General features: G+C 42.5%; 1 protein-coding gene and 1 long non-coding RNA gene across 11 annotated transcripts; one reads left to right on the forward strand and one right to left on the reverse strand.

Moving 5' to 3' along the window:
- Positions 1-16,882: 16,882 nt before the first annotated feature.
- Positions 16,883-116,341, forward strand: LEF1 (lymphoid enhancer binding factor 1). 10 transcript variants are annotated; one of them, XM_083571579.1, is made up of 13 exons: positions 16,883-17,461; positions 18,254-18,488; positions 21,828-21,891; positions 23,662-23,795; positions 77,849-77,981; positions 84,565-84,655; positions 88,506-88,589; positions 90,821-90,943; positions 92,547-92,709; positions 98,844-98,951; positions 100,876-100,924; positions 101,959-101,999; positions 115,123-116,341. In XM_083571579.1, exons 2-12 carry the CDS (start codon positions 18,273-18,275, stop codon positions 101,991-101,993), a joined length of 1,200 nt encoding a protein of 399 aa, XP_083427705.1. In that variant the 5' UTR covers positions 16,883-17,461; positions 18,254-18,272; the 3' UTR covers positions 101,994-101,999; positions 115,123-116,341. The 10 variants fall into 10 exon arrangements, with proteins under 10 accessions (XP_083427705.1, XP_083427704.1, XP_083427700.1 ...); XM_083571578.1 differs by having other exon boundaries at positions 16,888-17,512; XM_083571574.1 differs by lacking the exon at positions 101,959-101,999 and having other exon boundaries at positions 16,888-17,512.
- Positions 113,667-115,241, reverse strand: LOC310742537. The gene is made up of 2 exons (XR_014538527.1): positions 115,106-115,241; positions 113,667-114,630 (listed from the first exon to the last, which is right to left on the reverse strand). It is a non-coding gene; the product is annotated as an uncharacterized lncRNA (long non-coding RNA).
- Positions 116,342-117,239: the final 898 nt, after the last annotated feature.

The raw sequence follows: 117,239 nt of genomic DNA on the forward strand, positions 1-117,239 counted from the left end.
GGCACTCCAGGGTGCCACGGATCACTGGGTGAAAACCACTGATGTAGGCGAGATGAACAATGGTCTAACTCTGTATAAGGCAGCTTCCTATGTTCCTATGAATTGCTGTATTTGGGGCTTCAGCTCAGGGCAGAGGAAACCAGCAGAATTTAGCAAGTGGTGTCTTTGCGTTAGTGAAGATGCTTTTTGCTCTTGTGGAGAGAGACCCAAGCTATGGTTGGTCAGTTTAAGGACGGTTGTTAAGCAGGGTTGGGGTGGGTCAGGCCCAGCCAGGTCAATCCATTTTGATACTCAAGCGTCTTGAGTCAAGAGTGAAATCTAAATAGCAATCCCAACTGCTCTGAGGGCAGCTTCTGAAAGATTTTATCTGCTGCCAAATCTACCACTTCAGGCAACCAGCTCATCTTGTCTCATAGTAAAACTGCTTCTGAATACAATACTCCTCATTAGCCACATTTCAGTGGACATTCCTCTTGCTCACTCTACAGATATGCCAGAGGGAGTTGGGTTTGATACTGGAACTCACCCTCTGTGCATAACCTGACACTAACACAGCAGATATGACACTGATTATTGCCAGATCTTCAGCTTACACCATGTTTAACATTAAAAAGAAGTCAATGTAACACCCCCCCCCCCAAAATACAAAAGATCTAAAATATACCCCGCATAAATTCTGTCACTCTCCAAAGCATTTGGTTATCCAAGTGCACTGTGTGTCCACCATGTACGTCAGTTTCAATGTGTAACATTTATGAAAAGAAATCCTAGTAGACTTGCAATTTGTGGATTTCTTTTTATACATGTCCATAGAGTATTCCGTATTTATCCTCCCAAGTCACCAAGAGTTACACATCAAAGAGTGTGTTTGCATTTCTATAATAGATAACAGCACTGACTCAGGCTCCAGGGTTTGTACAAACTATAAACTGAATTAACAATCTCACATTTGTATACTATAAAGATTAGGCTAGGAGGGGAGAAGAAAACCTTGCTGCAGGTGAACTAAACCTTCCCAATGCCACATTCTTTACCATTACAATGGAAATCCAAGTGGGCAACATCTTACTTTAGTGTGCAACAATTTTCCAATATCCTTCAAGAGCTAAAGAGTCATCCTAGATCTTAGGATCCCATTATCTGAACTTCAAGTAGCCCATTATTCATTATTTCATTGGCTATCTCTGTTGCCGACTTCACTAAAGCTATGCACAGGAACTTCATTCAACATACTTGCCACAGGGCATATGAAAAAGGGCCTCAGAGGATGATCGCAGGGTCTGGGTAGGTTCATACGCAGAGAGATGGTCCTTGAGGTATTGCAGTCCTAATCTGTTTAAGGCTTTATAGGTCAAAACTAGCACTTTGAATTGGGCCTGGAAACTAATTGGCAGCCAGTGCAGTCTGGCCAGGATCGGTGTAACATGCTCTAACCATCTTTCCCCGCTGAGCAACTTGGTGACAGAATTCTGCAGTAGCTGAAGTTTCCAAACTGTCTTCAGAGGCAGTTAACACTTGAACCCATTAAAGTAATCTAACCTAGAGGTTACCAGAAGTTAGACTGTCCCTACCCAGATAGGGATGTAGCTGGGCCATCAGCCAAAGCTGGTCACCTTGGTGGATGACTTACTCTGGAAACTGGACAGGGGAACTGTGTGCTTGTTGGTTCTGCTAGACCTCTTGGTGGCTTTCAATACCATCGATCATGGTATCCTTCTGGGTCACCTTGTTGGGATGGGACTTAGAGGCACTGTTCCATCCTGGAGGGGCAAACCCAGAAGGTGGTGCAGGAAGACTTGTGTTTGATGTCTTGATCATTGGCCTCAGGTTCTTTTCTAACCCCCATGCTATTTACCATTTACATGAATCTGCTAGGAGACATTGCCTGGAGTTTGGGGGTTTGGTGTCCCCAGCATGCTGATGACACCCATCTCTAGTTTTCTTTTCCACCTAAATCCAAGGAAGCTTTCTTGGTTCTAAACCAGTGTCTGTCATCAGTAATTGTCTGGATAAGGATGAGCAAACTGAAACTTAATCCAGACAAGACAGAGGTGTTTTTGGTCAGTCACAAGGGAGAACAGAGAATAGGGGTTTGGCCTGCGTTGGATGGGGTAACACTTACCCTGAAGACACAGGTTCACAGTTTGGGCATACTCCTGGAGTAATAGATGTCCAGGTCTCTGGAGTGGCCAGGAGTGCATTTGCACAGTTAGAGTTACTGTGCCAGCTTCATGCATTCCTCGAGATGTCTGATTTAGCTACAGTGACACATGCCTTAGTCACATCACTTTTGGATTGTGGTCTCTACATGGAACTGCCTTTGCGAAATGCTCAGAAATGTCAACTTGCTCTAAGAGCCACAGTCAGGTCATTGATTGGGGCTGCCAGAAGAGCTCCACTGGCTACCTGTCTGGTTCTGGGCACAATTCAAAGTGCTGGTTATAACCTGCAATGCCCTACACAACTTAGATCCCAGCTCTCTGAAAGACTCTATACCCTCATACAAACCTGCCTAGGTTTTCAGATCTTCAAGGGAGGACCTTGCTCTCAGTCCCACCCCAACCCCCTCACAGGCACACTTGGTGGGGACACGGGAGAGGACCTTCTTGGTGACTGCTCCCAGATTTTGGGATTCCCTCCCTAGAGAAGCCAGGCAGGCTCCCTCCTTGTTGTTCTTCTGCCATCAGCTGAATACTTTCTTGTTCCAACTGGCCTTTGGGAACTGACTACTTTTAATGAAAGGGCAGGTGCCATGCTGTTCTTTTTGCATGTTTTTTAAGCTCTCTCTCTCTCTCTCTCTCTCTCTCTCTCTCTCTCTCTCTCTCTCTGTGTGTGTGTGTGTGTATCTCAATTTGATTTTATCAATGTTTAATTGTATTTTGATTTTTCTGTTGTTGTTTTTTTTCTGTTTTTAGCTATTATTGTTTCTATCTGTAAATTGTCTTGAGCCCTGTCAGGGGAAAAGGTGGGATATAACCTAAATAAACAACAACAACAGCAACAGCAAAAACAGAAATCATGCTAAAAGTGCCATAGGAATGCCTGGTGAGAAAATACAAATAGAACCATTGTAGGTTTTAGTGAATCTAAACTACATTGCAATGCAACCTGAATTAAAGAATTCACCATTCATAGTTCCCAGTGGAGAGTCTAGCAGTTACTGTGTAGCTTAAATCCCAATACTTGCAACAGTTAAAAGCTGTAGCACTTTAGCCTGCAGTTCCTTTGTTTTATTTGCTCTTCTCTCTAATGATAGAACTCTTCTGATGCAAAGCTACTGTATCTAAAGAAATGTGACATCTCTAGCTGGGTAAAAACAAGGGCTTGCAAGAGGAAACATTTTATTGGGGCCTGATGCTCTGAAGAAGAGCACTGGGCCAAGTGCCTCAACTATATACCTTTCTTCTGTGGTAATGAAGGTTGTGATGGCTGCTTTACTCAGGGCTTCTCTGCTGAACACCACTGCCCACCCCTTCCTGGCCTGCTAAGCTGACAGCAGGGCAGGCAGTGGCACACAGTACAGGTGGCAGCACCCAGCAGAGAAGTGGCAGGTTAAGTAGCTGCAGCCACCGCCATTATCTTCATTTTTGGAATGGCCACCTGGGTGGCAGCTTGCCTAGGGCCCCTTGAACCTGGTGCCAGCCCTGCCCAAATCTGCTACTTGAGGCAGCTACCACATTTCACCTAATATTATGTGCCTAAACCCAAAAGAAGGCTGAATTCAATTTAGATTTCCTTGCTCTTGTTGTTTGCTCTTTACAATCTCTGTTTTAGTCATCATTTAGCTGTCTGCTTCTTGAGTACTGCCAGACTCCACAAAGAAGGCATCATGACACAGAGATAAGGCATCTTCTAAACAATACTACAAACCTCTATTCAAGACAACACATTTCTCCAGTTCTGGTTTCTACCCACATTTGTAAGTTCCTATCATTTACAAACCTTTTGTACCTGTCTTGAGACATTAGTTTCAGTTACTTCCAGTGAGAGGTTGAAAGGATTATTCCTCTCCAAAATAAAACAATATTTTCACCAGTGTTTCATGATGACCAAAAAAAGTTTACTCCATACTCTATACACAATTTTATTATTGCAAACCACTCACAAACTGGCTCTGCCCTTTGCCAATGTGCAGTGGATCAGAAAAAGGGGTCAGAACACCACAAGAGAATGGGCAAAGACCATAAACCTAGAACAAACATGCAGATTCTGTCCTGTTGCATTGCATTAGTGACTTGCTTGATAACTGCAAGTCTTTCACTTTTTCATGCCTATGGAAAGTTATTCATTTGTCTCTTCCTCTTGCTGGGAATTGCCGTGTTACTTATGGTACAAAGCCATTCAGGAGAAGAGAACAGGCAGGCAGTATTTCACAGCTGTCCCACATCTGTGCAACTCAATCAGCCTGCTTCCTTCTCTTAAAAAGATTTACAGCACACACACAAAAGTAATAGAATTAGAGCATAATGTCACTACTCGTTTCTTATGCACACATCAGTACACAAGCACATATATACATTTGCACTGAACTTGACATCTTTACTGTGCTTTCTTCAATGCTTCCCCCAAAGCAGATTTCTATTCTCCATTTTAGGGACTGAGAACTGAGGCTACAATCCTATACACATGGTTAACCTGAGAGTAAATACCATTGAACTTAATGGGACTTATTTCTGAGTTAATTTGCATAAGATTGGACTATAAGAGGCTGGTGGGCTGATTAAAAAAAAATCTTAATCCACTGAACCACACTGATTTCACAATTAGGGCTTTGCTTGATACTTATGCCTGGGGGCAAGGCAGGAAAAAAGAAGGTGACTTGTGCCACCAAGGACAGTGTATGTATTTTTCCCCCGGAACAGTTATTAATGAAACTTCTAAAGACATGCCCTATTGAAATGACTTCCCATCGCTGCATCATGTATTTTCAGATTATCAATCACCCAAATGGGGCAATGCCTTTCTTTGTGCTAAGTGACCCACTGATGAGCCTATGTGTTGAACCATCTTCCTCATTATCTGAGTTCAGACCAGTTTCTGGGAAAATCAAAGAGCTTCATGTTCGTCTGCTTCTTGTTTGAGATACTGCCTGTCACCTCTAGGTCACAGGTTTGAATCTGGCCCATGTCAGTGGTGACAGAAAGCTCTTACCATCTGCTGACAGCTCAGTGCCCTGTGTGAAATGAGCTGGAGGGTTGAGGGTTGTTTCTGTGAAAGAGGTGTTACAATCACACCCAGAAACACCAGCTGGTACTTTTTGATGCTAGGCTCACCTAAAGGGGCCAATTTTAACCTCTGGAGCTGACCTTTGCAAGATAATATTGAAAATTACCTATGAATGCAAGGCATTTGTATTGTCACTGCAAACTCTCTGCCGACATATGTAGTATTTAAATAGGGAGAAACAGCAGAAAAAGAGAGGGGATATTGCTCCTTGCCACTGATACAATCTCATGATGCAGCAGTCCCTAGGTCTTGGCCATTGTGAAACGGGAAGCAATTAACACAAGCATTCGATCAGATTTAAAAACCAAACCCAAACTTATAAAAAGAGATTATTGCAGTGGGCTTATATGATGTTACATAAAGCAATTGTTATACCATGCTTTCCAGTTATCTCATCACTTCCCTTACTGCAGAAAGTTATTTTTTTCTTTTTTTGGAAACAGGTTTGGTGTGCACTGTGCAAGAATGTCAAATCCACTAACTGAGCAACCTGAATTTGCTGGTATGCAGCTGAATCTCACTCACAAAGCACTGATAGCCTGGAAGCAGCTTGCATCGTGGTACTGATTCACATCATACAGTCTTCTACATAAGTGCACTCCTGAAATAATTGGAATGCACCTATGTAGAAAACAATATTGTGTGAAAAGCGTCCACAGTGAGCAAACCCTCAAGGAACTAGCCCCAAGTTTGCAATCCTTGCCTATGTACTGAAGACTAAGCCCTAGAAAACTCAGGGGACACATAGGATTGGTCTGCAAGACATTTTTCAGTACTCCTATGATAAGGCTGAGCAACATATCTGAATATTTTAGCTGTTCCTCTGGCGCAATGCTAGATGACCTACAACCAAATTTGTACAGTGCTTAAGTTGCCCATATTAATTAGGGCCTAGAGAATCCAAGTTCTTGCCACAAGCATTACTGATCTCTAAGCCCTTGCTTCTTGCACAGTACAATCCTATGCATGTTTATGGCAAGCAAACTTTCTCTAGTAAGTACAGGATTTCAGCTTTAATATCTAAAGGCACTGGGTAAAAGGCATGACCTTTTTATGCTTGAAGCTATTTCTCTCTCAATTATATTTTGCTGGAGAATGCTGGTACTGGAGAAACATTCCTGTTCTGGGAAAGTAGTTAAACTTTTAGCCCTTTCCACCCCTTTGGGTGCAATGCACAAACAGCTGCCCTTTGGTGACACTTGCCCCTTTCCAGCAGTACCATTGCAGGCAACCAAGCCCTGACAAGTTCCAGACATATCTGGGTGGGGATATACGATACGACACCACTGTTGCTATTCGTAACTGACCAGAGCAGTCACAACAACATCTTGGTCAAACGTTGCAGGCCCAGTATTCCTGGTTTCTCCTGGACCAGGCATCCTGCACACAAAACATCTGGCTGGAAGCTGTTAAGAGTGCTTTGTCTGGTTGCAGCAGCCTCAACGGAAGGTGAACAGCTGTTTAAACCATGCATTAAGCACTCTTATTGATTTAATCTTGTGATTCCCCCCCCTCCAATAGCTTCACTGGTCCCCATGATATTAAGGTAAGTGTAGTCCCTGTGAGGATTTATATGATGTCCAATCTTGACTTAAACTGAACAGCGTGCAGTCTTCTCACACGTCACGAGACAATTCTTTGTAGCTATGTGCTCTTGGTAGAATGTAGAGAATCTCAGCCAACTTTTTAAGTGAGTTTCTAGCCCTGATGGTTGCAGAAATACCTGTGGAAATGTATACTGCTGCTTTCCAGGTGCTAGAAATTAACAAGGGCTGGATAGTGCTATTCAGCTTTGCTTTAAGTATATCGGTTGGCCGCTTTTGGCAGACAGAATTCTGAAGCAGTGATGAAAGTGGATTTCAGCTGCCATAGCATATACTAGCTCTCTGAGCTCAAACATGGCCTACACAGCATGCTTATTCTTACATGAATACAATGGCTGTAACACCTTTTCTGTGCTTGCAAATCATGTGAATTGGCTTCTTCCTTCACCTACTGAAGACCACCAGATTTGATCCTCTTGTCTCAGATTTTGAGATGACAGCAGAGGACAAAAACATTAACTGTGCTTATACCTTCTTTTAGGCTGCTTGCAGATTGGGGCAGTTATCATCCCAGAGGGGCCAAATGCTACATCATTAAGAATCATGACTCAGCCTTATGCAGAGTAGCTGCCCACCCATGAGGCAAGGTGAGCTAACTGCCTCAGGTGGCAGGATCCACATTGCCTGCTGCAGCAGTGGCAGTGGCAGCGGCCGTGTATTCCTTTGGAGGACAGATCTGCCACTTCCTTAGCAGTCTCTTCCCCATGCCACCTCCACCGTGGCCTCTCGACAAAGAGGAGGCACTGTTTCTCTCCTTCCGCACCCAGAGAGGAAATGGTGAGAGCCCACTGGGGTCTCCTGGACTCTGCACCTGACTAGCCTAATCCAGAATGGGCCCCTTCCCCTTCCCCTTCCCCGCCTTCTTGACGGCCTTTGTTTCCCACTTCAACCATCAGGTAAGGTTGATTTTATTCTGCCTATTGTTCCCAATGCACATTTTCACTCCCTTGTTCCTGATGTAACTCTTCACTCCCCACTTCTTCCCAGGCAGGTATGTGTGCCTGCCATTTTGTGGTTTGCTTCAGGTGCCAAAACATACTGGGCCGGCCCTTGTAGTGGCTTTCTTTTCCTTCTCATCTATCTGACGCTAGTCACTCTTTCAAGCATGAAGCACAACACATCCCAAAAAGCAAGAAAAATATACACTTGACAGGAAAGACATCCAAACAAGAAGTCTATTCGTATCTTATCACTAATCTCCTTTGAGATTTGCTGGGGGGTGGGGCAACTGAGCCACCACATAGCCCAGAATACACACTGCACCTAGTAAATGACTCACGTGAATAGTTTGCCAATAGCACAATGGAAGATTTTGCATACATCTACAAATGTACTGAAATGATGTTTGGGGACTGGAGGGGAAGGAGCTACACACCTCTTTTATACCTCTGATTATTCCTCCAGAACATCTATATTTCTGATTATTCTGATATTTATTGATTTTTTTAAAAAAATAACCCACCATAAATGCTCTTGAAATACACTGCTTTGAATACACTGAACACAGGCCAGTAATTAATCTTCCCCTCTTTTGCTGCACCTGAAATCTCTTATTCCCAAAACCTGTAAAGACCACTCAGATAGTTGCAGGCAGATTTGTGGTTTGTGTTTACAGTGTGCCGTTCAGATTATCAGGCTACTATTACACAATGCAGCCTAGGCTAAAAATAAAGTGAACAATTATGTGAACAGGACTCAAGACAAATTGGGATCCTAAACCCCTATTAATGTTTACTCAGAAGTAAATAATCACCTGTAAAATGGACTTTCCCATTGTACATAGGATTCAAAACAATGGCAAGGGCAATTTAGGTTACAATCCTCTGCATACTCACTTGGGAGTAATTCCCATTGAACCTGGTGACAATTAGTTCCAATGAAACGTGTGCAATATCAGTAGGCTGATGTTCTACTCAACAGGTTCCTTAAGAGACAAGTTTACAGGAGAATCATGTGCTGTGCTTACTCCATTGCAGAGACCTGTGGTCATGTAATGCAATCTTACCCATATTTACTTGGATGTAAGTACCACTGTATTCAATAGGTCTTGGCTATCTAGCTGGTAAGTAGACAAATGAATGCAGCCTATCCATACTTCCCTGGAAGAAAGATTCAGTTCAGCTGGACTCAATGTGTCTCATTTCCAAGAAGACAAGCATAGGTTTGTGCAGATAAGTCGCTGTTCTATTCCATTTGCCTTTCATAATTTTAATTACCCACCTTCATGAATTATTTTAATTATTACAGGGAATTCTACCCTTCAAACAAATTTGCATTGTGGCTTACAAAAAATTACAGCATAGTCTTTATACCCCAATAGTTCTAGTGGTGAGTTATAACAGCTTATAGTAGCTATTAAGCTACTATATTTAGCTGAAAGCCATTTTGAGGATGTTTCGTTTAGTAAAAGGAGCTCCCTCCCTCCTATAACACTTACAAATAATTTGTTATTTGGGCAAAACTCTTAGCACACCTTGCCTGAGTCTGGGAGTATATTGAATTCATTTACAACAATGCAGTGTCTTTGATACAACTAATTTGTGCAGACTGCTTTGGATTACATCCTCACAGGGAATAGGGAAACATCACTCTGCACATAATTAGAGGCACTGACTTCTGAGAAGTTTGATCCTATGCAGATTTATTCCGTAATTAAGTCCCACTGATTGCAAATATGCTTACTCCCAAGTAAGTGTAGGACCGCCACCTCACTATTACTCCAGATGTTCCGCAGCTGACAATGGGTCAAAATCTCTGGTTTACATCAGCCTCTGCAAGGATGTTCAGTTTATCCAATGGAATCACTCAGATCACTGACGGGGGAGGGGGGATATAGTTACAATTTTTGAAAACCATTTTAGTTTACGGTTCAGAAATAGCACCATCTACAAATTCTTGCAATGGCTCTAATACGATGCAGTTGCTATGTTAGCAATACCATAGCTAAGGCTAATTCCATAGGAAACGGCTCCATTTGAAGAGCCTATTATAATCAGCAACATTACACGCATTTGGTTCTAAATATATTTGCCCTGGCAAAATTGCTCTGTTTTTAAAGGGGCTGTCACTCGGTGGTATTCTCTGACTCCCCCACCCCCAATCGCTGCAGATCTGCCAGAGCTTACTGTGTCTGAAAGGAGGCTCCCTAATTAGGGATTAATCTGGGAGGCAGCTCTCTCTCCCTCTCTCTCCTCAGTGTAGCACTGTTATGATTAAGGTTTTTGCAGTGAGTCATAAGGGGGGGAGATAATAATAATAAAACCTTTCATCAGCACCTTTGTTCTGATTGTTTCAGCTGGAGGAGAGACGTGCGAGGCATATATTTGTTGCTGAAATAATATTGACAGTGGAAGACATCGAGCTGCACGGAGTGCAAATTGAGAACAAGCCATTTTTCTTTTCCCAAAATAATTGCCAAATTGCCAAACAGAAATCTGGAAAAGGAGGCGCGGGGAGGGGAATCTAACTAGTTTCCGCTGATTGCTTTTATTTTTACACCATGTGTTCCCTCTAGTCAGTCTGTTGAGGGGGCTGGAATGCGTCCAGGCTTAGCTGATCTTCTTTTCTTTTTTCTCCCTTTCCTTTTTATTATTTTCAATTCACATTTCAGATCCAACTCCCGAAACTCTTTGATCTTTCTTTCTGTCTCCTTACCCGGAAGAGAACCCTCGCCTGCTCAGTTGGGAGCTCTAAGCACACGTGGAAAACCTGGCGCGGCTCCATGTTCTTGCCAAATTTAGTCACACAAAGAGGCCAGAAAGGGGAAGAACAAGAGGATGAAAGAGGCAGCCGGCGGGACATCAAAGGGAGCCGCCGCCCCGCCCCCGCGGGCCCCGCTAACCCCGCCCTTTGCCTATATAAGGGCAGCCTCGCCGAGGTGGTCTTTTCTCACGCAACTACTGCGCTGCGCCTTACGCATTCCCTTGCGATTCCCTGTTTCGCTTTTCCCACTGAATTGCTACACTTTCCTCTTCCCCCGCAACTCAACAAAAAGATTAATTTATAAAAATCCTCGCTTTTTAAGGCAGCCGTCGTAGCTCTCTTGCCAGGAAGCAAATGTCCTTTTCCATCCTACACATACACACACATTATTCCTTCCACTTTTCATCCCGGTTTATTTCTTTTTGTTAAGGCAGTATCCGATCGTGGTTGGTGCAACCTTCTGCACGCTCCTCGCACGAGTAAGCTCCACTGGAAGACGAGAGAGGGAGTGGGAGTATACGTTTGCTTAGTAGAGAGTAAATGGGACTTACTGCCGAGTAGACCAGACGAGGGTATTTAGATAGAAAGAGGTTTCAAAACAACAACAACAGCGCAGTACTTTTCTGTGTGCAATCCACACAACAGCGCTTCAAGCGCGGTCGGCCCCCGAAAACCTGTTTGCAACGATTCCTAGGTTCAGGGATAAGAGAAGGGCCGTTCTTATCTGGATGTGCGCTGAGTGGCTTCGCGCTCGGCGCTCTCCACAGATCTGAAAAGCCGGGGCTCCCAGACAACGTGGAGCCCCTGCATCTCTCAGTTCAGAAACTTCGCTCCTGAGCCTGCGCTCGGTCCTTTCTCGCTTTGCTTCTCCTCTTGTATGGCTGGCAGCCGTGCTGTCTGCATGCAACTTTTCTCTTTGATGATGCGAGTTTGCAGATGATTATTGCTTTACAGCCGCCGTAGTCATATCCTGATCGTCCGTCTGTGACGCTTGGAAATCACATACCTTCCACTCAATGACATTCAACTCCCAAGTTCAATTCATCCCCGTCGATCCATCACGCATCTTCCCATCTATGCAATCCGACGCTGTTTATTCGGCTCGTTTATCGATTAGAGAATCTGCCCCCCACCCACCATTATTGGCCTTGCAGAGTTCCCCCCCCCCCTCCGAAGTTTCACTCTCTGACAAGGGTTTCAAATCGACACCTTTCAACTAGACCTCCCCTGGTTTTGTCCCTTATTTAACCCTCTCGCGCCCACGAGAGTCCTAAACCTATTAAGTGGTTAATAATTACTTAGGCAGACGTGGCCTGAGAGCTTTGGATTCGCGTCATGATGAAGGGTATGTTTAGCGGGAAGCGAAGGGGGTGGAATTAGCAACAATGCCGCGAGTTTCCCTTGTTCCTTCGAGAGAGAGCGAAGCTGCTGAAAAACCCATTGTGTTCCTGCTTTGATGCCCCAAGCATCAGACGTAGCCAACGTTGTGGTGCGCTCCTCCCGACGACTTCCACCTGCCCCAGGCAGTAAGTATGGCCAATGGGGATGGGAGATGGTGTCCAAAAACATCTGCAATGCACAGAGCCGGATTTACGTATAAGCTAAACAAGCTATAACTTAGGGCCCCACTCTCTTGGGGGCCCCAAAAAAATTAAAGGAAAAAAACAGCTGGATGTACATTTCCAAAATATAAGATAAAAAACAAATAAAATAAAACCTACATACAGCAACAGTGTTTTGTGTTGTGTAGGCTCCTATGATGTAAGTAATGGGCCCCGCCTGCTATATAAAGGGCCCCATTACCTCCAGTAGTTTAGGGCCTCATCAAACCTAAATCCGGCCCTAGCAATGCACCACCAATGTTGTCTCTGGTTTGGACAGTGGTAGCTTGCTACCAGAACGTGCTTTCCCCATTCCAGTTAGGTCTCCTAACATGGTTTCTTTTCCCTCACCCAGTTTTTAACATCTCAGACAGACCATAAGTCAAGAACTCTCTACTTCTGTCTCTCTCTTTAATGCGTCCAATCAAGCATCCGGTGCAATCCTATGTGCTCTTACTCGGAGGTGAGGCCCACTGAGTTCATCCTATGCACACCTCAATGCAATTGGACTTGTTTATGAGTTAGGGCGCGGTGTGTAGGATCGCAGTCTCAACCAGGGAGTCATTCCTATTGAACCCAGTACAGTTTACAGCAGAGAACTGCATTGTAAATCTGGCTCAGCCCGACCCTATGCGTTTTTATTTGGATGTTGACTAAATCCCAAATAAGATAGTGTGCTGTATTGGATTATCACCTAAAGTAGCGATCCTAGGGGTGCTGAACCTGGAAGGGGAGAAATCTCAGTGAAACAGGACCCTGTTCCAAGGAAATATGCTTCCTTTGAGCTTTGTCTCTGGAGATGCCCAGGAACGTCGAGCCTCCTGGGCGCTATGCGCAGCCCGATCCTATAGACACTTAATCAGAAGAAAGTCCTACGCAGTTCAGTGATGCCAGACGTGTGGGCATTAGGGTGGCAGTCTTACGGATAGGCCCTATACGGGCTTAATCGGAGGTAGCTCCTGCTTACGCCAGATTAACCGCCTAAGTAAGAGTTACTTACTTCTAAGCAAGCCTGTATGCAGTTCAGCGCAGGGGTGCTTGAACGCCCCCTTTCCCTTTCTCGTAACTCTCCCACTTTCCTAACCTCGCAGTCTTTTCTTTTTTCTTTTCACCTCCACCCACTTCTGTACCACGAGGAATCTCTAGCCCTCCAACCAACCTATGAACTCGAGAAGATTCTCCTTGACAGCCTTGCGTTGTCTCCAGTCAAATCTGGCGTTGGAGTTGAGGTTTTCCTGAGTTTATCCCCTTGTCATAAATCATTAAGTTTCTAGCCCCCGCCATCCCAGCTTCCCCCTCTTCCTCTTTAAAAGGCTCCCTCCGAACAAAAAAACCCCCAAAAACTGGGATTGGGAAAACCTCCAGCCCACATGAAAGGCAAGAGGGGATCCTTTTTTGCTTCAATTAAAACAAAACAAAACAACCGCGCCTTTCCCTTTAATTAAACACACAGTTTATTTTGCAGGAGACCAATTTGGCGCAAGGCAGCGCTGCTGCTGTTCCGATTTTAGCCCCTCTGGCTACGCAGAAGAAGGGCATCGCTGCAACCCGGCGGAACTGCGCACAACATGCCTCTACTCTCCCCCCCCCCCGCTCGAGTAACTCAATTTTATTTTTTATTTTTTAAAAAATTAGCATCAAGAGCATGTCTTTTGCAAAGAGTGTGGCGGTGCTAGGAGGGAAAGCGTGTTTACCAGCCGATGGGGATGCAGGCTGATAGAGAAGGGAGGAGGGGGAATAATAGATTTAGGGCAAATTTCAGAAAGAGGCACAAATCCTTCCCTAATTGTTTTATTAGAGGGATCAGATTAATACTAAACCTCCGTGTGAACAGTACTCCCTGGAGAAAGCTTCTCTCCTCCCCCGCCACCCTCCTCCAGGGTCCAGGAACGGTAAACAGCACCGAAATTGACACAAATCTCGTTGGAAGTGGAAAGGATTTCAGCACCCTTCCTCGATTTTTTTAAAATGGCAATAACAATCGATTAGACACATGCTAATTGGAGACCCAAATGCCTAATCGTTATGACAGCTAATAGAGTTCTTTTCAAAACAATGCCTTTCCGAGGGTATTATATTTGCTGTTAGTTATGAGAAAGGTTTCTCTTCTTTTTTTATTAAAAAATGCTGTTAAAAATATAATTTATTTCAAGGTTCCCTACTAATATATATACGGGTTGGTTTTTTTTTAAAAAAGGCAAACCCTCTCTGCCTTTTTAAAGGGGATCCCACGTAAATGGAGATATAAACAGCAAAACATTAAAATCACACATGCCTGTTAAAGAAAATCCTTAAGCTTATCGAAAGGGGCTTGGTTGGTTTTCCGAAGCAGAAGATCTCTGTGCTAAAATACATCAAATGGATCCTTCCCTTTACGCACTGATCCTCAGCCCTCCTCCTCCCCATCTTCTCTCCCCCTCCCACCCCCAAATCTACTTAAGCAGTCCCCATTAGGTAGTTCAGACTACAATGATCTCGAGGGCAAAGGGAGGGATTCTGCAAATGAGTGTGGCAGTCACAACAATTAACATGAAGGAGGAAATAGGATTCGAATTAGGAGGAACAAGATCAAAACTTCACAAATCGCCCCTTCAACTTCCTCCAGGTCCCAAGCAGCCGCCTCAGCAGAGAGGGGGCGTGTAGTTTTGTAACAAGCACACCTTTACGTAAAGGTAAACCCCACTCATTTCAGTGTAAACTTGCCCTATCCCACTGATCTGAATAGAACCGATTCCAACTATAGTCCTTTAGGAATTTGAGAATAAAGCCCCATTTGAACAGAGTGGGGTTCTCTTCCGCATGCCCATGCAACACTATGCGTCCCATTGTGCCCCAATGGGACTTACTTCTGAGTAAACAGGCGTAGGGTCATGCCTCGGAATCCCTACATGTTTACTCGGGAGCAAGACCCATTGTGTTCAGTGGATAAGAATAGGATTGCAGACATGGGATCTTAGAATCCAAGCAACACCCCATGTTTTTTATGAGAAAGAGGAGCTGCCTCCTTTTTCTATGTAATACACTTGCTTCTAGCTAGCACCGTAGGGTCTCGTTTCTCTCCCTCCTTCCCCTCGTACTTTTCTAGTGGATTTTGTACTTCAGGGGGGTTTTGATTACAGGTTGCAGGAAGGAAGTAGTGTCACGAAAATATGCCACATTTGCTTATTCCACCTCAATTTTTGAAGCAGTCTCGTCACCAGAAGCCGTTTATCCTTGCACGCATACCCCGCTGTCTTAGGAGGAGTTGAAAACGTTCTTGGGGAACGGATGAAGGATAGTACTGCACTCATGGACTATGATATTCCTAATGCACCTTTGTCGCCTGCTTTTGGGGCGACTTAAAAACAACAGTAATTCTCGCACAAGATAGAAAGGATGCGAAGAGCACAGTTATTGGATAGACCTGTCTAACTTAACGGCAGTTGCTTCCGAGTAAAACATGCAAAGCATCACGCTAAGAGTTTGGATTTTCCTTTTGCACATCACTGATTTAAAAACATAATAGCATGCTCTTTATTTCACTTTATCATACTAGTAACTACACATTGTTACTGGTAAGGATGGTTTTAGTTATATGTACTGTACCCATAACGTGTGGTTTTTTTTAATGCAGCCATAACCTACGCTTGTGTACTTGAAAGTAGGTACCATTCAGTTCAATTGAACTTACTTTTCAATAAATTTAATGCACTCAAGACAGCAACCTTAAAATGGTAGGTGATGGGTGGTTGTAAGCGTCCTCCTTTCCATTTTTTCTTCCTAATTCAAGATGCTAGAACTCATTACTATTCCGTCCTGAGAACCGGGAAACTAGGTAGCTTTGTTCATTTTGGATCCCTTTCTCTCTCTCTCTCTTCCCGCATCACCAATTTTAGCGACTGTGTGTGCCTGTGTCTAAAACTGTAAATAAACAAGCAAAAAACACACCCCCACAAACAAGCTCCCCCTTTTCAGCCACAAAACAATTGTGTATGTATAAGCTTCCCCCTCCTCTCCAAAAAGGGGGAAGTCTTAACAAAGCAGCCCTAGAAAAACATCCTTGTTCCAGATTTGTCTGAAGATGTTCAGATAACTATTATTTGCCCTCTCTGGAGAGGCTTCCTTGGGGAGGGGGAGAGTGAATTAGAAACCTCCACCCCTCGGAATAGCAATTCCCTTTCCGCCCTCATCTCTTTTTTCTGTCTTTTTAAACTCAGCCCATCTCAGATAATAATAAATAAGAATAATAAGCGACGCCAGGAGAATTGGGGAAGAGGGCAGTTATCAGAGTTAAAGTGATTAAAGAGCAAACAATTAGGAAAGAGATAAGGGAGCCTTTCTTGGTCGAGGGGAGGGGGAGCCACATGCGCGCATTGCTACCTCTTCCCTTCCTTTTTCAGCTACACCTTGGCTTTATTCTCACGCAGGCACCTTTCCCTTGCGTGGAACTGGATGGCTGAAATTGTTTTAAACTTGGATTGCTGGGATGGCTTCGGGTGCATCTAATAAGGCGAGAGCTCCCATCCCACTCCCGTGCTTTCTAAACTGGGTTTAGGTTGTTTTTCCTCCCCTCCTTCTCTGTATGGATACATTTCCTTTTTCCTCTCCCTCTCTCAAGAGCGTCTATCAATGCGCTGTCAATCAAAGCGGCGGCTTCTCTTTCATCTTCTTTCCTCCCGCCCCCACCCTTTCAACAGGGCGGGCGAGAGGGGGAGAGACAGAGAGAGGAGGTGGAGAAGAAGTGGGTGGAGGGGATGTTAAAGTTACATTACAGAGGGAGCCAGAGAGAGAGAGGGAGAGACACAACTGGCTTCCCACTTCACACGGCCCGGCGTCAGCCAGCTCATCCTAGCTGAGAGGCTCCAGAGCTGGCCGCCGGCGCGTCGCCCCCACGCGCTCGCACGACCGCGGGAACACGTGTCCGAGCCGCGAGAGGAGCCCAGCAAGCACCTCAGGCGAGAGAGAACCCGCTCACCTCTCCCGCGCAGGAGAGGGAGAGAGAGCGCGTTTGCGTGCGCGCACCTGGCTGGATTTCTTTGCCGCGCTAATTGGGCCGCGGCGGGGAAGCTGCGACACCTGGACGGAGAAGTCGACGGAGAGGAATCTCCCTTCTCGCCCTCGGACATCGGCAGCCCGACCCGCCCGATCGGGGGCCCTGGAGGAGCTCTCGGCGTTTCTATCTTCCTGAGGGAGCTGACTTTAAAAGTTTCATTCGAGGAGACACTCCCACCCCTTTCCTGTCACGCAAGAACTTCTTCACTCGAGGGATTTTTCCGGCACCACTTCTTCTTCTTCAAGAGAGAGAGGCGAGGACAGCGAGCAGCAAAAAAGAGAAAGAGGGGCGCGAAGGTGGGGGGGAACCCTCTTCCGTAGCCAAGGGACAAAGGCAGAGTCGTCCTGGTGTGTGTTTGTGTGTGCGCGCGCGCCTTTCCCTCCTTCCACCTCTCCCACCCCAAGCGGAGGTGTCTCTCTGGCGTTTTCTTCCCCATCTCCAAGTTACCCCAGAAAAGGGGGGTGGGGGTGGGGGAGCCTCTTTTAAGCCAGCCAAGCACCCACCCACCTCCCTTTCACAGCTCCCAAACATCCAGATAGTGCTGTTACTTTTTGGAGAAGACAAAACCCGGACAGTTGTGTTTATTTATATCCAAGAACGTGGCGCAGGAATAACCCCGGGGTGAACGAGAAGCCCACAGAGGTCTTCTCTCTTCTTGTTTATCAGAAGAGGGGAGGGGAGGGGGAGGCCAGAGGAGATAAACGCCTCGACGGGAAGGGACGCGGTCTTGCCCAGACTTTCCTGTCCCTCTTCGCTGCAGACACAACAGAAACCGGGAGCGGAGGGGTGACGCCTCTTTTAAAGGCAGCCGGGCCCGGCCGCGCTCGAGCCCTTTCCTCTTCTCCCCTCCCCCAGGTGTTTGGGTCTGGATGGCATGGAGAGGGGCGGGCGAGGAGGAGGAGGAGGAGGGAGCTGGGCTTAGGCGGCGAGGCGCGTGGGCTGCGCGGCTCGAGAGCCGGGGAAAGTGATCGCCGAAGACTTTTAACTTCCCTCGTTCCTTCTCTTCTCCTCCTCCTCCTCCTTTCCCTCTCTCCCTGCCCTCCCTTCTTTCCTTTCCTTCCTCTCCCTTGATTCCCGGGGTGGAGCAGCCTCTCAGGAGCAGCCACTATGCCTCAGCTCTCGGGAGCCGGCGGAGGCGGCGGCGGCGGGGACCCGGAGCTTTGTGCTACCGACGAGATGATCCCGTTCAAAGACGAAGGCGACCCCCAGAAGGAGAAGATCTTCGCCGAGATCAGCCACCCGGAGGAAGAGGGCGACTTGGCCGACATCAAGTCGTCGCTGGTGAACGAGTCGGAGACGATCCCAAACAGCAATGGGCATGAGGTGGGTATGGAGAGAGAGAGGGAGAGATGGGCACAAACGGTTGGGGGTCTGTGCGAAGGGCGAGGGGGACGCGCACAACAGCTGGCGGAATAGAGCAAACTTTCCTGGAAGGGCGACGGTCAAGTAGCAGCAGCAGCATAAAAGTTGTGCACAGGGATCAATCCGGTTTCGCTCTTTGGGTGGGCTTCGGGGTGGGTTGTGGGGGGAGGCTTCGTCTTGATCCTTTTGCCCTCTTATCTCAAGCAGTAAATCAAGCAGTAAATCAGCCTGAGCTTGATAAAGTCGCTGGAATGCGTTTGAGTGGGTGTCTTTGCTATTCTGGGGCTAGAGGAAAGGATGGGGGGGTTGGGTTGGGGGGTGGAAGAGTAGGTTTCTGGCAAACTCAAGACTACCGCTCCTTTTCAGAGATTTTGGGGGCTGTTTTTTTTTTCCAAGTGTAGAAGGGTTTTTCTTTCTTTCAGGCTAGCTAAGGAAAGGGCGTGTGTGCGCGCAGCGTGGAAAACGGGAAACTGTAAGCCGCCAAGTGGGATACTGTTTTGACCACGGCGCTTTGAAAACCGATACTCCACAGTTCCCCATGAATGAGTAGCGCTTGGCGCGGCGGAGGAGGGAGTGGAGTTGAAAGCTCCGCTTGCTGCAGTTCCCCCCGCCTTGGAATTGGGGGTGGGGGCAGGCAGAGCAGTTGAAGAGGAGCTGTTGTATTGTTGTGAAGCTACTCTTTAATTTTCCTGTTACTTTCCCCCTAGTTTAAACCCATTTTTTTTGAGTGGTGGGGAGGCATGTATTGGGGTGCAAGTATGGCTAAACTGGCCTCCTTTGGTTTTGTTCCTTGTGCGTTTGCGGATGGCTATCGTGGCTCAAACGTAAACCTGGTCTGAGATTAAAACTTGAGTCGGTGCCGTATTCCTTACATTACCATGGTTACTCTTGGTGCCCTGCCTTGCTGTGGTGCACTACAGTAGCAAATAAGAGTACATAGAGGCACGTGGGTGGTTAGGTGGCAGCTCCCTAGCTCTGCAGAGATAAATTAATTCGGTATAGGCAGAGCAAGAAAAACACTAGAAAGTTAACTTCCTGTACATCTTTCAGTGAGAGATTTTTGGGAACAGTACGTCACAACAAAGTTCAGACTTTTTTCTAAAGGCAAACCACAGGTTTTAGGGCTGTGCTGCAGAAAACCAGTGAGGAGCCTTAAGTAGACAGACCTATGTATATTTGTTGCCAAAAGAAATATCTGCAGGCTGAACTGACTCATGCCTAGATCAGAAGTTTGCTTGCTGTGAAAATACAGAAGAATCAGAGATTTTGAGCAATTTAAGTAAATGGTTTGGGGGGGCAGGTTACCTAAAAGATTGACTCCACCCTTTCATACCTGCATATACTTTTAAGTTATTCATCAGAGGATGGAGAGGGCCTTTTCTGTGCTGGTACCCTAGCTATGGAATGTCTTCTCAGGCTTTCCTGGTGCCTGCATTAAAGTATTTTCAGCACCAGGCAAATACTATTTTTCCTTCTCCCCAGCAATTTCAAATTATTTCTTACTGGGTCTTCTGTTTAAGAATGATGATAGAATGCTTGTGGAAATTTTTATTGCTCTTAGTATTTTATCTGATGGTTTTTTGTTTGTTTGTTTTTTGGTTATTGTTTTTGTGATCTGCCCAGATGACATGGTTAATGGCTGGTCCATAATTTTTTAAAAGAAACTTTCTTTTTGTAGCATCTGTGGCTTAACTGTGGCTTACAAATTGAAAGAGCTCCTTTCCATCATTACTTTTGGTGTTATTTTGCTATAGTGGTACCTTAGGAACCTAGCCAAGGTGCTGCACTCTACTACTAACAATTGGGGAAATGGTCCCAAGTACACTTAAGTCAACTAAATTTCACTAATGATCAATACCACTTACAGTGAAGGGTTTTGTTTTCTGAATCCTTCAGAGTAAGGTGCACAGAAGTCAACAGAACTTGTTTCCAAGGAACGACTTTCTTCCAGCACACTGAGAAATGACTTGCAAACCTTCAATGTTGGGTTGTGCATTAAAGGTTTACAGTAGTTTGAATTTCAATGTTTCTGGATTGTCTTTTAAATTTGTAGGAGCTGGCATTGTTTCAAATGGAGTTGAGGTCTTTGAAATGTATTTAGTTACTTAATGCGTACTGGTGTGTGTTATTTGCAGTCATTAACTATATATTCCTTATTGGGCAGAGGTGACTTGGCCATGGTATTCCCACATTAACTTTCCACATTGAGCTGTTGCAATGTGCTCTATGTGGGGCTGCTCTGGAAGACTTATCAAAAACTTCCAACTGGTTCAAAATGCTGGGTTGCTGCTAGAACTCCCATAACCTCTGTTCTAAAACAGCTGCATTAGTTTACCCATTTGCTTTCAGGTTCAACTTAAGATGCTCTTGGTTGGTAATATATGGGGGGCTCCTTCTGGTAGTTCTGCTGCCCTATAAAGTTCAGGGACGTGGTGGTCTAAAAGAGGGCATTATCTGTGGCACCCCCTAAGTTCTGGAGTTCGCTCAGCACAGAGGTGTGTCTGGCACCTTCGCTTTCAGTGAATGCACCTCTGCCCTGGCCTCGGCACCTGAGACATGTGTTTTCAGGACCCACTCTGTTCCTATGACTCTAATTTAAACTGCTTTTAATGCTGGATTTGAAATTGTTGTAACCTGCCTTGGAACCTGCTGGTGAAGGGTAGGTGATGAATTTAATGATAATGATTGTGAGTCCATATACCCCCCCAAAAAATGTAATTCATTATTTTCCATGAGTATGGAATGCAGTGTGAGTGCTTTCTTCCCTAAATCAGTTTTCATGGCACAGGAAAAGGCAGGTTTGTATGAATCACAGGATCATATAATAGCATTAGGCCTTAAGAGTAGCCATGAAATTTCTCGGGTTAAAATCAGCAAGGTCAGAGCATTAGTCATAAACTCTTTAAAGGATTTGCATAAACTGTTGGGCAACTTACCAACACTGAAACAAAATAGGGATTTATTCTTTTTTATATATATAAAAAAACCAAGGATAGTTCAGAGACGCCCACAATATATTTTTCACTAAAATGAGGTTTGTGCAAATTAAGGATAGTGGAAGCTATTATTGCATCACTATAAAACTAAATACTAGCAAAGTGGTACAAATTAAACAAAAACATAAAACATTTTGTTTTAAAGCACACTATCCTGTGGATAGAGAGAGGGGGAGACATAGAAATGTTTATGTGGGATTTGGACATTATCATACATTTTTATTAAGAGAAGATATAAGGAACAAAATAAGGTAAAAATGGATGGAAATGTAATAATGGCATGTGATATATGTTTTTTGTCCAGGTGTCCAGGCAAGGCCAGTCTCAGGAGTCTTACCACGAGAAAGGCAGAGAACACCCTGAAGAAGGTAAGACAGATCTTTCTTTACACAAGTTATAGATGTTGCTGCTATTTTGCCCCTATTCATGCTTTGCTTGCATGCAGGGCATTTTTGTATTGTCTGTGGGTTGTACTTTTAGCCCCACCCACAACTTCACGACTCCTTCCTGTAATTGCTGCCATTGCAAAAAGTGCAATCCTTCTCCGCAGTCCTTAAATAAATGCTTTGCACCCTCACATCAAGTAACAGTAGATCTGGATGTTGGTTATTGAGGCCAATCTGCATGCAAGCATTCTGTTTCAAAAATTGCCTGCATGTGTGTGAGTGAGTCTGGTCTGTGAGTCTGGGACATGTGTGTGTGTTTGGGGGTAGTGGGCTTAACTTTTTGCCACCCACTATGAGTTTTGGTTCCTGGTGCCTGCAATTTGCATAGGGGCTGGAAGCACCCTTTGGCTTCAGTAGCAGATTTTTTAGATGCAAGTTGCAATTGCAGGCAGCCTGACCTGGATCATAGTGGGCTGCATGCCCCCAACCCAACTGTGGGGGTCTCAACTGGAAACACCCACATTGGCATTCAAATATAAATTTTAAAAAAACCTACACTCAAAGGCAAGCGACTAAGTAAAGTCACATAAAGCCTGGCCCCAACTAATGTTAATCTTATGGTTTTTCCATGTGAGCCACTTTTTGTGTTGTGCCATTTTCCACAAATCAGTCCTGTGTACAAAACATTTTGATCAGTTCCTATGGTATGAATATTTATTTACTGAAGCACATATGTGCTTCTCTCCCACTGGTAACTATAGGTAATTGTATTTGCTGGCTTCTTTCAGGCTTTTAAAAAAAGTTTAGAAGGAGTTATTCTGGCAAGTACTCACTTGTTCTATAACACGATGTAGGAAGCATAATTCAAGCAGCACAGTGGTTATCTGCTAATTAACCAAATATTTTGGATGCCCCCCAAGCCACTGGGTTAGATGAGGGTTTTGTTTTTTTCCAGTGAAGCTGATTAGATCAGCATGATTCTTACTGCAAATACGTATCAGTTTCAGTTAAATTCTCAATATAGAAATGTGTTTGGTTTTTTGTGTGACCAGGGAATGGTAGTGAAGAGTTGGGGGGAACTTTGTCAGTAAGACTTGTAACATGGAGTCTGTAAAATTCAGCATTTCATTTGATTGCAAAATAGCCATTATTATTTAAATTACATATTAAGCAGATTAGAAATGGAACCCCCTGTGTTGAATAGGCTCACCATTAGCAGCAGGTGTTGTTGTACAGAAGGCCGAACTCTCTCCCTTATTAATTGCTTCTAATTGGCACGGTCAGAGCAAACTTTTTCCTGCTGCTGGTATAGACTACCAGAAGGAAGCCTTAAAAAGAAAAAAGAAAAAAAACCACCAAAAAACTAGTTATAATGTCCTAGTTCTTAACTGGAGAACAGAACATGCAGGACACTTTCCTCTAAAGATTAACCTGTTCTAAGATGTGGTTGTAAATGGACGCATTCAAAATTTTAATATCTGTGATGCTTAGTGGGCTGAGCTTCCTCTTGCCTGGAAATGTCATATCTTCAGATATAACAGAACCCATTAAAATGTGGTGGTCTAAGGTATACTTTAGTGCAGTCCTTTTACTAGGTCTAGGAACTTAAAGATGCAAACCTTGAGCAGAATGCAACCCCGCCCACCTTCCCAAAAAAATGTAGGACTGCTGGAAGAATGAGTGTCATCTTATATAGAGACACATTGGAAAATTAAGTGGCGGGGCTAAATCAATAACTCTTGCTTTTTACAGGGAAACACAATGATGGTGGCTTATATAGTAAAGGACCTTCTTACTCTGGTTATTCTGGGTATATCATGATGCCAAATATGAATAATGATCCATATATGTCTAATGGATCTCTTTCTCCACCAATCCCCAGAACAGTAAGTTTACTTTTTAAAAAAATATATATGTATGCATGCATATGTACACTCACAAATCATTCTGTGGAAGTACAAGCTTTGTTTACTGATTAGCAAGCCTCGGTTTTGGCAGGATTTGAGAGGAATGTTTCTTACTGCTAATTAAGGTGCTGACAGTGCATACCTGATCCTTAGGCTCATTTCTAGCTCTGCATATGCTTTCTAGGAATCTTGAACAGTTTACGGTAGAGCATAAGAGGTGAATCATACAGAATGGCATCGTGGTGTGAACCCATTGGCAAGTGGTGTATGTTTGTGGTACCCATTGTGAACTTGGCTTCCCTAGGAAGTTGCAGGCGGTTGCTAGAAAAGGTGGAGACTCCTCTTAGTGTTTGCCTTGGTTGGGCTGAAGAGGCTGAGTTACAATCTCAAGCCAGCTTATGTTGAACCATGCAATATGGCAGTAGTCCTTTTGTATCAGAATTGGTGATCAATCTAATAAAATATACAGGGTCTTGCAAACTATTTCCTGCTTTAACACCCTTTTTCTGAGATAATGCATTCTCAGTGCCCTTGTAGCCCTCCTAATGCCTCCTTCTAACTTTAATAATAATAATAATAATAATAATGATGATGATGATGATGATGATATCATCTGTATAAGGGATGTTATACCTCCTTGATGGTCTCAGTAACCTATCAATGATAGCTATAGTTATCTAAAGTAAGTTAGGTTTTTCTTCTTCATTGAAAGCTACTTAAAATATGCTAACTTCTCAAAAGTCCTAAATTCTATCTTTTTTCTCTCTTTGTTGGACATTTTCTAGTATACCTGAACATGCTAGTTTGGGTTTACTTAATTATTATTATTTTATTAACAATAATTGTGTAAGAACAAAAAAGCAATCTGATTTTAAGGGCTGTTGCATTAAACTGTATTTCTTATTGTAAGTTGTGAGTGGGTTAAGTGAACCAGCTACCTCTTGAGTCCTTGGTACACTGGAAGAGACCACAATTTGCATTCCTTTTTACCTCTGGTGCTGAAATTCAGTACATTTTTCATATAAACATGAAACTGTTAACTTTGGCATGTGATGAGTGTTTTCAGTGCATGTATTTACACAGACAGAACACTGGGATTGGCTGCATCTCTGTGACAAATATATGTTTGGTAGTGAACATGATTTATCACTTTGTGATTATTGAAGTGACCCTAAAGTTCCAATTCTGTGCTTACTTATTTTAGAGATGGTCCCACTGAAGTAAGTGGAGCTTCAGAGCAAGTGTAATGATTGCACTGTCTGTCTGAGGACTCTTGATGTAAATATCCCTCTCTTGTTAATTGAAAGGATGGTGATGACTATAGGGGTTAGGATCTATAGGGACATATATTCTGTGCCACTAACCTTGAGTGAAATGGACAGATAAAACTGGTTATATATACTGCTTTTGCTTCTTCCTTTTATAAGTATGCATTACTTATGCTTCTGAACATGAAGGAAGTATGTTAATCTTTGCAAGTTCTGGAAACAAGCCAAATAGTTAAAGATTCAGTATGTGAAACAGCTGAGATCCAAAATTTTATTAAAGTTATTTCCTGGTTGAGTGCATCTCATTCATGTTTGTGACTGGCGTACTCTAGAGGTTAATAATTGCTTTGGCTATCTGTATTTGGCACATGCACCTGAGAATACAAATAGTGTACTAGTAAGCTGTCATTGCATTTGTGTTTATTGCCTCGTAAACTTCCAAGATGGTTATGGAAGGAGATAATGTATACAAATAATCTAACACTAGGTGTATATAAATCATCAAACACTGGCAGAATCCTGTTGGAGGAACCAATGCTTCCTGGATGTTCTAAGCACATAGAGCTGTGTTTAATACTAGAAAAGGGAAGAGAGAGTGTGTGTTAATAACATGCAAAATAACAATGTGTTTATAAACACAGAGATAGTTTTAATAGCAAACTCTAGGAGCTTACATAAAGCACTATTGTCAAAATAGAGTTACAATGATGGGAATATATTTTTGGCTTTCTGAAACAAAATCTTGCTACAGAGCAAAACAGTTACCGTACTTGAAACTGCTGTGTATTCTTCTTAATCATTACTGTGTCTTGAATAAAAAGGCAGGTGATTGACAAAATTGTGTGTTTGGACATTAATTTTTTTTTGAAGTGTTTTGTAAGTAAGTAAGAGGAGAACTTATCAGAAGTGAAAACTAAGGACTGTTCTTGCATTTTAGCGCATTTTCTGCCCTGTTGACATCAGGTTGGTTTTGTCTTGCCACATTGTGCTTTAAGTTATATAAAGGTCTGTGCCTTTGTGTGTATGGTTGTAATGGTATTCGGTGATAGAAATCATGACATTTTAAAACAGAATATTCTTGCACAACTTCCAAAACTTGTCTGATCTGATGCAACTAGAGTTCCCTTGAGGAAAATCCCCATCTGATTGGGACTAAGCTTGGCAGAGGAAAAATTGCCTAGAGGGATATTTGGAGGGAAAACTGATGACCATGGGAGGAATTTGACATTCCTCTTCTTACTTGCTATTTTTCCGCTAGAAATCCCCCCTTCACCTTCATGTTGATGAACCTTGTCAAACATGTTTTCCAGGGTAATGCAGTTTTGCCATTAGCTATCCTACATTTTATTATGAATTCACCTTCTGGTTTCCTTGTCTATTATTCAACCAAGTTTTATTTAGGGTGGACCACTAAAATAAATTAACATGACAAAGTAAGGTCCATTAATTTCAATAGGCATACTCTGAATCAAACTTAGTTGAACTCTTTCTCTCCAAGGTGAAGATGGTTCAGATAGATTTAAAAGATAGACTTTTCTTTTTTAAAAAAGTTGTGTTGGACTGACCATTTGTTTGTGGATTTGATTCCTGTGGAATTTTTCATTAGCATAACAAAGCATCTGCCGGCTACATCTGTTGCCCCAGAGGTGTTAGGTAGGATTTGAACCACCTTGGGGGCAGTGAATTTTTTCACACTATTCTGGACAGCCTGATTTTCTTAATGTGCAAGGAAACTGATGAATACCACTGCTTATTTAAATTGAGTGGCTTGGGAATCATGATTAGTCGAACGGCCTACTGCTGATGAATATTCTGCTGCAAAAGTTTTTTGCAGTATGTAAATAAGATTTTTTTTATCAGATGCTACAAATTCATAGTGATTATTTCTCCTTAAGATGATGACCTAATTTTGCACTTCTGACTACTGCTGGTGGTGATGGGGAATTCCACAGACAGAAATATGCATGTAATGTTTCACAGAAATTCTAATATCTTTATATTAAGCTTATATAAGGCTACAATATCGACTTGTATACTATGCAAGTTTTTACCAATTTTTCGTTGAATAACAGTGTTTGCATGGGTTGAATAACAGTATTTGCATGGTTTTCATTGTGTGAAGGAAAGTACACTGCAGAAATAACGAGAGCCAGCCAGTTTGTAAAAACTGTTTCCCCTATGGTTTTATGTAAATGGCTTTTGAGTTGCACATCTATGTATATGATATGTTCAGTTATCTCTCAGGAAGATTCACGGAGGTGGCAGCCTTCTGAACATATGAGCAAATCCGGTTTGGGTATCAGTTTGGACATATTTCTGTGTCTTGGATTTCAGTGAATTTAACTCATAATATTAGGCTTTGAAATGTATCATTTTCTTGTGGCAGTGTGGCTTCCTTGCCATCTCATGTTTGGAACCCTTTTCTTAAGACTATTCATGCAGAAACGAAGAAAAGCTTCACTTAGCAGATAATACTGGGAAAGATGAAACAATAAGGCATTCTAAGACCCAAGGCTTTGGGGATCAACTCATGAGATGCTTGCAAAAAGCACATCCTGAAGCACTGGCCTAAAAAGAAAAGGATTGTAATACAACTTTTTGTGAAAATCTTGCCACCAGACCTGTTGTTCAAAAAGTCACCAGCTCTGTTAAATTTTACCTAGCTTGTTTCTTATTCTGAACATCTCGGCTTTCAAGCTTCCGACTTACTGGGAGAAAAACTGCTATAACCATAGAAGAAAATGGTATGAACAGCTGGAGCAGCAAATGGCAGCAATGTTGTTCTTCATAAAGCAAGTGCTAATGCAGCACATATGCCAAGAGGGAGACTACAATACTTGTGAACATAGCCTTGTGTGCCTTTTGGTGGCTTCCATCCTAGCATAAGTGTGAAGTGTGTGTGAGAGAGAGAGGGGGGGGAGAGAGAGAGAGAATAAAGATTGGTTCCCTCTATATTATGGCACTTCAAGTGAGATTGGTTTTAGGTATCTGTCCTGGAGCGGGATCTATCCCGCATTTCTTGAGACTTCCTCTAATTATCTCACATTATTAGGCTATTTATATGTATCTCTTTCCAAAGCAATTAGATTAAGGCTTGAGTAAGATGTAGGGTGGCAAGTTTAAGTAATTCTATATTATGTGGCCTGTGTTCTTGGCAAGAAAAAGAAGGCTCCCCCTCTCCGCCACCCTTTGCATCTAAGCATCCTGGTTTTCATTCCCAGCTGGAATAATTAGACTGAACAATAGGCCTCTTGGCAGCAATGAAAGAGCCCCCATATGTTCTGGTATAGGCAGTGAACTAAATGCCAATTTTAACTTAAACTCTCACAATGCTATTGTTAGTATTTGAAGCTGGACTTCATCTTGTAGTTTTCACAGACCTCAGTCTTGGTGATATCCAGAGATTGTGGCTTATGGTTTTAGATTGCAGGAATTACATGCCGAGGGTTGTGTACAGTGGGGGTCACTCAACTGATGGTAAGGCTTCCATCAGTGGAACGGGGAAGGAAACAATTTTCAGTGATACCTCCTTATTCCTGCAGCAAGCTCCCATCTCTCTCTCCTCTCCCACCCACCCACCCCTCGAATTTAGTGGGGAGGCGGAATCACTGAAAATTGCTTCCCTCCCTGTTCTGTTGAAAGAAGTCTCACAGTCAGCTGAGACCACGTTTGAAAACCAGGCTGCTACTAAATGCTCGATGATATGGCAAGAGAGACCCAAATTAGCTTCAAATCATAATGCATTTATTTTATTTTGAAGTTCTCACGTGTAGCTCATGAAACACGTGCAGTCAGGGAAGGCAGCAAAACTATAAATGACACGATTCCTCCATTGAAGGTACATACACATTATTACTGTATCCAAGGTATGGATCTAATATAGAAGTCAGAGACTCTTTTTTACACCAGAGTCCTCACTGATTACTACTAAGCTTGAGATAACACAGTCAGCTTGTATGCTTAGAAATATGTGTGTAATTGGAATATCTTCTTCATGTACACAGAACTTGACAAATGAAGTGTAGACATATTCACCCTGCATTTTTATTCTGCTCTTTTGGAGGCAGGAAATGTTTATATTTTTTAGGGGGTGGGGTCTGAAGCACAGAGTGATTACTGGCAAGGGGAGAGATGGTGCTGGAGGAGTGGTAGACAATATCTTGTAAAAGGGCTGATAGCCACTGTAAGCCCTTTTCAGCCACTTCCCAGCTCTCTGAATTCGGGTGATCACATCAGTCCATTCCCTAGTCTGGTTGTGCTGTTGATGAATGCCAGGTTGGCCTGAATAAAACATCTGTGCTCCGTGATTCAATTATGAGATGAAGGCTGACCTGGTATGTGTCATGGAGAAGATCTTGGTGGGCAAGCTTGCCTCCCATGGTACCCAGTACAGCACCAGCACAGATTGGAAGTTAGTTTCATCCATTAGATTTCCACTGTGCTCACCAGGAAGCCAATCCATCCTGTCATTGAATTCAGTGGTCTGTTATTTATGTTGGGCCTGAATAGGCAGAATAGGGATGCTGTTGGTGTACCACTCACCCCAGTGCCCAACAGCCTCCATGGGTGTGCGAGTGGCTTCAGATAACCTCTTCATAGTAGTGGTAGTTGGGACTTCAACATCCATGCTGAAGCCAACTCCACACAGTGGCAGAGGAAGGGGGCGGGGGGGCGGTGGTCCACCCTGGGTGCCATATATGAGGGGGATGACAAAGCAACCCATGGGGGGCTCACCCCGCTGTCCCTGGGCTGCCATTGCACCCTCCACTGCTCTCCGTACGCTGCTTGAGCGGCTCCATTGGCAAACTGCCAGGTGACGCATGTGTGACGGCGCTACATACGGTGCTGCATATGCGCCCTTCGTACGACACGTGCACATGCGTTGTACGTAGAGCACGTGCATGTGCCCTACATAGTGGTGCCACACATGCACCATACATACGGCTCACAGGCATGCGCCACCAAGTGGTTTGCCCCCCGCCCCCGCCCCCGCCCCACACCAGGTGCTGGTTCTCCTTCATTCGCCCCTGACTCCACATTGCCTCCATGATAACTATGGGTCTAATATCCCCTTCCTAGGCAAGGTGCTGAAGAAGGTGGTACCAGAACAACTTCAGGCATGCTTGAATAAAACCAGTTATCAAGACCTATTTCAATCTGGCCTCAGGCCTGGTTTGGGGACTAAAACTGCCTTGCTCACCCTGGTCAATGAACTTTGTCAGGAGAAATATTATTCTAGAACTCTCAAGCTTATTTTATACCATGGTATCCTCCTGGACTGCCTTCAGGATTTAGAAGTTGGGAATAATGTTTTGTGGTGGTTTCATTCCATTCTCTGAGCAGGGTTTAAGAAAGTAGCACTGGGTGACTTCCACTTGGCCCTGTATGCGTGATCCTGTGAGGTTCCTTAAGAATCTGTCTTGTTGCCCATGATCTTTAATATCGATAAGAAACTGCTGGGAGCAGTCATTTGGAGATTTGGAGTAAAGTGCCATCAGTATGCTGATGGTACCCTGCTTGTTTTCTCTGTTGTGTCTGCATTGGGAAAGGTAGTGAAGGTCCTGAATCGGAGCCTGGAGGTTGGAATGGGCTGGACCAATAAATTGAAGAAGAATCTTGGTGAGATGGAGGTTTTGTGGTTGGGTGGTTCCCAAGTCTGGAATTTGGCAGTGGTTCTGGGTGGGATTACTCTCTTGGAAGGTACAGTGGCACCTCGGGTTAAGTACTTAATTCGTTCTGGAGGTCCGTTCTTAACCTGAAACTGTTCTTAACCTGAAGCACCGCTTTAACCAATGGGGCCTCCTGCTGCTGCTGCGCCGCCGGAGCACAATTTCTGTTCTCATCCTGAAGCAAAGTTCTTAACCTGAAGCATTATTTCTGGGTTAGTGGAGTCTGTAACCTGAAGCGTATGTAACCTGAAGCGTATGTAACCTGAGGTACCACTGTACAGGTTTGTAGATTTGATGTTCATAGAAATAGACAGTTGAGGCCCTGGTGATGTCAATGGCTAAGAGTGCATATACCTGGCTTCAGTTGGTGCTTCAATTCTGGCCATTTTGGTCTGGATATGGTTATCCGTTCTCTGGCAATATCTAGAATGGACTATGCATGCACTTTACATAGGACTACCCTTAAGGTTTATACAGAATTTGCAAGTTGTGAATAATGCACATAGCTGTCAACCTTCCCTTTTTTTGCGGGAAATTCCCTTATTCCAGCACCGTTTCCCGCTGCTTCCCACTGCTATCCCGGATTGTTAGATATCCCGTAGACTGTCCCCGGGATAGGTGAGGCTGCTGATCCCTTATTTTCAAATCTGAAAGTTGACAGCTATGATAATGCAGTAGGCAGAGTGTTGATAGCAGCAGCAGGCTAGTTGTATATGACTTGTATTCTCAAACAGCTGAACTGGTTCAAGGTCCAATTCTAGGTGCTTACTGTATTTTTCCATGTATAACATGCCCCCATGTATAAGACGACCCCTATTTTTTGGGACCGCAACAAAAAATTGGGGGGGGGGCAATTGGCCAAAATTGTTGAGTTTTTTGGTGGGGGGAGTTGCCCAGAGTTATTGAGCTTTGTGGGGGGCACCGCCGCTAATCGCTCTACAGGCTGCCCACCACTGCACATCGTCTGCACACTCGCTGCCAAAAGCACACCTGCCCACTTGATGCAACAGCAACAGATTGCACACATGCCTCGCCGCTTCCATAGATCAATGTCCAGTTGCCGCAGCTGCAGCCAATCATCAGCAGGCCTTGCCGCAGCAACCAATCACATGCCCAATCGCCGCTGCCAATCTCCTGCTGGCTACTGCCACCAATCGCCCGTCCCCCCTCTGCCTTCCTAGTGGTCCCTGCGTTAAATGAGGTGTGTGATGGAAAAGATTTTATGGTGGTAGCTCCACATTTGTGAATGACTTCCCCACTGAAGCGTGTCTTGCCTCTACTTTATATTCTTTAGTTTTTAGCCTAAATGCAAAAGTTTGAACACTATGTGGAAGTAATAGGTCCTATGTTTTGTATCTAAATTCCACCCCCCACCCCCCAAAAAAGAAGTTGCAGTAAGGCACATTTCACTGGTATGCTGCCGCTTAGCTGGGCTGAGAAAAGGTAAGTCAGAAGGAAGGTTACTTTTAAAAATGCAACACATCCCCCTCACAAGAAGACAAAAAGGCAAGTGGCAGGAATACATTAAGATAACATTGAACACATCTGTCTAGCTCATGCTTGCATTTCTGCATATAATAGGAAACCTGTGGATGTATCAGGAGAGCTTTTATAAAGTGTGGGGGGGGGGGACCCTGTACAACAGAATCAATATTGAGGCTGGCATTCGTACAAAATTCAATACTTTCCTTGTTGGATGTTATCCCCATATCAATTCTAAGTTGAATTGTGAGTTGCTGAACTCTTTATTCAGCAGACATTTAAAAATTGCCTAGTGTACTGATATTTATCGGTATAATTGTTTCTAAAATAATTATAGTGAAATAGTAATTGTTGATGTGCTGAATAAAAGACGCATCTTCAGCACCATCAAAGTAAAATGCAAAACCTCCTGTAGGTAGAAGAATTTTCAATATTTATTTAGTCATCCTTTGGGGGGGGGGCGTCATTCAAGGATATCCAAATCATGATATTTTTTAAACGTGACGATACAATGCGCAAACTCAGAGAGAGAGAGGGAGGGTGATGTATTATATATCCTATATATTTATTTAAAATTAGCTATGCAGTTGAAATGGTGCAAGAAGCAGAACTTCTCTGATTGCTGTGGTAAAAAAAGAACTCGTTCGTGGGATATTGATTTGTTAAGGAATACATAGCATTTTGGGGGGACGGGACAAAATGAACATACAACACACTGTCTAGTTGTTGATTAATCCACTGCACACAACACCCCTTTTCAGCACTTGCTATTGAGTTGATGAAGAGCTTTTCTTTTCCACACTTGTTGAGTTTCTCACATTTTATTCCGTGTTTGTGTCTGTGTGTACCCTCCACCCCCACAACGGCTAAAGGAAGAATCTTACTGGTACCACAGATGTCCACTCCTCTGTAGTTAAATGCCACAAACGGTGAAAGGTCACGTGGTATTTTAAAATAATTGCACTTTGTTAGCTTTCATAGGCTTAGGATTGGAACCCCATGTCTACCTCCACTGTGTGAAATCAAAGCTCTGGTGTTGCTTTTGCAACCTGGCATGGAAAGCATGATTCCCAGTAGAGAAGCAGTGGATGGGAGGAGGGGGCTGGAAGAGAACCTGCTGTTCTTTTTCAGCGTCTGCCCAGTAGGGCCCCGATTCTGCATTTCCATCACAATCACAGGTCTAGAACATGGGCATGGGGAAAGTAGCTAATAAAAAGGAGAAGTTGGAAGGGTAAGGTGGTGGGACGTTGAAAGGTTAAGCACCCACCAACTCTTCAGTGGAAATCATGACCTTCTCAGCCTCTTCTCACAAAGTACTAGTTGCAGCTGGGCTGTGAATAAACAAGGCAGAGGCTCTCAGTTCTTGCAGTTCTGCCCTCAGAAATATCAATTAGCAAGGAGAGCCACAATGCCCCCGTGTGTATTTTAGTAGCAAAGAGACATTGTGCAACTAGCTGCTTTTGCTGTGTATTGCAGTTTTGGCTTGGCTTGTTGTGCTTGGTTAGTAAAAGCATTGCTTGGATATAAATGTAGCTGATTATCTGGTTGTTAACATACTGGACTTGGCTGAAAATCTAAACATACCCTGAATTTCAAGTCCTGTTGAAATTGGTGATTTGTTTCCAAGTGAGCAGGTTTAAGATTAGGGTGAGTTTATGTAGCCTAACATTTTAGCTCAAAGTATTTTGAACTGCAGTATGTACTTGGTTATTCTATAATGTGAAATAAAAAAGGCTAGCTAACTCTCAGTTTATATAGCACTTGTAACTTATTAAGGTTTAAAATTAACGTTCTACGTTAATGATGATGCTTGATGGCTCTGTTATCCAGAAAGCGAATTCTTACTGTAATCTGTCTATATCTTCCTCCTCCTTGCAGAAGATGAAATAAGCGTTCCAGATTGTCTTCACATCCAATTAAGTGTTAGCCTCCTGAATGGATTGTGTGAATCAGCTCTGACTATCCAAAGAGTTTGTGTATGTTTGAGGTCGTCTGGCTCTTGTTTTTAAACTTTCATGAGAAAGAAACAGTAACAGCAAGGATGATACGGTTGCAGAGCCAGCCACTTGCTAGGGATAAGAAGTACAGTGGTACCTCAGGTTACAGACGCTTCAGGTTACAGACTCTGCAAACCCAGAAATAGTACCTTGAGTTAAGAACCTTGCTTCAGGATGAGAACAGAAATCGTGCGGCGGCAGCACAGTGGCAGCAGGAGGCCCCATTAGCTAAAGTAGTACCTCAGGTTAAGAACAGTTTCAGGTTAAGAACAGACCTCCAGAATGAATTAAGTTCTTAACTCGAGGTACCACTGTATTCAAGTAGCTTGATAGAGAAATATGGATCAAACTGCCCTCCTTATGTAAATATGCTTTGTGAGTTTTGGGTGGCAACCCTCCATCAAAATCATTTATATTCCAGGCTATATTGGAGACAAGTACAGTGGTACCTCAGGTTAAGTACTTAATTTGTTCCAGAGGTCCGTTCTCAACCTGAAACTGTTCTTAACCTGAAGCACCACTTTAGCTAATGGGGCCTCCTGCTGCCGCCGCACCACCAAAGCACGATTTCTGTTCTCATCCTGAAGCAAAGTTCTTAACCTGAAGCACTATTTCTGGGTTAGTGGAGTCTGTAACCTGAAGCATATGTAACCCGAGGTACTACTGTATATGGTATTTATAGCATTTTATCTGTTCAAAAAGTATATAAAATTTAGGATTTCTAAAGGAATGGCTTATTGTTTTTCAAGCTATTCAACAAAAAAGAGGACAGTGCTTGTTGTGCACCTTTAGTAGTTGTGTTGAAGAGAAAATTAAAGGTCCATAAACCCTGTCCTTTTTCACAAAGCCACCATATTGAGTAAATAGAGCAGTAGGTCTCAAAGGATTCAGGGAAAGATAGATTTTAGCAGAATTCTAAGGTCTCACCACATGCAAAGGAGAATTGGGCTTTGTTGCTTGGGAACTGTGGTTAAGTATGCCAAAACTTGTTTAGATGACCCCTCACAGAGCTTTAATTCCCAGCACCATTAACAAACAACACTTCCCAGGATTCCTTGCAGGAAACAGTGACTGTTAAAGTGGTTGGAGAATGCTTTAAATGTATACTGCGGATGTAACCTTTAGGGTGGTAGAAAAGGGAAAATAATAATAGGTGCAGCCTGCTAAGAAAGAACACTCACTGGTTATCCCATTGAGATGGTTGCAGCTCAGTGACCCATGGGAGCCTGCCCATTTAAATTGACCAATTGTGGGTAGGCAGGGCGAGGGGGACAGCTTGGCTGGCAGACCTGGGGTGCTTAGGCTTCACTGAGGTCCATTAGCCACCCATATAACAGGACTGCGGCTGTTCTGAACAGCTCATTCTGAGCTGGATTCCCTACCCTCCTTACCCGAATTTAGTGGCTGATAAGCAGCCAGTCCTTACTAAAGACTTTGCTATGGTACTACTCAGCTGCCATATTTAGGAACAGGGAGGAATTTTCCTGCAGACAAATTGGGCCTGCCTTGAAGTTTTGCTTGCCTCATAGCAATTGTCACAACTTTCAATGTTGACAGATAAGGCATTGGGTTTGTAGTCTGTGGCGGGGGGTGGCACCCTTGATGCCCTTAAAACCATGGTCAACCCAGCTGGAATAATTCAATGAGCAGCCAATGCCTGCTTACATCTGTAATATATAATAGTTGTGGCCTAGTCTATTCAGCCCCAAGGTTGTTGTCCTGTGGCTTCATTTACGGGTTTTGATGAGGGCCTAGATTGCTGTGAGCACACTGCACCTGAGCCCACAAACACAGGAGAAAAGAATTCACTTTTCAGGACTATTAGAAACATAGATGCCTACTTGCAAAGCTAGTAATTGAAAAGACCCATTGTTTGCAAGAACTGCAGCCCTGTCCTCCTTTGCTCCTGGCCGCCGTGTCTCTCAGGAAAACTACTGGAGAAGAATCTGCAACATGGATGCTAAATGCACTGAAATCAGAAGTCAAATAAAAGAGAACCTATAATATTTTAAACACAGCTGGATTATCTGGGGACTCAATTATTTTGTTAGCATTAGGGTTGATGAGGGATAAGTTCACTCATGCCAGAAGACTGAAATGCAGCACAAATACTGACTTAAAAGATTTCCACTCTGTCTGAAACCCAAGAGAGATGTGCCCCAATCTTAGGAACATGCCTGGACTAAATGGACTTAAGCCTAGATCTTCTGGTTTAACAGGTTTAGATGAGAGCACTAGCAAATGTGTCGTTCTACAAGGACAAGTGGAAATTTGAGGCACCAACCTCTTAAAAATCTATTTATTTCAGACCTTCTCCTCTTAAATAATGTATTCCTAGTTAAATACTCTTGCCACATTGGCAGGAATTTTATATTGTTTCTACTTGTTTTAATTGTCCTGTGTTTTTAAATGAGGTTGCTGCTGTTATAGGTTTCTTTGTATGCTGTTTCTTTTTTAATGCTGTGCTACCTGCATTGAGTGGGCTAAAGGTAGACTTGTAAGTAAACAAATCCAGTCTTGGAGAAGGTAGACGCCGAAATGCTTACAGGCTCAGTGGTCTGAGACTTTAACCTGGCTTCCTTAGGGTAGAGACCAGGTAGCAGGTGAGCTGAAACCAAAAGCTAACCAAGACAATTGCTGTTAGTTGTTACAGCACAGGGGTTCTTAAACTAGTGTACAAAATAGTACCAAGGTTTCTGTAGGAGGGTAGAAGCAGCTCCTACCTCCTCCTCCTACTCCACCTCTGTTGAATTTATATGCCGCCCTATACCCAGAGGTCTGAGTGGTTCACAGAATAACCACTGTTCTAATGCAAAGTTAGACATAAGCTTTCTAAGCAGCCTGCAGCATGAAGCTCCAAAATATGTGGTGAACTTATTCTTTCTGACTTGCCACCTGAGGAGGAATTTGTATCTCTTATTGTGGTAATTCCCGCATCTGGGTAGCTTTACTTGTTGTATGTAGTGTACTACTGAAGGCATCACTTCATTATACTGTTTTATATACAAAATTCTCACATGCGAAAATGAGCATCTCTTGTTGTTTGTGACTAGTCATATGCATGATTTTTAGTAAGCTTCCAAGATACTTGCAAAATGTCTCAAGAGACATATCTGACACGTTGCACGTTACAAAGAAGTGAATATCCTGCCATTTTCCATGCACATTTTATGTGATTTATACCTCACATTTCTGCCATAACATTCAAGGTAGCGTACATTGGTTTCCTAGGTGGGCCCTGACTGGACCCACATATACTTGGCTTTGGCAAGAGTCCTGACTGCATGCCTTTAAAACCCGCCCCAACAACCTCAACTTAAAGGTGCGCATAGGGAAAAATCAACATAAATAAAAGTCCCTAAGCTGCTTGGACGCTTGGGAGCAGGATCCCTGTGTAGCACAAATTGAGAACAAATAGATCACTGCATTGCACATATGGAGAACATTATTCTGTTGCTGCACTTGCAGAGGCCATTGGCATTGGAGCTGGTTTAAAGAGTTCTTAAGATGTGTTCTTCCTGCCTAAGCTGGAATACATTTCAAATGCTTTGGGCTCAAACCAAGTTGGCAGGTCCAACTCATACTGTGGAAAGTAGTACGGAAATGTTCAACCAAATAGTGGGTTTCCACATGACTCCGCAGGCTGCTTCTTACAAGACATTTTGTACTTTGTTCAGATACCCAAGTATAAAATGCATGTCTATCATGTCAGTTATAATGAATGGGGCACACATCTGTGTAGATTAACATTTTTATTCTTCAAAATGGCACATAAACCCTTTCCTAGTTGCCTTATGTTGAAGGGGGAAACCGTGATTCAAGCAAAGATTTGCCCTTCATACAGCTTGATTGGTGGGGAATTTATGGTTTTATATTTATTGTACTTTTGTTGTCTCTTTTGTAATAACATGCTCTTCACTGCTTTGGGGGCCTTTTGACCAAAATGAGGTATATAAATGAATTATAACATATAACATAACTGGTGTAATATGTTTGTATTTTGTGCTTGATTAAAGAAGCTGCTATCACTATTGCCTTTTAAACAAAAGTTAAGTTGCTTGCATAAGAACCTACCCAGGAGAAGATGAAATAGCTGTTAGAGATTGGTGCAAGTATGGAGTTTTTGCATGCATCACTGAAATAGGTTTGTCATAGTCCAGTGCTTTCCCCCCCTGGGGGTACGCGGGGGTATGCATACCCCCTAAACATTTTGTGAGTCTAAGTTTGGCCTCATTGAGGGGAAGTATTTCAATATCAGTAGGAAAATGAGAGTACCCCTAAACAATTTTATTTATTTTTTTAGGAAAAAAGCACTGGCTTAGTCTTTCAACCTTTTTTCAAAAAGCAAGATGTTTAGTACAGTGGTACCTCAGGTTACATACGCTTCTTGTTACAGACTCTGTTAACCCAGAAATATTGCTTCAGGTTAAGAACTTTGCTTCGGGATGAGAGCAGAAATTGTGCTCTGGCGGTGCGACAGCAGCAGGAGGCCCCCTTAGCTAAAGTGGTGCTTCAGGTTAAGAACAGTTTCAGGTTAAATGCGGACCTCTGGAACAAATTAAGTACTTAACCCGAGGTACCACTGTGACAGGGTGAGCTCCTGTGGCTCGGTCCCAGCTCCTGCCAACCTAGCAGTTCGAAAGCACGTCAAAGTGCAAGTAGATAAAAAAGTACCGCTCCGGCGGGAAGGTAAACGGCATTTCCGTGTACTGCTCTGGTTCGCCAGAAGCGGCTTAGTCATGCTGGCCACATGATCCGGAAGTTGTATGCCTGCTCCCTCAGCCCATAGAGCGAGATGAGCGCCGCAACCCCAGAGTCGGTCACGACTGGACCTAATGGTCAGGGGTACCTTTACCTTTACCACTGTATTGGCTTTTGCATAGTTCAGAGAGATTTGTGTTAAACAGTAAGAGGGTAGGAAACAAGCAGGTACTGAAATAAGCTAGTGATCACTGCTACCTAGGAAAATGGACTTCCTGCATACTTCCCTCGCAGAGAAGACAAAGGGGTATCTAATTGGAGAGGCCGAATTAGTCCTTCCTTGGGTGGAAGTTTTGTTAAAGGACTGCTTACAGAGCAGTATGTGTAGAAGCTGACCAAGCTTGCCCCTGTTCGAAAGTAGACCAGTGGTCACCATAATTGATTTCTCAGTTACGTTTATTAGGTGTTGAGGGGTTGCATGATGGAATGGAGAAAGACACAGCGACAATCTGACTAGGGATGGCTTCTTTAGCATTCAAATGCTATGCACGTGTTTAGCTGCTCGTTTCTTGTTCTCCACCATAAGAGTCAATAGCTAATTACCGTATTTTTCGCTCTATAACACGCACCAGACCACAACACGCATGTAGTTTTTAGAGGAGGAAAACAAGAAAAAAAATATTCTAAACGAAATAGTGGATATATGATTTTTGTGGTTCATGCTGTGGCCACAGACATGTGATCTGACTGTGAGTTTGGAGTAGCCCAATGCAAAAATCCTGAGGATCCATGTGGATCCATGCTTTGTAACCACGGAGGAGGGAAGGAAGGGGAACCATGGATCCTCTGCTCACGACTGCAGCAGATCCCCCCTGCCACCCGCAGGCATTCGCTCCATAACACGCACAGGCATTTCCCCTTACTTTCTAGGAGGAAAAAAGTGAGTGTTATGGTGCAAAAAATATGGTAACTCTGGTCTTACTGAATTTTGAGAAACTCTAGCTAAATGCATTAGTAATTTAATGTGTTTTCCCAACTGGATTAATCAGCCAGAAATTCTCAGGACAGAACTGAAAGTATGTATATGTAACTTAAATTGTGTGTGTGTGAGAGAGAAGGGGGTGGGGAGCCTAAAAAATCTATATCAAAATGCTGGATCATGGAACAAGAATGCAGTGTTTGTCAAGATGAAAAGATGGCTACGTGTACTTTGGCTGAGATAGTGAGTGGATTGTCATCTTGATCAATCATGGCAAGGTTGCTTAGGAATGGCCGGTCCATGCCTACAGAGTGGGGGTTTTCGTTGCTAAGTTTCAGTGTGCATTCTGATAGCCCGATGGGCATCGCTAACTATTGAAAAGATATTGAAAACATACCATTAAATATAGATAGATGACAGATGATAGATAAGACAGATATAGATAGATAGATACATAGATAGATGATAGATAGATTGCCGAACTGATTTGCTGACGAAGAGTTTATTCAAACTGGTATTTCTGTAAGCCAGAGGTTGCTAATCCAGCCCTTGCAGGTACCATGTTGCCTGTGCTCTAGGCAAGTGCCCTGGACTCTGAACTTTAATTTTGGGGTCCATTAATTTCACTGGGTCTAATCTAGGTAAAACGTAGTTGAATACCATTCCTTTTATTTTAACATACCTCATAAATGTTACTTATTACACTTACCGTATTTTTCTGTGTATAACATGCCCCCGTGTACAAGATGCCCCCTATTTGGGGGGACTCAAAGTTAAGAAAATGGGTGGATATTTTTGGGGGAGGGTTGCCCAGAGTTGTTGAGCTTTCTTGGGGGGGGGAATTGCCGAGAATAACTCCCCTGACGAAACAATCTCCAGCTCCCGGCAGCAACCAATCCCCCGTGCACTACCCGTGTATAAGACTAGCCCAATACTTCAACACTACTTTAACATAAAAAATCCTCATCTTATACATGGAAAAGTATGGTATATTCTACCTTTCTTCCAAATGGGTGCTTACAACTTCTACATAATAGGTGTTCACCAGGCGGGCTTAACTTTGGGTAGACTGTTGCATTAGGAGGTTCACTTAATTCTATTTCTGCTGGCTTTCTGTTACCTGGTTAAAACATTTCTGGCAGGTGTTTGTACTGTCAGGATAATGGAACTGCCCTGAACCAGCTGCCTTCTTGTTAAAAAAGAGTGTTTTTGTCTGCTGTGCCTGTCTCTGATTTGCTTTTCTTAATGATGTTTATCTTGCACCGTTTTAATACAATACTAATAGGAGCTTCCCTAGGAAATTGTTCCATAATGAAAGGGTGGTGTGCAAATAAACCATTTTAATTAATAAACAAATTCATTGGTAACATTTCCCTCTTTCTGCGCTCCCCCAAAGGCTAAGCATCCTATTTCCCATCCCATAGACCACCTGAAAACTATTCACTGAAAGACGAAACTGTGGATTTGGCAATGCCACTATTAGGGAATAAGGACAGCTTTCATTGAACTGAAAGGATAATGGATGCAAGAATAAGTAATTGCCCACTCATTTGAGAGTAAGAAGCATTGGGTTTCAAATTCTAGGTAGGTAAGATATAGGAGTCAAAATAGTAAGGGAAACTTGTAGAAGAACAAAGATGTCTAGGGAGTTGTGCAGCTGCTCTCCTTGGAGGGACATAAAAGAAATGGTTGTGCAGGTAAAGTAATAAATGGGAATACAGTGTTGCAGAAAAAGTAAATTAAATAGGAAAACATTTCTGCTGTTGCTCTGGACTTTAACTTTTCATAATTTTGCCAAGAGTTTCCCTTACCTTATAGAAAATGTTATTTTCCTGGAAGGCAATTTAGTGAATTTTGGTTGAAGCCCAACATAATATAAACAAGAACTTATATATTCTTCAGCACTATAAGCCTACAGTCATAACAGAATTATTAGACCATCCCATTATTGTTTACCCCCTCGCCATCTACTTTCTCCATTGCTTCTCCACAGCTGCCCCATTCCTCTTCCTCCAGAGCAGGAGAAAACAAGCTTGTTCGCTCTTCCATGTGATGGCCCTTGAGATAGATGAAGATGGCTATCACATCTTCTCTCAAGTCTTCTCTTTTCCTGTCTAAACATACCCAGCTGCTTCAACTGTTCCTCATAAGGCACGGTTTCCAGACCCTTGATCATCATTACATATGTGCACATGGTGCAGTGGTCAGAGTATTTAGTTGTAACTTGCTCTCTTTGATACACAGGACGAGGTTTATGCTGCCCAGGCTGTAGACATCAGAGGTGCATGAGAGCTCTCCTAAACCTCAGGAAAAACATTCTGACAGTAAGAGCTGTTCCACAGTGGAACTGTCTCCCTCGGGAGGTTGTGAGCTCTCCTTTCTCAGAGGTTTTTAAGCAAGAGGTTTGATGGCCATCTGTCATGGATGCTTTAGCTAAGATTCTTGCATCGCAGGAGGTTGGACTAGATGACCATTGTGTTCCCTTCCGACTCTACAATTCTCTGACTCCATAATTCTATGAAAGGGTGAAGCCAAAATAAATTGAAGTCAAGCAGGACCGACGAGGATCTGCCAAGCTCTTTTCTGCACTTTTAGGTGGTTGAAGAGGCCATCTGATCACTGGACAACCTCATACTGCTGGTGCTCATACATGATCTCACTGTTGCCTTTTTGTTATTTATCATTTACAAAGACTAGTCCTTGAATGCACCACTATTCCAGTACCATACCCTCATTCTGGTTTATCTCACCCTTCCCAGACCAGATGTTTATTTGTTGTAGTGGAATATTTTTTTGCATAGTGTCTGTCTAGGTGAGTCCTAGTTTGGGTACAGCCCAGGATTAGGTGTGGGCTGTGTAAGCTGCATAGGAGCATTTACTGGCCTCTGTGTTTTAAATGCACTATTAAATTCAGCTGACATCCTTTGGCTTTAATATGTGTAACTGAGCACACACACACTGGAGAAGTATGTTTCATTAAATCAACAGAAGTTGCTTCAAAATGAATTTGTACTTTTCAGATGGCATGTTGCCATCTATCCTGCACCAAAATGATTTTAAACAGGACTTCTTTGTGTAAAGGACTGAAGGCTTTCATGTCTTGGGCAAGGCACTTGCATCTTTCTTTTCTTTTTTAATTATTATTATGAGTGAAGTTTGAAATGGTATGTTTCACAACTTGATAAATCCATATACTGGATTTCTTTTTTCTTTCTTTTTTTAAAGTGGTAATTCACTGAAGCATTCATTACTAATTTAAGGGATTAAAAAGGAATTTGGTTTTGCATTTCTTAATGAAAATTTTGTACTATGAGAATATTAAAAAGTTGATTGATTTCAGGGAATATATTACTACAAGGAAAGGTGTCCATATTGTTCTATCTTAGATAAGATGCTGCTGCTTTAGTGGCTAATTTTAAAGCACTATTTTTTCTAGTCTGCCTTTCTCTGTGAAGTCACTCTTTATTTTACTCTTCAAGCCTCAAAATGTGTGTGAATAATAAGCAGTTCACTTTGTGTGGTCCAAGCTATAAAAATGCCCCTTGTGTTCTTTCCGAATGAAAAACATGGTTTTCATTTTGAGAAATTTTGCATAATTTTTTTTCCCTGTGTGTGCTCACACGCTTTTCTTTATTATTTTGGATTAAAAACAAATGCTTCCCTGCTTTAACTTTGCATGTTCCAATTACAGAGTTGTGAAAATAAGTCATCTTTCAGCTTTTTGTTTCTTTAAAACAGCTATCGGTGATGTCAGAGTCAATACTAAAAGCATTAAGAATGCTGGCAGAATGCAATGCAGCTGCAGTCCAACATGATGCTGGAAATGGGGTTGAGAACATAAAGGCTTTCCATATTCCCAGGGCGCACAACTGCTTGCGGCCTTGGCTTTGATCTCTTCAAAGGCTGCTGCCTCCTCCTAGATGGAGAGACTTGGCTGCCACTCGCTTGCATTGAAAAAAGGCAGAGGTCTCTATTCAGGCAGAAATCAATCACTGTGCAGAAACAATTATGTGTAATTCAACCATCATGAAAACAGGACGAGATTATGGGTTTGTTACCTGAGTGACTGTGTAGAGATGGGGGAACTCTGAACACAGGAGTCCTGCTGACATGCCACATCTTGATGACAATTATAGACATATGAATGATGTAGCAGGCAGGGGAGGCGTGATGACAAATGCCGGGCACACTGTCCAGCAGAGCAGAAAATGAGGTTACAATTGGGAGATAATGTTTGCATATGTAACCATATTTCATCAAGCTGGGCAACTTCAGGGAACAGGCTAGCTGGGCTGTGGCGAGGGGGGGAAAGGGTGTGTGGTGGGGTAGTCGTGGCACTTGATATAAATACGCAGATAAATTATATATTGGAGAATGTTGTCAAATGATTATGTCGACAAGTATCCCAGCAATGTTTGAAGATGTGAAGGTTAGGGGAATGGAGAGAATGGATCATGAAGACTTGGAAGGGACAGGGGAATCTTGGGTAATTCTGAAATAAGCTCTAAGGTTGCTTTCTAGTGCTAGTGGTGGTCTGATGAATTGCTGTTTGTTTGAACTGCAAGAATGAATGCTCCCCACTGCTTTCCCATCCAAGTCGGACGTTCAGGTGGCTTCATAACCATATTTTTGTAGAGCTGCGCCTTGTTTTACGTGCAGAGATCTTAAAGCACCTATCAAAACATTTCAGCTGTAATACTCTATTTAATATGCAAGCAGACTACTTAAAAGGGTTCCCCCCCTCCCCTCTCTCCTTTTTTTAAAGGAACAAGATGCATTTGGAATAGTGGGGTGATGGAACAACATACTAGATATTTTTTAAAAATAGAATTTTATATAGAGAGCATCATTCATAGGTGGGTGCTGTTGTTTCCCCCCAAAAAATGTCACTTCACCTTAAAATACACGCTCGCTTCCCCATCCCCAAGCAAAATAAAATGCAGAGAGATGGCTTATTATAAATGGCATCACTGCTCAGTTTGATACACAGGACTAGGTTTACCTTTTATGCTGCTCAGGCTTTAGACATCAGAGGCGTGAGAGCTGCTTTGAGTTACAGATCTTCAAACAATAAGTCAAAACAAAAAATCAATCCCTCCGGTCCCTGGCTGCAGTTATCTAGAGATAAAAGAGAAAAATAAAGTTATGCTAAAGCAGATAGAGGAAAGGAACAGATATGCCAAGGAAACACAGAGGACAAGTGCAGAGTTGAAGTGGGCCCAGTGTGAGCCAACATCAATGAATTTTTATCTTATCAAAAAGTTTTAGGGTTGCCAATTCTTTTCAGTCTGGACCCAGCCTGCTCCAGGGTAGCCTGAAGCACTGGCTTCAATAAAGTCACTTTCTTCCACTCTTAAATATAGCTACAGAGGAATTATAATACATTTCACTCACAAGTGTAAAACTTTGCCACATGCTTCAATAATAAATTAAAGACTAGAATAATCCTCCCTTTGCTAAATGGAATATAAATTGAGATCTCTTTAAAATGTTGAAAGGCATATACTAACAAGAAAAAGTGACAAATGCATATTGAGTTTCCCGTTTCTCATTTCCCGTTCTCAAAGTCACTGCAAAAGTTTTTTGTCTATTTGAGGCAAAAGTGTAACTTTCTGTAACCAAGGGAAAGAAATGGAAACTACATTGCAGGACTTGGACTTAGATGACCCTTGGGAACCCTTTCAACTCTGCAATTCTATGATTGTGTGTCATTAGGCAGAGCGAGGCAGGTGTCAGATGCCCGGGGTCTGAAACCTTGACCATTCACTTATATTGGAGATCAGAGCAGTATATATATATATATATTACATAGCCTGTAATGCACCCCCTAAACTAACCTTTTGCGCTCAGGGTGTAGTAGAAGCTGACAATCTGTTGCCAGTATTAACTCACCTGCCAGTCCAGCCAGCTTTGGTGCATAGCATGAGGGAACTGTTATCTTTGACTTTCGGCAGCAAAATGGTTGTGGCCAGTGGTTACTTCCTGAGCCTGGAAGCTTGTTGAGTGCACATTCTGAATGGTGTTGCACCTCTCCCAAGGGAGCAGATTAATAGTGTGAGGGTGCTCTGAGAGTTATCCTTATCACTTGAGGGGGTTGCATAGCCTTAGGGGCAAAGAGGCTATTCCTAGCTACAGGTATTACCTCTCTTGGGCCAAGACAGCCTAGCTGCATTGGTAAATGCTGTGGCAATCTCTTGACTAGATGGCTGCAATGCTCACTATGTGTGGCTGCCCTTGGAGTTGATCAAAAAGCGGCAGCTAGTTCAGAATGTGGTTGCCAGGATGCTGAGCAGCACCACAGCATGGGATTAAAAATTTATCAGCTTTTAAGAAACTGCATCTTTGCTACCTGGCTAAATTTAAGGTGCAGAATAATAGGAAGCCTTAAACAGCCTGAGACCCAAATATTTTGAAGGATATCTGCCCTTATTGGCCTCCCCATGTTTAATGATCTGCACAGAGGCCCTGCTTGTGGTTGTGGCTCACTACACAGCAATGCAGAGCAAGAGCCTCTCTGTTACTGCACCTGAGATATGGTACGACACCCCCTCCCCAGAGATGCACTTAGCCCCTGCACTGACGGTGCTTCAGCAACATATTAAGTTTTATCTTTCAGCAGGCTTATGTGGGTGACTCAGTTAAAGAACTGTGCTCCTTGCTACTGACAACTGGGATAGCTCAGTTGGTAGAGCATGAGTCTCTTAATTGCAGGGCTATGGGTTCAAGATGATGGGTTATGGGCAAAGGATTCCTGCATCGTAGGGAGTTGTACTAGATGACCCTCATGGTCCCTTCCAACTCTGATTCTATGAATTGCTGTTTTTGCATTGTGGTTTTTATATTTGGCCATGTTATATTTTGCTTAACTGTTTTTATCATGCACATGTTCCAGTTTCATGAAATGCTGTGTGTTCCCCTGGGAATGTCTAGGTTGAAGGGTGGGCTGCAAGTTGAAAGAATATATAGAGAGAGAAATGACCACCCTAAGTGATACAGAATGGAGAAAGTTCAGAAGAAAAGAGCCACAGATAGCACATCCCCTAGTGCCACTGTTCTGATCATATTTGGATTACATTTTTGCCTGTTACACAAGAAAAACACCACTTGGGGAATCTCAGATTTGGCCCAAATGTTTTGCCGTTTCATAAGAAATCTAGTTTTTGCCTAGCACAAATACAGCTGAAGACTTCAACTGCCCTACCTATTTGCAGAATAATAAATATTGAGCATCTATATCAGGCTCCCTCAAACTCAGCCCTCCAGATGTTTTTGGCCTAAAACTCCCATGATCCCTAGCTAGCAGGACCAGGTAGTCTCAAAACATCTGGAGGGCCGAGTTTGGGGAAGCCTGATCTATATGCTTGTTTTCAGGCAGGGCTGGCCCACTCATTAGGCAAGGTGAGGCTTCCGCCTCAGGTGGTAGGACCACAGGGGCAGCATACCCCAATGTAGATTTTTATTCCCCCATTGTTCCTAATGTAGATATTCACTCGCCGTTTCTTTCCTGGTGGGAGGGAGGCACCATTTTGTGCTTCATCTCAGGGCCAAAAATGTCTTGGGCCAGCCCTGTATACAGTGCTTTAGAACCTGAAGCACTATGGAAAAAACCACAGTATTGTGTGCGTTGAATACTTTTTTGTGTTGTGTGGGCTAATACCTGAACATAGGCAAAAGGCCTCCACCTGTTTAATTGGATACTTTTTCATATACAGTATATGCCTTTTCATGCAAACTATTTCTTTAACTACCATAACGTAACATCACAAATAAGCTACAAATTAAAATTATCTGTTTTGTGTGTTTCATGCCAGAATCTTGGGAATTTATAAGTTTTGTATCCTATTCAAAATTGAATCTTGAATGTCCAGATGAATGTAAGGTAGCCCTCCTAATGTTTACTCAGAGATGGGCATAAAATGGAGATAATAGCCAAGTTTCTGCAACCTGCTATTACCAATAATGTAGTCACCAAACTGTAGTAGCAGCTGTCCTGAAGCTGGTTTTTGCAAGACACCAAATTCATGCAGAATACATTTTGTGGCATGGGACTTCCAATGTATGCGTTTAGCATGCTCCCTTTTAAAATCCTCACATTTTTGAGGCTCTCCTACTTGAGGATAACCATGCATGGCAATTAAAATCAGTGGACACCTTCCCGCTAATGTCAATTAAATCTGGATTAAAACTAGTGCTGTCATTTCGACTTATACAAGTGGATAAACCAAGATTTCTTACAGTTTTAATTGATTAAATCTGCGAAAATTTGTATATGAATAACACATTTTCGAAGGAGAGGAGGGATTAACTTGTTTTAGATAATGCCTGTCACTTTTGCAGCATGCATCTGACGAGAGGCTATACAATGTAATGGCTGTACTTGTATGTCATGTTAAACCAGAAGTTAGCATGGTATGCAAAAGCATGAATTATTGCAGCAAAGCTTTGGGCCATGCACTCCCCTGACATATCTTCCACTGGGGCTGGGAGGAGAGGTTCAGAAGCTTTTGCTTCCACTTTGAATTAACCACCTTTGGGACCCAGAACTGTGGTTATTAGTCTCCTTCTTGTGATTAATTTAACAAGCCAGCTTCCCTAGTTATGGTTTTAAGTATGATAGTTAATGCTAACCACAGTTTGTTGATCCACACAACATGAGAAACCATTGTCAAGCAAAAGCAGAAACTTCTGAACAGCTCCTCCAGGAGGAGAAGCGTGGAAATTTTTCTGAATTTTAATGAGTTCCAAAATTCAGCTTTTTTGGAGCACAAGAGATTCCCTTACTACAGAATTTTATTTGAAGTACAGAGTACAAATTTATTAGAACCTGAGTAGCCGGTATCATGTTTGCATGTGCTGCTAGCCAGTCAGGGGCTATCTCCCTGTGCTTTGTATGAGTGAATTTAAACCAAATATACTTTTTATTTGCCTTGCATTTAAAGTAAATGGTAACTACAGGTTATATTTCTACTACTGGAAACTTACAGGGCTGCTATCTAATTTCAGATTATATGTTGTTATTTGTTGCCTCATTCCATTGCCTTAGAAGGGGGGTGTTCTCTTTCACAATACTTGCATAATTGTTATACTATATTAAGTAAGAATAAAACTTCTTCTTCTTCTTTTTCTTCTTCTTATATTTATACCCCGCCCATCAGGCTGGGTTTCCCCAGCCACTCTGGGCGTCAAACATTAAAAACTTCCCTAAACAGTGCTTAAAAATGCTAGGAGTATTTTCCAGTATATTTCCTTGCCATAATATTGATTACTTAACAAGGCTGTTGTATTCGCTCCACATTCCATATTACTTCAGGGAGGGGAACATAATTATGGGTGTCCTAAGTATGGTGTAGTGCAGGCACCCCCAAACTTGGCCCTCCAGCTGTTTTGGGACTACAACTCCCATCGTCCCTAGCTAATAGGTCAGGGATGATAGGAATTGTAGTCCCAAAGCAGCTGGAGGGCCGAGTTCGGGGGTGCCTGGTTAGAATGTCAGTCTAGGATCTGGGAGATCAGTGTCAAAATATCCACTCAGCCATGTAACTTACTGGGTGTCTCTGGGCCAGTCCCTGCATCTCAGCTTAACCTACCTCACAGGATTGTTGTGAAGATAAAATTGGGTGCCTGGAAGTTCTCAGAGAGGGGCATTTTTAGGTTATCTTTGCTTTTAAATACCATTGACTTCCATGGGATTGTAACGGTGTGCAGTGTTGCAGCTTAAGTTGGATGTAATGAACTACCTCTAAACAAAAACAAAACACCACCCCAAAGATAAATTTGAATCTACCAAGTCTCTCATTAGTCATATAATTCATGTCTTTGAAATGGGTACAAAAGTACAATCTCTTCAAAGGACACCATGGGAGAGTTTATCGACCTGCAAGGATGCATTAATCAAGTGTTTTAGTATATGCACCCTTTAAACCTGAATTGTCCCCTTTAAAGCTTTCTTTCCCTTTCTGATCCCCCCTACAGCTTTCTAAGGTAATTTAATTACAGTCGTCCTTCTGCCAAAGAGCAGATTTAATTTTTCCCTCTGCACAGTATGCAGCAAATCAGAGACAAACAACAGGACTGAGCTGAAATTACACAACTCTTAAGTAGAATTGTTTAGACTAGCTATTTTCCTCCATTTGAAATTAACTCTGAATATGATATGAATATGTTTGGCATAATGTTTAGCTGCTGTTGTTGTCACTCTACCTGGTGTTCCGGAAACAGCAGAGTACTAGGATCATAATTGATATAATGGTGATTCTAGCAAGATTGACTGAGCTTGACCACTAACAAGATCATAGAATTTTAAAGTTGGAAGGGAGCCTGAAGGTCATCTAGTCCAACCCCCCTATAGTGCAGTAATAATATGCAGCTGTCCCATACAGGGATTGAACCTGCAACCTTAGCATGATCAGCATCATACAATCACCAGCTGAGCCATCCAGGCTGACCAAGTAATCTTATTAAAGCATAATGTAGAATGTCGCGTTATGATATCGGGTAACTCAACTGTGTAGATTCTTACTTGGGGGAAAAGAACCATTTCAAACAATTTACTGTACTGATTCTGATACATATACTCAATTGTAAAGTTAACATAGGCTTATGTTGTGTGGTGCATCCTTGTGTCTCCTTAGACACAATAGTTTATAAGAAGTTAAGGTAGTATATAGGTACCATTGTCACTTGCAGAGCATTTAAATTTGTCCTTTTGTTTTATTTTTTCACTCTCTGTGTTGTTACAGAAGTTGTCAGACTAGAGGTTATGACAGGCTGTGCACATCACAGACAAAATGTCTACACCACAAAACTTTCAACACTTTTGAGAAGGGAAAATTATTTGTATCTCCATAAGCATTTTCAAATTTATGGTTTCAATTAAAGCCACAAGAAGGTAAAGCCCACTTAATTATCAAGATGTGCATTAGGTTGGGGTGGTGATGGTGGCAGTAGATGTGGCAAGATCAAGTGGAATAAGTTTCTATATGTCACATACAGCGATTTTAAGGCTTAGGCAGTGAGAGATTTTACTTTCTTGGGCTCCATGATCACTGCAGATGGTGACAGAAGTCACGAAATTAAAAGACGCCTGCTCCTTGGGAGAAAGGCGATGGCAAACCTAGACAGCATCTTAAAAAGCAGAGATATCACCTTACCAACAAAGGTCCGTATAGTTAAAGCCATGGTTTTCCCAGTAGTGATGTATGGAAGTGAGAGCTGGACCATCAAGAAGGCTGATCGCCGAAGAATTGATGCTTTTGAATTATGGTGCTGGAGGAGACTCTTGAGAGTCCCATGGACTGCAAGATCAAACGTATCCATTCTGAAGGAGATCAGCCCTGAGTGCTCACTGGAAGGACAGATCATAAAGCTGAGGCTCCAATACTTTGGCCACCTCATGAGAAGAGAAGACTCCCTGGAAAAGACCCTGATGTTGGGAAAGATGGAGGGCACAAGGAGAAGGGGACGACAGAGGACGAGATGGTTGGACGGTGTTCTCGAAGCTACAAACATGAGTCTGACCAAACTGCGGGAGGCAGTGGAAGACAGGAGGGCCTGGCGTGCTCTGGTCCATGGGGTCATGAAGAGTCGGACACGACTAAACGACTAAACAACAACAAAATCAGTTTATTTTTATTTTTGATTGCAACACCTTCTGAACTTTTGCTATCAAATATTTATGCTACCAGGTTATTTAGCTGGGTGTGTGCATGTTTATGTCTGCTCTTGCTTTTAAGTTCTGTGTAAAAGGACCCGGTAGTCCAGTTTGTTATCCAAAGAGGAAGCATTCTGACAGACAACCGAATCTGCTTTCTCATCTTAAAATAATTAGATTACAGTTAAGAAAGGTCTTAGAAACCTTTTATAATTTATAATAGCAGGTGGAAATGACACTGAATGGGTTCCAGAGTTTTTACTCGATGCAGTGACATGGTGATTGCTTTCATTTACAACTTCTTATGCTTACTATTTTAAAGCCAAAGTAAGCAAAGAACCTTCCCGAGCCCTACAGCTTCCTTTGTGAGAAGGACAGCTACAAGTGTAAAAGCAATTCTGCAGCCCAAGGTATAAAGACCGACTCCAGGTGGGACCACTTGAGATACACTTCTTTTTCTACTTGGAGATGACGCCAGCTGCTCTCTTGTGAATGGCTTTGTACATTGAATGGATGCTATAAGGCAATAATACGCTACAAATGCAATGCCTGTTGTTTTTGGTATGGCTGCTACACTTTCTAGCTTACCCGTCTTACAACAGGGATTGCAGGATTCAGAAATGGTTTCTGGTTACTTTACAAAATTATAATGGGGAACAGCATCTTAAAAGTGCTACAGTCAAAGCCATACACCAGAAAAGCAGCCATGCTCATACGTTATTAATAAACAGCATGTTTGACTTAGCTGATTCCAAAGCTTAGAGGAAAATACAGCTACAGCTAGTTAAGTAGATGTATTCATGAAATTTGAATTCTATTATCCATGGTCTTTCTTTCTTTCTTTCTTTCTTCTCTCTCTCTCTCTCTCTCTCTCTCTCTCTCTCTCTCTCTCTTGCTGTAATCTGGCAAATCAACTATTTTATTTTATTTTATTCTTAATCAACATCTTGATTTCCTCCAGCTGGAATGCTTAACCCAACTTCATCCATTTAAAAGGACAGTGGGCAAAATATAATAACGATCCACAAAGCTTTATATGGTTCCTTTATCTCTAACATGTACTTGGGCTGCAATACTAAATATAGCTACTAGGGAATATTCCCCATTGGACTTACTTCTGAGTAAACATGCTTAACATTGGAGCGCTGCCTGCCCGTGACTCCCAAGCCTACCCCGAGCCGTCAGGGGAAGAGGGGAGCTACGCCACCTTGCCAGCGGCATTCCCTCCTTCCCCCTTCATTTCGACAGCTGGGAGACACTTGGGAGTCATGGGCGGGTGGTGCACTGAATGTCTACCATGAGTGGCTCACTCTGCCCCCAGTTCGGTGCACCCGAGCGGTGATCCCACACCTGGGAGGGCATACCCCACACCCCTCAGGAGCACACTCGCCCTGGGCAGCGCAGGCATATGCTCTGCTGCTGGTACTGGGTTAGTTAAAGTAACATTTAAAGGTAAAGGGACCACTGACCATTAGGTCCAGTCATGGACGACTCTGGGGTTGCGGTGCTCATCTTGCTCTATAGGCTGAGGGAGCCGGCGTTTGTCTGCAGACAGCTTCCGGGTCGTGTGGCCAGCATGACTAAGCTGCTTCTGGAGAACCAGAGCAGTGCACGGAAACGCCGTTTATCTTCCCGCCGGAGTGGTACCTATTTATCTACCTTGACGTGCTTTCGAACTGCTAGGTTGGCAGGAGCTGGGACTGAGCAACGGGAGCTCACCCCATCACGGGGATTCGAACCACCGACGTTCTGATCGGCAAGCCCTAGGCTCTGTGATTTAACCCAAAGCGTCACCCACATCCCGAAGTAACATTTAGAACAGGTTAAAAATGGTATTCCTAGGGTTGCATCCAATGAAGTAGTCCCGTTTGCATGAGGCTTTCTGCCTGTGCCATGGGATTTCCCTTTCCTCCTCTATTTCTGCATGCCTCTGCACCCGCCCCCCACCTGCTCTTATTAGCTTTCTTCAGTGGTCTATGTTGTCAGAAGCGCCACCTTGGGCCAAATATTGGGGGGGGGTGTTTAGCAGCGCATTGCGTTCTTGTGATGTGACACACATGTCATCAGGAGGAGGAGGAGGAGGCAGACTCATTTTCATTTCTGTGGTTTCAGCTGGCTCCAAATAAATATTCAGGCATCACAATTCGGACAGTACATGGAAAATTGCATGGGCACCTGCTGAACTGAACTGCAGTGCAGTGCAGTGTACACATGGACTTTTCCATACTGGCAAAAGTTCATTCCGACTATCCCCCCAAATAATAATAATAATAATAATAATAATAATAATAATAATGATGATGATAATGATGATGATGATGATGATGATGATGTAGTTCTTAAGTTTTGTTCCTCCTGGACACAGTGTGTTGCTCTGTCAATATCTACTTCATGCCATGGTCCTACTAAAGCACAAAATGTGCATGACTTGGCAAGTTTAAGAATTATGAAAGCTACTTTGTCTAGTAGAAGTCCAAAGAGATGCACCTTGTTTGTTACTGTGTTACGCATTTTTGTTTTTATGTTATAACCTGCCCTGTGATCCTTGGATGAAGGGTAGTATAACAATAAAGCCTTTCCAAACCTGAAACAATTGCACAGAATATTTGTGCTATGTGAATCGCGTGGCTGTGCTTCTAAAAATGTCCATAGAATGATGTATCTATATGATTTGACTTTGCACTGTACAGTCTGAGGACAGACAGGACACCGAAGAGCATTTATTTGATATTCAGGCGTGTGCGCACACCCCAGTTAAATATAGGCCTATTCTTCGGGGGGGGGGAGAGCCAATTGTAGAGAAATATGTGAAAAGTGCTTTTCTTCTTCCCAAAAGCTCAGAGAAGAGACAGCAGCTTGCCTGGCTTTACTCAAAAGTCTAATCTGCAAGTTCACCTGGTAACCAGATAAAGCGCTTCCGTTAGGTGCTGGGCTGAAGCTTCTGCTGTGAGAAATGTAGGCTGGAAGAGTGCTTGCAGGCTTCAGTCTCACTCCTAGTGGAATGTCTGACCTTTCCCAGGGCTTTGATCATGCAGGCTCACAGTTTGAGATAATGAGCCCTTTGCAGAATCTGGAAGGGTGTGTGGGGTGGGGGGTTTAGAGGCAGCTTTGATGGGTTTTTTATTTTTTAACCTCTTACCTGTGTTCCTGGTCTCTTGCCCATGTTCGCAGTTGTGTGTGTGTGCGCGCATCCTAAATGTGTGTTCACTGATTTTGGAATATGATTACCTTTACTTTTTTTTTTAAAAAAAGAACTTTTACACAGTAACCAAGAAGTCTTGTGTGCCCAGTGAAAGCTGCCAAATCAGAAAAATCGCAGGATATCATGAAACTGTGGTTTCCATTCAATGTTGTGTTGAGACTGAGGTATCTGGGGCATATCCTACCACAGACTCAAACTGGCTTAGTAGTCATTCACTTCAAGGGGGTGTGGGAAGGGGCCAAAGCAACAACAGCAACAAAATTCTCAGCATGTCAACAAACTTCATATCCAAGTATAGATCGTCTGGATACAACTAAAAATGATCAAAGCAGCTAAAAGTGGTATAAAACCTATATACAGTTGTTATAATGTCTAGCACTCCAGTGTATGTGGTGGTGCTTTGCTTCAGGTTTTGCAAGTAGCTTATGTATATTAGCTTCCATTGTACAACTTCGAGATAGGGTAAAAAAAAAATCCTTCCACTGACTGTATGCATCTGACTGTCTGCATCCTTGTATAAAATACTGCTGCTTCAGCCCATCTGAATTAGTCCCACAGCTGCTTGCCTAAATATAAATAGGATGCTAAGCATTTCACATCTGGAGGTTTGGGCAGGAATGTGCTAATTAGATAAATCTTGATTCATTTTCTTTAAGCTATAACTAAAGCCACATAAGCACCCAGCCTGTTTTTATGTATGCTGAAAATAGGCTTGCTTTAACAATTTTGCTCATAACTGTCTAATTCTTTGGGGAGAACACTGAAAAATGGCTTTGTGTTTGTGTTACAAGTGTTTGATGCACAATCTAGCTCTTGGTACACAGCTCTGCTCTGTAAACAGACAAACATTAAACTAATATATATATCCTTAGTTTTATCCACCTTAAGTTACTGAAGTTTCTCATTATGCATACAGTTGCTGCTATCAGTCTAACATTGCAAATACATATATTAAACTACCTGCTTTCTCTGTTGTGGTGCACAGTGGCGTAGCGTGGGTTGTCAGCACCTGGGGCAAGGCAAGTAATTTGCGCCCCCTAACCCATGGATTTGCGCCCCCTAACCCTAACCCCCAGATGTTGCGCCCGGTGCGGCCTGCCCCCCCTGCACCCCCCATGCTACGCCACTGGTGGTGCATTACATCTCTGTTGGTTAGCATTACATCGAAACTTCAAAAATTAAGGTCCTTGTGAACTAGATTTGAGACACACTCTGAAATTGTTTTGAGTTTGCACATGATGCTAAGCCAACCCATGACTTCACATGAACACACAGGCTTCCTCTGGTCCTGCTGCACTACAGTGAGCGACGTCATGGTTTGGCTTAGCATGTTGTCTGAACTAGGGCTCATGGTTTATCTTGCACCAGAAAAACCATAAGCTGTAAGCTCAAGAACAAGCCTTGGTTTTACAGCTTGTAGCTTCTCTAGAGCAAGACAGACCAGAAGCTTGGGTTCAGATGACATGGTTAGCTAAACCATGACTTAGGTCACAGCAGTGCAGCAGCAGGACGGAAGCTGTCCTATCTGGGAGCCTATGCATTTGCACCAAACCATGGTTGGATTAGACCAATTTATGCAAATCTGTCTGTATGTATGCGTGCATGTGCTCACACCCACCCACATGATATGAATGTAGTATTGAACTAAAGTCTTATTGGTGTCTGCTGGTTATTGCTGCTGGTTGTGTTTCTTACAATACCTTTTAATTGCCTTTTCAATTCATGAAATTTAATTTAATCTGGCAGATATTGGGGTATGTAAATACTTTAAAGGGATGTTAGCTGTAGTCCTACCCCTAGTGTTGACCACAAGGATTTCTGATGGTTTTCACTATATGGCAAGATTGATGGCATAAATTATTTCTCTTATCTCATGGATATTTTATGTATATAAATATTCTTTCTAACGGGGTCAGGAATATTTATATATATATTTAATGAAACAAGAGAATTTCTAGCTTGCCCTTTAAATTCTTTTCTTTTTGTAAACGGCTTTGAGGTGGTTGTTTTTACAATCAAGCAGTATATAAATTTTATGAAATAAAACAAACGACAAGTTACAAGGCAGCAACACTACAATAAAACCAATTCAGCATTGGTTATAACAGCTAATAAAAACACAGCATCCTAAAGCACACAGGGAGCTACAAATAATGAATATCCTTCCGACTGCTTCTTAATGTGAACTCCCTGCATATTGCTTTAACTCCAGTGGGACACCACCACTCTGGGAGAGCCGCTTGGTTTACACTGAGGGCCACGCTAAAATATATAATCAGCTGGAGAACTAGTTGACATAAGCAGCGTATTTGGCATTTTGTTTTCAAGAACTTGCTCATTACTTTGTGTACTGTAATTTTTTCATTATTAATTGTTGGCTTCACATGTGAGAAACAGAGGTAGACATTTGGGAGCAGTGGAATTGGTAGAGGAATAGTTATTAAAAATGTAGGGTAATAGGTAATTAAGGAGAAGAAACAGGGTCCAACAGGACTGGCAATTAGACCTGCTGTATAGTTTCCCTTCTGAGTCATGTATGGTGTACAGACCTTCACTTGCTACCCCACTTGCTCTTCCACATCACTAATCCCACTTCCCCTTAAAGCAGACATAGGCAAACTCAGCCCTCCAGATGTTTTTGGACTACAACTCCCATCATCCCTAACCACTGGCCCTGTTAGCTAGGGATGATGGGAGTTGTAGTCCCAAAATATCTGGAAGGCCAAGTTTGCCTATGCCTGCCTTAAAGCTTGCCATACCCACTCAGCTGTCTCCTTTGCACTTGCCAAACCACTTCTCTCCTCTTGGAGCTGTTCCTCCATGGTCCTCCCTCCCCACATTGCCTTTTCCTTGCCCTCCAATGCTGCTGCAATGGCCCAGCAACTCAGAAGGCTGTTGTCACTTGTCAGCACCTCCTGTTGGCAGCCAAGCAAACCGCTGTGTGATGACAGCTTTACCTTATATACATACATACATACATACATACATACATACAGCATTTTTACTGCCCACAGTCTAGAAGCAGAGTTCCAGTTTAAAACAAAACAAAAAACTGTATGCTGCTAAATTACCCACATCAGGAAGCCACTGATCTCTTACTACTATGGATTTTCTTGGCCCTGAAAACGCTAATGGAAATTGTGGAGTAACCAGCCTCTTAACACCAACATGCTTAAGTCTAGTTAATGCATGAAGGAGTTAAAACCATTGAGTAAGCTGTCCTGGCAGGCTTAGCTCACCTTGGGAGGGACTAGGTAGTCAAGACTTTGTTTCCCTAGTGTACTTGAGAAGCTCAACCACATGGCTCTAAATAATTTAGGAACTTTCAACACTGTAACTAAGCCAGGTTTCACTGCCTGTGCAACTTTTTCTGAATACTGTATGGAAATCACATGAATCTGACCTTTGGAGAGTTTGTAGGGAAACAATTTTTTATTTGTGTGATCTTTTTCTATGTGAGGGGAAGAGGAAAACTTTGGAAGGAACTCACAAGGGCATATTTTAAAGGTCTGAAAACCTATATTTCCACACTTTGCTGCATATTTTGTGATTTTAAATCTCTGCTGGGGTTTCCTCACCCAAGAGTACTTGCCCCAAACTTGGTTTTTTACACCCAGGAATTCTCCTTTTATACCTATTTTTTCCCCACAGAAATTTCACAGCTTTAGTGGCTTTTCTATCCTTTTCCAGTCACCCAGTAATTGTTATTCTGTTTCCTACCTCCTCCACCTTTTCTCTATTAAATCCCACCCTACATGGATATAGAAAACCAAAGAACTAGCCAATACTTAAAAACATCTCATTTGTATTCATCACTGAGGCTTGTGAGAATTTTTTTTTGTTAAGTTTCTTAGCTTGAGCCTTGGTGAAGACTCTTGTGGTTGCTGGTTACCTCCCCCACCCCACCCCCACCATCAGTATATGTAATATACCCAGATTTTTCAGGCCTTGCTTGGGAAGTCCTACTTAGAAGACTCCAGCATTTGCTGAAATAGGCATGCATAATTAAAAAATAAAATAAAACAACCCATTGCCACTAAAATTGCAACTAGTTCTTTGAAATTGCATCAATGAATAGGAACTTCCTGTTGCAATGATTTAAAGCAGGAATGGGGAACATATGGCCCTCCAGATGTTGTCCCTATTTTCCAGTGACAATCCCGATTTTAAAGAAGCTGTCCTGGTTTCTGATTTGATCCTGGAATGTCCTGTTTTTCCTTAGGATTTTCACTGCATAAATGTTGGAGGGTATGGAGCTATCTGCCCCTGAGCCATCTGAAGGCAGCCCTGTATAGGGAAGGTTTTTTAAAAAAAATGTTTAATGTTTTATTATGTTTTTATATATGTTGGAATCCACCCAGAGTGGCTGGGGCAACCCAGTCAGATGGGTAGCATATAAATAGTAAAATTATTATTATTGTGGAATAGGATGTCCCTATTTTCATCAGTATGCTCCTGTCCTGCCCAGCACTATAATACAGTGGTACCTCGGGATACATACGCTTCAGGTTACATATGCTTCAGGTTACAGACTCCGCTAACCCAGAAATGGTGCTTCAAGTTGAGAACTTTGCTTCAGGACAAGAACAGAAATCGTGCTCCGGCTGCACGGCGGCAGCAGGAGGCCCCAGTAGCTAAAGTGGTGCTTCAGGTTAAGAACAGTTACAGGTTAAGAATGGACCTCCGGAACAAATTAAGTACTTAACCTGAGGTACCACTGTATATATGCACTATCAACTGAATATCTGGCATGTGCCCACCCCCCTTAAGAGGAACAGCTGTGACTCCATCCCCCTTCCCTAAAGCTGAGCACTGTAGCTGTTATTTCTACAGTCATATACAGCACTGATTGTAATCTATGGCACAGGACAGTACCTGGAGTAACTTAAAAGCTAACAGTTCCTTTTCTTGGGCAGAAGCCATTGACAAATGGCAAGATGTTTATCAAACAAATGAAAAGGGCCAGGTGGCAATCCTATTCTTCATTTCTCTTTTAATTAACTCATATTAATAGAAGCACACTAATTACATGGAGGCGTCCTCCCTTCACAGGGACTGTAGAAGTGAAGCGAAGGTTGCAGACAGTGATATGGTTTTCTGGCAGGTGAGCATGGTTCTGTAGTCATAGACAACAAACCAGCACGTCCTGTGCTTTCTAAAACCTTTTCTCTTTGCATGCCAGCTGCCTTAATTATTGTGTGACTCTGTCCTAAAATAAACTCTTTAAGTAGTCCTGATTTTCATAGTAGTCCTGCATTAAACTTGTGTTCATCTTTAGCAAGCACTCCTGGGCAAACCTTTTGTGTACCAGTATATCCTAAGAGCAGTGCAGTACTAATTTGGAAAAATTGCCTTCTTTTGTCCTTTCACACGCTGTTTGTGTTAGTAAAGGTAAAGGTAAAGGTAAAGGTAAAGGGACCACTGACCATTAGGTCCAGTCGTGACCGACTCTGGGATTGTGGCGCTCATCTCGCTTTACTGGCCGAGGGAGCCGGCATACACCTTTTGGGTCATGTGACCAGCATGACTAAGCTGCTTCTGACGAACCAGAGCAGTGCACAGAAACGTCATTTACCTTCCCGCCGGAGTGGTACCTATTTATCTACTTGCACTTTGATGTGCTTTTGAACTGCTAGGTTGGCAGGAGCAGGGACTGAGCAACGGGAGCTCACCCCATCACGGGGATTCAAACCGCCAACCTTCTGATTGGCAAGTCCTAGGCTCTGTGGTTTAACCCACAGTGCCACCCACGTCCTGTTTGTGTTAGTAGTTCAGTGTAAAAAAATATGAGATGCCATAGCTGTCAACTTTTCTCTTTTCTTGCGAGGAATCCTATTCGGAATACGGGAATTTCCCTTAAAAAGGGGAAAACGTTGACAGCTATGTGAGATGAGCCTATATCAGGGAAGGTTTCTCACACAGTGGTAGAATGAATGCAGAGTTTAATGTCCCAATAAACTGAAGCTCATTCCTGGCAATATGGGTGAATGGTTCTAACTCGAGGAGGATTACATTCAACCAGTTATGGATGAGGTTGCACATGTCTTGAAAGAGAAGGGGTTGTATCCAATGAAACCAACTCAACCTGCACAATGGTATTTACTCACCATTTCCTCTCCCCATAGGCTCCCTGCCTCCCCACCTCCAGTTTGCTCTGGAGGATTTGGGGGGTGGGGAGGCTGTCCACAGTTAGTTCTCAGGTGATGCATGACTTTTTCCTAATGTCTGATCTGGCATGGGTCTCAAAGATATTCTTTATCTAAAAAAAGAGAGCATAATATATTGAGTGACTGTGTGTGGATCAGATAGTCAGCTGATGCTGTGTAGTTAGATTTTGACAATCTGAATTCCATACTACCGAATTTGGAACACCTGTTCTGTAGCTTTCTTTAAAAGAAAAAAATCCTAATCAAACCTTCTTCTTTTTTAGTAGATAGGCCATTTTTTAGCACAAGGCTATACTATTCATACAGATGTTTTCTAAGATGTGATGCACTAAATCCTAGATAATTAACATACTTGGGTTTGAAGTTCAAATGATATAATATAATATAATCAGTAATATCAGGAAATGAACTCATTGCACTCATTATCTTGTTGCACATTGAGCCTAACTAAACAATCACTCAAGATATGAATTTGTTTTGCTTTAAGAAGAATTAAAACAAATGGGGATAAGTGGGTTTGATGGGTACAAATATATCCCTGCTACATTTGAGTGGTAAATAGCTCTATGTAGTATTCTGTTTGGAGGTATAAAAAAAACCCTGTGTATCACTTTTGGCTTCTACCCTAACCCTCAAAGAAGTCCTCCAGTTAGCACTGCAGTGAGAATCAGTTTGGGGTCAACCACAATTGTCTTCTAAGGCTACCCTGGCACTGATGTGGGATAAGAAAGAGCAGAGCAGCATGACTGACTGATTAGGTCAGCTTTATTCCAATCTGCTATTGTTTTTAAATGATGTGTTCCAAGTGTTGCCAGTTTTCCATACGAATGAAATGCACACAGTCCTGCTTTGCTGGAATATAGATTGGCAGATCATAGTCTTGGAAATGCTTGCCAGCATTCTTAATTGTTCAGGCAACTCACAGTATTTGTTTTATGGCACATACACATTCTATGTGTCTGAATATTTCAAAGAAAGGCCACGTTTCTAGATGGATATAGATATACCGTAAATTTCGCTCCATAACACGCAGATTTTTCCTCCTAGAAAGTAGGGGGAAATGTCTGTGCGTGTTATGGAGCGAATGCCTACAGATGGCGGGGGAATCTGCTGCAGTTGTGAGCAGTCCGTGGCTCGCTTTGAAACAGTAAGCGGCTCCTGTCAGCTAGCGGAGCCGGGGAGGAGGGAGAGAAGCAGAGCGGGGTTGGCTGCTTTAAAACAACCCCATCCTCGTATGTCCCTCTCTCCTCCCCACTGAGCTGCTAAGTAGCAGCAAAGCTTTTCAGCCAGCCTAGCCGGGAGGAGGGAGAGAAGCAGAGCGGGGTTGGCTGCTTTAAAACAACCCCATGCTCTCTGTCCCTGCCTGCAGTTTTTTGCTGTCCGATTTTGGATTAGCCACTGTAGGGGTTGTGTGTGTGTGTGCTTGAGCTATCGTTCTCCTCCTCCTGCTTCCCGTTCACTCTCCCTGCGCCCCTGCGCTCTCCCTCCGACTTTAGGATTGACACTCTGTGTGTCTGTGTGTGTGTGAGAGGGCTCCTTCTCCTTCTCTTGCTTCCGTTCACTCTCCCTGCGCCCCTGCGACTTTAGAATTGACACTCTGTGTGTCTGTGTGTGAGAGAGGGCTCCTTCTCCTTCTCTTGCTTCCCGTTCACTCTCCCTGCGCCCCTGCGACTTTAGAATTGACACTCTGTGTGTCTGTGTGTGTGTGAGGGCTCCTTCTCCTTTTCTTGCTTCCCGTTCACTCCCCCAGCACCCCTGTGACTTTAGGGCCAGTTCTCTCTCTGCGTGTGTGTGTGTTTTGACCTCACTGCGCTTGTTGGGGGAGAGTTTTGGTCGCAATTTTTCTTGATTTGTCTCAGAGTGGTTACTATCATGGTTTCCTTGCCGGGGAGGAGGGAGAGACGCAGAGCCTGCTTGTTCTAAAGGAGCAAAGCCAGAGAGGAGCCTCTCCTGCATTATTAGCAGCATCCTTCTCCACACACCCCACGCGTGCTCCTTGTCCCTTGAGTTCTTTTCCTTCCCTCCCCACTTAAAACGTGGTTACAAAGCACGGATCCACATGGATCCTCAGGATTTTTGCACTAGGTCACCCCAAATTCACCATCAGATCACATAGCATATCCATGGCTACAGCCTGCACCAAAAAACACACGCACCCACTGTTTCATGGGGCCGCAATGGCGCAAAAACGTGGTTACAAAGCATGGATCCACATGGATCCTCAGGATTTTTGCATTGGGCTACCCCAAACTCACCGTCAGATCACATGTCTGTGGCCACAGCATGAACCACAAAAATCATACATCCACTGTTTCGTTTAGAATATTTTTTTCTTGTTTTCCTCCTCTAAAAACTACATGCGTGTTATGGTCAGGTGCGTGTTATAGAGCGAAAAATACGATATTCCCTTTCAGTTTGAAAATTGCCCCAGAGGTCCAATTCTCTCTCACACACACCACTCCCCCAAGACAGCTAAGGCTGTACATAGAAACTCATAAGCAATTGAAGCCACTACACTTTGGAAATGATACTTGATACTTCAGAAATGTGTTCCCCTCCGGAACTGATTATGGGGGTGAGGTGTGGGGCAGGTCAACAAGCTCTGTATGTTTTGTAAAAGTGGTATGCACAGCACCAAGAGGTTAGTGGGTAGTTGTGCACAGCAATGATTGTCTAGATCAGGGCGGTTCAAATTTTTATACCAAGTGGACCACAAGAGTATTTTGACAAGGAGCCTGCGTGCCACATACAGCCTTATTGTGCTGGGGGGGGCGGGGAAAGGGAATGAGCCCAAAATTTTATGCCCTTGAACTACCTTCCCAAAGTTGGCTAAGCAAGTGCTTTGGGAAGGAGGCACAAGGCTCTGACAGGGTCCTAGAGCCCTTCCATTTCCTTCCCAAAGCTAGGAAAGCACTAGCTAGGCTTTGGGAAGGAGGAAGGAGGACTCTGGGACCCTCTCAGAGTCCTTACACCTCCTTCCCAAAGGCTGGCACCTCCCTTATTTAGCTTTGGGAAAGTAGTGCAAGGGAGTGGCTCAAACATTGCTGAGGGCCACCAGAAAAGGCATTGAGGGCCACATGAGGCCCTTGGGCCATGTGTTGGACCACCCTGGTCTAGATGCCGTAGTCCCCCTTCCCTTCTCCCTCTGAATCAGTTTTACAATGGCATATAAATGGGTTGTGCTTTTAAAAAATAAAAATGTGCCAATTGGAACTTTCCCCTTAAGGCACACCAATGGGGGGTGTGTGTGTGTGTGTGTGTGTGTGCGTGCGTGGAGGGGGTTATCATGGCAAGGGAAGAAAATCATAATTCATCTCATGCTGTGCTCCCAATAACCCCCCCTTCCCTTACACACAGCTGTAATTAATTACAGAAAATGAGGAGGCATAACTGCATGCTATTCATTAACCATAACATGTAGTGTGAACCTAAGATTCTGCTGGAATAATACAGTCAGAGCTGGGAATGATCAAAAGGCATCGGCATGGCACAACTGAGTTGCAGATTAAGCCCACAGTATGTTTTGAGTTGGGAACTGAATCTTATGACTTGCCTAATATGTATTAAATTTTAAGAATTTCTAATCTTGTAGAATTCTGGGAGCAGAACATTTCATAACAAAAAAGTACACATTTGCAAAATACAGTATGAAAAACATGCAATCTGAGTAACTGGGAGATCTAATGTTTGTGTACTGTAGGTTTCAAATCCATTAAAAGAAAGGATTCTGCCTGTTTTCCTTTGACAAATTTGAAATGTGTGCTTCAGCTGCTACAGGAATAAGCAGGCAGTTTTAAGTCAAACATACGAAACTTGGCTAATAGCAACGCTCCAGCTTGGGATATGGACAGAAATAATCTCATCTCTCTCTCTGGCCTCAGTGCCAATGAGAGGTCCCTGGCAAAATATTTCAGATGAGCAACAGCTAAAGCTGTCAGGCACAACAGTCCAAACGGAGAATCTGTTGCGCTGGAGGGCTTTGGATGAAGCAGAGATGTTTTGCTAGCCTCTGTATAATTGCAGGAGGGAAGCCCACTGGCGAGCACCTCAGTGTACTCACCCAAATAACTAGTGAGTGAAAGCTGCCACCAGTAGTATCCCTGCTGGCAGTAGCCAGCAGAGAACCCCAAAATGGGTGTTTCAGGGTGGGAAGCAGGGCTGGCACAATATCTATGAGAACCCTACTGTTGTCATGTGACAGCATAGAGTCCAATTTGGTCCTCCTTACTATGCCAGCCTGCAACTTGGCTCAGTGGAGGGACATTTTTCCTCTTTCCATTCCCTTCTCCACCTCCCATTCTGGCTGGCATGAGCGCTGGGACTGTGAATGTGACACTGCCTGCAGCGCTCCATTAAGCTCTGCTGCTGCTGCTGCTGCTAGAGGTGTGGGATTAACTGTCCTCCTGTGATACTGTGGGTCTTAAAGAGGTGATTTTGGGAATGTTTTTCTTGCAGGATTGGAAAATATTCCGGCCCTGGCCAGCAAACCTAATAGCTCTTCCCCGTCCCCCATTTATACAATATTCACTCTTTGTGGATAGATTCTATAATTGAAAGTCCTTTGGACAGAAATTTAGAGGCCATCAACTTCACCAGCCCATGTATGCAGCTCCTACAAAATCCAGAGCTGCAGATGAACCACACAATCTTTTTAGTTCCTGATAGATGCTGGAATTTCCCCCCTGGGGTGGTGGGGGTGTCATCCAATGCTGCCTTCCTCTGCATTTTCATATCAGTCTCCAAAAGGTCATGCAACACATCGGCCAAGGTGCTGGATACACTCTGAGATCAGTCGATCACAATTGCCAGATTGGTGACAAGTTTTCCATTGATGGAGCATTCTTTTTATCTTGGCATGTCTAACAGCAATTTTCTTTGGTCCATGCATGTATCTGTCCCCAGCCCTTGCAGGGTAATCTTCCCCCCTTTCCTCGCAACCTAAATTAAACAGGACTAGGTAAAGAAAAAAACAGATTCTGCCACTAAAGCTCACCATGCCCAGCTGCAGAGGAAAATCTTAAATTCTGGTGCTGAATAGAATTCAATGCTAGCTCCAGGTGGGCCTGGCTTGAGAAAGCCCATGGGTGGATGGGACAACCAAAAAGGCCCTTTCCCTAATCCTAAACCTACACGTTTCTTCCAGAGGGAGCACACTAAGGATGACTTCAGTTAACATGTGTAGAGTCTAGATATCTTCTTGTTGGGAAAGGCAGTCAGTAAGATACTGTGATCCATTCTTGACACAGTGCATAAACTATGGCTGAAGTAGCTTCAGCTTCAGCTTCTGTTAGCATGACCAGTGGAAAGGGATGATGGAAGTTGTACTCCAACATCTGGAGTGCACCACATTGGCTAACCAGAAGCTGCAGTAGGCTGCCAACCTAACTTACTTTAAAAAGGGACTAGACAAATTCATGGAAGATACAACAGCTAGTCATGATGGCTGTGTGTGTAATACTTCAAATATGGCAGTTGTTGGGCCCATGAGTGGGAGAGTGGCTGTTGCACTCATGTCATGTGTGCAGGCATCTCATAAGCATCTTGTTGGCCACAGTGAGGGCAGGATGCTGAACCAGATAGGCCTTTGGTCTGATCCAGCAAAGTTCAGCTTAGGTTTTTATGACCTGTTTATGTGTAATACATTTCACTTGGCAGCTTTCATAGTTCCTGTGTTTAATTGAAATACTGTACTCATGTTTGGGTTTTTGCTGACGTCCCTCTTTTACATAGTAATTTTCATGTACATATTATTCAGAAACCAATCCAAGGATCATACTGCCGGTGCACACACAACATTTTTTACTTCCTTCCTTAGCACTTGCATTGCACTGCTTCTGTATGGCAACCTTTACTTGAATGCTATTTTAATACTTTTTTCTTGAGAGCCACGCCACTTTTTGTAGAACACCATATACATATAAGGGAAGACAGTGACATGTTGTTTGTTCTAGAGGTATTTCTTTAGTTGGGCCACCATGTTCTGCTTCGAAAAAAGGCATGTGGACTTTGGAATTGAGAAGTCGCAATGGCCAACCATAAGAAGCCAGAAAAGGAGGACATGATTCTAGCCTTGTCCTCCATGAATTTGTCTAACCCTCTTTTAAAGCCATCCAAGCTGATGGCCATCACTGCCTCCTGTGGGAAGGAATTCCATAATTTAACTATGTGATGGTATGTGACAATAGTTAGTGTGGCGTTTGCCCTCCTATGTGTGTGACATCATATTGGGTTCATAGGGAAAGGGTTAACTAATTGTAAAATGACTAACCAATGGGAACCCAGGGGACAGAGTTAACTGTGTATAAGGTTTAAGCACAGAGGGTTTTTTTAGGGAGTTAGAGTTGTTGAGAAGACAGTCTGGAGTTAGGAGAGATGAAGAAGATATGTCTGTGGGTTGGGTTAGTCTGGTGTGAGAGAGTGAGAGAATTTGTTAAGAGGAGTCAGTCAAACAGTTGATATAATCAGTCAGAAGGTATTAGGAAGGTATAGGCCGGTAAGGAAACTAAAGTTAAGATACTGACAGGAATATTATCTGAGAAACCATAAACTTGTTAATGTTTGTAAAATAAACTTATTTTTTTGGTTCACTTTTAACAAATGACTGGACTCAGTGTTTTACCAGAGAGTAACTGGTTGGTGGCAGCGGGGAAGCGAGCACAGTGGTGGCACAGGGATCAATAGACCGTTAAACATCCGGGGACCCTGTGCGATCGCCACAGCAGGCTTTTCTGCTTGAACAGAAAAGTCATTCAATCTGTACATGGCCACAAGCTTCCCATAGGCATTTTGTCAGCCTGTGTAGGGAACAGGATTCTAGACTAGAGACACCTGTGGTCTGATCCAGCAGTGCTCTTACTGTGTTGTTATGGATCCCTTTAAACGTTCAGGGTAATAAGCTTTTTTGGGCAGCATCCTTGTTGTGCAGCTTCATCACCTAGTGTCTATATTCTATATGAGGGGAATGGTTTTGAATCGGCAAATGGCAGGAAGGAAATCCTCCCCCCTCCCCTTTTCTGCATTTCTAATTGTGGCCTCCAGCTGCTAGTGTTCATTTTTTTAAAAAAAAAAAAGTTCGGGGAAAGTTGCAGGATGAGAGAGAGTGACATAAGCAAAGGCATTCCAAAGCTTTGTAGTGCTGTGGGAAATAATAATGAACTGCCTCATAGAGTTGTCATAGAATTGTAGAGTTGGAAGGAACCATGAGGTTCATCTAGTCCAACCCCCTGGAATGCAGGAATCCTTTGGCCCAATGTGGGGCTCAAATCCACAACCTTGAGAACATGCTCTACTGACTGTGCCTCAGGCAAATAAATTGCCAACTGGAAAGTAAAGCAGTTCACCCCTCCACTCAGAATTCAAAATATTCCTTAAAGCTTGCAGCGTAAAGACCACATTCAAATTGCCACTAAAGTCAGATGAAAAAGTGTTATTTTATTTGTTTAAAAATGTGCAAATGTGCTTGAATACTTTTTTAAGTTCTAAAAGATAATAATTTTGGCTTTGTTTATTGGGTGAACACAATCACCTGGCTATGGGTTATTTTTTGTTTGTTTTTAGTATCTAATATTGCAAAAGAGCTGGAGCCTAGTATTGTATGTAACTTCTTTAAAAGGTGCTGTGAAACTCTATAGCTGTATTTGTAAAATACCCCCGCCCTTTTCAAACTGGTCAGTGGGGGCATTATAGGCACAGTCTCAGGTTAACAGGCTTGAGTGTTCCTTTGCCGTTACCCTTTCATGTTCATAATACATTATGGCATCCGTGTGACAAGGTGCTTTTAAGCATGACACTGGGCTATTTAGTTTTACAGACCTGTGAAGTTCTGCATTTTTCTGATACTTTTGCTTTGCTCATCCAGTCATCAGTGTGTGGTGCAACCTGTAGCCTTGACACTTAGATGCTAAGTGAAAGAGTTTTTGTTCAGCTACATCTGCATCTGGAAAGTGATGCTTTGATACAGACCTTTGACTTTTCCAGGTATAAGGCCTTTATTAAATATCAGAACATAGGAAACTGCCTAATTCTGATTCAGACTGTTGGTCCATATAACACCTTTGTCTATAATGACTGACAGTAGCTCTCTAGGGTTTGAGGTAGGAAACATTCCCAGACCTACCCAGAGATGCTAGCAGTTGAACCTGACATCTTCTGAATGTCAGGCAGATGATCTACCACTGACCTATGTCATTTCCCCCCAATGAGTAACTAGTTAGAGGCAATGTAGGTACTCAACCTTTCACCCTTTTGTGACTGTTATCATCACCATTCCACAATGGAAATTGTTTATTTCTCTTTCACATATCCATGCTCATTAGTCATCTCATCCAACAATGAGTTGGCCAGCCAGGGCCCTGTTGCTTAAGAGACAAAGAAACGGAACACTGTGTAACATTGCTGCTGAGTAGGAGTGGCTCACTTTGTTTACTCTACTTAGTATATACAGGTGTTGGTTTCTGAGACTGAAAGTGCATATGGAAGGGAAGATACTTCATGTTGACCTTGGAGAGGGTATGCACCTGTTTTGAGTATGGTTAGCTGGTCTAAGGGAAAGATGCGTAGCTTATGTTCTATGTATGGGTGGGGATGTTGCTGGGCTAAACTCTCATCATTCCTGACCACTGACCATGTTGACTGGGGCTGATGGTAATTGGTGTCCAACAATATCTGGAAGTCTACAGGTTCCGCACACCCATCTAATTGGCTATAAAGTAAGAAGTTTGCCCCAATTTGCACACACACCCATTAGATTAAGTTGCGATGTGATTCTGTGATTATCTAATGGGTCCAATATGCGATGAATCACACCAAATCTGTTTGCTGAATATATTTCTTTAGATATCTGCTCAAAGGATCGTCTTTGTTTTTCTTCTCCCTCTGGGTGTAATACTGTGTTCAGAGGAATGTTTGCTTTGAATGGTAGCCCTTCTGGGAAGAAAAACAAAATCTTGTATAACTTTTTCAAGCATGAGATTAGTCAGAGATAATCAGAAAGCAACTTGTTTAAGGGAGCTTCCAGACTGTCAGTGCTTTGCAGGAGTGATTCAAGTGCATACTGACCTGGAGTGTTAGTTTTTTCTTGTTTGAAGTGGGATAAAGTGCTCTGTTGCCCTAGTGCAATAAATTCACTTTAAAAATTGACCTTTTTTGGTTAAGAAAGTGACAAGAAAATGCACTGAAAATTGTGAGATGGACAAATGGCTGACGTGTAATCACACCACAAGCAAATCAGGATGAATGTAGGTTGAACATTCATTGTCATATAGCCACCCCATAAAAATTTCAGAACGAATGCTCAATAAACACTGGACATAGTCTAACCACCACGTAAACTATGTGTAAGCAAATTAGGATGAATACTGAATAAACAGGTTGCATGGAAGGAGCCCTAAGCAAAACCAGGTTAGCAGCAACATTGTTTAGAAAGAAGATATAAGTAACTTGTGCAGTTATTTAGCTGAGAAGGAATCAATGAGTTGTTGGTCAAACAAAGTCCAGGTCCAGCCTCTCTCCTTAGATCAGCTGTCCCAAAGCTATGCTTTAGTTCAGGAGAGACGGGACCCAAAGGATTGCTAAGCAGCTCTGCTTGCCATCGTTTGGAGCTGCTTTCAGGCAAAGACAACTCTAATTGATCTATGCATAACTGTGAAATTCATTGGAGGCTTCTGAATTGGCTCCTAAGGGGACATCTCTGCAATCAGGTTCCTGCTTCAGCTATGTTGGAACAATGCTTTAGAAGATGGCTCCTGATTAAAGATTAGCAACACAATGCTGGCTTACTCTGAGCAGCTTCTCCCTACTGGTTGCAAATACAACTTTGCAGGTTGGATACATATCCGGTTGTATTAATCCCTGCAAGTTCACTTATTTTTCCTGGTTAGTTTATGGACAATTCTGTGTTGTCTTTGTATCTCAGGTTGCAACACAGGAGCCAACTCCTAGGGGCCAAGGTAGCTTCACACACCCCCTAAAATATTTGAGGAGGGCACCGCATGCAAAGTTAATAGGCATCGCCATTCAAACGGTATGCATGTGATAGATTATTCAGGGTGGGGCTTACCTGCCCTCCACCATATTTTATTCAAGTTGGCACCCCTGGGTTGCTACATTCTTTGCATTTTAATCCATGGTCCATTGCCTACCATGTAGTCATAATGGTGTTTCGTTTTGTGTAATTGAATTTTCTCCAGACGCTGACAAATATGAAGAATCTTGACATTCCACAGCAGCTGTGGTGCAAGGTGGATATGTATGTCACAGGGACAGGGAATCCTTTTAAGCCTGAGGGCTATCATTTCCTTGTGGATAACCTTCTGGAGGCCAGTGGAAAAATTGAGCAGAGCAACATATGTGATTTTTACCTTTGTATAGTAGGGTACAATCCATACAAGCAAAAGTCAGAATTTCCACAAACACACACACACACATCTCCATCTTCCACTCAGGGAGGCAAGAGGCATTATGACAATTCAATAACACATTCTAGTCAGGCAAAGGCACTCAAGAAAGATGTGAAGCAGGGCAAATGAGGGATATGATGACCTGGCAAGGCAGCATGGCCTGCAGAGAGTCCTGAGGGCCGTATAAAGAGGTCTGGAGAGCCTGAGGTTCCCCACGTCTGATAAGTCAGCTCAATTGAATTTAGTACTGCATGATTGTTTCTGTTCCTATTCAATTCTGAATTAGGGGGAATTGTGCTTGGTCTTTTGCAGTGAATTCCAAAGTACTGTCTATTCGAGAATTGTAGTTAGATGCCTTGATGTTATTTTTAGAATTTTTTCTTTTTTGTTCTTGCCTACACCCACTTTCCAACTAACTTAAATTGCATCCTGCCTGCAACATATATAAACATTTTATTGGGGGGGGGCGGAAAGTGGAGTGATGTAACATCAAGAAAACAAGTAAAAAGAGAGAGAGGGAAATCTGCTATTGATTTTTTGCATGAGATGGAGATGGGAGTCTTTATATGCGAAACTGCCTTCCATATATGGTATTCCTGTACCATCAGAGAAAAACTGTGAGAATACTATTGGACTGGATAGCTAGGTACTCCCTTCATCATGTTCACCTCACCTTTTAGGTGATGAGCTCTGACATCAGAAGGTCCCAGGCTCAGTCTCCGGCTTCTCCAGTTGAAGGGATCTCTAGCAGCTGGGGCTGAGAGAGACCTCTGCCTAAGACCCTGAAGAGCCACTAGTCTTAGGTGAACTAATGGTCTGAACTGGTAGAATGTGGGGGGGGGGCAGTGGAACACAAGATTCTAATGATTCTTCTTTTTTAACCCTTGAGACCATTGGTTCCCAAACCATTTTTTCCCATGGACATTTTCAGATATAGCTTTCTAGAGCAAAAATAGTCAAGTGTTGTCCCTTGAGTCTGAGATAATGCTAGCATGTTGCTTCTAGTAGAACCTGGGCAAGGTTCTCTCTTACAGGAGCGGTATAGGGTTTTGTGCATGAGTTAGGTTGCCACCATGTCTGCTGGGACAGAAGAAGAATTGTTTTAAAAACATCAGCTCATAAATAAAGGCACAGACAGGCCTGCAATCCTTCAAAATACTAGCAGGAAGATTTTCAGGTTACCCTATCCTAGAGATTCCTAGACCTTTATTTGTTTTAAACGTGCAACCCCACCCTGCATATTTAACAAACAGCAAGCCAGTTTATAAAAATATTTAGAAATGCAAAAGGCCTAATAGTGCTTGTTTCTTGTTGCAGTATAATTATTGGGTCTGATAATATAAGTATTAGAATAATACAGATCATGTTCTTAAAAGTGCTTGAAAGTTCATTTTGTTTTCATATTGCCAATATTATATCTAAAATGCCACTGTCTTAATTCACTTTGCAAACCTTGGCATGCTTATGCTGGCTATTGCAAGAAGCACTTTTGTGGTTTATCAACTCAGTTTTGACTTGTTTTTGTTGAGTTTTGTTTGCTAACCACTATTTAGGAAACAGTGTCAGAAATAAATTCTTTGTAACACCCAGTGTGCCATAATGGTTCTTGACTGTGGTATGGCGTGTGTCTACCTTGGCAAGTATTAGAAGAGGCTATATTTTTTGAACTAAGGACTGAAGAATCAGCACCATTTTTCATAGGGGAAAAGAGGCACTGGCTTGCAAGGGTGATATGCGTGGGGGAGGGATGTCTCTTGTGTGATGTCGCAACGTCTAATATGTGAGCATTGCTCCTTCTTTCCAAAGCCGGGCAGAAGCTTTCCAGACTTTGGGAAGGTGGTGCAGGCCTCTGAGAGGATGCTACATCCCTGCTGTCTCCTTCCCAAAGCTGGGTGGGCTTTGGGAAGGTGGCATAAAGGCTCTTGGACCCTTTAAGGAACTAGCCTAGCCCCCCTAGTCCACTGACCGCACACCACTGTTGGCTACACTCCTGTATGACACAAATCTTTGCTGTTCCCTGTTAGGCACATCAGCACTGGTTTTCCACAGTGCCCTCAACTTTTTATACACCTCAGTGATGTCTGAACTAAGGCAGCCAGCCAAAGTGCACAAATAGAAAACGTTGTTGTTTTTAAAGGGGGCAGAAGGGGAAAGAGCTCTTTCTGGGTGTCTTATGCAGAAGAAAGCAGCTTTTGTGCTATATTGAGAGCCTTTTGTATGGAGGTTAAATTGGAAGGGGGGAAATTCAGAGGCTGAAATGAGCCCAGAGACCCCCAGTCGGCTATTCATTTTTTAAATACACTTTTATAATCTTTTTTTAAAAAATAATATAAACCACTCATTCATTCAAACATGGATTCTCCCAAAACATCAATGTGGTATTTTTAAAGAAAAAACCAATAAAAATAAAAAAACAATATAATATCTGAGAGGTAATACATCAAATCTATTCCACCAGCTAAAACAATACAGTAAATAGCTTGGGCAATTAATTGGGTACCAAAAAGAAACACTGAGACTACTTGTCTTACCTCCTTCTGGAGGGTATTCCAAAGTCAATCGCCAAAAAGGCCCTCTCCTTCCTAACACACCTTTCCTAGAGATAGAACTTGGAAAAGGACCTAATTTGAAGGTCTTCATGTGAGAGGCAGGTAGATATGGGGTGGGGGGAGGTGTTCAAGTGATTTAGCCCTTCAAAGGTACTTCAAGTACTTGGAACTGAGCTTGAGAACAAAACGACATCCAATGTACTATAATTCCTTCAGTATATATGCTGCATAGCTCCCATTTAGACCAAGGTGGTCCAACTTTTCATACCAAGGGGGCTGCAAGATTACTTTGACACAGAACCTGTGGGCTGCATACTGCCTTGTCATGTGTGCACGCATAGTGGTGGTCGTGGGAGAGCAAGCCCTACATCCTAGTCCTCCTGTTGTATTCCCAAAGCTGGCTGAGTGAGGCAATGGGCTTTGGGAAGGAGGTGTGAGGCTCTGGCAGGGTCCAAGAACCCTCCCACCACCTTCCTAAAACTAGGAACTCTGGCAGCAAAATTCCACATTAATTGCAGCTTCTTAACCGGGTGGCGCTGTGGGTTAAACCACAGAGCCTAGGACTTGCTTATCAGAAGGTTGGCGGTTTGAATCCCCATGACGGGGTGAGCTCCCATTGCTCGGTCCCTGCTCCTGCCAACCTAGCAGTTTGAAAGCACATCAAAGTGCAAGTAGATAAATAGGTACCACTCCGGCAGGAAGGTAAACGGCATTTCCGTGCGCTGCTCTGGTTCGCCAGAAGTGGCTTAGTCATGCTGGCCACATGACCCGGAAGCTGTACGCTGGCTCCCTCGGCCAATAAAGCGAGATGAGCGCCCAACCCCTTTACCTTTACCTTTAACCATTTTTAAGGGCAGCCCCACATGATTCTACTTGGAGGTTACCAAAGCATGGATTGCTGCAGCCAGGCTATCCTAGTTGAAGAAATGTCCAGCTAACAAACCAGCATAAGCTGGCTAAAGGTGTTCTGAGCCACTAAAGTCTCTAGTGACAATACTGGTTCAATAAGCATCCCTAAGCTGCATTTCTGCTCCTTCAGGAGGGAACGCAAGCTCATTCAGCACATGCACAGCCCATTTCTGATCCCAGGAATGATCAATTCACAGTGTATTCATCTTATCAGGATTCATCTTTAGTTACTGGCCAGTTTTTGTTGCAGTCCATGGGACTCTCAAGAGTCTCCTCCAGCACCATAATTGAAAAGCATCAATTCTTCAGCAACCAGCCTTCTTTATGGTCCAGCTCTCACTTCCATACTGGCCAGTTACTGAGCCCAAACAGCAGTTCAGCACCTCCTAATGCATGGTGGTGACAAAAGTTCCCATAAATGCTCATCTTTGAAAATGTTGCTTGCTCAGTACTGTTTTTGACTCCCCCCCCCCTTTGTTTCTAAAGTATTTGTAAGTAACAGTAAAACTAATATGGTTTTCTTCCCAGAAAACGGAGGCGTGTAGTTATAGATAATCTGAATCTGGGTATCCAATTTGCGTCTTTTGAAAAAGGAGAGATGATGGCCGTTTGAGCTATCACCCTTGGAAGCCAGCTCCTATACCTTAATGAGAATCCATACAGCTTTTATTACTTGGCCACAAATAATGGGCCTAATGATTGTTGGCTTCAAAACACCTATGAGTAGCACTGCTTTCTCTCTCCTGCCTGTGCACTGTCTCCCTCTTGCAAAATATAAGACAAGGCCAAAGCTTAAATTAAAATCCTCAGGTTCTTATCTCCTTCCCACAGGAAAGCAAATCTGTGTTGAAAACCGTAAAATTAAGAGGAGAGCAAGGATAGCATAATTTAGCAAAAATTCATGGCAGAAGATTCTGAGCCTATATGACTGGAGGGATAGGTCAGACATTAAGATGATACCACTTGCTAAAGCAGGCTCCTTAAGGTGGTGCTCTGAAAACAAGGGAAAGTATGCGGGGGGGGGGGGGAGGAAACACACAAAGAAAAAAATATGACTCTGGCTTTGTGTTCGTTCGTTCTAAACTAGAAAGGCTTATTATACACAGACACTTCTCCTGCGCTGTATTTTTAAATATGGGCCAACAAATTCTGATCATATTAGCATTCGACTAAATCTGGATCAGTTTCCTCTTTCCTTAGCTCCCAATATTTTACATTATTTGAAGTTCTTTTTAAGCCGTATCTGCATTTTGATCTGAACCCTCCCTTCCCTGTACAACCATCCGTCGTGATCTTAAATTTATGAGCAAAAAAATATTGCTTAAGGGGGATCCAGTAGGAGTCTCGTAAAAATACGCTAAGGTTTCTTTCTTGATAGCATAGCGCCCATCTACAGAAAAAGAGAAAATTAAACTACAGAACATGGTGTAATAATGCAAATGAGTCTCAAACATTTTCTGTGTTTTGCATAGACTTAGCCTGTGGGGAGAAAATTAGGAATTATTCTGGTAACTCCAGCATTTTTTTCAGCTTGAGGGGATTTCTGCATGTAGTAGTGGGATATCTTGATTTTTTTATTTAAAAAATGCTTTGCTAATTTCTAGCAAATACTGGATACAGTTTTGTTATATGAGCTTTGTTTTACCTTAACATCCAGGGTAGCACTACTCTGATAGAAATGACTATGATTCAGTAAAGTGGTGGTGGTGGTTTTTTAGCACACTTCCATTATTATTCTTTTTGTTTGATATTAAATAGACTCCCCCCCCCCCACTGCAGCATTGTAGTATCACTTTCAGAGTAACCTAACTTTGGGGTTACTTGCAATTTGGGAGTGGGATGGTCTAAATGAAAATGAAGCAGTATTGGGTATCTTCATATCTACCATCAGAATACACTGATGAAATTGTACTGTACGACTTGATAAAATATGATGTCTTGGGAAGAAGATGCACTCAGTGAGATTGCAGTGAGAAGAGGGCTTGCCTTGGAGAGTAGGTCAATGAGGGATGGTGGTGGCCAGATTAAATGTAGAGAGGCAGTAGTGAATATTACTTTACCAGCGCTATAGAAGTCTGCCTTTCATAGTATGTTATCAAAATAACAATAATATACATGTCTTTAACAATTTTTTAAAAAAGCTTGGTACAGATTATCCTTCGGCACTGGAAACATAAAATAAGGTGATGACAGACACCAGCATTGCATCTGTATCAAGGGTGGGGTACATGTGACCATCCAGATGTTTCTGTACTCTCAATTCCCATCCGCCCCAGCTAACATGACCATTAGCCAGGGATGATGGGAGTTGTAGTCCTGACAACATTTGACGGACTACAGGCTCCCCACCCCTGATCTCTATGAATGATTCCAATGAGACTTAAGCATTTCCATGTTTAATGCTGAAAATGTCATGGCAGAGCCCAGATGGAAAATAATGGGTGTGCTAACCTGACAGTCACACTATTTACACCAGTTGTTGTTTACTGCTAGATCCCTGGCTGCATCTCTGCCATTTTTACATAATACATCAATTAATACATATTCCCAAAGAAGGTGGACAGCTACTCGTACCTGCCCTTTTGAACTGTAGTGGATAATGTGCCCATCCTGCTGTTTGGTGGCTTCCCACCTCCCCACCTGGTGATGAGAATATTGCTATGTGTATGACTTCTGACCAATCGCAATGAATGCTGCCCCAGCAGCCATTAGTTATAGCTAGCACACCTTGCGTTTTCAGTCCCAGGTAGATTGCAAAACCAGAAGGTATGTCAAACCCCTGGCAAGTCACCTTAAAAGGCTAGTGGAGTAAATGTTGTGCGGATCCGGGTGGAGTAAAGAGATTGTGGAAAACTTGCCTAGTCCAATAACCTGAAAGTGTGCTCTTTGTGCGTGGGTGGGTGTTGTTTAAACTGCCACCTTTATGTACATTTAACTGCTTGGTTATTTAAAAGCTAGGCAAGTAAACATGCAAAAAAAAAAACCCTCACAAAAACGTGACAAGCCCTATTTAAAATAAAATAAAAAATCGCTACCAATGCTTTTTTGTTTTTTGTTTGCAGTCCAACAAAGTACCGGTGGTGCAGCCTTCCCATGCAGTCCACCCTCTCACCCCACTTATCACCTACAGTGATGAGCACTTTTCTCCAGGGACGCATCCATCACACCTCCCCTCAGACGTCAACTCAAAACAAGGTGAGAGGCCTTAATTTATTTGCAGCCGTTCGGCAGAATAGCCAACCACGTTTTGCCCTTAGCTCAGGGATGCTAAAGGCAACAATTATTCCGTCCTAAAATATATCTTCATCAAGGAGCCAAATGCCTAGGTTTTCCTGGTTCACTTTTGTGGAAATAACCGCAACTGAAGTCCTTGGCGCCCCCTGCCATTTTGCCAGTGTAGTACATAAGTTCTAAATTACCAGTGCATTAGAAGGTACTTTCCCCCAAATTGGCTTCCGATAGGTGAAAGGCGGATGCTATGAACCTTTCTTAATGACTAACCAAATTCTGTTTTAAAGTTTAGATTAGGCTTCCTTTAGAGGAAACAAAGAGGCTGTTCAACCTGAAGCTTTCCCTTTAATCCAGCTTTTTCATCTGTATTTGAATAAATAATAGCCATTTCTTACTTGGTTGGTTGGTTTTCTGAAAGTTTAGCTTGGACACTAATCTTAATTTCAAATATTACCACAGAATCGTAAGTGCTGTTTATGGTGTGCTTTCAGAATATGAAAGTGATCTTGCATTATTATGTGTGTGTTTGCTTTCGGTTACCTGAATTTTTAACTTTGCTTCGTAATAAAAATTTCATGTGTGTGTGCTTTTTCCTTTAAAGAAGAATTCCCCAAGTTTTTCTTACAGTAATATATAAAGTTTCTAATGGATAAAAATGTAGAGGCTGTATGTGCCTAGTTGAGTGGTGGAGCATTTGCTTTGTGTCCAGAAGGTCTCATTTTCAATCTTCAGCATCTCCAGGTGGGGCCAGAAGGGTCCTCTGTCTGAAACACTGAGCAGTCACAGCCAGCCACTGTAGACAGAATTGAGCTGGACAGACCAATGACTGACTCCATATAAGGCAGCTTCTGTTGTTCCTATATTTTATTGCCTAGACTGCTGGAGCGTAGTTGTTGCTCCTTTGAATTTTGGAGTGCAAGAGACAGCTTAGCTGGCTTCGGGAGTGGCCACTGCATTGATAGGCCACTCTGCAATCGTTGCTGGTGATATCTACTGTTGCAATTGCTTAGAATCTAGTAGAATATACATAGGTTAGAGAGGTTGTGACAGTTTAGGCTTGGTAGACCATGCTATGTTCGGCAGTGCCGTTTCTGAAAACAACTGAAAAATCTATGGTGAGAGGGAAGAAGGACCTAGAAATAAGGTGCTGTTGGCTTTTTCATGTCTCCTAGCCAATGTTGTGTCCCATGATGTGGTCCTGTCCAAACATGCCATTTTGGAAAGAAGTGACCAGCCACATAAATGTGGTTTTGGACATATCCCCGATCCTCTCAGATGTCGACATGTTGCTGAATTATATACCAACCCATTGGAATTTAACCAAACAGCAATGAGATTGGCTGTTGCATGCACTTGCAGTGGCTAAATGCTTAACTGGAAGGAAACTTCTTCTCTCCCTCCTCTCTATGATACAATGGACAGAAAATATGATCCAACTGGCTGTTTATCAGAAAGAGCCTTTCGTTAGCAGGAAAATGATGGGAAATACTCAGTTATATGGACCCTCTACACAGACTTGTTTGCATAAACAATGGATGCTGGGCAAGTTTGGGATGATAATCTAATTCTCTCTCCCCTCTCTTCGCATTGGTACATAATGATTGCTCATTGTAAACTTCTTTAATTATAAATGTTCCTTGTATTTGTGAAATTTGTATTTGTCCCCATTCTGTATATAAAATATTCACACACATAAAAGAAGGAAAGGTAAAGGTACCCCTGACCGTTAGGTCCAGTCGCGGACGACTCTGGGGTTGCAGTGTTCATCTCACTCTATAGGCCAAGGGAGCCAGCATTTGTCCTCAGACAGCTTCCGGGTCATGTGGCCAGCATGACTAAGCCGCTTCTGGTGAACCAGAGCAGCACATGGAAACGCTGTTTACCTTCCCGCCGGAGCAGTACCTATTTATCTACTTGCACTTTGATGTGCTTGACATTGTCTTGTGTCTCTGGGCAATGCTCCATAGTCTAGCACGCAGTTTAGCAACATGTGTGGTGAGGGAAGAATGGTGTGGCAAGACCGACCCCATCTCCTTGGCCTAGACATTGTCGCCAGTTCTGTTTCTGAATCTGGGGAAACAGAGGAGCACTTCCCTTTATCAAGGGTAAAAGAGCCAGAACAGCCACTGTTTTTCTCATGTCTCGTGTGTTTTTAGATTTTGAGCTTGAGAGTAGGGACCATCTTAGAACTGATTCTTGAAAGCTGCTCTGAGAGCTTTTCTTGTTATTAATTGATTGATTAATATACCACCCTACATCCAAAGATCTCAGGACAGTTCCCAAGATAAAAAATACAGGATAAAAACACAACATAAATAGTTAAAACAAAAAAACAAAACAATAACAGATAAGGACAATAATGGGAGTGTAGGAACGGGGACTTTAAGCTTTGTCCCCCTAGTGATTGTAGCCTGAACCGGGGCCCCCACACCATCTATTTGCCACATAAACTTTTCTGCCATTATGGCTTTCCTTCATGCCCCCTCCCAAATGTTGAAACCTGTTTTGATTATATTGAATTTTGATGTAGTCAGATACCCCCCCCCTCAAAATGGCAGGGTCACTTATACCTCCTCTCACTTAGAATAGAGGACTTTACATATGAAAAGAGACCTGTGATTTTTGCATTGGTTCTTTAATGCACTAAATAAATCAATGGTTTAATGGTCTCTGTGACCATAATTCTGTGTGCCTCCTTGGGGCATGAGATTTAGGTAGAGCATGAAAACCATAGGGCTCATCTGGGACTAGGATTAGCTTTAATCCTTGAGGTGGTTTTTTTTGAGTTTGTAGCATTTCTACGTTCTTGAGAATGTGAGTTGATGGATCATTTCCAGTGGGACTTCCTTATGCCATTGCAAAAATACTAACCAATACAAAAGATTGACCTTGGCGCCCACAAGAGTCAGAGACAAGGAGCTTAGCTGAAGCTGGAGTGACAATCAGGAGCCAAATGAATCATATCAAGTGTGACCATTACACGCCTGAAAATGATTCTTAATTAACCACCGATCCTCTGTGGTAGCAAGTTTCCAAAATCTGTGAATCACAAGGGAACCACAGAAAATGTACAAGCAGCAATTTACCTAATCTAATAAGTCTGGTCTGCTGCCTATTTGGAGCTGCTGTTTTTTCTGCTCTCTCAGCCCCTCTGAAAATGTTTCATTCTGATTTGTTTTTCAAGACTTCTTTCCTTTAAGAGAGAGAGAGATCAGATAAGCTTCTCCATATACTTTTATTTTATCACTTTTCGCAGGGTGGGGAATCTGTGGTCTTCTAGAAGTTGTTGGACCCCCAAAAAATCTCCCTCAGACAGCATAGCCCAATGGTCAGGGATTAAGGGAGTTATTGTCCAATAACATCCAGCAGGCCAGAGGTACTCCACCCTTGACTTATAGGCTGTAACCTTCTTCCTCTCTTTCTTTTTAAATCAGAGCGAAAATTAACCATGCTATATAAAAACCACTGGTCTTGTGGCCTAAGCTTTTGTGACCCAGATCCTCCTCCATCAGAAAGACGAAGCAGTCACCTAAGTGGGTAGGTATATATATGTATATCCTAGTATAGAGAGAAGGAATCCTTTAAAAATTACGTATCACGTATAAATACTGAAGACAAAAGGTCAGTCAGTGCAAGGCAGGACAGCTGGTGCATCACAGTATCAACCAGAGCACAAATGAAAACTGAATCCAATCTGGTAAGCAGTCTGGGGAAGGGTCTCTGTAGCTCAGTGGAAAGGCATCTGCCTTGCATGCAGAAGGCTACAGGTTCAATCCCCATCATTTCCAGGTCAGGCCGGGAATGATTCCTGTTTGGAACTGTGGGGAGCTGCTGCCAATCAGTGTTGACAGTACTGGCCTAGGTGGACAAATGGTGTGACTTGATATAAGGCTGCTGTGCAGTGGGATAAGCAGGTGAGCATGAAGAATGATGAACTCTCAAGAACAGAGCCTTACATAGACCCAACCTTCTCCACAAGTTTGCACTTCGCAGTATGTTCCCAAAACAAAGCAATCCATCTATATTTTCCAGCGTTATTTTCTATGCGAAACTCCTTCATGTTGCAGGGCCCACAAGAGTGGTGCCCTTAACTCACCTGGCAAAATTGTTATCCTGCTCAGCCTCATGCTGGCTTAGGTAGAAGAGCCACGTCTTGTCTTGGAAACTCTTTCGGCTCAGTGACATCTGCATATATGTTGCAGAGGTTTACAGTGATGGAAGTTTATTTCCACCATCCCCAATTCAAGGAATACTTCAGTCCCACCACTCAGCAGTGCACTGGAGACAGCAACTATCCTCTCGACACTGGAAAAGGGTTAATCTGTGGACCTCTCCTGGTGGTTTCAATATAGATTGGACTTTTACATGGAACGTTTATATCTTCATGCAGCTTGCCAGGGTCAGAGCTGCAGGGGGAACCTTCCTACAGAATTTCAGGAACAAATCTATGCAGACACACCCAATATTATCCTAGCTGCTATCCTGAATGCAGAAACTAGATAATCCTGTTTCAGATTTTGGCATTCTCACAGGACAGGTGCCTTACTAAGAAGAGTTTATTCTTAGGTTTAAAATCACCTGCAGTCATACTTATCTTCCGGGCATCACAGTCTTCCTGGAAACTACAATTTGCTGACATACTTACCGTATATGCTTCAAGCTGCCATCCAGGTCATACCACAGAATACATTGTCTACTGGATGATGTAACTGCATTTATCCATTCCTTTGGTTAGAGACTACCACCTTCAAGTTTTACATAATGCATTCTTAAAACAGGAGCCCTCACTTGGGAAGAGGGAAAACCAGATCAACTAAGTCAAGGCAGGTACAGAGGAGTTGCTGTCAGTGGATTGGACCCAGCAAAAGGCTAACTGAATGTCATTTACTGTCTACAGCTCATCCTGGAAGATGATAATTCCACCTCACAACACCTTCTTAACAGATAGCACTTCTTAACTGAAGCAACTGCTAACCAGCAGCAATAGGCCACTTAATGGAGTTTAAAAATATATAAACTGGTGCCATTTTGCTACCCTAGCTTTTCTGGCAACACTGTTATGGGACCAAACTACAATGGCCATAAAATCAAAGTCTTGTTCATCTAGCCATCCTCTAACATGGTATGACTGAGCAGTGATGTCCTTCTCCCATTGCCTTAAATCAAATAAGTTTATTTCTCATGCAAGAAGATAAATGGGGACAAATTGGTGATATCTGAATACCAGCAAGGGAGCATTTCAATTCCCAGGGCATTTTGTGGTCCCAGGAGATCACAGGATCACGGTATTCCTATGTAAGTTTCAAATGTGATGAGTATGACTCTTTTAGCAAATTTGATGCTCTGAAGTTTCATCTGAGCAAATCCTAGGAATTGCTAGATCACTACAGAAAGCAATTGTTAGATGTGTGTTTAAGCTATTGATCTTGCAATGCCTGTTCATTATCAGCATCCACTAGTCAGTGGGTTACATCCGTTCTGATTGGATCTTGAAGTCATTTGTGTTCTGCATAGCACTGTGATTCACTTACTGCTATGTCCTGTATTGCTTGACCTTTTGACTTTGCTTTAGAAACACAATCCATCACTCTTCCTTCTCTTTGTACTCAGGGTGTATATACTTACCCACTGAGTAGAGTATATATCTGACAAAGTGGGCTCTGGTGCATGAAAGCTTATGCCACAATCAATTTATTAGCACTTAAGATACTGTAAGATTTTGTTGTTGTTGCAACAGATAGATAGCTATAACTATCCCCCTGGAACATGAAATGCATTCTAAGAGCCAGTGTCTAGATTTTACTGTAGCTATTCACACCAGATCCAAGGCTTGGATTAAAAGGTTCTTACAAACATCTGTGGGCCTTGGGTAGATATCCAAATTTGCTAGATGCTGACACCAGCCATTCTTTCAAAGTGGCTATATGGCAAGTAAAATCACTAATTTGATTGTTCCTTCCAACTCTAGAATCCTATGATAGACCCTGTGACTGTTTCATTGAATGACATAGTGGTTTTTAATTTTGTTACCATAAATGATGTGGATAAGTAAGTAACAACTTAAGTCCCTTAATTTAAATGGGGCCTAAGCATGTATCTGGATCCAACCCGTAATATCTTGGGGTCAATAGCTCTGTTGCACAAAGCAGCTGTAGCAAGCACATTTCTGACCCAGAACATATCCCAGCTGTAGCATCTAAGAATTAGTTTCGGCAGAGAAAATGCCAGCTTTTAGTCTTTCCTCTGTGTGTCTTTGGTTTGGTTGGCAGTTCGGTCCTAGTTGCCCTGTTGCTATCAAGTAGGTAGGGAAAACTCTTAGACCAAAAAATATATTGAAATTTAAGCATTCATAATCTGGGCTGATGAAATGAGTCATGCGGGTGTTTGTTTTTAAAGTGAATCTAAATGCTAAATGCACTATGGGCTTAGAGGTTTTGTTCCATTTTCTTCTTTTAATTTACGGACGAGTTGCTTCTATTTCTTTTTAACACAGTATTTCATAATTTGATGACCAAAATGACGACTTGCACTCTATACTTTTCAACAGGCATGTCCAGACATCCTCCAGGTCCTGATATGCCCACTTTCTATCCCTTGTCCCCCGGTGGTGTTGGGCAGATTACCCCACCTCTTGGCTGGTAAGAACCTCCTGGTGCTTCCGAACTAAGTTTGTGTGTGCTTGCATAGTTGTGTATGTGTGTGTTTATTTTTGTTTTAAAATAATAATAATTGCTGCCTTTATGGGCTTGAGAACTATCTCCTACCTGTTTACATTTTTAAAAAAGTAGAAATCCGTGGAAATGCCAATGAGTAAATAACGAAGTAGCAATTGATTGTAACTAGCAATTGTTTCATAAACTGTAGGTTTGTATTTACAGTCATACCTTGGGTTACGAACGCTGCGGGTTGCGTGTTTTCAGGTTGCAGACGGCACCAAACCCAGAAGTACCAGAACAGGTTACTTCTGGGTTTCGGTGCTCGCACATGCGCAGAAGCACAAAATGACATCACACGCGTGCGCAGAAGTGTTGTATCGCTTCACGCGCGTGGGCAGACATGGTGCCGCACTGCAGGTTGCAAACGTGCCTCCCGCACAGATCACGTTCGCAACCCGAGATATGACTGTACTGAACTCTAGTATGTATTGTACCTTCAACATGGTTCATTTGGCCCAATGCTCACAAGTCCTTTCCTTTAAATGTTTGTAGGGTTCAGGATTGGGGCAGGCACATGAATGCCACTGAGCATGTGCACTGCCTTCTTGCCACTGAGTAATTGCAATTGATTTGCTCAAGGCACTGTCCATGTGGCAGATGGGTCGTTTTCATAGAGTCCTAGAATTGTAGAGATGGAAGAGACTCCTAAGAGTCCAGCCACCTTGCAATGCAGGAATCCTGTCCACAGGTGTCCCTGAGTGGGCTTGAGACACCATTCTTCCTGTTACCAGACAGACACACTGACCCATTGTGCCACCATTGGGCACAGAGTGAAAACACAATTATTCAAGCACTTCATGGTGCAATCACAGCTAAAGAAGAGCCATTGGAGAGTGACTGTGTATACCTGTGTATACCTTCAGTAAACCTTCCCCCAGTCATGTTAATAAATTGCACTGCCATCCAGCAAGAGAGTGATTCAGACATGGACAACAAACGAATGACCTCTGCAGTGTAGTGAGCTAAAATGATATATTCTTTAGAGTTCTGTAGTTGACAATTTCTGCACCTCTTTGGATTTGTTATACCGGGAGTGTGCATTTTGGCATTTTGCCACACACATCAGACATGAAAATTCCACAGCTGTAGGCTCTCTACACCTTATTAGATTGGGCCCAAACCTTTCAGTAATCTTCCCTCGATATTTTGGAAAATAACAGCAAAATGGCTGTCAGCACCATGAGTAAAAAATGGCTGCAACTTTTCAAAATGACCTTGTAATTAGAAGAGAATTTGAAAGAGCAGGATGTGTGGTGCCTGTTCTCTTTTGTACAGCTGTTTTTACACTATGGAAGCCTTTCTCGTGGTTTTGATTCCAGCTTTTAAGTTTTGGCATTTCCTCGAAATGCTTTCTCAATGCAGATGTTTTTGCAAAGAGGGTGAATCTGGAGGAAAATGCTGATAACACAAATGATGAAGTCTAGCACAGATTACTCTTACGCTTTGCTTACTGTAGCTGAAAATGTGCTATATTTAGATTTCTTTTTCTTTCCCCCCAACCCTTTGGTGCACTGGCCCTCCCTACTGCACACACGCAGAGCTCTGTTTAAGTGTGAAGACCGTCATGGTGAGCAAAAGAAAGGGCCAATAGCTTTGGAAATGCCAATTCTTTAAAACATTAAATCTGTCAATCGATAGCTCTGCTTAAATAGAATTGAGCGAAGTCTTTCAAGAGTAGATCAATTATTCTCTCTGAACTTTGCTACTTAAGTGTGTTGAATCCTGCTCAGAAGTTGCATCAATGCAAGCTGGAGGAAAAGACAATGTAAACTAAGCAGAAAAAGTTCAAAGTATTTGAAGCAATCAATTTGTGCTAGTGAGATATGGCATTCTGAAGAAGACTGGAACTTCAAACCAAGAGTTCATTGGTTTGTTTTCTGTGTGCACTACTTTCTCTCTCCGTCTCTTAAGATTCATATTTTGCACTCAAGTTGCTTACATACACATCTTTCGGTAAAAATACATGCTTAGTTTTCACTACCGAATAAAGAGAACTGTTTGCATCTTTTCAAACCATACTAGGTAACTTCAGTAGGTCATGGAAAAGTGATGCTGTCAACAAGACAATAAGCTGCCTCAACACCTTGCCTAGAAAAGACTAGGCAAAAACAAAATCTTATGAAGCTGCAGAGGTTCTTCTTATGCTTGTCTGTATGGTGCACACAAACTACCGCATTTCAGGAATCTGAATCCACTATGCCCCCTTTATATAAAAATCATAAATATTAAAAAATGCAATTAGTTTGCAAATATACACAATCTTTCCCCAAATATATTGATCCAATAAGATTTAGCAGGACTGTTAAAATAATTAACTCCGTACCCTATAATCAATATAGTTGCCAGAAAGGAATTATATTAATTATACTAAAGAACTAGGTTTGATGTTATCTTTAACCTGTATATATTATGTATCATCTTATTTTTTCCATAAATTTATTGTGTGTTCACACTCTTGGCCTTTTTTGTAATAGCTAACTTTAGTAAAGAGTGCTGCTTATTAAAAGCTACTATCCACTCACTGAAAGAAGGATTTCAAAGATTTTCAGTTACCACTGATAACCAATCTAGCAATAGGTAAATAGTAGTCACTAATCCAAATCCTCGTCATTTAAGACCTCATTTAAATATGCAGAGAGAATCAGTTTAGGTGTTTTAGGAATGTTGCAGCCAGTTATATTATTACCAGCACTTTTTTCCAGAAAATAGATAAATAAGGAAAAGTCCAAAACATATCCAGTAACATCAGCTTCCAAAATTTAACATTTCCAATATATGTCCTCTTCACCTCATTCTGATAGAAAAAAATATATAAATTTGAAGTACCACTGAAATTGAAATTTATATTTAATGGTTATTTGAGTAACATTTTATTATTTATTTATTTTGCATGACAAAAACTTATCCTTTACTCCTAAATCCTGTTAATTTAAGGATATGTTTGGTAAAGCTAGCAGTTCTTAGGATCGAGGTCTCATTTATGCTCTTTTTGCTAGATGTGGAGGTTTATCTTCCCAGATAATCGTCATAATGATATCTTGCAACACCCTGAAGTGACTTTACTGACAAATTAATGTTCTTTGGGAGCTACTGATGCTACTAACACTTTTCAGAAATATAATTAGTCCCATGGTAAAAACTTTTCCATTTTCAATGTGCTGTATTGGCTGACTGACGCCTTGGTTGCAGTGGAACTATGAATATAAGTTTTGTCTCACTTTGACTGCCAGGGAGCCCCCCTCAAAAAATCATGGGAACTGCAGTTTACAGAGGATTCTTTGTTAGAGGTCAATAGATACCCACCCTCTTTTCACAGAACTATAGTTTCTAGGGTTTCATTGGCAAGTCAATACTGCACCCCTTATCACAAAGCAAATTCTAGTTTATTCGAATCCATTTTATAGAAAGTGTTAAAGGTTAAAGATAGCGTTGAAGGTTATCCAGTTCAAATTAATGTTCCCAAGATCCGTGGTGGTGGTCTTTCTCAGCAGGGAATCTGTAGAACAGGCTTCCTCAACCTCGGCCTTCCAGATGTTTTGAGACTACAATTCCCGTCATCCTTGACCACTGGTCCTGCTAGCTAGGGATCATGGGAGTTGTAGGCCATCTGGAGTGCCGAGGTTGAGGAAGCCTTTTGTAGAACCCTAAATCAGAATGCAGTGCAGTATGCTTTCGTTGATACCTCGCATCTCAACTCATTGGTGTTTGGTAAAAAGGCAAGCTCACTTCTGTTACAGTATTATTGATGGGTTCCTTTCTTCTGTGACCTCAGGCAAGGTCAGCCTGTATATCCCATCTCAAGTGGATTCAGGCAGCCCTACCCACCCTCACTTTCAGTCGACACTTCCATGTCAAGGTAGGTCTAGGTGCGGAATGAGTGGCTGAGGTGTAACTGCTGGAATTAGAGGGGCAGTTTGCTCCCCTGCTTGCATCCTGGTGTATGCCTCTGCTTGCTATCCCCTTCCCCCAGTCAGCTAAAATGCATTTATACCTATAAACTATACTGTGTTTATACAGCTTACCTAAATCTCATTTTAATGACCTTCAGCATATAGTCAGGGCTGGAATCTGAAACAACCTACCCCAAACCTGGTGCCCTCCGGATATTTTGGACTACAACTCCCATCAGTCCCAGCCAACATGGCCCAGTAGTCAGGAGGGATGGGCGCTATAGTCCAAAACATCTGGAGAGCACCAGGTTGGGGAATGTTGGTCGAAAGGCACATGTTACCGCAGCCTTGCTGAAGCTAAACAGGTCTGGGTTTGATCAGTGCCTGAATAGAAGACTTCTTGGAAACCCTAATTAATACTATGGGTAATGCAAAGAATGGTGGAATATAAATGTAAAATAATAATAATGATAATAAAAGACCAGATAGTCATTCAAACTGCACTGGTGTTTGTCGTTTTGCACCATATGAATATAACCACTAAATATAAAATGGTCACTCCTTTGATCAGAGTCACTTTGGCTTCACTCCCTGCTCCCGTGCTTTACTCTTTTCATGTAGATTGCAGCACCTCAAAGAAATTTCCAAGCCCAAATCTGCTTTAAAATAAAGGCAAAGAAGCTGTGTACACATGGTTATATCTGTAATAGTGGCGTGTGAATGGGTGGCAGTGTTAGTGCAAGCAAGCAGCACTAACTGGGACTTGGCAAGGACAACACTTTCGCGTCACACTTTACATTTCTGCACTATGGGAAGGTGGCCTCTATATCCTGTGCTTGGTGTACCCAAAGGTTTCAGCGAACCTCTGCTTATTTTACACATATTTAAAACACACAACTGTTGATTAACACAGGCATTCACATTTGCTATTTAGGTGTGGGTTCTATCACATTTCTTTACATGTGCTTTTATCACGTAGGGACCAATCCTATGCACAAGAAGCCGGCGTAAAGCACACTGGTGTAAGTTAAACTTGCATAAAGTTACACCAGATCCAAACCCCATTCAGCAGTAGGACTGCTGCTGCGCCTAAACCTGGTATTTAAAGTAGTGTTCTATGCCAGGTTGCCAAGTCACGTGATCAAGTTGAATGGGCTTAGGATCCAGCCTAAGTCCTCCCCTCTGATCACGCCCCTGCCACATCCCTTTCTGCTGATTTACATCAGCTTTGGTTAAGGCAGGATGAGCAAATTACACCAGCATATCTTCAGCTGAGCCAGGGTTGGGATTTAATGCTGGCTAAGACAGGAATCAGCTGGCTGAGCCATAGATCTGCTGCATCCTAAACTGCTCATCCTGGTGGATTTTGTCATAGGATTGCCCCTTTAATCACTGTTTTTATGCATCTTTAGGAATCAGATGTCTTGCAAATTCCTAGTTGAGCAAGCCACCATTAAAAACATTTCAGTGTGCTCTTTAAGAGCGCATGCTAATTTTCCTGCCCTGTGAGTTTCTTGATGGAATATGCAAGAAGGTTACCTTACCAACACATTTCAGGCAGAGAGAAAACCAAAGAGGCCTCAGAGGGGAAATAGCAAACTAGTTCAGTAATGCCATTTTAAGTATTTATTTCAATTTATCTGTAGTATGAGCCATCCCAATAGAAGCACACTTGATTTGGATCTATGCCTAAAGGCAAACACTAGCCCATATTCTTTCCCCCACATGCTTGGGGACTTAAAAGTTTGATATGTGATCAAGTAAGGTTGATGAAATGTAAGACAGGTTTTAATGTCCTTTTCTAAAGATACGCAAGTTACCTTTGTTGGAGGTTTTTTTAATTTTTTGCATGACAATTACTACCTTTTGTTGGCTGGTGGTGGATAACTCAATATCTTTTATACTTGTGTGGAAACAGTTTTTTTGGTTAAGGGCTTTATTCTTTTGAAATTATTGGCCATGTTAAATTCACTTGTGTCTAATTCCAGATTCCCAAAGCCACAGATAACAGGAGACTAAAAACCCTATTTGTAACACACGTTTTAGCCAAATAATTGTTTCCCACATTGGTGTATCATGGTCTCTTAAGTGGTATGAATGAACTGCCTCCTAGGCCTGTCTTGAGTGATTTATAGGTATCCTATACTGTGTTTGAGTTCCCATTATGAAGAAGACTGTACTTTTTTCTTTTTTGTAGGTTTTCACATCATATGATCCCTGGTCCTCCAGGACCCCACACAACTGGAATCCCTCACCCAGCTATTGTAACACCTCAAGTCAAACAAGAACATCCACACACAGACAGTGACTTAATGCACGTGTGAGTTTTCCTCTGGTCTTTAATTGATCTTTCATCTGCAATGCCTTAAAAGCTGAGTAAGCATGGCAAATAAGTAGTCTCAGTCTTTCTTTCTCTTTTTCTCTTCCCATGGGAAATAATTGAATCTGTGTCTAAATATCATGTCAATGTTTGGTATTCTTCAACAAAGAAATAGTGATTGCATTAGTATTTTTAAAATATATAAAAAAATTAAAAGGGGGATGGAAAGGGGACAGGGTTCTGGGGGAAATGACTTTGGCAATCCTGCCCACCATTGTACCCAATGGGTTTTGAGTTTACGTAATTTTGGCTTTAGGTGCAATCCCCAGAATATAACCCCCATGTTAGTTGCATGCTTACCTCTCAGAGTAATGAGCATATCGGGATGCAGCTGTCCACTGGACTTCAGGCTTCTCCAATGTTTTCAGAGTTTTAAAAGGAGAATACACATGAAAGTACATATTAAAATATTAAATGCGTATTTAAATATTATTATTTAAAATGCAAGTTAATGCAGAGATAGAATGGAATTAGGCAAAATAACAAGGGTCTAGAATAGTTGCCTCCATCCCTAGGACCAGTGGCATTCTTCAGTGATAAAATTCCCAAGCTTGACAAAATGGGTCTTTTGGGAACTGAACCCTAGAATGAAAGTCCATAGCTCAGCTTTCCTCAAGTACAGATACAGTGGTACCTTGGTTTAAGTACTTAATTCATTCCGGAGGTCAGTTCTTAACCTGAAGCACCACTTTAGCTAATGGGGCCTCCTGCTGCTGCCGCGCCGCTGGAGCACGATTTCTGTTCTCATCCTGAAGCAAAGTTCTTAACCCAAGGTACTATTTCTGGGTTAGCAGAGTCTGTAACCTGAAGCGTATGTAACCTGAGGTACCACTGTATTTGTTCTGGAGATGATCTGACGTCCTCATCATTTTAGGCAGAATTTGCAGATCCAAATGTTCTTAAGCGTAAAAGACTCTTTCTTTCTTTCTTTCTTTCTTTCTTTCTTTCTTTCTTTCTTTCTTTTTCTGCTTCCCATCCCCACCTGTCTCTCAAAAGATTTTTACCCATATCCTGTAAGCTATTTTCATGCTCTTCTTTGCACTCAGCTTGTACCCACCACCACCCTCCTGCAAAAGCACAACACAACAGCTTGCCACTTTATTTCCTCCCTCCCTCCCTCCTGGTTCTTTTATATTCCCTTCTCCTTCCTACAACATTTCCCCTCTTCTAGCCCCTTCCTTCATGCCTTTCCCCACCCCTGCCCCACTCCTGGAACTTCTCTGGCCCCTGACCATCTTGACTCAGCATGCAAGGGGTTGCTGGTGCTAACACTCATCTAACTAGAAGCCTGGGGTTATATCTGGGGTTGGTGGGGCAAGCCAGTTAGGAGGCACTGTGGCACTGAGGACTACCTGAAAGTGGGTCCCAATCCACTGGTGGAGGAACATTGTGATAGAACATATAGCGTGTTTCCTCTTCTCTCCAAAAATGTGATAACCAATCAAGCATGGCTGCTCAGAATAATAGTTGGTCATCTGAAATAACGTGTTGAAAATGGTAACAGTTGCTCTTCCTGTATTTCCTTTCCTCCTGCTACCTTTAGGAAGCCTCAGCATGAACAGAGGAAAGAACAGGAGCCCAAAAGACCTCACATTAAGAAGCCTCTGAATGCTTTCATGTTATACATGAAAGAGATGAGAGCGAATGTCGTAGCAGAGTGTACTCTGAAAGAAAGTGCAGCTATCAATCAGATTCTTGGCAGAAGGGTATGACACAACCATATTTGTGTATGTGCATGTTCTGTGTTCAGTATGTGCTGTCCAACAAACCCTTGCTCCGGTACCCACCTCGACAACGTAGTCACTGGCTACTGGGAGCTATGTGATGCAGTTTAAAATGAAAGCAAGTAGTCTTGTTGTGTCATAAAGCAGGGGCCCATCAGGTAAAGCATGTGTTTTGCATGCATAAAGGGTCAAATTTAAGTCCACAGACCTCCATTTACAAGGCTCTCAGGTAGGAGAACCAAAAAGACTCCTGACTGTGACCTGCTTTTCAGAGAAGTCAACACTAGGCTAGACCAGAAGTAGGGAATCTCTGATTCACATAGCTGTCACCTTTTCCCTTTTCTTGCGAGGAATCCTATTCAGAATAAGGGAATTTCCCTTTAAAAAGGGGGAACGTTGACAGCTATGGATTCATGAGACTTCCCAGGCTGGTGGCCACACTCACCAGCCACACCCACCAGCCCCACACCTGCAGTCATATATGACACCAGGTGTGTGGCGGGTAAAGGCAGGTGTTGGCCAAAAGGGGCTTTGCAGGCTCTACCAATTGGCAGTGCTCGCAAAGCTCTGTTGCACAGTGCTTCCAAAGAGCCCAACAAGCAGCACAAAAGACCTTTACAAGTGTCAATCATTGGCATCATTAGGATGTCACATGGGCTAGTAGGCTGTCCTATATACCTATCAAAGTTAGTTCGTGGAGATGGAGGGGAGATAAGATTCTGACCTGCCATGTGAAAGCAGTCCTCCACCCTAGACGCACCAGTAGTAAAAGGCAGCTTCATATTTCATGCAGATGAGCTAGCCATGTGTCATAAGACTGTCAGTGGCAGTGGAACATGAGTGGGGGAAATCCTGTTGCACTTATGTCCTGTTTGCGAGCTTCCCATACACATCTAGCTGTCCACTGTAGTAAGAGAATGCTACACTAGATTGGCCTTTGTTAGCCACTTGTTTTCATGCTTTGATTTGAACAAATGTATACAAATAGCCATGGTAAAATATGCAGAAGTTGTGCTGGAAGAAAGAAGTACATTTTGCAGTACATGTTTCCTTTTCTTCTGCAATATTTTCATGTGATACCTTCCTTAAACTATTAGCCAGTACTTTTTTTCTAAAAAAAAGTTTAGGGGTACTCTCATTTTCCTACTCATATTGAAATACTGCCCCTCAATGAGGCCAAACTTAGATTCACAAAATGTTTAGGGGTATGCATATCCCTGCGTCCCGCAGAAAAAACCCACTGGTATTAGCAATATGACTACTATTTTGTTGAATTTGCAAGTTGAGACTTTCATTTTAAGTCTGAATTTTAATTCTCTTCTGATATTTCTTTAGCTTTCACTATGCTTGCCAGTTACTTAAACCCTTGGCTTTTAAAATGAGACTTGGCGTCAGAGTGATTAGGGCTCTATTTGCAAAGAATACTATAATGTTTATTGCTTGGGTTCTATCAAAGCACGTTCTCTGTGTTTTATTATTATGCTGTGTAAATATACCATAGGACAGAATATACCTTCTTTGGTTTTCACAAACACTGAATTAGCTTAAGCTCTTGTCTATATTTTGACAGCTTTCTGCAAGACTTACAAGTCCAATTACCTCTCGTCTCCCAAGGTAGCTCCTATGTCCTTTATTCCATGATTGGTCTCAGTGTTTGATAATGGCTTACAAAGGATAGCACCTAGGCAGGAATCCAAGTGCTGCCTTTCTGGGTAGACAGCTGTAGCTGTACTCTAGAAAGTACACTCAAATTTAGTTCCATGGAAGTACCTCTTCAAAACCTTTAAAAAACTTTTCATGCCAAATATTTTGGTATTTAAAGGACAAAAGAGTGTGAATGTACTGTCTGCTACACTTGTGTTGTGAAACAAACCACTTTTGGAGTGTAGATGTTTGAAGATTATTGGGCAGGTTGAGAGAAACTTCCACACCACATTCAATAATATGCATACATTTCAGAACCCATGCCATGGGTCAAAACAATTGATAGTCCTCCTAGATCAGGGCAGTCCAACATTTCATACAAAGTGGACTGCAAGAGTACTTTGACACGGAACCCAAAGGCTAAAATTTGACACTCTCCAAGCCCTCACACTGTCTTCTGGAAGCTAAGTGAGGTGCCATGCTTTGGGAAGAAGTCACGAGGTTCTGGTAGGATCCTGGAGCCCTCCTTCCTCCTTCCCAAAGTTGGGTAAGCACTAACTAGGACCCTGTCAGAGCCCTCATGCTTCCTTCCCAAAGCCCAGTGTCTCACTTACCTAGCTTTGGGAAGGCATCCCAAGGGCTGGGGGCGGGCATCAAATGTTGTCAAGGGCCACCAAAAAAGGTATTTCAGGCTGCAGGTGGCCCTTGAGCAGTATTCTGGACCACTCTGTCCTAGATGAAGGCAGATGTAACATTGTTAAAATAGTGTTGACAATTTGGAAGCATTGTAGGTGTACTCAGTCCAAATTTCTCATCGCGCTCTAGCTTTGAGTTCTGGAGGATGGATGAAAATTTGCTACATAAGCTGGTTGTTCACTGTACTGGCTGGCTATTGCCTACTACAAGGTTCCCCAGTCCCAGAACATTCCTTAAGGAAAAGGGTTCCTTCTAAAAGTTAATGAGAAGGTGATGGATTATTTATTTTCAAATGTATATCATGATTATTATTCTTTGTGCTTCAGCAGGTTCAAGGTTGTATGCAAAGTTAAAATACATAATTAGCTAATAAACAATTTAGGGTGGTAGTCAACTAAGTTTTACTCAGAGTAGACCCGTTGATATTAATGAACATGACTGAGTTAGGTCCATCAATTTTGATGGATCTATGTAGTTGAATTACCATGCCAGTCTAAACCACAACAGCAATAAAACATTTTTACTTAAGAGCACTGAGTGAAGGATGGGGAGAAAAAAATGTATGTATGCTGCTTTAAGAAATAAAAATATAAGAAAATAATAATATGTATACCCCACCCATATGACTGGGTTGCCCCAGCCATTCTGGGCAGCTTCCAACATATTAAAAACACAGCAAACATCAAACATTAAAAACTTCCCAATACAGGGCTACCTTCAGATGTCTTCAGAAAATTGTTTATCTGTTTGACATCTGATGGGAGGGTGTTCCCTTTGCCTTTGCCTTGTTCCCTGTAAGACAAGCCTGCAGGATCAGGCCAAGGGAACATCTAGTTAAGCATCCTGTTCTCACAGTGGCCAACCAGATGCCTATGGAAGCCTGTAGGCAGACCATGAGCGCAACAGCACTCTCTGCCCATCTGCAATTCCTAGTAACTAGTATTCAGAGGACAACTTGCCTTAAGTAAGGGTGTAGAGTGTGTCTGACGGCCAAGTGAGTATTCATTTTGTTAAAGTGCATGTCTGTAGCTTCCATGCCTGGAGGAAGCCCTTTGCAGGGCTCAGCCAAGGGACCTGCTCATTTTGTATTTTCTCATTCTCCGCTCTTACTTTAGGCTGCATTTCTGTGCAGCGTTGCACATATTGTAAAGTTACCAGCCCTTCCCCCCGCCCCGAGTTGTAAATCCTACATTCTCTACAGCTAACCACGTTTGACAAAGAAGAACAGAGAATGCTTATTCCAACATTTCAGCTAGCGATAGAGGGGGCATTATGTTTGCCCACCACTTTATGCACCATGTTTGGGTTTTCCCAGCCACCGAATGTTTAATTTGCTTGCTAAACACACGCTGTTCAAGGATGAGGGAAGCACACTGACTTCTCACTGAGGCCCGTCCTACGTAGGCAGAACTTATGGGGTAATAAATGGACTGTTTGCTCATGCTGCCTCCGAAGGACATATTTGAAGGAAAAGTCTTTCCTGTGTCTGTACACAAGTCGCTTTAGCCTGAGGTCAGCTGGCTCTGTGCATCTGCCAACACACAAGAGGATTTGACTATTGGCACGTTACATCAAATATCACTTTTGTAGTATTTGTGATGGCCTGCTAAAAACCAAACTTTGAACACAGTGGCAGATGGCACACAACTGAAATCACCTTGTAGCTGGGGATTGGAGGGAGGAGAGAACGGTGTTGTGGGAATCTTTCCAGACTTCTGTTGAGACTTCTTTCCAAAGCAACTTCAGTACACAAACTAAGAGAGAGAGAAAGTTCTGTTTAAAAGCGTTGAAATTTTGCTGCTGCAAAACCTTTCCCAACCCCACTTACCAAATAAATTAATACAGTGTTTTAAGCACTGTTTGTACATTTGTATAGAAGTGTGGGATAACTGTGCTACATGTTTCCACAGCTCTCGGGTTGCTATTGCTCCTAAACCCTAACCGATCCCATCAGTTAATTAAATTAAATTAAATTAAATTAAAACTGACCACATGTGTAATTGCCCACCAACAGCAAACAATAAACAAACAAAGGAGAGAGAGAAAATGAGGAGATGCTAAAATGTTGGGTAACAACCATGTCTTGCATAATGATGGCAAATTATTCGGAATATTACATTTGGGTGATAAAACATAGATGCAGAGATGATGATCTAACCTTTGTGATTCCCTCTGGAGGACCCCAAACCTTTTTATTAGAAAACTATCAGCCCCTTGGGAAGAAAGCAGCATACCTTCTGTGCTTCTGCTCTGTCCCCTGCTGGCTCCCTCCCCTGTTCCCTGCTGTTTGGCTCTTGGAAGCCCTAAGCTTCTACCCTCACTTCCTGCTGTGAAACAGCTGACAGGCAGCTGCGGGGGCTGGAACTGGCTGCTTCTTGAGAGCAAAAGCTGCTGTGGCTTGGAGAAGGTGTGTGTATGTGGGGAGAGAGAGTGCTGTTCACTTGTTCTAAAGATTGCCTTGCGCTGGAACAGCTGAAGTCCAGTCCTGAAATGCCAATTAATCAGAATGGGTTTTGAAACATTAAACTCAAAAGTTTGCTGAAGACTATAGTAGTAACCGCAGCAATAAAAAATGTTGTTCCAGTCTCAGTCTGTGATGGAAATCGGGAAATATAAATGCTCCCAAAGGAAATGAATGACTGGAAGTGTGACAGAGCTCCCACTAAAGAATGAACATACCTGCTACCCTTTCGAGAGATGGAAAAACATGATATTCTATTGCCCCATCACTGGTGCTCAGATTAGAGCCAGTGATGCTTCTGACCATGCAAGGACATGAATGTACACAATGAGTAAGAGTAGCTGACTTTAAAAAGATTGTTATTTTTTTATAACTAGGGTGACTTCTTACTCCAAGCCCCTATCTCCTGCTTTTGTGTCCCACCTGTCAACTGCTACCATTAATCTCACTTGCAGAAAGCAACTAGCAAGATAGACTGCTTTTACCTGTCTGTCTGTTCAGATGGTACCCACTTCACGGTCTCAAAACTTTGCAATGGCTTTTGAGTCTCTTACGTACCAAAACTAAATATATTCTAGGTTTCAGGCCATTTTTCGTTCTAATAGTAACTTCAGAGCCTGTTGTCCAGATTTCTTTTTCTTTCCAGGTATCAGTTCAACATCTTTAGCAGTATGATGAAAAGAGAATTTTCCAAGTTGAATTGCCACGCCAGCATCATGGAAGTCAGTCCCCGAGCGGCGAGGCCTCCGCACCACGCTGGTTTAGCACAGGGATTGACCAAGTGGACGGCGGGGCTTGCAAGGTCCATGGGCTGGATTAACGAGCCCGGTGGGCCATATCCAGCCCCCGGGCTTTAGTTTGCCGACCCCTGCCTAAGAACATTAGAAGAGCCCTGCTGGCTGAAAACGTCATCTTCTGCCAGTGGCCAACCAGATCTCTATGGGAAGCTCTCAGACAGGAGAAACGCACAACAGCACTCTCTCTCCCCATGTGATTCTCAGCATCTAGTATTGAGAGGTATACTGCCTCTGACTTTGGAGGCAGAGCATAGGAATTGTGGTTGATAGTCTTCCATGGAGGTTGAGTCTATCTTGAAACACTATCACCGTGGGTATGCCAACAAAGTGGGTTAGAATTCATATGGATCTTACTACTTAAATCATCCTCTGTGTATAATATGGAGCTTCTCTTACCTTATCATTGAGCACTCTGTGTTTTCCCATGAACCAGAGAAATTAGAACTAATGCTGTCCTTTATTTTTAGCATGTTCTTGTACAAAAACGTAACATTCGTTCTTTCTCTCCTTATTTGCAGTGGCACGCATTGTCCCGTGAAGAACAAGCTAAATATTATGAACTAGCTCGGAAAGAAAGGCAGCTACACATGCAGCTCTACCCAGGCTGGTCTGCAAGGGACAACTACGTAAGCCGATTATTTACACTTTCTTCAGCTAGCATTTGCAGTAGTTAAAAGTCTAGGTGAGGGTAGCAGCTAGGCCATGAGATGCACCGTCGGCCTTGTGTTCACTTTGAATTAAGTGCCATTTATTCTCTTGCCTTTCTTTAGATTGCTTCTGCATATCCCAAACTAATCTGGAATTGGCCATGGGTGTGTTCCTGGTCCAGCTTTATACCATGTGACAAATAACATCAAAACAGCAATTAAGGGATAGATAGCTTTGCAAACATCTGGAGCACTGTCCCCCACCTGATAACTCTTTTGACGCATGCTTATCACATGGTTAATAAAAACACAGACAATGAATCTCTTCTGAAGGTGGCTTGTTGGATTTTCCTGGAACTAATCTGAGCTGTATGTTTGTGCTTTGTGTGTAAGGCTTGCTTGTGTATGGATTTTATTTTATTTTATTAAGTAGGTAGAATGGATGTGAACTAAATTTCACACCTTGATTTGAAAAGAACAGTCATCTTCAGCTGCAGACGTATTATAAATTAATTATAAAAAAACTGTTTAGTCAGTGCTGCTTTAAAAAAATTATACATATTTAATTATGAAAAAAATTAACAAGCTAGACCGCTCATACCAAAACCCAGTGATGATACTGTTAATGTTGAACATTTTGCCATTTACTCATTAAAACTTATCTTTCTGTATTAAAAAAAAATTCCATACCCATGATAGCCTAGAAACTATTTGTCTGGGAATTAGCTAAGAATGAGCCTTGATCACTCCTAAATAAAGAATTCAAAGAGAAGCCTAATCCCAGACCTAGTTCTTACTTTGAAAATGCAGTGTGTCACACATTCATAAAAAACCCTCAATCCTTTGTTTGCTACAGCCATAATCCAGTATGCCTAGTTAATGATAGGTAAATAGACTTGCCCCTGAGTAAAACTCCATAAAAGAGCCACTGAGCTTCAGAGCACAGAGAATCTCTTTTGCCCAGAACCTACATTCACTTAATAAAACATTTTGTCTGCTCTTAATTTAAATCTCTTCTGAAAGACTTGTTTTATCATAATGAATTGTGTTAAAATGGGAGAGAGGAGGGTAGTACTGTAACCATGCAGCTACTAGGAGCTAAACCCATGTGCTGCAGAGTATAGATTGGTTCTATTGAGAGTTTATGCTGAAAACATGTGATAGCCAGTCCGACCTTTAAAACTGCGATCTCTTTCCAGTTGGAAAATGCTTTGCTTTCTGTCAAACACCCTAACCAAAATGTTTTGAGGCAGTCATGAGTATTTGCAAGAGCACAGATTTATATGTTACTCTTTGTTGCAGAAATGCATCATTTTGCAGCATTTCACATTACCACTCCTTATTACAGTTATACAGAGCTTTTGGCTTACAAATACAGGCCTACAACTTGAATCATGGCTTCAAATGTTGTTTTAGTCTATTACTCATTATAATATATGTAACTGGGGTCCGGTAGCATTTTTCTGAAACAAGTTTCAATGTGTCTGCTTCCTGCAAGTATAGTCATCTAGGATATTTTCTTCCTTGAAATGACTTCTACTAAAAGAAGTACTCTTCACACTTAAACAACTGAGTAAGGTTTAAGGCACTTTGCAGAGCCTAGAGCTGTTTTGAGGAGGGTCTTTTTACACTACACTGAAACTCCTAAGTTTTTTGTACCTGAATATAGGCAAAATTGTTAGAAGAATAATCCTTGAGGGATCACATAAATATGGAGATATTGAATTTGCTTTGGCTGGAAAACCCCAAATGAATATAATAGTTAAAAATAACATGGAGATAATCAGAAATGGCTTTTGATGTGCTATCACCCTTTCAGAAATGTTAAGTATTTTGAAGGAAGGTGATTTATATGATTGTAAAAAGTGTCTGCCCCCCTCCCCGCTTTTCTTGCCTAATATAGGGAAAGAAAAAGAAGAGGAAGAGAGAAAAGCTACAAGAGTCTACTGCAGGTATGCTTTATGAGTAGAGCTTCATGTTAAATATGTGTGCTATTTGAAAAATTCAGCACTTCCTTTAATGCTTATTTCTGATTCTATATATAGAATTCTTTGCACAAACACTTCTCTATTGAATAGTACATATTCTAATGGATACTACTGCTGTCTTTATTGCCTTTTCGGTCTACACTCAGTGGGGTGTCAAACTGTAGACTTGCTCTCATTTTGAGGGAATGTATGGAATCCAGCTCTGTACTGTTTGGAAGGGAAGTGTGGCCTTCCCTTTTCTTGGAGGTCAGTACAGGCAGAAAGCCTGGAGATCACTGATAACACCTGCAAGCGCAGTTTACAATACGTTCCAAGTGCTCTTCGCCAGAGGTCTGCACAGAAAGAAGAAGCACCATTTGTAGAACATCCAGCCTTTGCTGCTTCTTTGTACAAGCTCATGCTCTAATGGCAATGGCAGCTGAAGATTGTTTGCAGTAGCTGCAGAATTGCCACCACTAGCCCTACACATATAGGCATGGATGTTTTAAAAAAGAAGCAGTGGAGGGCTGTTTCCTTTGATTCCAATCTGCATCCTGGTCTAGCTTCAACAAGTAGTAGCTGGGAGCCACTACTGGTTGAATCATAGTCCCTACTGACTCTACTGACCTCCAGAAGTAGGGCGAGAGAGGGAGGGAACAGGAAGCAACAGGTATTCGGGTCTACACTTTCCCTCACTGTGAAGATAACTGGTTGACTGATTTGGTATGGGGATGCTGCACTGTTTCATATATTCTCCTATAGTTCTCAAATGTAATTAAACATTTTTAAAAAGACAGGAGGAGCTGGTCTTTACAGCTGCCTGGTAGGTTGGCTCAAAGCATCAGTGAGGTCCTTTCACTTTTTTGTATATTAAATAAAACAAAATGGCTGGTATAAGAACCATGAAAGGCAGAGGAAATCAATCGGCAATCAATATTCTAGTAAAATACCTTCTATTTGGAGTGTGCAAAAAATAAATTCTTCAATGGAAATTTGTTAAAAGCAACAATCTTCTACAGGTGCAGCCCCACGAATGACAGCTGCCTACATCTGAAGCATGGTAAGAATATTTCTAAAGCCTTTCTGCTAAATTTATTATTATTATTATTTTAAAAATTGTCTCTCTCACTTTGACTCTTGAACTATATAGCACATGGCTTTTTAAAGTGCTTTCTCCTCAAATGAATGCTCTCACAATTGATGGTTTTTATACCGGCTGTGTATTTTAGCCCCAACTCTTTTTGTTATTTAACTTGCATGAACCAAACTGATCATACCTCACTGACTAGCTGCAAGTCTGCCTGTAGGGCACAAAAATGATTTCACAAAGTCAGGGATGGGGAGCTTCTGGCCCTCTAGATGTTGTTGGACTCTGACTCCCATCAGCCCCAGCTAGTGGGGTCATGGGAGTTGGAGTCTAGCATCTTCTGGGGACCCACAGATTCCCTATCCCTGCATTAAGTAGTTGAACCATTTTGGCTGGCAGTGTACTGCACAAATCCTCATTAGAAGCGAGTTAGAATGGTTTCTAAGCACCCAAATTAATTCTCCATAATCGGTTAGAAGTATATTGCAGGCTGGGCAGCAGAAGGGAGCACTGGTTTGACATTCTGATGTTCTGTTTTGTTTGAATGTCATAGTTATGAATGCTATAAGGAAGTGGATCTTTATTTAATCTCTTTTGACTCCTATCTGCTATAAATACATGTGTTAAATGTTGGGTGTGGTAAATACCACAGTACTAAAAGGTAAAGGGACCCCTGACCATTAGGTCCAATTGTGACCGACTCTGGGGTTGCGGCGCTCATCTCGCTTTACTGGCCGAGGGAGCCAGCGTACAGCTTCCGGGTCATGTGGCCAGCATGACTAAACTGCTTCTGGCAAACCAGAGCAGCACACGGAAACACCATTCACCTTCCTGCTGGAGCGGTCCCTATTTATCTACTTGCACTTTGACGTGCTTTCGAACTGCTAGGTTGGCAGGAGACCACAGTACTTACAAAGGGATTAAAGTTGTGGAGGTTAAGGTAGATATTGAAATAAATGCCAGTAATGGCTATGTGAAGACAGGAGTGCCTGGCGTGCTCTGGTCCATGGGGTCACGAAGAGTCGGAGACGACTAAACGACTAAACAAACAAGCAATGGTTATGTAACTAAATGTCTGCTGAAAGTGCAAAGGTTAAGTTTCACATTGCCATGATTTTAAACCTGAATGATAGACTTTTCTACTGCTTAGTTTACTATCAAATGAGCTAATGTGTTGCATGGTGTGTTTGCAGAAATCTAGATATAAATTAGCTTTGATGCTATTGAATTTGGGATATGGTGTTAAGGGTTCAATAACATCACACAGATTTTGTTTCTTTGCCTACCTCTAGAAAGCCCTCTGCTGGCTCATTTGCAAATGGATGCTTTATATCTGCTGCTCAGACTGATTTTATGAAAGGAAATGTAATGACAGAAACTGCAGCCTATCCTTAAGCAGTTTTGGAGGTTTTGTTTTGTTTCATTTTTTTTAAAATCCAAGTGATCCTTTCTCTACTTTTTTCTGTGGTGGATTTGGAACTTAATGGTCCTACAGCAGTTCATCTCACATTTTTCACTGAAAGTTTGGATACTATAGAACAGGCTTCCTCAAACTCAGCCCTCCAGATGTTTTGAGAGTACAATTCCCATCATCCCTGACCACTGGTCCTGCTAGCTAGGGATCATGGGAATTGGAGGGCCGAGTTTGAGGAAGCCTGATATAGAACATAGTCACACCAATTCCATGCATAGAAATCGCAAAACATGAGGTTGGAGTGAGTGACGGAATGAACGAATGAATAAAAATCTTGTGTCTCTTTCAAGTTAAAGGCATGTCGTCTGGATCAGTTATCTTGAAGACTGGGAACATCACATTTCCCCACCAAGCTATTGCTTTTGGGAAAATTAGATATCCTTAAATAGACAGGTTTCTCTGAGGATTCAATACAACAGATGACTGAACCACTGCTCATTTTTTGTGTGCTATAAATTGATCATCTAAGAAGCCTTGTGAGTTTAGGAAACAAATGAGTCTCTAGCCGAAAGCATCCAGCGCTCAGGAAGAAAGGCATTAAATATCCTGGATAGCTCCTATGAGCTCCTTTCACTTGTCTTCCTGACCTAGTTGGGCTGCCAACACAACTCTCCTTACCCTTTCCTTCATTTCCTAGTGCTGTCCCTCTTCTTAATCCACACTCCTCTAAATCCCCAAATCTCTTGTGCAAAAAAGTAGATATATGCAAATTGGCTTAATTTTCATAATCCTGTTGATAGAATTTTTGGGGGGGGGTTGGCACTGTGTACACACATCTGCTACTATAGCTTGCCCTAAGCAGAGAGCAGGACCAAGAAGTACCCATCATAGGAAATGGGCTTCCAGCAAAACAAATGCAGATGATAAAAGCATCCAACACACACGGCTGAATGTGACCTATTATGGGGGAAAGCCTCTAACATGGCCATTACTTAATAATTTCTCAGGGTGGTTTCACACTTGCCCCCCCAAGTCCAGCTGTTGCATAATGTCATTGGAGTTTAGTCATTGGAGTTTTATTAAACTGTTTGTGGTGTGTGTGTGTGTGTGTGTGTGTGTGTGTGTGTGTGTGTGTTTGCTTGCTTGCTTGCTTGCTGTTTTATGACCTTTAGTTACTAATATGTCTTTAAATTATTAGTTACAAATATAAATACCTATTAGGAGGGAAAATGAAAATAAAACTGCCAGTATTTTATTTTCATTTATTTTAAAACATTTGCATTGTGAAAACAAGAGAAATGCAGTGCCCACAGAATCCAAGAGAATCTAGTACAAGTAGTCAGTTGGTGTAAACCACCCAGGAACACTTGGGTAAACAAAAAGGTTTACAGCATGTGCCAAAAACACAAAATAGTTTCTGCATACCTTAATTTCTGGAGGCTGTTTAACATGATAGGTGCTAGTAAAGGCCCTACTCTGATTGGCTGCTAAGTGGACATGTGACACCACGGGGAGGGGGCAGGGCTTACCTAATGACCTTAGTGACTGAGGAAATCCCTATTGTAGAGTTGGGAATGGTGAAGAAAAAGTCAACCAAAAGTATTTGGCACCTCTTAAACTGATGACTTCAACTGAGACTAGCAGCACAATCCTATGCATCTTTACTCAGAAGTAAATCTCACCATGTCCTATAGGGCTTATTTGCACCAAGTATGTATAGGACTGCAGCCTGCTGAGGAGGGCATGATAGAGGCTGATATCATAAAACACCTGGATTTTTAGACAATACTTTCAATGAGTGCAGTAATCATGGTGCCCTCTGGCTGCTTCAAGCATCTTGAAAATGACAGCACATTTTAGACAGCCCTTGGCCACTTTGTAAAAATATGCCCTCCCATCAGATGTTGTAGTAGTATGCCATGATTGAACTATGCCATGGATTATTATTTTTTAAATAAATGGAATCCAATCTGCATTTCCATGTTCTGATTTGAACACGGGCACAGGAGTTGTGAAGCAAGGAGGTTTGCTTCAAACTGTGGAATGAACCAAATTTATTCCATATCCCTAGTTCTTTAGAGGAAAAACTTAACTGCTAAGCAAAATTTCTCTAGCTGATATGAGACTATATACTAAGTTATCCAGAAGTAGTAGAGAAATTATGTGGTTTATGTATTTGCCTGCTAATAACTATTGCTTTGAAATGTCTAAGGATATATAATAGAAAATGAAAAAGCCGATGTGCTAAATGGTGGGAATATTTAAACATGTCTGGCTAGCCATACCTTCAGTTGTGCATCTCATAATGTCTTGCCGCAACACACATAGCTTCCCTAAACATTGAAGTGTGTGTGTGTGTCTGTTGCTTTTACAATGGTACCTCGGGTTAAGAACTTAATTCATTCTGGAGGTCTGTTCTTAACCTGAAAGTGTTCTTAACCTGGGGTGCACTTTAGCTAATGGGGCCTCCTGCTGCTGCCACGCCACCACCACGCAATTTCTGTTCTCATCCTGAAGCAAAGTTCTTAATCCGAGGTACTATTTCTGGGTTAGCGGAGTCTGTAAACTGAAGCGTCTGTAATCGGAGGTACCCCTGTATTGAAATAAACAGAATTAAGAAGCCCAATAGGTAAAAATTGGATGATTATATTAATCTTGCATTCCCCTTTTAGAGTATGCCTTTTTTGTCCTGTTTGCATTTCCTAATACTTATCAGCAGTAGCTCTCATTGTAAGCATGGATTTCAACTATGTGTAGGGGGCGGGATCAGTCCTGACAAGTTCTCTAGAAAGCTATTGTATTTCTCCTGAACTGGGTGTGCTGTATCCTTACCTAGAAAACATGGCTCTTCCTTACCAGCTAGTATATATCCTAATTCCACTTCGTACTTGTGCAGGTGCCTTGATGGCCACCTATTGGCTGTTGTCTGTGATGTCTCCTCCCTTTCCTGTCTCTTTCCACATGTGAAGTCACAGCAGAATTAACACTTCAGCTACACTTGAAGAAGTGTGCACGCACCCGAAAGCTCATACCAATAACAAACTTAGTTGGTCTCTAAGGTGCTACTGGAAGGAATTTTTTTATTTTGTTTTGACTACGGCAGACCAGCATGGCTACCTACCTGTAACTTCATTAATGATTATATATATGTTCTCATCCCCATGTACAATGCCCTCAGTGACAATGGCTGTTATTACTGTTCTGGTAAAGTAAGGCAAACAGAAAAAAATTCAAGCCAAAATAGTGCAGTAATCTTTATCTATGTAAAGACCTATAAGGCAGGTTCATATAATACTCTCTTAACAAAGAAAGGCAAGCACTCTGCTCTATTTCCTTTATGTTTTCCCAGTGGCCACACACCCCTCTTCCTCTTTGACCCACTACTTGCTAGCTGCTCTTAGCAGAAACCGCTGTCTTTATTGGCTGAAAGTGTCTCCCTGCCCCTGCTGTGCGGCTGTGATTTTTCCTAAGCCGTTTCAAAGAGGAGACCAAGCCCATTTGTCTAATTAGGGAAAATTAGTCTGCCAGAGAGAACAAGACAGCCAGCCAGCTAAGAGTACAGTACTGAGCAAAGCCTCCCATCAAGACCATTTTGAAGATAACACCATGTTGTACTTTGATTTAGGCCCAGATTGCATATTACTTTTTCTCACACAAAGTGAAATTTAAGCACATTGTGGCTGTCCTTCTATGGCAAATACATTTGATTGAAAAGCACTCTCTAGTGGCAAGAAGCTGGAATCATCAGCCCCATTATGATAAATTTGAGGATGCATTTAAATGAGGGAACAGTTGTGCAAAACCAATACATCAAAATTTCACTGCATGGCAAACTTCTTTAAAGTGCTAACATGTGAAGAGTCAGAAAGGGATCTTGCTCTGAGTCTTCTAAGAAATTGGCTGCCCCAGACTAGTTGTATATCTACAGAACAAGCCTTGAAAATCAGCCATGATGTGACAGGGGAAGTGATGGGGAAGATTACGTCTCTAACTGTTGGAAGGAAAAAAATATTTGTGATTTTCAGTTAATTGTATGAAATCCAGGTTTAGACTTGTGGCTGATCTCCAATCGTGGTAAGATTGATTGATTGAGGTTTAGTGACACCTAAAGCTAGTAAATTAAAATTCTGCAGCTGTTATCTCAACTGTTGGGCATGAATGAGAGTGCAAGTCTATTTGTTGATAACTGTTTAGTGTATAATATGATGACATCGCCAACTCAGTAAGATGTAGCAGCAAATGCATTCTATGAAACTCCCATTGGGTAGAGCAAAGGCACACCAGACGTACAGTCCAGCCTTCACTATCAAATTGTTAAGACTGCAGAGAGGTAACAACTTCAGTCTTCTTGTTTTGTGTATAACAGGGTGACACCTGGTGGGAGAGAGGGAGAATGAAAGGCTTAATTGGACTTGCTTCTTTCCCAGTTAAGTGTTGCTGTTGCAAACACGTGTATTTCATGCTGTCATCCTAGAACAGCGTCACTTGGCCAAGTAAAAGGCTAATCTAGTCAGTCGTGTGTGCCCAATCGAATGCATCTGGGAGGCTCACAAGGATGCCATAAGGCAGGGGTGAATGAAGAAACTGTGGCTCTCCAATTGTTGTTCTCCAGCCCTCATCAACCTCAGACAGCATAGCTAACAGTGAGGGATTGTGGGAGCTGTAATCCAACAACATCTGGAAGACAAGTTCCTGATTCCTTGCATAAGGCAACAACCCTCTATTATTGTTGAACTCTTGAGTCTGGTACCTGGTAGCAAAAACTATTGTGTTAGCTTTTCCCAGCCTGGGGCTAGCAAAAATTGTTAAGACTACAACTCCCCTCCCACCATCCCTGAACCACAGGCCATGCTGGCTAGGAAAGGGGCTGGCTAGGAATGGGAACTGGAATGGAAAACATTTGAAGGACATCAGATTGGGAAATGCAGTACTAGGAACATGAAAGCTTCCTTTTGCTGTTATATATTATAGTTGACTGTGATTTTGTCTAACCCATCTTGTAGCACAAATGTCCAGAAAAAACAAGGGAATTATAGTATCCACGGTTAGTGCTGAATCTGGATTTTACTCTTTGACAGTACAGATTGATGAAGAATTGATGGGTCTCAGATAAAACATGGCTTTTGCAGCACCTGCTATTACTATGAGAGCTGTATGAACCCAGTTGCTTTCCAGTTGTCCAGACCTCAGTTTAACAGGACAGATGAACTCTAGGCTATTTCTGGTTCAGCCGCCTATAATGTCATCATGATCACATTACTTTTATCTCCGACCCGGAAATAACTGTGGTCAGAGCCCATGTAAATAGACCCGTTCAAACTGACTTCCATGGGAATATCATGTTTCACCGCCCCTTCAAAGACTGTCTGTTGGAAATTACATTTAACCTAAATTTCCAGATCTTAGGCAGTATCTTTCCACCTCTCCCCGGTCTCTGACTGTCTTGCAGGTTTAGGGCCAAATATGTACACTTTTTAAGTAATTGCATAAATCTAAAACTCCATTTACAATGGCTTCATATGAATAGAGGTGGGGATGGAATTTGGGGGAGTCATGTTTTACAGTGTGGTTCTAATCCTTCCTAGAGGGTAGATTTGATTATCAGTTTTCAAAAAAAATTCTTTACCACCTAATATATTTGAAGTATCTATAAGTGGTGTACAAAAAAGGAGCAACAACAAACAACTTGAACAAAATGTTACAAAAGTAGAGTTACATATAAAAATGTTACACTAAAACAAAGTTACTAATATGTGCGCCCGCGCACACACACAACATCAATTCGTTTTCCTTCTGACACTCCCTCCCTCCAGGTTCACACCCAGGGTCCAAACAAACACCTAGCTCACCCACAAAAGTCACACAACAAGAAGAATTCCTGGAAACAGCAGGCATCACCCTAGTCTCTCAATCTAGACTTGCTTTTTATGGGCAGACCCAAGGTGGATGGTACTTTCTCATGCTTCCCATGGCTGTGTCCCTTTCAGCTGCACTCTCCACACCCAGTGCCAGGTGCAGCAGGCTTGCTGAGTTTTCCAAGGGGCCCAAAGGATGGGGAAATGCCCGTCTCTCCACTCAAAGCTCTTTCTTTATTCTCTGTCCTGGCCTCCTCCTCTTTCAGCTTCTAGGTATTAGAAGGTTGTGCTGGTGGAATTATGCTTTTGACAACCAGGACTTTAGCTTGTGTGTCCTGCAAGGTTCTCTCTCTCTCTCCTCTGCCCCTCCAAACCATTTAAAATTTGCACAAAGCCACTGGACATGTTCATCTGGCAATTTGGGATATGGTGCCATCGGTATGCTGACACCAGTACTCTCCATCATGTCTGCGAAGGTCATGATTGGGTATTTGAAGTCAGTGAAGGATTGGATGTGGGCTAAGAAACTGAAACTTAACCTAGACAAGAAATACATGGTGTAGCGACATAGGTTCAACCCGATTTGACGATGTTGCACTACCCTTAAAAGAACCAGTTGTTCAGTTTCGGAGTGCTTCTAGTTCCCATTTTGCTCCTGGTTTTTCAGGCGCTTACTTTGACCCGGGGTGCTTTCGTACGGCTTTGGCTGGTGTACTACCTACATCTGTTCCTGGATAAGGCAGACCAGGCCACAGTTGTGCATGATTTGATTACATCCAGTTTAGACTATTGTAGGGCTCTCTGTGTAAGGTTGCCTTTAAAAAGTATTTGGAAACTACAGCTGGTGCAAAATGGTGCAGCCAGTTGTGTGACCAGAGTCCTTTCTTTAGAGCATAAGACTCCATTGTTGTGCCAGATTCACTAACTTCTAGTCTGTTTTCAGCTAAATTCAAAATATTGGCAATTACCTTTAAACCCTAAACTGCTTGGATCCGGGTTACCTGAAAGGCTGCCTCCTCCAATGTGGCCTTGCTTTCTCAGCTCATCAATGGAAACTCGCCATTACATCCTGCTGCCATCAGAGTTGCAGCTGATTAGGACACCCAAGAGGATGTCGAACTGCCTGCCCCAAGATATCCACTGCCTACCCTCTTGGCAATGGTGTTCAGGCACCATTTATAATCACCTTAACTTAATCAGGCTGATTTTGTGTTATTTCCCTTATTAGATGGTACAATGACTATAGTTTAGCTGGTTTAACATTTTTCATATGATAGTTTTTAGATGCGAGCTGCCCTGGGTACTCTAGAAATATAGTGGAAAGTGGTAATTGAAGGAGTGTCATGCATAAGGTAAAACCTTAAAGTGAAACTTTTCCCTTTTTCAAAGTCTTATTAATTTTTGAACCGGTTTATTTGCAGTCATTTGTTGAAATTGATTGAAGCCCATGTTTCTCACGGGCGATGGGGTTGCACTGCTTGAGATATTGCTTCTCTCTAAAATCTGCCATGAGAAGTTAAAGCATTGCAAGTGTCACTATTGCCTCTCCCCCAATTACTGATCATTATTGGTAAAAGAATCCTGATGCACAAATCACTGATCATAATGTCAACTGGATTGTATGAAATCAGATGGGGCAAGGAAGGTAAATGCCATTTCCTGCTGATGATAACCTAGGATTGCCAACAATGGATGAATCCTTTGCCTTTTAAATTAACTAAGTAAACTGCATATGAATATATATTTATCTAATTAAAATAATTCTGGTACACTATTATAAAGAAAATATTAGAAGATTAGCACCTGTATTGAGGTTATATTAATATACAGTTTAATTAATAAATAAATAATCAAATTTAATTGGTTGGCTGCCCTAGATTACAATCAGCAGGAAATGGCATCTGCCTGCCTTAGATTTATAGTCTTCCCCCATCCTGAAGCCTTGATTTGATACGACCAGTGTGTCCTTAAATTGCACCCCAGACTGATTAATATCAAATAGCCAGAAGTTTAGTTGGTTCATCTACTGATTTATAAAACTTGCAGCCCTGACAGAATGACACAAGGGAGTTAGTGATTCCTTGACATTGCACCCTATTAAATTAGTGAGCTTGGGTTTAGATCATCAGGGTTTAAGAACTCTGGGATGGAACTGATCACTGAACTCAGAGGGGTGCAATAAAAATGATTATGACTTAGGAATGCATGACAAATGAGGAAATGTTGGAAGGCGATGGTCAGATGTTGCTTAGATTGGGGGGGGAGGCGGAGATTATGGAATGTAGCTTTTCTCAGATATTTTAAAGCGTGGGCACTGATCACTGGACCAGTTAATGAAATGCCAATGGGAAGTTTGTTTAGGATGCAACCAAGTACACTATAGAGCTTAACTATAAAGTGTTATAGAAAGGAACAAAATGCCTGGGGGAATGGAAGGGCACCCTCTAAGAAGCTCTGGAGTAAAAGGGCTGTCATTTCTCTGTGGTTTTAATCATGAGGTTGCTGTCATGGCAGAACTTGGGTTTGATTCACTTTCCTGTCCCTTTTAAGCTCCGACTCACCCATAAACGTTAGCCGGAAAACACATTTATTCATGAGCAAATCCAACTGAAATAATGAAAAAACGTACTCCTATGTAAATGTCTCTCCGCTCGCTCACACACCCCTTTTAAAAATGCAGTGCAAAAAAGGCAAGACCTTGTTGGGTACTTTTTGTGGGGGGAGAGAATTAAATTTCAGCCTCTGATCTCTGCATGTCGCAGGTCTCAAATTATGCACCCTTTCTGGCTGCCAAAATTTCAGTGTTATCTTTTAACAGTGGACCGTTTTCTTCCCCCTTTCTGCCCAACTTTTATTTCTGAGGAACGGCTTCCTTCATTTCTCTGCAGTCTCTGCACTACACCATAACCCAGCATACTGGGATCTCGTCGTGGCTCGGGCTCAAGGCTTCACATATGCTAAAATGTGACTCGCAGCGCTTTGCTTTGAAGCCTAACCACAGCCAGGGAGCTGTAATTGCCGTCTTTGATTGCGCCGACTTCACTTGCGGCTTGGACTTTGCTTGGGCATGCCTGGCTTGGCGAGACTTCAGCTGCAGCCCTCCAGTGAAGCCTTAGATGTGGGAAGTCTTCAGTCTCTGTAGCACATACCTGTGGTTTCTTGAAAAGAATCCTGGCTTGACCTGTTTTATATCTGTAAGGCAACACCATAGCTGTTCCTTTAAGGCTCCAATCAACTTATTGGCAGGGAATGGAAGCCGCTTCCCCTTTGTAGCTCAGGCTTGCAGGAGTTTGGATGTTTATTAATATTTATTGCTATAGGTATTTAGAGCAGGCGAAGGACTTTTAGTTCATGGACTTTAGCAGAGCTACTGAATTGATTCACTGTATGATTTCTTGGCAAATGTGTAAGCACGGACACACACGAACCAAAATCAGAGGCTGAAAATCTTGAACTCTGGGTAGCCTCCAGGGAAATTTTAACTATTGTATTTGCAGACCCCCTCCACTTTGGGGGAGGGGGTGGTCCGGTGTAGGAAAGAAGTAGAAGGTTGTTAAGAAAGTGCAACTGTGGCAGTTTGAAGGAAAATAATGACAAATTAAAAAGGTCCGCTATCATGAAGGAGGCGGCCAGAGCAAGGCCACGCACATTATTTTAACCTCCTCACTTCAAAGGAGGTCTGCTGGTAAGAGGAGGAAAAGCGGGAACCATCTCAACAGAAGGGCATTTCATTTCCTTCAGCAAGGAGTGCATTCCTGGCTGGTAACGGGGAATAACTCTGAATTGCAGTGTTTGTATCGGGCTCTGTGAACTGCTGGCCTGGCGCCTCAAGGCCGCTCCTCAACAGGAAACACAATGTTTTAATGTAAGACTGAGAGGAAAACCTTCCCAGGAAGAGCAACCTGGACCAAACCTTTGAAAATCTGGGATGAAAAGGCCCAAAGTAAATATAAATCAGCAGGGTGGCGCTCTCTTGCTCTCTCCCTCTCTTGCCAGTGTTCCTCTGCTGTTTGCTTTGCCTCTCTCCTTTGTGCTCCCTGGAAAACCAAAGCCCTTGTCACATGGCTCCTTTGATCCCCATGTTTTCTGGAGCAGTTTTTTGAGACAGGAAGCTGAGGCAGTTTTTTGGTTTTGGTTTTTAATTTGGGGAGTTTTATGAGGAAATGGGAAGTAGGTTAGTCAGTTACAGACCACCTCCACTGAAAGCAGCACTTTCCCAGAAAGCACTTGACTTTGCTGTTTAAAAACATCAGGAAGATTTAACTGCAACAAACAGTAACGTAAAATCAGGGTCCTAGCAGGTGCACGTCATATGAGCAAGTACAGAAGAAAGAAACTATACACTGTAATCTTAAACACTGTGCAACAGTCTTTGTGTTTCTATAGCAGTTTTATTCATGAAGCATTTTGGGTTCATTCCTCCCTTCACTCATACATACATGTGATTACACTTGATCGTAAGGCAGGTGTCATATATGTTGATGGGCAAAATAAAAAAATATATGATTAGCGCGGTGGAAAGACAGTCAGTGCAACCTTCTGTGTGGTTAAATAACCTGGAGAACAAATACAGGTGTTCATGTTAATCTATGTACTGCTTGTTGTATGTCCATGCTTAAGTTCTGATAAAGGTGTGCTAAAATTGTGACGTTTCCTGTTAAATTTAATCGGCCAGGCACACAGATTTGAAAACACTAGGTTTTTTTTCTTTTTGAAAAATGGAGTCAACCCCTCAAAATGCAACCGTAGCATTGGTCAACAGCTGGATAAACCATGTAGCAACATCACCATGCCTCATGCCTAAGTAGTAAGGCAGGCATCCCCAAACTCAGCCCTCCAGGTGTTTTGGGACCACAACTCCCATCATCCATAGCTAACAGGACCAGTGGTTAGGGATGATGGGAACTGTAGTCCCAAAACATCTGGAGGGCAGAGTTTGGGGATTCCTGTAATAAGGGAATATCCTGTATCAACCCATTATTGGAGGTCAATATGAAAAATTGCCAGCCATCCATAAACCTGGCTTGATACATTTGCCTTAAGCGCTCCAGGTTTTCTCTAGGGCTATATTGTTTTTTAAAGCAACAACAACAATAGCCTGAGGCTCTGTAAGCGAGAAGCACTGTACAAAGAGAAACAGCGCAGAGTGTAGGCTTTTTACTATGACGCTAAGGAATCCTCTCTTCCCCGTAGCAGTTAGGACATTATTGTGTTTCTGTCATTACACAAAGTCTGCGGGACCTGTTGTTTCAAGCTATCTTTTGACTGCAGTCCTTCTGTGGGTGCTTAGTCTTAATCGTTGGCTATTGTTAGCAATGACCTTGTTTTGTAACCACTGTGAACAATGGAAAAAACAGGATAATTTCAGTTAGTGTGCTTATAAAACCCTAGTCCGACCTTCAAACTATATTCGCAGAGTATGTGGAGGAAAAGCAGAATCACACCTGTTGGCCCCCATCCCTGGTCATTTGTGAAAGGAACTATCCATGTGTGTGTTACCTGTACAATTGTGTATTTTATATGCACACACAAGTACCAATCGCTGTGTGATCCCAGTCACACACATATATAAGCAACATGGGCACAGCTGTGTTCTATTCTTATGCTGGACATGTGGACATAGCTGTCAACTTTTCCCTTTTCTTGTGAGGAATCCTATTCGGAATAAGGGAAACATTGACAGCTATGCATGTGGAAGTCAGGTACAGACCCTGAGGTTCCATGCCCCTACTCTAAATGCTAAAAAGTAGTATAATCAAACAAATAACAAAGTGTCTTGATACTTAAATATATACCCTAAAACTTTTCACCTTTCTGTTCCCTGCAGGTGGAAAGAGAAACGCTTTCTCAACGTGCAAAGCAAAGGCAGCGACATCAGGGCCCCTTCTCGAAATGGAAGCTTGTTAGAATCCCCAGGCATGTCCTTCATCTGCACAGACCACCATCAAGGAATATGTCTAGGATGCCGACAACACTTGCCCCGATGTCACTGCTTAAAAAGACACTGAACCATAAAGACAATCACTGCCAGGCCCCTTTGCTATCATGGAGTCCCAAATCTTAACACAATAAAAGAGAGCAAGGAGAACATGTCAGAACTTCCCCAGTCAGCAGAGTAGCTTTTTTCCTTTTTGGTCTTCGCTCCGCCTTACACTCCTGTTTATATCTCTCATGCGTTGTCAATGCTGAGTCAGCAGCAAATATAGTTCGGCTGTGTTTTTGTTTTGCTTCAGGCAGCAGAATGATGTAAAAAGCCAGCAGCAACTCCCATCCTGGCCCTTCACACCGAAATGAACACACTTTAAATTCATCAAGGAAGGCACAACCCAGTTTATTTAAATGCTGCAAAAGGATCGATCTTGGATTTTTAGCTTTTAAAAAAAGAAAACTTGAATGCTTTTTATGTTTTAGTTATTTCCTTGGTGTACATTTTTTTGAGCTTTTAAAGAAGCATCCAAACGCCCCCCCTTTATTTTTTAAGAAAAGGAAATTCCTATCCTCTCCCCCCCCCCCCCCCGCTGCCCCACCCTGCAGGAGAGGAACCAAAATGTTTGGAGGACTGTGGCTTTTTGTTCTGTTAACACTTTGTAGCATAACCATCCTCATTGTATATGTGTACTATGGAGTTAATACTAAACATAACCCATCAGCTGGTCACTAGCCATGTTCATCTATTTCATTTACTCAGTATGTGTAAAGGCAAGATATTTCATCAGGTCTGACTACAGCGAGCTCTCCTCCTCCACTGACCCTGAATTTCCTTGTAAAGAAAAAAAAAAGCCCAGCACTTGAATTATTATTACTTCAATTGTTCTGTATTTGTATCTGTTTTTGTTAGCCTGTTTAGTGGGATTTTATGCCAGTTGTTGAAATGAGCATCGATGTACCCATTTTTTTTAAAAAAAATAGTTAAAAAAAACCTTTTTGCCAAAAATACCTGTCAACCAATATATATTTTGTCATTCCAGTATGAGTTAATGTGCTGAGCATTTTTTTTTGTTTTTGTTTTTTTTAAAAAATAAAAGCTTTGTAATAAAACTACAAAATACTTTATGGCTGCTTAAATGAGTCAGGGGAAGAAGGGGCCATAACTCAGCAGGAAGAACATTTGCTTTGCATGCAAAAAGTTCCCCGGTTCAATTTGCAACATCTGCAGAGAGGGCTGGATAGGAGATATTCCCTGCCTTGTAACCCTGGCGAGCCACTGAAAGTCAGTGCAGATAATACCTGAGCTAAAAGGACTAATATACCCAGACTCAGTGTAAGGCCACTTCCAATATTTATACAATGCTCTCCAAAATAAGTGCAAGAGGACCCGCTGGGAAAAAATAATCAGCTGTTCTGTGTGGCTTGGGTGCTTGCTTATTTGCTGCAAGGTTGCACTGAAATCAGGGGGCCTAAGTCATGGCCAAGTTTGCAGTCCTATACACATTGAATGAGGGACGCAGGTCTAAACCACTGAGCCTAGGGCTTGCCGATAGGAAGGTCGGCAGTTCAAATCCCCGCAATATGGTGAGCTCCCGTTGCTCTGTCCCTGCTCCTGCCAACCTAGCATCAAAGTTCAAGTAGATAAATAGGTACCGCTCCGGCGGGAAGGTAAACGGCGTTTCCGTGCGCTGCTCTGGTTCACCAGAAGCGGCTTAGTCATGCTGGCCACATGACCCGGAAGCTGTACGCCAGTTCCCACAGCCAATAAAGCGAGATGAATGCCACAACCACAGAGTTGTCCACGACTGGACCTAACGGTCAGGGGTCCCTTTACCTTTAACACATTGAATGAGGCTCATCTGCCATTGCTTTTTAACAGCACTCATTTGTACCATATGGGATGGTGCTATGTGCCTCAAGCTCCCCGATTCTATGTACATATATGTGGAAGTAGTATCATGGTGTTCAGCGATACTTCCTATTAAGTATGCTTTAGGAATTCAGTTTTAGGATGCA

Source organism: Podarcis filfolensis, assembly GCF_964270895.1.
Source record: "Podarcis filfolensis genome assembly, chromosome: 9".
Taxonomy (NCBI): Eukaryota; Metazoa; Chordata; class Lepidosauria; order Squamata; family Lacertidae; genus Podarcis; species Podarcis filfolensis.

What these genes read in the sequence shown, in the direction of transcription:
- LEF1 (XM_083571574.1), top strand. Translation starts at nt 18,273, where the DNA reads ATGCCTCAGCTCTCGGGAGCCGGCGGAGGCGGCGGCGGCGGGGACCCG. An exon ending in CAGAGAACACCCTGAAGAAG is followed by an intron (nt 21,892 to 23,661) that starts GTAAGACAGATC and finishes TGCTTTTTACAG; the next exon opens with GGAAACACAATGATGGTGGC. An exon ending in GTCGACACTTCCATGTCAAG is followed by an intron (nt 88,590 to 90,820) that starts GTAGGTCTAGGT and finishes TCTTTTTTGTAG; the next exon opens with GTTTTCACATCATATGATCC.